Below are 119,379 nucleotides of genomic sequence, written 5' to 3' on the forward strand. Positions count from 1 at the left end.
CAGTGTTTTTTTGCAACCAGAATTTTGTCACAATTCAGTTGAACAATATAGCCGAATTTGGTTTTCGGAGCCCGAAGAGAGGCGGTAACTTCCTGTCGCAAGGCCTGGCACACTGTCGCAAACCGGACGTAACTTCTTTTCCTAGATCAAGGGCACCATTCAGTCATTCATTATAAAAGAACACTTTCACAAAACCATCGCAGAAATGTTTAGTGCAAGCTTAATGATTTAGCCAACAGCGTTTTCTCTGTGAACGCAAGTGCCGAAGGTGGAATGGTGCAAGTCAAAACCTGCATGTTTATTCTGTGCGGTGCTTAGCAGCAAAGTCGAACGTAGTTGCACGTCTTCTTCAACGCCCCTGCTTTTCACTCTGCAGTGTGATATATATCTGTGTTCTGTAACGGTTTGCATGCTGCCGCCGGTTGAAAAAAATATTGGGGTATCATGCTCGCCAGAACCACGATGTGATTTTGAGGCACGCCGTAGTGGAGAACGTTTATCATCTTGAACTCTTAAGTACATGAGCGTTTTGCAATTTGGCCCACACTGAAATGCAGCTGGGACCGAACTCACGGCATGGAGATCAGGAGCCCAACCCAATTTCCAATACGCCATCAAGGCAGGGGTGGCCACGTTCGTATAGTGAACCACTGACATCGTATGTAGTAATCCCACCCCAGTCAATTTTTTTCATTATGTGACTGACCCTGGCATTAATCGGATTAACGGAGCATGGCCAAGGCCACTAGCTTTAAAACACGTAAGCGTTTCTTTGTCTAACATACGAGAAAACCAGTCCGTCCATGCGTCTGCCACGTAAGGTAAATCGCTATATATAAAGAAATTAATGTATAAAACGAAATAAATTCGACAGGAAAACGTTGGCGGAAGTCTATGAGCAGCCAATAAGTTCATAAGGATGCTCACGAGTGATGAAGGATTAGATGGGTCTTGTCACGGTTGATAATTGTTGGACGCAGATGGATAAGGGGCTAAAGAGCTATAAGAGCTTATAATTGTCGGAACAATTGTGACAAGATTAATAAACACCGATAAGGGTGGATTAGCGCTGGATAAAATGTTATCAGGTTATGTTATAAGCGTTAATAAGCGGCGGATCATAGCAGATGGGGTTGATAAGGAAAGATAAGGGTTCATAACGATCGGATGAATTGCGATAATTTTGACAAACTGATAAATTTGATAAGCCTTGGATCGAGTCCGATAAGGTTGATAACAACCGGTAAGGGTGGACAAGTGTCACATTTTGTTCGATAAAGTTTATAACGACCGATAAGGGTTAACTAGGGACTATACTGGTCGGACCAAGTTTCATAACATTGATAATTACACCGGATTGCGCGGAGATGCGCAAGTGGCACAATGCTTACGCTTACTTAGACAACTATATTCGACCACGAGATTGCTCCGCCAAACTATACAGTCACCCGAAAAGGCCGACCTTCACGGGGTGGAGGAATGGCCTTACAGGTAAAAAGCTGTCTTCGCTTTGTCCTTATTTCCGAGGTGGACTACGCTGAAGCCGTTTTCTGCAAACTTTTGTGCGACTGGACGTCAATTGTAAATGGTTGCATTTATCGGAGCCCTTACTCTGACAGTGCATGCCTTTCAGCAATTCAACAATATATGCACCGTCATGTCCATCAACAATCCAGGATTATCTTTGCGGGATACTTTAACCTTGCTGACATAGACTGGCCTACAACGCATCACACCTCAGAAGCCTCAGAAGTGCGAATAGACTTAATGCTACATTTTAAGCTACATCAACTTGTCACTCGTCCTACTCGCGTTCAAGGCTCAACGAAAAATATTCTCGACCTCATATTTCTTAGCAACCATTTTTCTACAAGTACAAATGGACATTATTGAAGGGATATCTGATCGCAGTATACCTACGTGCACATTCCAGCTTGATCACTGTATTACTACCCTGTCTATAGTAAAAAGATATTTGACGTTCATAAAGCAGATGACGCCAGCATACTAATCTGTCGCATGAAGTTTATTCCTTTTCGGAAAAATCATCTCAGGCATCTACTGATGTAAGTGCATTGTGGCTACATTTAAGAGAATTGTCCTGCACTGTATCACTAATTATATTTCAATGCAAAAGAAAAAAACAGCGCCTTAAGAATCCATGTATCCCACGCGACGTCATCCATGTTAAACGGCGCGCAAATCGGCTTCGAAAGGCAAACAAGAATAACCCAAGACCATCTACAACCTTGAAGTTAAAATCTGCAGTTATGCATTTCAAACAGAAACTAAAAGATTCGAAACAATACTAGTACAGTGTCACGCTTGCTAGCTTCCTAAAAAATAACCCACAAAGATTCTGGAAACATCTGTGCAGTACCGAACAGACAACAATAAAACTAACTGAAGAAGAAAAAAGTGCAACGGCAAAGAAATATAACGATTTCTTCAAGTCAGCCTTTACGGAAGACAATGGTACACTTCCCCCTCTTCCACTATCCAGTACCTCAGTGCTTGCTCCCTTAATAATAACGGATGCCGGTATCCACAATCTTCTCCTCGACATTGACCCTAAGAAAGCAAACGGCCCTGACGAAATTCCAAACGAATTCCTAAAACAAATATGCTCAGTGGTGCAATAGATATCTGGGACAGATTTTCCGCAAGTCACTACCAACTACTAATCAACCTCACGACTGAAAGAAGGCTAATACCGACCCACAAAAAAGGAGACAAAAATGATGTTGCCAATTTCAGACCCATATATCTCTCACCAGCACTTCATGCAAACTAGAACTAGACCACATCATTCTAAAACACATGACAGTGTTTCTATAACGTGAAAACTTCCTATCGCCTCACCAGCACGGTTTTCGATCTGTCTTATCAACCATCACTCAACTAACACAGGTAGTTCATGACCTTGCTTTTAGTATTAATAATCATTCTCAAATAGAGATGATTTTACTTGACTTATCTAAAGCTTTTGATTGCGTGAGTGACACTAAGCTAATCGCAAAAGTTGAACAAGCCATCGGGAAGGGAGAAGTTTCTGCTTGGATAAGAGCTTTTCTAACACACCGCCAACAATTTCTTGTGTTTGACCATATGTCATTTGATGTCGTTCCTGTCACATCTGGAGTACCAGAAGGCTCGGTACTCGGGCCGCTGTTATTTCTGATCTTTATTAAAATTATAACCCATAATAAAGCGTGCAAAATCAAACTCTTCGCGGATGATTGCGTGATATGTCAAGAAATTAACAGCCATAACGACCATCTAGATATTTCTGATTCCCTTAACACGCTAGCCGAGTGGTGCTCCCAGTCGCAAATGTCTATTAACGTGAATAAATCACTGGCAATGACAGTAACAAGAAAAAAGCAACCCTCTCATTTCACCTATATCGTTGATGGCACGCCTCTTTTCTCATTTCACCTATATCGTTAATGGCACGCCCCTTTCAATCGTTGAGCAACAGAAATATTTAGGGATAACGCTGACATCAAACCTCAATTGCGAAACACACATAACTAATATTACAACTACTGCACTGCGAAAGCTATCTTCTCTAAAAAAAACGCCTAAAGAACCCTCCAACGAACATTAAGCTTCTGGCGTATAAAACATTTATGAGACCTATTTTAGAATACGCTAACGCAATTTGGTTTCATTTCACAGCAACTAACATAGCTAAAATTGAAGCCGTACAAAGAAAAGCCGCAAGGTTCATTCATAGCAAATATCGTTCTACTGACTTACCTTCACGTCTCTTAGCTTCCTCAGGGCTCAACTCATTATCGACGAGAGCAAAACAAGTTCGACTAAAATTCCTCTTTCAAATTCTGCACCGTCAGTATAAAATTGATATAACCCAGTACATTTGATATTCACAATCTAGAATAACACGGCATCGACACGAGCATACGCTAGCCGAGTATTCCTTTTCTAATGACGCATTCAGGTACTCGTTCTTTCCTCGGGTAATCAGAGAAGGGAATGAACTTAACTCGTCATTAACAGCGACAAACTCTTTATCCTTGTTCGTTTCACAGCTGGAGCTCACCACAAGAGATTATTACCGACTTATAATGATTCTTCCCTATTCTTTTTATGTTAAACTGACGGTACTTAGAAAAAAAAATTGTATATGTACACTTGTTCGTTCCCAAATATTTCACGTTTTTGATTTGTCTATGACGTGCCCCGGTTATTGTTCATTTTATTCTGCGTTGTTTAGTGTTCTGTTGTATACCTTATCTACCTTATCTTTTGTATTTTGTTAAATATCGCTGTTTTTTCATTCTTTGAGTAGCTCGCACGTGTATTCATGCGCGGAGAAGAAAGTGTTCATGACCGTCTGCTAGGCGCTCGGCTGAGAGCGGCAGTATTGTAAAATAAAATAAATAAACTCCCACCGAAGTTTACGCGTTAATATTAATCTTGCCTCACCTGCATAAAAATTGCCAGTTTGCCCTGAAGACCGAAGTTTTGTAAGATATAGCAAGGTTGAGCGCTGTGCTCGAGCTTCTTGCACCATGTTCTAACAAACCGCGAGGGTGACAAGTTGCTTGGACACAGCAAGCGATGTATCTGCTGCTGCTGAGAAGAAACTGGCGAGACGAGAACTGCTGTCACCGCCGTTACAGGCTTGCCACCTAGGTGGTGCACGACTTACGGAATTGGATTGACTTTTGTCAATGCCTCATTAAATAGTCAGATAGCTTGAGCTTGTCCTTTGCTGTGTTCCGCTCCGAACATCTCGTGCACTACAGTGTGGTGCGCGCACAAATGGTGCGCGAAAACGCTACTTCGAGTGCGCAGAGCGCTGATGCCAACAGCGAAAGCCAGCATACGTCATTTGTGTCATATGTCATTTGTGCAGCCAGACACAGCGCGTCGCCCGCGGCTTTAGAGATCATCCATAGCCCCATGTATATTTTGCGGATCATCTAACACACTCCGCGTGCGCCTCCCATCCGCGCATGCGCCGTCGAGAGCTTCAAAACACGACGGCAACGACGTCGATGACAAAAAATAAAAACGGGCCTCGTGTGTCCGGTTATTTCGACCACAATAAAAAGTTCCGTACTGGACGGATTCGAAACAAAAGAAAACCGGTTGAACGCATCTTACGATCAATGTTGACGCTATTGCAATTAGCATTGAAGCAATAGAGCTACACACAGTATCGACAAATTATTCGCTTGTGTAGGCGACTTCTTCCGTTTTCAACTACTGACATCAGCTTGACTTCTCAAACTTGACTTTTCTCTGAACGTGTGCACTGACCCCATTGTGTTCATTCACCTTCGTTCTCCACACTCGGATGCTTTTGACGCCGAGTGTTTTAACTTGTCTGTTAGTGATTCTTCAATTTTCTGTTGCCGACCTCTTCACTTCTTGCATCTTTTTCTGCTTGTCTGTCCAGGCACCTACCCAGTGGCACGTGGTCATTCTGTAGGATTCACCATGAGTGATCATACATTAGTGTCGCAGGCCCGGTGGCACGTAGCCAATGGCCAAGCTGTCTATTTCTAAGTTGTCTATTCCTCACATACACATACACTGTGAACCAAGTGGACCTGAAAGAGGCTGTATATCTGCGAACTTGTCAAAAAGTGCGGCTGGCTTTTAAAGAATGCTCGTCGCATTAAAAATCAGGGCTAACGTACGTTACCTTATAGTGTTCTAGCATTCCTAAAATACTTCGCGCACTTTCCGCTGGTTAGGTATCCGTATCTGCACGCATGTTTATACGTAACGGTTTTCCCACCTATCTGGGTCAATGGGCAATCCATGGTCGAATGAGCAGCGCACCAGGCTGCTGCTCATTATAGAGTGGCCCATTCCCAATGACACGTACCTAGTAACCCGAGTTAACGTCAAAGACCTTCATTAAAGAGTGGCATCAAGCAGTTTCATTGAAGACCAGCGTAAGCGAGTGGTACATACATATGCCTCCAATCCGGCGTCAAATAGTTTCTACAAACCCATTCGGTAGTGAAATAATTTCGCTGGAGAGAGGCACACATGTACACATGGGCACATGCTCAGGGACAAACAAACCCAACAAAACAGCCCCAGTGACCCAGGTAGGTGCGAAGACGGTTAGACACAAACAAACATACATACAATCTATATATGCGCCGCTTTTTAATTAATGCCTTTCGCAACAACGCTTTAGCGAGCAGCGCCGTAAGTACAAGGATATGTGCCACTGTTCAATGAACCTTTTTAGTCACTGAACATGTGCCACAGTGTCACAGTGTGAGCGTCAAGCAAGCGAACAATCGTCAATGTTGGTAGGCACCAGCGCGCCACGCTTCTAGTCTCAGGGGCCACACTCGGACTTCTCAGTAGCACCAATAGATGGCTCAGCGTATCCAGAAAGAAATGCGAGAGGCGAGCATGGTACGCACACAACGGCACGCCTTGCATTTGGAGGGCAAGCGCAGCCTTGGCGGCGGCGGCGGCGGCATTGCAGGACGCAGACAATGTGAAAGAGGAGTCCCGCGGCAGTACATGTCTCATACATAATTCGTTTCGACGGCGGCAATATGTTGTACCACTACAGTGATTACATTCCGCACGCATTATCATGGATAGTCATCGTGGGATGGGTTCTGCCGAATGCTTATTAGCCATGCATGCCTAACACCATAGGCATTATAAACGATAAACAGTGTAAACTAGCTGACAACATTATGTTAATAAATTTTCCTTGCCCGCAGGACATCCCCTAGACGGTAGTCTATTCGTGAGTTGCATGATGGTTTTCGTCACGCCATGAAAGTGGTATAAGTATACTTAACGTAATAACAGTGTAATAGTTTAAGGAGATTGAAATGGAAGTCATTTGTTCGTTGTATGTTCCTCTAACGTCCGGGCAGCGGCTTCACAATGCTTAACCCACATGTTACGGTGAGGAAGACATTTCCTAAGTTTCCCACCTACCTCTGATAGATTAGTATCATTTTCTTTCATATGTCGCCTGAAAGCCTCGTACGCGACCTCTATCGCCGGAACCTCGGGGAAGATGCTGACGTTCCCCGGCAGGCAGCCGAGTGTGCGCTCTTCGTAGGTGCTCTGGACGTTCTCGCTCAACCAAGTCGGCACGATCTCGCCTTGCGGATTGATCTGCATACAGCAATGGATTACTGCTGCATTCGGCCATGCCCGGACTTTGCACTTATGGCGGGAAAAGCACTCCATCCATTTAGTTGGCAGACAAAGCACGAAAGATGTAGTGCGTTCAGCGTAACAGAGAAGTGTAGTGTAAGCATATCACTGCCAGTAAGAGATAATATTTAATAACACTAAAGTAAACACGAAAATACGTGTTTATATGCATAAATGTGGGCACAAGATTCAGAATGCGCAATAACAATAAATACGCTCAATTTTGCCGAAGTTACTGCGTCCTACTGAGTCATCACAGACACAGAATCAGTGAATCTCAAAGCAGCGCCATCAGTGGTTATTGTGTCTGGTTGTCGATTGCGCATTACGGAAGAGATAAAAGTTTTAAGAAGAAGAGATAAAAGCCTAAATGGCCAGTCTGATGCAAAGGTTGAGGAGTCGGCCAGAGGATGACAACCACCACGTCAACGCTTTAATAGATCGAATGGGCAGAGCCACCGAAGTTTGTGGCTCTTCTCGCGCTCCACGTAGGATATCGCAAACATCGACCATAATTGTGAGTGGCCGACAATAGAAATTTAACTGTTCAGAAACCATCGACGGCGATTGTCATTGCAAGGGAGTAGCCTACAGCTTCTAGAAAGCTATTCCTTCTATAATAGAAATGATTAGATTGCAATCGTAGATTTCTTGCAATGAGACTATTAGGTTAGAAATAGTTGTCTCATTATGTAATCTTGTAAAAATCAGAGCCTTTAACCGATACATTTGTAGCGATAGTAAAATCGGCTACTCGTATGAGCCGACTGGTCTTGCGCGTTCTCTCCATCGGAGCAAACTATCAACGTGAGTGCCGTTCTTTCGAGCGGCAACCGCATGACCGAGACAGGACGGCTGTCCTTCCAGAACGGTCCACCACAGCGCCTAAACTTCAGATGGCCCCAAGCTATAGCCAGACAGCATGTGCGTCTCAGAGATTCGTATTACTTGGCCTTCGGCGACAAACAGGACCCGCAACATTGTTGAATCGCTCGCACACGCGCCATTTGCATTGACCAGTTTATTTTGGCAATTTCATCTGACAGCGAAGCATTGAAAGTAGGGGTGTTGGGATTACGAAATTATGTAGTCGAACGTGAATATCCGAGAAACCCGACCTTAGAATGTCGGAAATTAACGTCTTAGATTCATACCTGACTGGTCGTAAGCAGTATGTATAAATAAATGGATCATGCTCCCGGTTTTTGAGGATAACTTCAGGCGTACCTCAGGGATCGGTGCCGGGTCCAGTACTATTTAATATTTATAATAATGACCTAGTTAAAATTGTGGAATCACCTGTTGGTTTCAAATTGTTTGCAGATGACTGTATTATATTTAGCAACATCTGAACTGTCTCTTATCAGCCTTTTCTGGAAGAAACCTTCGATAGGTTGGCAGAATAGTGCAACAAATGGGATGTGGTTATTAATTATGACAAAACAGTGTATATGTGTATTACAAGTAAGTTACGAAAGCTAGAATACTTGTACAAAATGAAGGACTATAAGATTAGGAAAGTAGAAAGCTGCAAATATTTGGGAATAACTTTAACTTGGAAATCACACATAGACAGAATTTGTGGAGCTGCAGAAAAAAAGTTATGGTTCCGTCGCCGAAAATTAAAGCTAGCAACGACACCCGTCAAACTACTTGCATATTTAACTTACATTAGACCAACGTTAGAGTATGCCAGTGTCATTTGGAATCCGTTTCAATCCGGAATTATAAACCGCATTGAGAAGATACAGAGAAAATCTGCAACGTTCATTCTTTCCCGGTATTATCGTACTGACTCTGTTTCCGAAATGCTTCGGTTACTTGATTTGCCTCCACTGGCTCAACGGTGGAAGTTAGCTCGACTTAAATTTATTTTTTTGTTATCAAAAGGCCACTTCAATATTGAAACCACGCCCTATCTTGCTCCCAGGCAGGCTAGGAACGTCAGATCAAGCAATCATTGCATGTTCTCAATTCCAAAAGCATATCTGGACATGTACGCTTAATCATTTTTCCCACGAACGATTAAGGAATGGAACAGCTTGCCGGCGTCTGTGTTGCAGTCGAGTAGCATTAAAATCTTCGAGGAACACGTTAAAAACCTTTTATGAAATTTAATATTAGTGGTGCCATGCAAACATTGTCACACTATTCTAGAAATACATACAATAGTCTTTCTTTTATGCTGCTTCCAATATCACTGTCACAATGTTAGAAACATGTATTTCTTAGCCAAACTACTGTATTTGTATTTCATTATTTGTTTCGCATTGTATTTCCAACATTCATTGCTTCATGTCCTATTTTCGTTTGTAAAGTGTTTACATTTTTTACGCTATGTGCATACCCGCTGTACCCACCCTGTTATGGCCAAGACGGCCAACAGTATTTGAAAATAAATAAAACTTCACGTCTATCTTGGGTGCCTCACATAGACAATATAACCTGTGCTGCCCAAAAAAGATTAGGATCTCTAAAGTTTAAATTAGGTGACTCCGCATCCTCATTAAGATTAAAAGCTTATAAAACGTAAGTTACACCTCTCACACAATATTCGAGTATCGTTTGGGATCCTCACACAGCGGTAGGTATTGAAAAACTAGAAAGAATTGAAAGGTTAGCCGCGCGCTTCATTTATAAGTGCTTCCAACGACGTGATTCTCCAATGAGTATGCTGGAAACCGCAAACTTGGAACCACTAACTGATCTAAGAAAAACTGCCAGATTGAATTCCTTTCGCCAACTTTATTACGGGACACTAGGAATACAACCGCGCGATTATATTATTAAGGACACATCTCGAATTTCCCGCCACAGACAGAGCCAGTATTTGAAACCGATCTTTGCACGAACAAACCTATTTAAATACTCATTTTTTTCCCGAAAACAATCATTGATTGGAATGCCCTACCTGGAAATTCCCACTGGTTACAACCACCCACTTGATGTATCTTGTTGACTGTATCCCTTGTATATATTTGACGGTTCACTTTTTTTTTGTATTTGCTTACGTAGCCCCCTCCTGCTTGGACAAAAGTCCGCAATATTGTGAAAATAAATAAAATAAAATAATCTTTCGAATATCCAAATAAGCGAAGTAATAAGGTTCGTGGAGCCTATTTGTAAGCTAAAGGCTTCTTTTACATTATTTGGATATCGAGATTCTATGTATCCCTTGACGTGAACATGTAAATTAAGCTACATCTGTCACCACGTTAACAGCTCTACGCCAGGTCAACTGGAAACCTTAAAGACGAAAAACCAACGAGAGTGCGCTGAAATGTAGCGCACCTTGACAATGACAACCATGAAAAATGCATCAGAACGTGATCATATGCATACGTAGCAGCTAAAGGCAATAACACAGCACCGCACGTTTTGAAGAAATCTAGAAAGTGGTGAGACTCAAAAAAATTACTTTCTCTTAACAGAAACAGAGAGCCTTTCGGCTGCCTAAGCCGAGACACGCTTATACTCAACGGTTGGTGACTCTTGCGCGTAAGTGACGTCCTGCCTTTGCTTCTTCAGCAACTGCGTCGTGTGCGCCACAGCCGCGGTTCTGCTGCACCAGAATCATTCAAAGGGGTCTTCACTTTCGCCAGTATTGCTCGCTGTAGGCTGCACAGACTCTTGCTGCTCCCTCATCGTGTTCGAAGGAAAAGAATATTCCCGCCCTTCGAATAGTGAATTTTCGAAGAGATGAGAATCAAATGCCAATAACTATTCCATTCGAGCCATAATGCTCGAAATGTTCGCGCCACTTATTTATAGCGTTAGCCCGATTAGCGATGCAGCACGCCAGTTCTAACTGCTGCAGTGCAGTACGAACAGCGTCCTGCCAGATGCGAGGCACGTCGCCACGGTGGATGGAGCACCAGGTGGGAAAGCTGTTGGCGCGTCTCAGCGTCCGATATTACGATTTAGCGTTGCGTTTACTCCCGGTTCCGCTTAGACCTGTGTATGCATCAAGGTATGGCATGTATATATGCACAGCTGTTTAGTAAGAACGCTAACGTGTGTGCGCCCAACGCCTACATCCACAGTTGAAACCACACCCCGGGCTCTCTCTCTCTCCGGCACAGCCGGTTCAGTGGAACGGGACACTACTCGGCTTCGCCATTCTTGCAGCAAAACGTACTCCGCATTTCTGCAGACTTTCTAACCCTCTGTGCACCGGCCGTGAATCCCTGCCAACCCTTCGACAGAAGGAAGGCTTCGGAGCCGTTGACTGCGCGAACATGCCTTGAGTGCCCTCTTAATTGCCGCAGCAATAAATGTACAAAAGAAAGCCAGCATTAGCTGTCCCCCAAACTCGTTGGTTTATGAAAGCTTAGGGTTGATCAAGCTAATGACATAGTGAATTTCGGGCAGATACTTTAGCGACGTTCTGGACGCGAACCTATCATGCTAGGCACGCTACCTGCGGCTTGGAAGGACGCAGTCAGAGCAAGCGGAAATGCATATAATCGCTCAATAATGCGCTGTGTAGAACGACAGAAAGCTGAGCTAGTTGGTAAGGATTCATTATGCAAAATAGAAGTGAGGCGTGCAGACAGGACACAAGAGTAGAGAAGTGGACAACACGAATGCCGACTATCAACTGAAGGGAGCACTGAGGCGAAAAAAGAAAGAAGAACGCTCACGCTGTATTTCGGATTGCATTGCTAGCATTAAACAATCAAATTCTCATTCTAAGACGCCTGACCCTGTCCGACCGTTAGCTGATTACCTTGTGGAGCATAAACTTAGACCAGTAATAACTGACAAGGAAGGTTATTTCGTAATTATGCCAGATGACATGTTCTCAGAAAAAGCGATTTCAGCCATAGAAAAGAATTTGCAGCCAGTCAAACTCAAGCCTTCGGTAGTTAAGCAACGTGCGGTTGACCTCTTGTCAAGACATAATCTTGATAGGCTTGTCTGTAATGTAAAGAAAGCTAAATCCCTCACCTTAGAACTGTTTTTCTCGGCCAAGACCCATAAACAAGAAATTTCTTTTCGTGCTATAGTGTCAGAGAAAGGGACGTGGCAGGTCTGTGTCGCTAGTTACCTACAGAACTGCCTAGCTTCACTAGATTTTTCAGACCCCTTTCGCATACGTAATTCTCAGGCACTAGTTCAGTATTTGAGAGAGGAAAATTCTGGTGATTGTACAGCTTTTAGTATGGATATCGAAGACCTGTATTATTCCTTGCCGCATGACGGGTTGCTAAATTCCGCAAATGAATGCATTAAAGAACAAGTGCAAGGGTCGGCTTTTATTGACAGATGCGGTGTTTCTAGGGGAGCTTTTCTAGAAATTCTTTCAATGTACTTGAAGTCGACGCTGATTGGGTGGAGAGATGGCGTTTTTCTGCAGAAATCAGGCATTTGTATTGGCTCAAAGGTTGCACCTGTTCTTAGCAACATTTACCTGAGTAAGGTTGACAACTGCTTAGAGAAAGCCTTAGGTGATAGCGTTATCAAGATATTTCGTTACGTTGATGATTGCCTGATTTTCTGCAATAGGGAAGAATTAGATTGCGGTGCTACCTCAGTAAGTGAGCAATTTAAACTTTATGGGGGAGGATTAAAGTTTACCAAGGAATTTCCTCAGCGACGCGTAATTCAGTTTCTTGACATTTCCTTGATCTTCGAACAAAATCATGTTTGTTGGCAGTACTCCCCAAGATCTTCGAAGCCGTTGCTAAACTTTCAATCCAAGCATTCTAAATTAGTTAAAAACGGAATTGCCATGTCGTGCCTTAAGTTTTCCCTCACAAGATCCTGCATGCACAAAATGAGCGCCAGTTTTAATGCGCAGGTCCGGCGCCTATTAGGAATTTCCTCAGCGACGCGTAATTCAGTTTCTTGACATTTCCTTGATCTTCGAACAAAATCATGTTTGTTGGCAGTACTCCCCAAGATCTTCGAAGCCGTTGCTAAACTTTCAATCCAAGCATTCTAAATTAGTAAAAAACGGAATTGTCATGTCGTGCCTTAAGTTTTCCCTCACAAGATCCTGCATGCACAAAATGAGCGCCAGTTTTAATGCGCAGGTCCGGCGCCTATTAGAAGCAGGTTATCCTAGTGTAGCGGTGGCCACTGTGGCTGAGCGCCTAAAGAAGTCGGTTTCGAGAGGGACGGACGTGATTACAGAAAGCAGTAAGAGCAAAAAAAGAGTAGTGACTATTCCGTATATTCATTAAGTGTCGCACAGGCTTAAAAAAGTTGCTAGCAGATATGATGATAATGTTGCTTACTGCTCCCAATAAGCTAGGTAAGATATGCGCAGCCGTACAGAATAAAAAGGAGCGGGTAGAAGGCAAAAAAGGAACAGATATTTGTCCAGTGAAGCACAATAAGAACAACAGTTTTACTGACTGTCGTATGGGTGTGGTTTATAAAATTCCCCTTAGCTGTGGCCAGTTCTACGTAGGGCAAACGGGACGGTGTATCGATCAGAGGCTAATGGAACATAAAAGGTCGTTAATCGGTGCATCGCCTTCTAATCTTTCGCTACATTGCCGAGATTGTAACTGCACGCCAGAGTTAGATGAATGCGCGATATTGCACAGGCATAAGAATGAAGATACGCGTCTTATGGTAGAGGCATGGCATATCTGTAATGGTGGAAGTGCGAGCGTGAGTGAGCCTTCGATTACTTTACATAAGGAAGAGATTAAGTGCCTTAACAGTTATCTCTCACATAGACCGGCACGTGTACCCGATTGACACGTGGTGTTACCATTCCTGAGCATGCGCAGATGAGTTTTGAGTCTTGTTTCTTTTTTCGCCTCAGTGCTCCCTTCAGTTGATAGTCGGCGTTCGTGTTGTCCACTTCTCTACTCTTGTGTCCTATCTGCACGCCTCACTTCTATTTTGCATAATGAATGCGCTGTGGCAACATTGCGAGAGAGGGGACCGCATACGTGGCGCACTGTGACGAGTAAACTTTTCATGGCGTCAGTTTGCCACAATTGCGCAACGATTAGGAAGTTGCAGTGTTTCAGCTGCGACTGAAATGTCGCAAGCACCACACATATCTTTGGTTAATATTTATTCTTTTGTAAGCATACAATGATGCCGTAGTATGGTATGCCGTAAATATTTCTTTACTTAAGGAGTTGGTAAAGGTTTCGCTTCCAAGACATTTCAAGCCACAATAACACATGAAGCTCCTTCTTGTCTTTTTTACTGTCTGGCTTCAAGCTAAGATCATCAAGCAAAGAACTAAATTCATTCGTCAAGCACAAGGAAATATAGTGAACTTTCAGAAGCATTTCACATACAAAAGATGGGGGCTGACTGTGTACTATAGCCTTTTATGTCTTTGTTAGTTTCTGAGATGGAAATACTTGGTAATCTATTTCATATAACTTAACACGCGCACGCAGATTACCTTTCTGCGTTTTTTTTTAATAAACTGCAATAAGGGCAGTAAAGACAAGACACGTCTGTCTTGTCTTTACTGCCCTTATTGTGCTGTAGAACACCTTACGTAAATTTCAGCATCATCCCCATCACCATCATCAGCCTATTTTTTGTCCACTGCAGGACGAAGGCCTCTCCCTGCGATCTACAATTATCCCCTCTCTTGCGTCAACCGATTACAACTGCCGCCTGCGAATTTCCTAATTTCATCGCTCCACCTAGTCTTCTGCCGTCATCGAGTGCGCTTCCGTTCTCTTGCCACCAATTCTGTAACCCTAAGGGACCAACCGTTATCTAATTTCCGAATTACATTACCTGCTCAGCTCCATTCTTTGCTCTTAATGTCAATTAAAATATCGGCTATCCCCGTTTGCTCTCTGATCCGCACCTATCTCTTCCTGTCCCTTAAAGTTATGCCTAGCGTTCTTCGTTCCATTGCTCAGTGAACGGTCCTTAACTTGTACTCAAGCTTCTTTGTCAGTCCCCAAGTTTCTGCGCCATATGACAGTAAAATGCACTGATTGTATACTTTCCTTTTCAATGATAACGGTAAACTCTCAGTCAGCAGCTCACGATTTCTGCCGAATGCGAGCGAATCCATTTTTATTCTTCTGTGAATTTCATTCTCATGGTCAGGGTTCGCTACGAGTAATTGACCCAAGTAAACGTACTCCTCCATCGACTCTAGAGGCTGGCTGGTGATCCTGAACCATTGTTCCCTTGCAAGTCTATGGATCATTATCCTGTTTTCTGCGTACTAATATTCAACCCCACCCTTACACTTTCTCTGTTATGGTCCTCAATCATTTGTTGTAACTCCTCCCCAATGTTGCTGAACAGTACAATGTCATCTACAAACCGAAGGTTGCTGAGATATTCACCATTGATCTCACTACAAAGCCTTCCCAGTTTAATAGCCTGACTACTACTTCCAAGCACGCAGTGAGGTTGTGTCTCGTTGTCTGATCCATTTCTTATAGGCATCTTTCTACTTTTCCCGTGGAGAATTAGGGTAGCTATGCAATCTCTGTAGATATTTTCCAAGATATTTACGTAAGCCTCCATTACTCCTTGTTTACGTAATGCCTCTATAACTACTCGTAATTCTACTGAGTCAAATGCATTATGGTAATCTATGAAAGGCTTATAGAGAGGCTGATTGTACTCTGCGGATTTCTCAATTACCTGAGTGATGACATGTATGCGATCCATTGCAGAGTATTTCTTCCTGAAGCCTTTCCCTTCCTTCCTACAGCCTTCGCACAGCCTGTTCCCTTGGTCAAGTGAAGTCCAGTGTTGCCCTCATTCTACTGGAAATTGGTGAATATTTATATAAAACAGGAAGTAAGCTATTGCGCCTATAATTTTTGCATTTCTTTACCATCTCCCTTCTTGCGGATTAGTATAATGTTGGCATTCATCCAGATCTCTAGGACCCTTGAGGAGGCGAGACAGTTCGTATAGAGGTCCGCCAGTTTTTCAAGCATGTCACATCAATTTGAGACACTTGTTTTGGTCAGCGTTACCTGATGACGTATACACGTCGCCCCAAAGGGGTAACTTCGTGTGGTGGACGACACTGCTTTACGTGAGTTATGAATTGAGCTGCAATTGAGTGACCATGCTAAAGGTGTACATCAAGCGCGGCTAGTTTCTTATACGTGCGTCAGCATAAGGATTTTCATGGTAAGAAAGTGGTTGGCTAAATGCACTTCAGATTGCATTTTCCAAGCGATCTGAATAAATTCTCGAAAGAGCAGGCCATGGACTCCATTAATCATGTGGAAATGCTAATGGCACTAAACTGGTTCTTCAGGCTTGTAACATGCCAGGGAATGAAAATGCAATCTTGGGACACCAGCCGTCTACTTCTCGCATATATAAACAATTATTGCGACGCGATCGCATGCCCTGTCCAGCTTGCCATATGCACGGTCTTACCGCTGAGAATATTGTAGGCATCTTGTTTTCAAGAGGCGTTGCATTTCTAAGAAAGATCTTTCATTCAATTTTCGTCGTGTTGTTACTCTCGAGCGTCCGCTTGCTCTCACTTCTTCGCGTCTTCAAATGCTAATTGGTCTTGTGATGAAATTCGCCACTGCACGACGGAAGTCCATGTCATAACGTTTTATTTAGGACTACTTCCATCGTTGCTCTACTGATATGTCGGGCAGTCATTTCTTACAGCCTCGTGCCAATGTAGGCAAAAGCTCCATTACGTTAGCGATTCAATGCGTCACTTCCTTATTCATTTACCGTAAGAATTTCGACGTTACCGTTGCGCGCACATGCAGCACAGTGTGCTCGCTTCGTTTACGCTCTTACCTTAACTCCTTCATTGTCAATTGCACTGATGAGCGCTCGAGCGTACAGGTACAAGATGCCGCCGTGCAACATGGCTTTAGTGCCATCCGGATAGTATAGCGGTGGTGCCAGTGTTCCGAGGGAGAGGGACAGGTGGTTGCGCACCTGCACGTAGTCCGCGTACGGCAGCTGAGTGTTGTCGCCCAGGAGCAGCTCCTCTTCGGCCGCCTCGGAGCCGAACAGCTCGCGTTGGCTACGACGCGTCTCGACCCAAAACTCGGTAAACGATGGAGCGCTGTCGGTGAAGTTTCTGTACACTTTCTCCAGTGCCTCCGCATTGAGGAATTTGCTTGAGGGCCACAACACGGTGCGCACGTTCTCTAGCTTTTCTACGGCAACTTGTGTTGTCTTGCTTTCGAGCCAGGTAGAAGCCTTCGTTTTCTCAATGGCGACCTGCGAGGGTTTATCGCATGCAATAGCTGAACAACCTAAGATCCATCTTCAGTAGGTTTGTTCAATCTTCACATAATTGCTTGCTGCCTTCCTAGAAATTGTACACATGTCAGTAGAAGGAGCCGCGTATAGCTCTTACCAACCGATCGATGTTTAATCGTATTTATGTGAAGGAGAACGACGAACCACCAAACCGTTCTAAGAAGCAAGTCTTATGCTATCTTCGGCATCGCGTACGATTATGGTCTAGCTTTGCGAAAGCTCCCCAATGCCCATATATTGATGTTCGCAGTTACAAATGCCATCACACGGTCATGCAACTATTCTCAGATTATCATTGTGAATGGCAGTAGAAGACCCAATATCGTTATAAAAACAAGAAAAGCTGGGACCACAGTGCGCATTTCTACTAAAGCGCTTCTTTGAAATTGCTGAGCTCTCAGCCAGCTTCAGACGAGCGACCAGCATTTTGGCTTGGCGCTGTGTGACGTCTAGAAATCAGGAGCGACCACTGCGCCGTCTGCTTCGAAACTAGTTCAAGGCCAATTCGGACGTGTTGCTCCGCACGCTCTGGCACAAAGCGGCGCCGCAGGGGCGTCCTCGTTCAGTTGCGCCTGCATTTACTTCACTCGCGCCACAAAAAGTAGCAGCAAACTCCCCAACGTACATGCGAAAAGGAAACGACGCATGGTGACCATGGTGTGTTTCCAGCTACTGCAATGGCATTCGGTGTTTGCGGTACTCAAAAGCACGGCCTTCGATATATAAGCTCCCGTTATCTGAGGAAGCCGCCTCCGGTGGTGCCAATTCATTTCGTCTACACAGTGTTGCCACATTGTTTTACTGTTTATTTAGTGATTTTAAGTAATTCAAATACAAAGTTTCTACAGCATCGACAGCGCTCAAAATTTGTTGTTGTGCTGTGGTGCGCGTACGGCGCGTACGGTTTATTATGCAATGCATAATTGAGGCTTGAAAATTTCGTGTCCCGGCTTGTTTTAAAAAAGCAAATCCGAGGTTTCAATTAGACACGTCATATCCGGTACGGCGCATGAATTAATTGCTCAAGCGCGAACATCTGCCTCTCGTAATTTCCTTTCATCTGCTATACTATTCGTTCAAATAGTTAAGCGTTTCATCGATAATTCCATATCAGAGAACCATTTTCCATACAACCATATACAAATTCACAAATGCGAACATCATCCAATTTCAACGACAGCGTCATCGTATCACCTGCATCGTACTGAATTACAAAACAAGAGAACAAGACAGTTGTTCAGTGATTAAGGTGAACATAAACTTACTCACTCGAGGAACATTTAGTGGCTCACCATCTCGCTGAACTCCAGGAATGCAATCGTGTCTCAAACATACAATTTTTAGGGCAGTACAGTTATTAATTGTTGTAAGATATTACGCTCAAGGAACGTTTTGCAGCACCACTAACGATCAATTTTACATGAGGCATTGAGCCCATGCGCGTGAAAACGAGACATGGGCCACAGCGAAAGCTTATGCATGACTAAGCTAAAAACTTAATTTCCATCAGGCTTATGAGAACATATCGGATGGGGATCTTCACTTCTTGCGAAGCCCCTATACATGAAGCTTTCGCGTAACAGGACTAATGGTCATCACTAAGTAACAACATATAGCTCTTGCATCACACATGCAAAATCAAGGTGATTGGCCTATGAAAACCTAATTGCACAAGCATGACGGATAAAGTCGATTTTCCTTATGCTTCTCTTAATGAAAGCAGTGTGTCGACCACTTCATAACGCCTAAATACTTCATTGTGCCATATATAATACATTTTTCGCAGTGCTACAATACAGACGAATGTTAAGAGATTATTTTCCCGTTAACTCTCACCGCTTCCAGAAAAAAAAAAGCGATGACAAGCCATCGACAAATGGTATTCTGAGAAGTCAGAAAATCGTTTAATGGCAGAGAGGCGAAGAGTTCCCAAACATATGCATTAGGCTTCACTCTGCGGTTTGCAAGAATAATCTACGCATCAACATTCTATATTCTGCGCGTTAGCCCATCTCAGCCAAATAAGTCGTGATCTTTAAACATTCGTTTTTAGACGCTGACGGACGACACACGGCAGGCATAAAAGAAAAAAAAACGGAGTGATCTAAGTGTATACTGGCGTATCATGCGTTATTCAAGGCAAATATTCAAGGCCAATTCAAGGCCAATATTATATAGTGCAAATACAAGAAAATGGTGGAGGATATTGCGATATAGAAATTTCGCTAAAATTTTATACCTGCTTTTGTAGGAAACAAAGTGGCTCGCAGTGCAGTTCCTTGCTTTTTTGCCGCCAACCACACGATACACCAACAATTTTACGTTTTCTAAAAATTCTGACCACGTTTCATTCATTAACTCGCATCCGCGTGTTGGAAGGTAAAACGGGCTTGCTTGGGGCTGTATTCTGTTGCGGCCACTCTGATACCAAATGAAGTTAGCCATTAGAAAGACAAGTCATTTTCCACTGTTGGTATGTGCCGACCTCGCGAATGGCCAGTTTCTAGGGTTCTCATTTTTCGGTTTTGCAGTCTCTCTTGGTTGATGCCATAAAATGTCTACGGCAGCTACATGCGTATCATCACACTCACCTGTACGATGCCGGCTAGGTGTTCGTCGATGCGTTGCCGCTCGCCTTCCGAGAAATGCGCTACAGTGGCCATAGCGGCGACAAGGAGCTTGTAGCTTGGCTCGACCTGGCCAGCGCAGAAGCGAGGCTGTTCGTTTTTCGCTCGGTGATCACTGCCGTGGAACACAAGAAGAACGGCCCTGGGGTCGGCCACCGCCGCATACGCTTGCATAAACAACCACGACAGGTGGTTCAGTACAGCCTTATCGCCGACTTGGTTGATGATACGCATGATACTTGTGAACTCGGCAATGTCGCTCACAAGCAGCAAGTCATCCATTGTAACAGGCGGATCAATTTTCATCACTGCATTGAACATCTTCATTACGTGCTTTCCTACAGGAACCTGGGATCTCTGGTCAATGTCCCTGAGTGAGAACAACGCCGGAACGCGTGCGCTGCAAGGGCACGACGGTACCAAGGTGTTGAAAACGTCTTGAAGCATGTTGTATGTTTCCAGCATCTCTTGAACCTTGGGATGACTGCTTGTGTCGTTAGAAAAAAGATTAAAAAGATCGTCGTAGACACTCTGAAAGTACATCTTCGGTATACCATTAATGGTGGCCTTCCAAAGCAGCATACGCTCGTTAGGGGCAAAAAAGATTCGCCTTTGTTTTCCTTTAGGAAAAGCCGAGAGGACCTTCAGGGTGAACCAGAGGTGCACGTTCCAATTGAAAGAGAGGTCGAAGAGGACCTTCGCAGGAGGAACTGGTTGTTGCAGGTTGTTTGGCCAATCAATGCCGCGTGCGTGCATGAATTCTTTCATGGGCAGGAGGTCCGACCTCGTCTGCCCCATGCAGCTTTCCAACATGGCATCGACTTTCTTGCCTACGGGGAAGTGGACAGCACCCTTAGTAAGTACCACCGGAAGCTGCTGCGACCACGACAGGAGCATATCAGACATCTCAGAGCGTGATATGAAAAAATCGTTTCGGGGTTTCCAGCGCTTACACACATGACCACCAAAATCGTCACAAGGGTCCACGCTGTTGTCCAGCTGATTTTCTATTCGATACCTGGGAATGAACAAGAAAATAGGCGTCAAACTTTAGGCAGCACTCACAGCATGTCCATCTGCGTCAAGGCTAATTATTCGAAAAATCACTATTAGGCTTATGCACTAAATATATTTGTTCTCTTTCATCAGGTTTGTTTTGGAGCAGTGGTCATGTTCAAGAGAGCTAGCAGGTGTACGCGATGGTCTCTTCTTTGAGAAAGCGCGGATATTTTCTCCAGATGCTGAAATGCTGCGCTCTTTCACGCCGTACATGAACAGCCGACAAAAAAATAAGATGTTTTTAGCACCGAAACGTGAAAAAGTTAAACTTCCTCACGACTTCTGAATGCTGCGGTCGCGAGGAAGAAAGCATTCAGTTAACTGTATAGCCTAACAACATGACTTGAGCACAGACGGTATTTCGATAGCTGCGTAGCCCTAACAGAGGGTAACATGTCATGCGTCGACAGTAACATGCTCGAATAGTTTTTAATAATTAGGCGTGCAGAACTAGTATTGCTCACTCCTCAAAAGCTGTCAGAGGCACAGTCCAGTTTGTAAGAAACGTGACCAGTTCACGTTCAAACGTCACTCACGCCCTCTACCGTAGGCAGCTGGCTCGAGGGAAGTTGCTTCGAGCACGTGCCACCGGAATCGCTCGTTTCGTTGTTAGAATTTATAGAAGACTCCTCATAACGTTAGACGACCGCCGAGGCATGTCATTTGAAGCGCTCATAAATTTAGATGAAAGCACATCAAATGTTTCTCTGTGGCAGTTGTACACGTGTATCCATCTCACCGATGTTGGTGGCAGCCCTCTGTAATGCAGATAAGCATAAGTTGCTGCTTTCGTCTGGGTAGCAGCAAAAAGGCGGTCGACAGAACGATCATGATGAACAGTGTGGTCGTCACTGCCTTCATCTCGAATGACACTGCAGATTTCCTGATAGCCGCACTCTTGGGAGACTCAACCTGCAATAACAAGCGAAGAAGGGAGGCGCCTGTCGAAGGTCCATAGTTCAAGACGCAGCCTAAAACACACAGTAGCCTATGTAGTCTGTGTGCGGATCTCTTTCTTGCGTTCGTAGTCAAGAAAGAGTATCCGGGCAGAAGGTCCCAAATACATTCCGGAACACAAGGTGCTCGAGAAAAAAATGGGTGGCGCTTCTTCGCTTCTCAAATTTTAAGGCACGTTGTATAATTTAATGTCTTTATGAAGAAATTGTCGATTACCACACAGAAATATGCTTGCATTCCACAAATAATTATCCATAACCAAAAATGCTATGCATTCAGCACTAGATTGAAAACCCAAAATACGTTACATCTAGGGCGAAAAATCAAGACAGCCTTTTCTCTCTCCTCGCTAAACTCACGCATACCATGGCAAGCTAGAAATATGTGCTAGCGAAAAGAGTGTAATAATTTTTTCTTCCGCAAAAACAAAGTCAGGCGGGAAGAAACCCAGACAGCAGAAATTAAGACCGTGGAGCCAAAATGCACCATAATCTTTAGTTTCCATGTGTCGCCGCACCGCCAACTGGATGGTCGCAATCACGTGGTCTCTTGCTAATCTACCTGATGAATGCCGCCGCGTGGACGTGGAGGCTAGTAGGCTTGCCAGCAATGACATCTTGGCAACTGACCTCGTTACGCTTCGTTTCTGCTGACTTTTTTAGCGCATGTCAGAAATAGATAGTTTTCTAACAACAACATACGAATGTGGGGGCGATCCTTTTCCGGCTTAAACAACTGCCGGCAGACAGCTACGCGCTCTTCGTGATATGATCCAAACCATTAATTGTAGAACCCTCGCCGGTAGCAATTAATTAAAAGTCGTACTCAATCGAATATCACACATCCGGTGGCTTTAGAGAGAGACATTTCCGCGACATTAATTCATTTTCTTACTTCAGCGATATCCGTTATACATGTCGGCTCAGTTTCTACTCATTTTGAGATCCGCTGCGGTCTGTGTCTGTTGCGGGAACCTTGAAGTACTTTGCGGGTTTACAAGGACACGAAACTGCGATGGCTCGAGTAAATTCAAACCGTAGTACTACCCAGTGGCAGCAGGGTTTCTAGATCTCGGGTATTCTGCAAATGCTATACGAGAAAAGTGCAGCCGCAAGGTTACTGCGCTCAAGTCGGTACAGTTATCTGATCGAACGCACATCTTGAACTTCATCTGAAGTGAAGCTTTCAGTGAAGCGCGGAAAGGTATGCTACATATTTGGCGATTTAATTCCCGGTTTTTAAATTATGGGGTTTTACGTGCCAAAACCACTTTCTGATCATGAGGCAGGCCGTAGTGGAGGACTCCGGAAATTTCGACCACCTGGGGTTCTTTAACGTGCACCTAAATCTAAGTACACGGGTGTTTTCGCATTTCGCCCCCATCGAAATTCGGCCGCCATGGCCGGGATTCGATCCCGCGACCTCGCGCTCAGCAGCCTAACACCATAGCCACTGAGCAACCACGGCGGGTAATTGCTGGTTTTTGGGCGTACAGTAAATCGGCGCGCGCAAAAAGTACACTCGGAAATCAACGTGACACACGCTGTGATCATCTCAGTGAGCTATTCGGCGCCGGCACCGTGAAACCATAGGTAAGAATGTGACCCAACGGTTAGAGCAGAAGGGTGGCTGTGCTGTGGAAACGAGGTTCCCCCGGCAAAACAGCCCTTCTGCTCTGACACAGCTCTAACGCAGAAGGGCACAGCTTCCCGTGGTGCTAGGTGGGAACGAGGTGACCCCAGCACCAGTCCGCGCAATTAAGCTGTTTTTTTAAGCGTCAGCTATACGGCAAGAGAGCTGAAGCACCCAGCAGCCAGGGCCAGGAATGTACGGGAGGTTTCGCAAAGACAACCTCGCCCTGAGGAAGTACCTTCATGAAAAAATTGCGTTACATATGTTACGGGACATGCCTAATAATAAATGCGCTTGCGCAGTTGTATCGTTTACGTGAATCACAAAATAAAGGATTCTTTGGAATATATTTCGATATTTCAAATGAGAGCTAAGCATACACTCCGACGTTTCGAATAGCGAGATGTAGGCGCAAGACTGCTGTAGGTGCGCGCAACACATTAGGCATGCATTCCAAACGTTTAAAGCGCTGTTTACAAATGTCAGGAGATCAGACGGAATGACTGTAGGTGATACCTAAAGGAATCGCGTTTCCTGAGAAGACGAGAAAAAAACACCACATTTTGAGCACGCCGCGTGACAAGGATAAAGCTGTTAGGTGGTTCGAAGTTTATTCTACCTGCCTGCATATTAATGACCAGACAGTGTGATTTTGCTTAAAATGTGTATGTAATAATGAAAGTGAAATAACTCCTGGTTTAGAACCTGAAGGAACAAATGGATTACTCGATCGAAGAACACGTGTTGCATGTTCCTAACAGCTCATACTGTCGCAAGTCTGACTTGATGAAGCTTTGCGTCGATGTTCCCGCTTACATATAAATATTACGATCCCTGATGATCCAGTCCCTGATGTTCGATGTGGAACACAAAAGTAATGCTCAGCAGCCAAGCAAAAAAAAAAAAACAAGAACACTTGATTGCTAGATGGCCGTTGAATCTGTGCAAGTGTATATCTAAGTCAATTACGCACAGTGGACCGCTATCATGAGAAGAAAACGTACAAAAGCATAAAAATGGGTTGGAGCACATAGGGCCGACATTACCAAATCATGACCGGCACCTCACCGCAATCGTTGAAAAGCATATAGTAAAATCATTGCATTTTATAGGTTCTACCATGTTGGGTAGACAGTTAAAAATCAGAAAAAGAATCGTCAAACAGTTAAGGGACCGTGCAACGAGCACCGGAAAAAAATATATGTTAGGACTAACATTAAGAGACAGAAACATGGCAACATTGAATAGTCATCCTTGTCAGCGTAACGAAACTATCTAACGGACGGATAAAGCCAGCTCGGAGCTGACTGGTCTGTTATTTTAAGGACTCATCCACACTACTAATGCGCCAATTCACCACCTGCTATCACAGATGCAAGAATAATCTCTGAGGCTGCAGCAAATTAACATCTGATCACCTGTACATATTATATGGCATATGCACACGCCAGAGCTTTAAAATTTTGGAATATTTATGCAGCACAAAACCGAACACAAGCGCCAACTAAGCTGCAATGCCAAATGAGTGAATGTTTCTAGATGAAGTTGAAATACGAAGGTATTGCTTCAAGTTTGATTTGTAAAACTTTCTCCACATATGTAAAAACATTGAACTTACATATATCGACACATTAAACGCATGAACAAAGTGCAACAATAGGAAGTGCGTTAACATAGTGCTGGTAAACACATTCGTTCTACGTGTGTAGTAGACGACAACCATTGTGAGAGAGGAGCAAGCTACAATGTCTCAGTGAAAAACCGATCATTTCAAATAGAACGGATAATTGTAATTGGAAGGGAACTTGAAGTGTGCTCATATCACTAATCTTTACAAAAGTCAAGCCTCCGGTGCTGCCTCTGCTGCAAATTTCAACACATCTATTACCATTTTGCCTGTGCTATTGACTGCGCAATGTCTACGAGACTGAACGTACATTGCCTTCCTTAACATTGCACTGACGCGTTTGCCACGGAAGATCGGGGAGATATTGCCGATCAGTTTTGGCACGAGCAAGCAGCTGTCTAAGGTTTTGTGGATAGAAATGGTGCCGAGGACTTTTGCTAATACATTAACATTTGTGAACAGCGCTGCGTGCTAATGTGCCACACTAGAGCCCTTTAGAGCATTTCCATTCCTGTATGCCTCCTCAGCTTAAAACTAACACATAAATGCCTCAGAGCACCACTTAGTACTTGGGATTTATAAACTTAATGAATTTTAAAGCATACCTAAACATAACGAGCAAGCGTTGCTTACTTCTCTGAATCTCTAATCTGCAAGGTACATCCACAATAAATCGACAGCGCTGCTCACCGTTCGGAGCGCAAGCTCTAAATTACCACTTTATTAAATCAATCCCAACAGTACACATTTGTACTCGACTTGGTAAACTTCACACTATACACCTATATAACACCGTTTTCTCATGGGCGCCACCATATTCCGTACGCAGTGGCGCCATCTATGGGGAGTTGGCGTGCTGGCTTGGGCGAGCTGTCTAATATCTCAAATATACACTCGGCGCTGATTTTGAATGCTTGTTTCCGCGCTCGCGCGGTCTGTTCAGTGTGACGTGGCGCCTTCTATGTGGAAAATGGTTCTGTAAAACATACTGAAGTGGTTGAAGCCGGCATGGCTACACATTCTCCTGGCGTTGAGGCAGACGTAGCACACAGCGCGATGTGTGCGCACGTGTTTGAGTCTACAATCATCGTCGGAGATCTGTTGTGTATCTGTGAACGTTCCATTCACTAATGTGACCTGTATCTAACAAGTATTGTCATTTAGTTCTAAGCTGGGGGTTAGGAACTATGAAACATACCCGACGATCGTAACAGCGTGGGTACCGTTCTGTTACGGTAGAAGTTGTGCTGTTATACTTCCAGAAGCGTTCAATGTGTTAGCTGTAGATTACATTGCGTGACTACTAGGTTCAGTGGGCATGGTTTGCACCCATGAATAAAATAGTTTTGGTTAGTAATAATAACAGCACACCTTATGGGGGTGTGAGTTACACTTGTCCAGCAAAGCGACCGTTAACGAATTGCGCGAGCGTCCGAAGCTGCAGTAGATGCTGGATTACGGATACCTCTGCTCTACATAGCGCATGGACCAAGCATGCAACGTCAACGTTTATAGATATATAGACATCGTGTGGCATGACCATGCTAGGTGGTATAGCGGCGTTAGCCCGTTTTCTCTTTTATTTTTCTTGAAAGAGGACGATAACCGATTTTTTTTTTCGTTGAATTAAAACCGATACACCGAAACTAGTTCACAACACGTACGCACACCACGGCTGATGATGCGCGTCACACCTGTGCGCCCCAACGTGATATTTCCGCATATTGTAGTTACCGATGTAGCGAAAGGCTGCACACTGTATGGTTCCCAGACGACCTTGTATGAACGGACATTGCGTAAATTTCACAAAGCACGAGTTATATCATCTCCAAATCGTTCCGCTATGCGACAGCAATACTTTCAAGCAGCGGCGGATCGCACAAGCCAGAGAGGAGGAAATTCTGGCCGCGCGCCTTTTCCTCCTCACCCGATTAAAAGGTATATACAATGGAACCAATGAGGACTGCTTATTACTCGCACGCCGTAAATTGCGATGCACTTTCATTAGAGAAACAATGCAGATTAGCACATGTACTCCCTAAAAACCAAAATATATCCACAATAGAGCCGCAGAGATTCTCATTGCATCGACTCATTCAGCTCTTACGTATGTTGTGACGTTTTAGTGACGCTGAAGAACGTAGCGAAAATGAACTTTTAATTCGGCGAACCTGTGCCCCCAAAAGCAAGTGACACTCAAAGGACAACGATAGCTGCTAGCGGAGTCGGCGATCGTCGAAAGTATGAGGAGCGGGTCAAACACGTCGGTAGGGTGAGCTTTTATACATCACTGGTCGAAGGATCCATTGTAATCGCTGGTGCCTTCGTGCCTTCCAGAAAGTGCCACACAGCTCACGTCGCGCATACAATCAGAATAAACAAGGTTCGGTGACAACAAAGAACGGATAGAAGCATCGATAGCATTCGAGAAACTTTCGATACATGCAGGCGCGTCCTGTACCGAGTAGTTACGTTTAACATTTGTTAGGCAGTGAATAGCGCTCACCGGAGAAAGATAAGCAAGTACATGCGCCAATATTTACAATGAAGCCAAGGAGGACTACTTCGTACTCGTAGACCGTAGGCTCTAAATTCAAGCTACTATGAAGCTGGAGCGCGCTGGTTAGTAGTGGGAGTCCATAAGCTTCAACTATACCTACAATTACACTAAATACAGCTACGTAGTACTCGAACTCGACAAACTTCACGGGGTGTATACATCGGAGCCACAGAGTGCTGGGTAGTGCTCAGGCACCGCATGCCCGTAAGTATTTCTAAAAAAACACGAAGTGTTGATTAGTACCACAGGTTTATCATTCCTCGTGCTCCGTACCTTCTAAGTACACCTAGAACAATGAAGCCTCAGAACACTGCTTAGTACTCGGACTCTACATAAGCTGAAATATAGCCCTACAATAAAGCTGCAGGGGGTTGTTTAGTATTAGGATTCTGTAAGTTATAAAATATATCTACAGTGCGTTCACAGTGTACTACTTAGTGTACTGACTCCGTAACCTCGGCAGGCTCGTGATTTAGTGTTCAATAGAGCTACAGAGCGCTACTTTGTGCTCCTATTTCGAAAACATAAAAGTAGCAGTAATATATTAGGCTACCACTTGAACAATGCGTACTTTGCGGGAGGAGGTCTCAATTAGAATGCGGTTTGATGGAGCGACCGCAAACCCCATGCAAGTGACTCACATTGGAAGTGGGTGGCTCCTTGCGAGATTTCACGGGCGAGATGAAGGGCATCAACTCCTTCCCCTGAGCCTTCTTGTCCGGAGATGGTGACAACTTCGCGAGGGCCTCGTAGATATCGGAGACTCGCGAGGGTGCCAAACTTGAGCCTGGGCGTCTGGGAGAAGTCGATGGTGCAGCTGGTGACACAGTGTCCGAGCTCGTCGAGGGGACTGGCACCGCTTGATCCGGCTCACGTGTAAGGTGGGCAGCAGGCGCTCCATTGGATTCCGCAGCGCAAGATGGCACGTCCTGTTGGGCCAATGTCTTCGTTTCCTGCGTCTACACAGTGAAATTGTTCGAAAAACTTTAGTAATATGTAAATAACCAGGAACGCGCAAAACATGCAATGTAATGGGAAAGGAGAAAGAACCGAGTATAGAGGCGGGCACGGTGCAAAAATTATTCTTTGTTGCCTGTGCGTGGAACTCAACATACGTATATTAATGCTGCTATATTATTACGCAAAATCCGCGGCTTAGCTTCAACAATGTGCCGGCACATAGTATGCGAAAACAATTAAGTTCTCGCTATTTCTTTGGGGCAAAATTATTAATAATAGTAGTAATAATAACATCCTCTGTAAGATGACAATTATGTGCATCATGCGTGGAAGACAAGTTTTGTGACGCCCACGCTTAGTCGACGAAGCTACCGTGCGTTACTCATGCCGTCACTTGTGTAGCTACGCCTGAAAGCCCTGAGTTCGCGCGAGGATGGCTTACTGACCGAGACGCCAGGATTCGTCGCCAGGTGAGTCCCACTGCTCGACACGCCGCCGGCAGACCCCACGGAAGGCGACGACATCGAGGGATTCCCGCGCGGCGCTGGCTGGGATTTGCTGTGCAAAAGGTGGCGGTGTCTTATGTTGCGGCCGCTGACGGCGCCAGATTTCTCCGCAGTTAGAACCCTGGATGTTGCCGTGTGTCCCGCCGGGGCTGTGCTGGCGGCTGTAGTCAGCGCGTTCTCACCGTGCCGTGGCTTTGCCGCGGCAGCAGCGCCGTTCTGATGGCAAGCGTCGTTGTTCTTCTTTGCGGAAGACGACATATCGCAATCAGTTCCCAGAAAGATTCTAGAAAAAAGAAAAGCCAGGAGCTGACGAAGAACGCTGACGATCAGGCGCTCGGTCGATTTTCTTCTTCGGCGCGTGCCTTCAGCGCACGTTCCTTTCATGACGATGATGCAGGGGGTACCCTTCGAAGCGGGAGATCACGTGAGTGTCAACGGATGAGAAAGGAGCAAAAAGAGGGAAAGAATTGATCCTCTGGCCGAACCCATCGCACGATGGATGGATGGATGGATGGATGGATGGATGGATGCAAAACTTTAATGAAAGTCCTGAGGTATGCGACTCAGCGCGCTGCTGGTCACTCCCACGTAGGGACCGTCAGGCCATGCCCGACTGCCGCATCATGGGCCCTCAGGACAGCTCATAGTTGCGCCCCGCCATCGGGGCTCTTGATAGCGGAGATCCATTTGTCCTCATTGATTTGTTCCGAGCCTCGCAAGGAGGGGCAACGCCAGAGTATATGGTCTAGGCTAGCAAAGTCATGGCAGTGCCTGGAAGCACTACTGGCATAAGTGTTGGGATAAAGCTTGTGGAATAAAGCCTGGCTGGTATACGATCGCCTACGCTCACCCATACGTTCGGATACGATCGCCTATATGCCTGCGCTGTATTTAATTTCTTGTGAGGAAGAAGAAAGTCTTTCCTGCTGAGATAAAAGTGCTACGTAATTTCGTTTTATGTAGTCGGTTGATCTCTGTTCACCACTGCGGGCCGGCGGGGGAGTTCTTCATGGTCACGGAAAGCCAGACCTCGCGCCTTGGAGTGGGCCACCTCGTTGAGGTTTGTGGCGCCTCCCATGATTGATCTCATGTTAGCGGGTAACCACGTGAGACTGCGGTTGGCGATGCTTTTGCCGTCGAGGAGGCGACAGGCTTCTTTAAACACGGCGCCAACGCTTAAGACGCGGATGGCTGCCCTGGAGTCACTGAAGATATTGGCATGTTTGTCGTCCAGGAGGGCCAAGAGAATGGCCACTTGCTCGACCGCACGCAACGACGTGCTTCGTACCGAAGCGGCGTGTTTAACGGTCCGACCCGTGTGGTTGATCGACACTACTGTGAAATTGTCGCTGTTGCCATACTGGGCTGCTTCAAGGAAGCAGCTGCCGCCAAGGAGTTCTGTCGCGCGGCGTAGGAGTGCCACAGCCCTGGCCTTCCTCCTTTCTACGCTGCGCACGATGACTTTCAGAATTTCAAATTATTTAATTTCACCTGATTGTTCCCTAAAAGTAATCGCAAGATTCGGCAGAACCCATCTCACGTTGACTGTCTACGGCTATGCATTAGCGTTTAATCACAATAGGGTGTCTTATTATTGTACCAAATATTTCAAACTTGCCTGTGTCAGCACAATTCTAACCCTTTATCTAAATTACTCCATGAGGCGGCCATTTCCAACACCAGAAATCTAAATGCGCCATCGTATAATCATTATAATTTGGCAAATGAACGCTTCAATTATTCACTTTACGGCACATACTTCAATCTACGAATTATATGAGGGTGAGTTCGCAAGGCCTATCCACTTAGAACGAATTCTCAGGGCTGCCCGAGTTTCGCCGTATTAATTTGTACGGTGTCCGACAAAATTTATTCTCGCTCCGATTTCCTTAAAAGAAACGCTGTTTTAGAATTTAAATTGAAGCGCAAAAGTAACCCGAACACTAGTGCATCTTGTGGGACCCATTGAAAATAATGTCTCGGAATTGGTGCAGTCCAGAGAATTCGTTCCAAGTGGAACCCACCGTGGTTGCTTAGTGGCTATGGTGCTGGGCTGCTAAGCTCCAGGTCGCGAGATAAGATTACATTACGAGGTTTTGCGCGGCAAAACGACAATTTGATTATGACGCACACCGTAAACGGGGACTGCGGGATAATTTCAACCACCAGGGGTTCTTCAACGTGCGCACAAATCGAAGTACACGGGTTTTCTCGCATTTGGCCCCCGTCAAAAGGCGGCCGCCATGGCATGGATTAGATCCCCGCGACCTCGTGCTTAGCATCCCAACAGCATAGCCACAAAGAAACCACGATGGGTGAGTTTGCGGGATCGAATCCCGGCCACAACGGTCTCATTTGGTGGGCCCAAATGCGGAAACACCCGTGAAACTAGATTTATGTGCACGTTGAAGAACCCTTGGTGGTCCAAGTTATCCCGGAGTACCCCACTATGGCGTGCTCATAATTTACCCATAGTGCCCCATAATTTAATATTAATTTTATATTACAAGTCGATACGCCCTGCGAACTCACAAACTATTATTCGTTGATTAGGATATGTGCAGTAAATTAATAATTCATGAGTTGAGCAGCTTAGCCAGGCTAATTATTTCAATAGGCATTCTGAGTATAAGATCAAAAGTTCGAATTTTGCTATCTGCCATAGGCATCTTTAAAAACTTCATGCAGATAAAAAACATCCTGTATAGTGGCACAGCCTATTGCCACCCTCCAAACGAATTATGTCTGAGGCGTTTACTGCAGGTGGGCTCCTCTTTCGTGCTTCCCTAAGCAAACTTGGCGCCATGTAGCGCCGAGTGTTCTGGGGTGGCATCTGAAATCTGCATGAGGTGTTCTGAGGTGGCACCTGAAATGAAAGCCTAGGGTGGCGTCCGAAATTCATGGTGCGCTGCTGCAAATGAACGTTGAGAAACGCGTCATGTGGCAACCGGGCGCCTCTCTTCGCGTTTCTTTTAAAGCTAAAGCTTCACTGGCCATGCTCCGAGGAGGCGCATGACGTCACACCGCGTTCCTCGTCACACCGACTTCCTCGTCGTTGCGTTCGCCTCCGCTGGGTACGCCAGCTGCATCGCATGCCTGACAACTTGTCGGAGGATTAAGATGGAGAGCTCACGTGCGCCGCAACCACAGTTGAGGTGGCAGTATCGACGGCGACAATTCTGATAAGCAGGAGGATGCCTGCAGTCGACATCGGAATGAGATGAAAAGGAAACGTATCTCCCAGGAAACAGACGAATGGCGCTCCGAACGACTGGCTGAACGCCGCAACAGAGCTAGACAACCAGACTAACCTGGACTTGCAATCAACATTAACCGAGGCTAACCATGCTATGCCTTAGCCTTCGCTACGTATATCCTGGCATAACCGAGATAACCACTGCCAATTTTTTGCGCTCGCTGCGGCCATCTATTGCCACTACCGAGAAACCCGTGCCTGGCCTCCTAGACGCGAATCGTGGAGCGCCTGTGCCTGTGAACGCTGACAATTGTTCTCTCGCTTGCCGTACACTCTTTCGCACATGCTCAGTTACCCGCGTTGGCGAGAGGCTCGTCGAAAAGCGGGACATACCCAGCGTATTCACGGCGCAGCTCACTAAAGCGTTGGCATGAAAGGCGTTCAATGAAACGCTGCATATATAAACAGTGAATTTCTGGCGTACCCTGCTGAAGCATCTGGCTGCTGTCCTTAAGGAACTCTTGTGACGTGGCTTCGATTCCTCTCGGCATCGTAGAAATTTAAGGGATCTTTTTCGTCATTGTGGAACGGCACATTGCCAGTGGCATATGCCTGGTTTCGCGAGTTGGCATCAAAGGCGTTCATTGAAAAGCGGCGCACACGTTCATCCACACACCCAGTGAGCCAAGTTTGCATCAAAGAGGTTCATTGAGGTTCCAAGATGTACATAAATAAATGGGCATCATGGATCCAAGAAAGCAGAGAATGCGGCTTGCGACTAGTTGCTGTAAGATCTGCTGCTCCGCAAGGCGAAACTGAGAGTCCATGATTCCGGAATGTCAAACTTAAAATGGAGCGATGCGGACCCCAAGCGTAGGCGGAGAATTTAGGATTTAAAAATTAGCAGGAACAGTAATCAAAATCTGTCATTGCCCCTTACATACAACCCCAATTCCACTGCGAAGTTCTCAAAGGCCATGTCGTGATAAATGGGAAATAGCTGAGACAGGCCCAACAGATGCCTTATTTTAAGCAAGTAATTTCTTTAGAGAAAGTGGCAAATTGTCGCAAATTCGAAAAAAGACGGAAATTCTCCTTTCACTAAGGAATTACTCGTAAATTAGGACGCGCTACACAACTCTGTGTAGCCGAAGTAAAACTTCTTTTTTTTTTGCGATTTCAATTATCCGTTCATTGATTGGTCTGCCATGGTTAAGACCTGTCGCTCTTCTCCAGACTTTCTGGTAGTGACACTTAACTGCAACTTACCAAACGTTGTTGACCAATACATTTGTGGTACTGCCAATTTGTACTTAGTTTTAGCGACTGCAACGGACACAGCTGGACCGGTTTTTAACATCAATGGTTTTCGCCACTGTAACCTACTTTACTTCACAATTAAAACTACCTTAAACTTTTTTCAAGTGTAACGGCTAGAACTATACGGAATTATAACCGAGCTTATTATGTTGGAATTAACCCCGAATAAGAAGTTTTCTAATGAACTTATTGCCTTCGTTGGCTTCACGGTCCGTGAATGAAGATTGGACACACTCTAAACTTATATTTGAGTTAGTTGACAAGTATGTGCCACTCATCTCTATAGAAAACGATAAAACTATCCTTTGGTTTCCTAAACAACTTCGGTCACTACAAAATTAAAAGAAACGCTTGAACAATACCGCTAGGCGTAATAATAGTGCTTCTTATTTAGATAGATGCAAGGAATAGGTACGAGCTTATTGTAAAGTGTTAGGCGCTGCCAAAAAGAAATGTTTTCAGGACTAGCCCTCACTTATGCACGATTATCCTAAAAAATTTAGGAAATTTTCTTTAATAATTCAACTAAGCACGATCTAATACACGATGCAAAACAAGCTCCGCTTTCTGATATGATTGTTCAGTTGCTTTCAATGCGCACTTCTCATCTGTTTTTACAAAGGAACATTGTTCCAATATGCCATTTCTTCCAGAGCAAAATTTTGCCTTCATGACACCAATCATAATCACTGCCGAAAGTATATCTTAGTTACCAGTCTTAATGTGTCAACTTCATCTGGTATTGATTAAAACTTTAAAATGCTAAATAACTCCACAGATACCTTCAGTCGCATTCTGTCTCATATTTAAGCAATCATTATCATCCGGTCAACCACCTAAGGACTGAAAGATGGCTAAGGTCGTTCTTTTTTTCAAATCTGGTGACATGCACTCACCTGGTAACTATCGATTTATTTCATTAGCATGCATATATACTGGAAATTACATGAACACGTTATTGCTTCTCATATCCATGGTTACCTCGAAGCAAGTAACTTTTAGTTTTCTAATCAGCATGGTTTACTCATCAGCAGGCTATGCTCATATGACACGCAGATATTTGAATTTACGACTGACGTTCACTTTAACAATAACACAAACGTTCAAACTAACTGTCTCTTTCATAATTTTTCTAAATCTTTCTATACTGTAGCTCATCGTCATTTGATTTCGAAGTTGTCTGTCCTTTGCTTAGATTAGTTGAAACTATCTTATATTCCCAACTTCCCGTCTTTGCGTCAGCAATTTACAGTATTGAATAACTTCTAACCTTCGCGACGTCACATCCGGTGTCCCCCGAGGCAGCGCCGTCGGTCCATTACTCTCTTTACCATACATTATTGACTTACCCAGTCTCATATCATACACAGTTAGGTTGTTCGCTGACGGCTGCATTATCTGCCGCACTATTAACTGTTTCCATCACCATACTATTCTGCAAAATCACCTTGACCTAACCTATACTGGGTGCGAAGCATGGCAGATGTCCCTTAAATCCTCTAAATGCAAGTCAACTTATTTTACCCGTAAACGTACTAGCTCAGTATTTCACAACACGGTTACTGATAGCATTCTTTTTAATACTCCATCGTACGAGCGTCCTGGCGTCTTTTACACCTGATCTCTTCAGGGCTACACATGTAGCAGCAGTCTCTTCTAAACTTTCTAAGTATCTCGTTTATTTGCGTAGAAACATGCGTAACACCCTTTATAAGGTACGGAAATTAGCATATCTAACCTGTGTTCGTCATCAAGTACAATTTGATTCATCTACACGGGGACCAACCAGGAGTCCCAGAATAGAGCAGCCAGAGTCATCTCGCGTAAGCGCGACCATCGTTCTAGCAATATCGGAATAAAGACATGTAACTTCAGTCATTGGCAGCTGAACGCGTGATCGCTCTTCTATATCTGCTTCACAAGTACACTTATATCAATAAATCTCACTTTTCGGTAATTCATGCAGTTGTGCGCGCGTCACGCCGCCTTCACAACACGCTCAGTTTCATGTGCACATATGACCAAACGTTGGCATTTACTTCCTCATCACTGCCTTACGCTATTGCACATTCAAACAACCTTCCAGATCACATAACACCTCTGTCAAACCATAAAACGTTTCGTGATAGCTTATAGATACGCTCTTTTATAACCTTGTATGACGATGTTCCATTGCACTAATTGTATGCTTTGTTTTGTTACCTTTTTATATGATTCTAACTTTTCCGAGTTTATTAAAACTGTTAGCCCCCTACTCAATGCCCTTAGATGGGCATATAAGTTACTGTGAATAAAAAAAAAACTTCAAAAGACATTTTATGTTTAATTTTACATAGATACGCACAATATATTGACCCAATTCATGTCCACATCAGAGGCAGCTTGTAACTCGAAATCTACACGATACTCGCGCTTCTAAGCAGCAGCGGCATCAGCAGGTTCATTAGGATAAAGAAGATTAACGAAGGTGGATGTAGTCGTTCGCATAGCAGAAAGCTCATGGGCAAAACAACTGACAGAAAACACTTGTAAAAGGTGCGCCATCTTAGTGGACAACATTTGAACTATAGACTCTGAAATGACTGAAACTAGACTTTCCGCAACCATAGCCGTCTGAACCGATATCGTTACTGCCAGCGTTATAATGTCTCCACGCCAAAACTCTCACGGGATACCACACCAACAGTGAGCCCTTCCTTCAATTTCTACAAAGGATTCCATATGTGAACAGCGCCTTCCCTCGAAAATTTACAGTATTTGTGGTTCCTGACTTCTCGCTGTGCACGTCGAATAATCGGTACAGTGAGAACCAACGCAGAGATGGCACTTCCTGCGAATAAGAGCCGCAGCCACCATCAACATCAGAAGCACGGCCTCTAAGCACAGCCTACGGCCGCTCGACGAAAACGTACGTCGGTTTTAATCAACCGGCGACGGACACACCCGCAGCATTCTACGCTGTGTCCATAATGCCAACGCTTGAAGACCTTGAAACGCACAATGGGTGAAGGACTCAACTCTCAACGCAACCACGAATTTCTCAAAGCCGAGTTGTTCCAGAAAAAGTTGCGATCACTCATTCTGGGGAAATTTCTTATGGGTCATGATGCGACTTTACCTGACTACAAAAATCACCACGGCCTCTGAAAACGTGCCTAAAAAGTTTCTTGGACTAAAACGTGTGTCAGTCATTGCAGGCTATGGTTTCGAGTGAGCAAGTTGCGCAGGAAATAAACAACTCACGAGGCGGCAGGAAAATGCACCGGGCATTAGCACATCTTTAGCACAGGCCCGGTTTTCTAAAAACACAGGATGATAGCAGTTTCGCCGTAGTGCGGACAATAGTGATAAGTTGGAGACTTTGGGAATGGATCAGCGTGGGTTTTTGCATCATAACCCCTCTAGTGCTTGTCATCACATCCACGCTAATGCAGCCGATGCCACTCCTTAACCAAGTTGGGAGGAAGCGTTGAATTGGTAGCTGCGAAGCTGGAGTTGTTTCGTGCTTGATCGCTTCTTTGTTGGAATTACGCCGAATGACACTATAAGCTCTTCCTTTTTTCAAACAAGACTTCAGAGTTTTTTTTTTATTTCTCCTGCAGAAATTGCTGGAGATTTTTGGTTCGGTTGTCTTGAATTGTGCTAGCTAAATGCGTCTTCCCCTTAAAGTATCCGATGTCTGCTTCTCGCAACCCGTCTTTGATAAGCCTACGCCGCCTAAGATACTTCTTCGTTGTTCGGTTTATGTAGGACGGCTGCTGTGGATATCCATCAGTGATGTGTGTGATTAAGCCGTGTTTTATATTTCGCTTGCGTTCTTTCGCATCTCACAATCTTTTCGACAAATTTTCGTAATGCTAACTTCTATAGCCGTGTTACATAGTCAAGAAAGGAGACATGCCTAATCACGAAATATGTTTTCCATTGCCTTCGTAGTACGAGTTTACAATATCTTGAAATTTCCTTGAAGGTGTCGATAGTTTGCTCACCTGCTCTTTTTCTTTACTTTCTTTTCTGCATGTTGCCGTATACGCTACTTGTTGGCGCCACATGTTGAGTAGTGTCGGATAATGACAGGATTAAGAATATCCCCTCTTAGCGTAGTCAATGAGGACGCTATTTTTCATCAGTTATCTACATTTTAGACTCAACACATTTGTGAACCAAATCTCAAGTCATACCGTGTAGGGTGCACAGTAGAAACACTTCTCGGTGTTAAGACGTATTCAGGTTTTAAATAGGGCTGAATGATTTCAAACGTTAGGCAACAAATTTTAGAGACGCTAACATCAAATGATCCCGTACTTACATTTAGGTGTACTTAAAGAATGTCATCGCGTGAAAATCAATCTGGAACCATCTACCACGGCGTCTAGATGTTACCCGCAGTTGCTATGATATTTGAAACCAAATGAATAAGTCATGCAAGGGTGTTAACTACGTACAGCACAACATAAACACAAAATAGTGGCTCCAGTCCTTAAGCAATGTAAACACTTAGAATATGAAAGTAAAATCACTTTTTAAGCTGCAAAATCTCTTTGGGGACATTACCCCGCTTCATTCACACTATCTAAACCAGACATTCACTGCGTATCCGTTCTACTGTATTTGCAAAGCGTGTTTCCATCCATTACGCATATTCTGTCATGGCAGGGCATAGGTTTCTGGTTTTCGCGGCAACATTTCAGAAACAGGGATAAGCAATGAATTGAGAAAGAGTCCAATATTTTCGTTTTTCGTTACTGGCCAAATTAATACTCTTGCGGGTGTGAGCTGATTCGCGGGTCAGCCAGTTGAGGAGAGAGCAGACAAACAAATGCTGGTGCAGACTGTTTAGTGATATTTTCGAAATTTAGCTGGAACAAATGATTGGAGTGCTAATTTAATGGCGTGTACATTAACGTATCTTCACTTACAATGCCCGTGGCAATAAATTATGAGAGCCAGTAAAATTGCGTTAAATATTTTTCTGACCTTACGCCAGACACGATGGGCGAAGCACGTCCATCTTGTAGAAACTCAAACAACCCGGGCACCCCCTGCTGTAACACAGCAAAAGGCAATGAACGTGTTTAATTACACAAGTCAACTGCACGCTATAATGAGCAGCACCGTTTGACTCTCGAACGCTCCATCTCGTATATTTAGGTAGTAAGTAATCAAGTGGAAATATTCTTGTAATGTATTTTGTGAAGCTTCTTCGTATTTGCTCACGTGCACACTATGGCAAAGAAAGAACTGCTGAATCTCCTGTAATCCAGAGTGGATGTAAGTATAAGATGTCAACCGGCAAAGGAGATTGGTTGGAGAAGATAGTAGCCGCAATCTTAAAAAGGGTGTAGTGCATGTTCGCAACGGCACACCCCACCATACCACGCAGCACCACACCATACTGTGCACTGGTCCATATGGACGCTGCCCGGCTAGAAGAAGAAAGCCGGCTGAAGGCTGCACGAGAGGCAGCGAACTGCCCAGCTAGAAGAATGGTCTGAATTCTATGGTTTTACGTGCCGAAATCAGAATTTGATTTTGAGGCACGCCGTCGTGGGGGACTCAGAATCAATTTTGACCAACAGAGGATATTTTACGTCCCCCAATGCACGGTACACCGGCGTTTTTGCATTTCGCCTCCATCGAAATGCAGCCGGCGCGGCCGGGATTTGATCTCGCGACATCGTGCTTCGCAGTGCGAAACCATAACTGCTAAGCCACCGCGGCGGGCAGATGCGCCTGAAACAGGCGTCACGCAGCGTGGTGGCATCTCTAGAGATAACGGAAAACGCGCGCCGCGGAAGTCGTGGGCCGCTAGCGTTCCGCACTCAGCGCCAAAAGATGACAGCTAAGTGTATGGTGCCCTGTATCTGCCTTTAGAACGCCGCCAAATTGGAAATGGCAAATAAAACTTCAGCGCACAAGAAGTTATAGCTTGAATGATATTTTGAACAAACGCACAATGTGAAGGATTTGGAAGCAATACTTTTGCAGCTGGCTTGGACAGTAACTAGCTTATGTAAAGCGGTCCTGTGGAAAGGGTTTTGGCAAGCAACCACATTATTTGTCTTTTGACTGGTTGCCCGGATGATTTCGTCTTGTTCTCGAAAACTTACCCGGATGTTAACGTTTGAGTGCCTGGATAACGGATCCGGCTTTTGGCTCAAGGTCACTTGTAGGTAACCGACAACGGGAGCGAAAAGCATTTCATGATTTTAAAGAAAACGCGTCTGTTTGCCAATGAAGGCTAATCACCGTAATTTTTTTTACTACTGGTGAAAGAGCCTTGTAAAGGGAAAGTAGATTTAACTGATGACGAGGAATATGCAGTCAGAAATAGTAACTAATAATGAAGCACGAGAAAAAAATACGATAAAATTCGCCATACATTTTTGTTATCTTACTCAAAAATATATAATGGCGTCAGAACTTGACATGCTTAAAACCCAGAGCGATGGCTCAAAGTGCAATGACAATTGCAAGATTCAATTGTTCTGTCATGATTCCTGCAGTATCTTACATTAAACAGCAAACTAACTGTATGTTAGCAGAATATGTCCTTAAGTTTGCTTTCCATTACGAAAGACATAAATAATGGCGAAGACCATAATGGCGAAGATGACCTCGAGTACGTAAGCAATCGGCAAAGTTGTGTCAAGTGAGAGTTGAAGCGTTCCGGTGGCATGACCGTCTACTGTGTCAACAAAAATTACGATCGAGAAAGGCAGAAGAGGGCAGTGAACCTTTCGCAAAATTAGCGAGGTTTTAAGAACAAAACCGCGATGAATTACGCCGAAAACAGGGATGACATCATCATCATGGGGTGCCACTGCGAGTGAATTTAGGACACAGCATTTGCTTAATTCCTGTTATACTGAGCACAACAGGTGAGTTCGCGAATCAGCAATCTGTTTTAGTTCGGCGTTTCTACGCTCCGCTCAGCAGCGGAGCGGAGTGTAAGCGCGAATGCGCATGCGCCCTCCACTTAGCCGCAAAGGAGTTAGCGGGGCGACAAACACGGTACGCTTACGAGCTGCCTCAGCGGAGCGAAGAGATTGGCAGACTTCTTTCGCTACCGAAGGTGGTCGATACGCGCCCCTTCTTTCGCGCGCGCATTAAGACACCTCGCTTCCCTCGTGCTATCCAAGATGGCTGCCTCCAGCGACCTTGTCTCAACCATGCCGTGCACTTCAACCACGCCTTTATGTTCGTCTGCGTAGCCCAAACCACAAACGCAATTTCCCATAGACGAAGATTTTTTTGCTAAAAGAAATTCCAAGTGGTTATCCATTTCAATACCCCGCAGCGTGGGAGGATGTGGTGCGCGCTGTGCAGCGCGTAGGCGTCAGAAAGGATTGGATTGGATGCGGAACGCAAGCTGGCTGGCTATCACGTGGTGCTTCCCAAAAGACAGCACCTATTTTCCAATGGATAAAAGGGACCAGTAATCCAAATAGAACTTTGTAAATTAAGAATGATATATATTTGTGCATATCAATTTGAAGCCTATATTATTAAAAAAATTAGTTATTTCTGTTTGTTTTCATGGTGAGGAGAAATTGCTAAAGTTAACATACTAATGTCTTTGTTTCGCTTGCAAAATAAATATGGCATCACATACCTTGCTATGGCAGTATCCTAGCTTCAACACCCCGAGGGACAGAATGAAAGGAATCCTAATTTCCAATGCAAGTGTACAAATGCAACCTTCCGCAAGTCGTCTGCTTTGCATTTTCAACCTAGCACTTTCTATAAAGAAATGTTCCAGAGTTTGAGATTCATTACAAATCATTGACGGGAACGAGTCAAGAAATTACGCATTGATATTCGACAACCGGTTCTCGCAAATGAAATTTTCTTCTTAAACCACATTTGCTGCGCCAAGGGATTCTAGGTGCTAAAAATCCAGTGTTGAATAGGAAGTACTACTATTTGATCGTCTTCTTATTAAAACTCTTTGTTATGCTAACACAGAATACTTCACCACTAAGCCGCGACCAAAAGAAAGAACTCGAGCTTGTAGTGTCAAAATTTTTTTAGAAAAAACAGTGTGCTAACTCCATGTCATAATTTTTAATGCTCGTTGCAAATGTTGACCCTTTGACCATGAATTAAGCTTACTTCGACAAAAGACAAGTTGTTGCTGATGTTTCTTTTGCTGCGACAACTGCGAAGCAGCTGTCTGCACATGATCATTGGATAAATTGGGACAGCACAGTGCGCTACTAGATAGCTCTGTCTTTTCACCTTTGCTTTCCCGTAGAGTTTTTTCCCGCGAGGAATAAATCTGCACTTGACTGTAACGTTCGCTGATGAAAACGTAATTTAAAAGTCATCCTGGCGAAAGATTACTTTTTCCATAGATTCAAGTGCTTGCTACCAATTTAGGAAATTCGTAATGGCATCGAGTATTCAAGAAAAACGAAATTTATTTGAAATAAGCTTCTCATTTCTAGACATCCGCCTCAACGCGGCCGTTAGGTCCATTTCTTTTATTTTCCATATCCAAAACAAATAATCGCAGTCGACAGTACGGCATTGATCAAGGGCAACACTGCTTTCAAAATTCAACGGGAGCGTGGTTGCCCTCACGCTGCGATGTGTCCACTGCAGTAGTGGCACAGAAGCTTCAATGAGTTCTTGCTGAAAAGCGAATGCGCACGAAATGAGCCGGCCCGAATGATCCCATAACGTTAACCGTATCGCTCAAATAACGAAGCTACCATGAGGTTTAAGAAAAAATTCCGACGAGGTTGGATGTGGGCTTAGACCGCCGCCGACTATGGAAGATAACATGGCGAAAACGTACAACGTCAGAAAATCTGAAAGATAAGACGAGACTGCGGCACTTTCTGTAAAACGCAGATTGCTCTTGCTTTGCTCGGCAACAAATAAAAAACATATTTTGAAAGCTACAGCAACCATAGGATGCTCGCATACGAAAGCGCAATGCGGCACATTACTACGATTAGTGATCCCAAAGTGCAACGCAGTACGGAATAATTGGTGCATAAAATGTTCGGAATTGTGACGAAATGAAAACCACACAGCTCAAAAGAAAACAGTACAGCACTGCCGTGAATGCGGGAGCACAAGCCATAATTTGTGCATGAACCAGTCCACGATGAGTTCAACCCCACAATGTAAATCACGGCGAAATGAAATCCCGGCAACAGTTCATTGATAAAACAGCTTCGTATCACAGGCACACACATACACGCGCAAGCAGCAAAGAAAGACAGCATTACTTAAGAAGGAGTTGTGCAATCAAACAGGACCGACCACGTCAATTGTAGAAAGTGCACTTTGACGTAGGATTCATCTTGGAACCGGCGGGGCAATTGAAGGCTCTGGCGAATGGGGCGAAGTTCATCACAGCCTTATTGCAGTCACCACCATAGAGATTGTCGGCAGGTGTCGTAGCGCAAGTGGCGAGGCAGGCGGTTATGAAGAACACCTTCTCCTCGGTCATTTCCTGAAAAAAGAAAAAGAAATTATAGGTTTTGTTTAAACCGTTCGCACCAAAGGCTACATGTGATGACTACTTTTTATTCAATTGTTGCATTTACGCATAGACATGAATAAGATTGTCACCTTCTTGCGTATTATGTGATTGTGAAATGATTTAACGTCCGTTGTATGCGTTAGTTCCATGAATTGAAATGTTAGATGTCGTGTTAAGTTGCATTGTAACCGATTGCCCCCAACTGTGCAAAAGCTCGAATAGTGCATACTATATCGTGAATTCAATAAACATGTGAAATGCGGCAATGTTAGCAGGTGCACTCTTGCTTGGGACGTTAATCACCAGCCACACTCTTAAAAAAAGGTCGTAGTAGTTTCTACCCAGTGTCACACCATTCGCTACCTTGGTATTACTGCAGTTGGTAACGATAGCGTTAGTAAGACAACTGACTAAACAAGGTAGTGTTATGATTGGCTAGTGGGCACAGCGACCTTCGAGCCTCCCCTGCTTTCCTGCGACGAATCAGCCTTGTGAAGCTTACAGTACGTCCCACCAGCACCGCCCAGACGGCGATGAAGCCCGACATATACTGTGAAGGGTCAACGAAGAAGCTCCCACCATGAAAACCAGAGGTAGTATTCTGTGAGGGTCCACCTTGTGGACATGTGCATTTCGTCTGCTGTTGAAGTTATGATTAACTTGGCTGGGCTGCGTCTCCGCAGCATCAAGGTGCCACTGCCAATCAGCACTGCATCAGCAGACGAAATGGACATGTACACTAGCAGGAGTTTTGCAGAATACCTCCGCAGGCTTCGCAGGTCTTTGAAAGCTTGCCGTCACGCAGAGCACACACACACAAATTGATGCAAGGGGCCAACGTCTTCCGTGGGAGCGGCGTTGACATCAGGTTCCGAGATTGCCACGTGGTCGCGCCATATGCAGGGGCGGTCGCGAGGCACAGTCCGGCGGGACGGTGCAGCGTCATGGGAGCGATTTTGCGAAGGATTCGACGATTATGATTGGCCGACACACAGTCATCAGATTACATAGTCTAGTCTCCTAGAGAAGTGATTGCATTAAAACTGGACACGTTTGGTACCATACTAGCTTCTCCAGGTATGCCATCCGAAAGATGCAGTCGGCTTTCACATGGAGCTCATGCTACGAGAACAACGTTCTGCGTTCTGTGCTCCGCCCAGTACGAGTATCCCTTGTTGTGTAGATAAGTTTGCCTCACCTATAAGCACCTCTTCCACTTGCGCAGCCTGTCTATCGCGTACTCTTCGCTGAAGAAGCAACTCTCGTCATGAAGGCTCCGACGACGGCTTCGGCTCGCCTAGCCTCTGTGTGAGAGCGACTCTCAGCGGATGCCAGACTCCGAGGCAACGACCCCCGAAGCCTACATTAGTTGAAGAAAAGAGCGCTACGAAGACGGGGACTAAAAAAAGAACATGTACGGCGGACAAAGCGATTTGTACTTCGTACATGTCCTTCTTTTAGTCCGCGTCTTCGTAGCGCTCTTTTCTCCAAGTATGCAAAACCAACTCGCCCACATCAAGCTTCTGCTCCTACAGTAGTTTCTTATACTAAGGGTTCTCAGCTACCGATTCCGAATGCAGACAGCACCGAGGATTCAAAGTTTCTCTTGTAAAACGCATATATCGGACCCACTGTGGAATATCCCACATCTGGTCTGATATGAAGGGTGTTTAAGTGAACACTTCCAATTTTTTTTAATTGCGTGCGCTAGATAGCACAAGTCAAGTCCATGAGCCGGTCTACTGGAAGAGGAAGACTTGCAAAAAAAATTGAAATTAATAATCGAATTATTAAGAAAAATTCGTGAAGTTTTCAACTAATTACCATATGGCACATATTGCAATTTACAAGTTCTAGCGGACGAGGCTGCGAGGCATTTCCACATCAAAAGAATCTTGTGGATGGCACCATTTACGAGATATGCGTCGTCAAACTTGCGGTTAAAATGCACGTTCGTTCTCCATACTTTCTTAACAAAACGTCGTTTTATGCATTGACGAACAAAAATGCAACGCCAATGCATTTCTACGCAAATTTTGGGAATTAATATCTCGAAACTGGTGTCTATTTGAGAATTACTTCCAAGTGTATGCATAATGTTTTTGTGCAGGTAGTGTCCACCCCTTCTATTAGACCAGCTCATAGACTAGAATTATGCTAGCTGCCGCAGGCAATTGTTTTTTAATTGAAAGTGTTCACTGAAACTCCCGGTATACAGCTTCTAAAGCGGAGCTTGTGCGGGTGAATGTCTAACTGCGGTTGAATTCTGTTGTGTTGCATGTAGCTAGACCGGTTTAATGGCCCTGGCAGATTCCCAAGTAACACTGCTGTCAGGCAGACAAATTTAATGACACTCCGAGTAGGCGCATTTTCATAAAGCGGGTGTTGATCCGATGTTCTGTTAAACATTTGCAGCTGATGCCAGGTCAATCAGGAAATCAGCTCGCACAATATAACATTTGATAACTGATGTAATATTTAAAAATCATAATCAATCATCATGAACAATAACAAGATGGGACGATGTTCGAAATTCATCGGTGTGCGGCGCCTTTGGCGGTGCTCCGAGTGGCGAAACATAGGCGTCTAAAAACAAGGTGGCTTTTATTGACAGAGAGAGCATACCGGATTTCATAAGCGGTGAAGTAAAGAACATTAGAAAATTGTAAGCTTGTTCCATTAGTACTGCCGGCCTTGCACTGGTTATTATTTTATTTATTTGTGGAGCAATATTATCGAGGGTACAAGCTTACATATAAAAAAATACGCGCCTACAAAACGAGGTGGCTTTCATTGACAGAGGGAGAATACCGCATTTGAGAAATGGCGAAGTAAAGAACATAAGAAAATGGTAAAGGTTGTTCTATTACTCCTGCCGGCCCTGCACTGTAGTGATTATTATTTTATTTATTTGTAGAGCGCTTCTCTCGAGGGTACAGGCTTACAGGTCGAATTTCGGCGATCGAATTTGCAGGCGAATGCACTTTGCAAGCAGCGCCAGTAAACTTTTCTTTGTGACAGTAGGCGAAGGATACTCTCGATGAACTGCCGTCGTATGAAGAGACACTACATTTGTCCGCTTGACAGGCGTACAACGCAGTGATAGCAGAGTGCCCTCAGCTCATTCTTACGCCCCCTGAAAATCTAAACAAATATGATCTATTTCTTAAACTTACAGCATACGAGTCAACCTTGGAAATGATTGTCATCAGGTACCTTGTATTCAAAGTTAATAATTGAAAGTAATGCGTGAAGTAGAAAATGCTCATTTACGCCACAACGCTACTTCGGTCATCAACCTACATATATATGGTGGGTTTCTGGTACGACCGCCACGGCAATCGACCTCATGATAATAACCAGCCTCTTTATGACCACTGGCAGAACAAAAGCCTGCTCCGGAGACTTCAAAACAACCCTGCCTTGCGCAAGCTCACACCATCCTAATGCCTGCAAGTTTGCTAATTCGATCACAATGTTTAGTTCTCTGCGGACCTACACTTTGCGTGCCATCTCTTGGCGTCCATTCTGTAACTTCAATACAGCGCCGGTAACACGTCCTACGCTCTACATGGCCTGACCAACTCTATTTCTACCGTTGGTGTCGACTAGAATATCGAACACTCGTGTGCGGTCTCTTATGCAAGCCTCCGTGTTCATACATATCAAGTTATGCTTAATGTGTTTGCTTCGATAGTTCTTTGATGGATTGACTAGGCGAGGTACTATGGTCGACGATTATGCATACAATTATTGATGCGAATGCATGAAGTGGCCCATAGAACGATAAAAACGGCTTCTGTCGTGTCGACAAGCGTAAAACAGCACCTAAATTCTCATTGGATGCGACACCATGTCACGACCGCGCATCGACGGCGCAGAGCGGGCGAAAGGGAATCCACCTGCTGGGGCGATGATAGCGCACCAGGTGTTACGTGAGGGGAGAAAGCACCGCCGCGACGCCACGTCACCTTCGCCCTAAGAAGCCTGTGTTATGCACGCGTGTTCCTTGTCCGCGCAAGCTCTCGTTGCGTTCAAACTGCGCCTCGGTAAGCCCAAATAAAAAAAGTGCTAAGCCAACTCATCATGTCCTATCTAGACGTTAGCCAAGTGGGTCAACACGCTTGCTCACTTCGAATTTAATTCTCGGGTTTTTACGTGCCAAAATCCCGATTTGATTATGAGGCACGCCGTAGTGGGAGCTTCCGCATTAATTTTGACCCCCGGGGATACTTAACGTGCCCCAATGCACGGGGCACGGGCGCTTTTGCATTTCACCCCCATCCTAATGCGTCTGACGCTGCCGGTCGTATCTTGTCCCACAGCAATAAGCGCCATCTGCTGTGCCCGCATTTCCTTTCCTTAACTCTGCGAGCCCGGTGTTCCAAGTCGCTGCCGGCTTGTGCGTTATCACCGTGAGACAGCATTCTCGACAAGAAAATAGCAAGCGCAGCGTTTCCAAGAGCGGAAACGCAAGCAAGACAGATGACGATTATCACTGCGGGAAAAATATACACTCTAAACGGTGTAAACGCTCTAAGAGTATATATTACAATCGAACGGCATAACAGTCGCGCAACACTGGCACGCTCGCGAGCCGTGACGTCACAAGCTGCACGCTTTACAAGCGAGCGTGTGTATTACGGCGAAGAATCAGTGTTACAGCTGTGCGCGCTAGTGGGAAACTTCTGCTTTGTTCAGCTTGCCATATAATTGCACATCTTGCCGCGGCAGAAAAAATGCCACCACGGTGCCGATGTAGCGCTGTGAGGTGCCAGAGCGAACGGAACAATGAGTGTTCCGTATCGTTCTTCATGTTCCCTAAGGAGCCCGTCAAGCGCAAGGCTTGGGAGATGAATGTGCGCATAAAGAATTTGCGCTCGTCCGACGCTATTGTTTTGTTCTCGCAACACTTCACGCCAGGCAGCTGCAACTACGATATGTGCCTGCTTGCCGAGCTTGGGGTGCACTATGAAAAATGCTGAGGCTGCGGCAAGACGCGATGCCGACCGTCTTCGCGCACCGGCCCATCCTGCAGGCAGTGCCGCGGCCAACCGTCCGCCATGCCATTTCTTTCTTTTAACCCGATATCGGGCGCAATAAAGCACGTTCCAGTAAAGGTTTAGCTAAAGAGTACATCGCGCAAGATCCTTGCGCCACGGACATATCTGCGAGGGCATTTGTTTACAGAGGGCAAAATAATAATACAGCTGGTGGGAACGCGGGGCAGCTTAACAAAATGATAGTGTTGTTAAGTACGGACACGAGAGTACGGCTCTGAATATGCACGGAAGGCATGCAAGCAAAGAATTTACGGGCATAACAATCTGCATTGTGCGAAGTATACTGCCTGACTTCGTCTCTCGTGAACGGCTGGCTAAGTAGCGCTGCTCGCATAAAATATTTTGAAATAAAGCGGTAAAGCTATAGTACTCAACAGTGCGGAATGGCATCAGCAGCATCTCGCGCCACGCCCATGTAGCTATATATGTTCGTTTACTACGCTGCCTTCGTTCACGATATCCGAGATTCGCACGCGCAGGCCGGCAGGCGCAAATCTCGGAGACCACGTTTCGTCATGAAAACTTCTTTCTGGGCGAGTTGGTGCATACTTGACATAAAAATTGTAACAGCCCAAACACATGCGACCGCAAAGTACCAAAGACAAGACACAAGCGCTGTTTCTTTTTTTTTTTTTTTTTGCAGAAGGCGTAGCGTTTTGCACGGCATGTAGCGTTCACGATGTGGGTCAGTAAAAGGTCAGTGATACGAGAAGCGGGAACAACACAAAAGGAAGGGCCCACTGAACAAGAAAGGTACTTCATTAAAACTTCTTTCTTGGCGAGTTGGTGCATACTTGACATAAAAATTGTAACAGCGTAAACACATGCAACCACAAAGTACCTAGGACGAGATCACTTGTGTCTCGTCCTTGGTACTTCGTGGTTGCATGTGTTTGCGCTGTTACAATTTTTTATGTCACGTTTCGTCACTTGAGCTCGTGGATAGGGTCGAAGTCAAAATGGCGGAGCGTATACGACGCCATCGCTGCTCCTGCTTCTCAAAGATTCGTCGCTTCCATGGGAATTTGGCGGCTTCAAAGACATGGCAATCGATATCTGGAGCAATCGACGGCAAAAAAACGCAGCGGTGCTCCGACCTCACGTAATGCGGTGGCTGATTTTGTAGCAGACGAAGGCCGGGTTCCATGAAGCACATGAGGTCGCACATCGAGAGGGCAGACCGATGGCCTAGTTAGTACTGCGCAACTTGAGCCAAATCGCAAGAAAGCACGTAGGGCAAAAGTAGGCGGTGTCTTCGTTCCCTTCTGTTGTCCTACGTGCTTTTTTCGCGCTTTGCCTCAAGGTACGCCTCACATGGCATGGCAATGTGGCAGTCGGCGCCGGAGAGCGGCGCTTAGAGCCGACGAGTTCGAGCTCATATTTTGGACAGAAATGTGCTTTTATTGCAAATTTCTTTACACGCGTGTGGCCATAATAGACCCTCTCCTACTATTTCTCCCGTAAAACGAAGAATTGTTGGTTGACCATGTCATTCCCCCTCTACGAAAGTAAATGGAACGACCGTGGGGTTTAACCGAAACTTTGACGCCGCATATCTCGTAAATGGTGGCATCCACAAAATTCTTTTCAACTGGAGATGCCTTGCTGTCTCACCCGCTAGAATTTGTAAATTGCAATATGTGCCATAAGGTAATTACTTAAAAACATAATTAGTGAGCTTTTGTAAATAAATCGATTGTGCATTTCTTTTTTTTTTTTTGCAATAATGTCATTCTCTCTCAACGAACCAGATCGGGAACTAGAATCGTGCTATCTGCCACAGGCAATATTTAAAAAAAAATCTGATAGTGTTTGCTGAAACACTCTCTTTGCATACGAGCAAGAAAAGCGTTGGTTTTAAGGCGGTTTTAAACCGGCGACTGACCGCAATCTTGAAATCATCCACAACTCCAAGGAGCGACTCACAGCGTCTGCTCTCCGAGGCAAGCTCAACCAACCCGATCTGACACGGAAATGTCCCGCGATTGATGCCCTTTTCACCTGCTCGCACCGCCATTGCCACGTAAAACAAGCGTCAGCATGTACAGAGGCCCTGCTCTGGCGGTGCTGGTTGGTTCACTGAAAAATCGAGCAGTGAGTGACTGACCCAAAAGTACAGTACGCCACTCAAAAACGTCGCTCGTGGACTAGAGCGACCATTTGTGACCAATCGCTACCGGTCGCTTTGTGGCTAACTTGTACGGGGCTCCTTGGCGAGTCACCTGCGGTAATGGATCCTTCCTGCCTACGGTCTCGGAGGGCTCGGAAGTTCCACTTTTCTCAAGTACTGTAATTTTAAGCCAACTGTACGTATATGGAACTACTTCGACATGAACAGCCGTGGTTGCTTAGTGACTATGGTGTTGGGCTGCTAAGCACGAGGTCACGAGATCGAATCCCGGCCACGGCTGCCGCCTTTTGATATGGGCGAAATCCGAAAACAGCCATGTACTTAAATTTCGGCACACGTTAATGAAGTCCAGGTGGTCGAAATTTCCGGAGTCCCCCACTACGGCGCGTCTCATAATCAAATCGTGGTATTGGCAGGTGAAAATCCATAATTTAACTTTTGTTTTAAATCGACATGTCTATTAGTACTCCCGCGAAAGACACGGTTGTTGATCGATAAAATTTTGCATATATATGTAAGGCGTTATGGAATACCAACTGCTTCGTGATTCAATGGTTTTGGTGGTGTACATAATTTACACTGCTCACATATGCGCGTGCTTCTCTGGGTATCATATACTCTTCCTTCGTTTGAACACATTGTCAGTAATCGCTTGGAGCACATAGCACTATTCGGTATTTTCACGTGGACTATGCCTAAAAAGGCGAACATTAATTGCGTGATATACGCATATAATAATTTCGTTCTTAACTATCCAATTCTACACATAAGCTGAAATGACGAAGTCTAACTCGAGCAAGAGTCAAGTCATGTCTGCACAGCAAAGATTCTAACACTAGCACCGCTTTCGAGACATTCATCACTAATGTGAGCAACGAAATATTTTAATGTTAGAGAAGTTTCCCAATAGCATCGATTCCGCTGGAAGTTTTCGTCGATGGTAACTTCAACGCCGATGCAACTTCCAACAAACATTGGGAACAAATATCAAAGCTTGTGCTAGTTTAGTTTAGCACTTAGTTTAGTTTAGTCATTTAGTGCTAGTTTAGGTCGGCTTTAGTTTGCCACTTACAACATGTGCCAGTATCAGTAGAATCATGAATAGTGAATCCTTATAGTTAGCGTACGGACAATTGCAAATTGCGCTGCAGATAGTTTTCGCCCCTTTCAGGGACCTGTTTAAGACTGCGCTATCTGTGACAGGTGATACATCAAATATCTGCTCGAACAAAGAAAAAATCGAGGTGCGTGGTATATTTGCTGCAGTTCCGTGTTCTGTTCTCTACCTGAGGAGGTACAATATGGGAAGCAGCTTGTACTGAGTACGATGCATTGAACGCCCATTGTTAACCTGTACGAAAGAATAACCACAAATGGGAGCACACTTCCCTTGCATTGAAGCTGTTATTGTGGATAACGTGCAAACCACAACAGCGTCCATAAATACGACCGCAAAATAGATCGAGAGATGTACGAATTCTAGTACTCCAGTTTATTGAAATTTTGAGTCGCGTGGGGGCCAAAGTCGTGTCTTGGTTTAATAGAGGAATGATGGTTAATAACAAAAATTCTGGTAAATCCGCTATGCATTTTACGACGTGTTAAACTGTTCCCTATTGCAGAAGTACAGAGAGTATCATAAGGAAACATGGCTAGACTAAAATGTGTTTTGTACAAATTCAATGTAAATTTTTAACCCCTACATGCGTTCGGTTCACCGTACCGTACATACTTCAATTTTGCCTATTGCGACCCTTTTCTAAGTTTGCAGGCAAGCTAAAATGTAGGACGCCATTATATCACTCGAAAGAATATGATGAAATTATAGAAATAAACGCTACGTAATGGAAAAGATGCTTAAAATATGTCAATGTATGCAAGTTCAGGTTGTGCCCGCAAATTTTTGGGAAGCCGTCGAAGGCTGCAACGCGTTTTTCTAGCGGCGAGTAAAACTTTATAATCGTTGCGGCATTTATACAGCTATACATATTTCATTGAACAGTTTCACACGTACATCAGTCGCCATGCAGGCTGAGAATCCACCAATGATTTGCATTTTCGCGTGGGGTATGAGCTGATTTGAGAGCGTTCGTTTTACACAGGCTTAAAGTTGAGGCCGCCTGCGCAAAGCTGTAACTTAGCGCGCCTTGCGAAAATGGTGAAAAAGGAGTACAGGTGTTGCGAAAGTGTTTCTTGAAAATAAAACGTCTGCAGACCCCAACGCACGCATAGTAATATATACAAAGCGGGTAATTAAATGCTGCACGGCTCATCATTTCCTGCACAGCGTTTTCAAGAATAGCGATTGCTATCCTGCCTGGAGAGAAAGCAACATACGGATAGCGTCAACACGTGATGCGTGTGATTATCCGCGCACAGTGCATGGATTAACATGCCAACACACATTATCCACAACTGATCACGTGGGCCAATCTCCGGGATCATCCCATTGTGATACGACCCAGTATGTCAGTCTAAGAAAGCGTTAATCATTTATGCCTGTTTGGTGTACTGTCAGTGAGCGGGGTATACCTGACAGCAAACATTTAGCTGCTGTTTATTGAGACAACATAATCATGTGCTTGAAAAGCAAGATTTTAGGGCGCGAAAGAGGCACACGCAAGACAGAGACACACCGACGCACTGAGAGCCAACTACCAACGAATTTATTGTAATGAAGATGGGGATATGGTGCAATTCCTGCACACCAACACCAACAATCTAAGCAACTAATTCCAACAAACTAAAGAAATTGAATAGTGCGCATCTTAGCACGCATCTTAGCGCAATTTACGTGCGTTGCCATGCAGGGTAGCACGGGTAATAAAACTGCCCGTGAAATCTCGGGAGGCATGCTACATCGGAAAAAGGAAGGTACCGCGCGTGTGAGCGATATCTCAGTAACATTGTATCCTGCTGAGATACATGTATTTGAAGCATAGATAATAAAAACAGAGATAATACTTCAATGTCCCGTCGTATGTCTTGTGGCGCGTGTGCGCAGGAGTTACAGTGCGTCCCTTCTGCTATCTCTATAAATCAGTTGGTAGTTGGCGCTCAATGCCTGCGCGTTTCTCCCTTAATTGCATGTGTCTGTTGAGTACCCTAAAATCACGTTTTTCCAAATCGCACCAACTTGCCCAAGAGGAACATTTATTATTATAGTGTGCTTGAGTTGCAAAATGTGTTGGCTATTGAAAAGGCGATAAATTCCGCGAAGCTTTTCCAAGGCCTCATACTAATAGTGGTTTTGCCTCTTCAGTTGACGTTGAAGACTTTCTGCGCCATTGCCGGATAGTGTTCTACGGCTAGGTCGTGTATTGAACGATAAATTATATTCTCGCTTTTGCGACGGCTGCAGGCATTTAGGTCGATAACTTCATGACAGTGCCGGAGTTTATTATTTTATGCGTATACGTTTTTTTTACAACCATTACATTTATATCCAACGATGCGGCTTCTTCACTGGTCGGTTTGTTGCGCCACATGCGCCGCCACCTACTATTAACCGAGATACGACCAAGGCTTTAACGCTACTTTATGCAAGGTTTTATGCTGTATTGACGACTAATTAATGCTTTTAAAAGCTAATTCTTCTGCAATGTGCAAGTTACTGCGAAAGAGTTTCCTAGAGATGACAACTAAGTTTGTAAACCTGATCTTGACGTCTCCTGAGGGGAACTTCTGCCGAGTCAACTGTTGACGTACACGTAAGCAGCTTTTGCCATTTTACTCGGCCCATACTAAGCTTGTTAAGAAGGCCACAGCCTCCTTATGTGTTGAAGTGGCGTTGAAGTTTTGTCTGATGATGCGTGAAAGTTTGAATCGCGAAATTATTTGGGTTTTACGTGCCAAAACCACTTTGTGATTATGAGCCGTGCCGTAGTGGAGGACTCCGGAAATTTCGACCACCTGGGGTTCTTTAACGTGCACCTAAATCTAGGTACACGGGTGTTTTCCCATTTCGTCCCCATCGAAATGCGGCCGCCATGGCCGGGATTCGGTCCCGCGACCTCGTGCTCAGCAGCCCAACACCATAGCCATTGAGCGACCACGGCGGGTGTTTGAATCACGAGGACACACGGCTAGGCTAAGCCCGATTTCGGTGATATGTCATGGTTGCAGAAGCTAAAGCACTCTTTTAAAGAAATTAATTAAATTCCATGAAGCTTAGTGGAAAAGCCCAAGCGGCACGGGGTGCCTGTTGCTTTCTCAGCGCCACGGAAACTGGCTGGCTTGTGCCGGCTCATTTTATTGCCGTTGAAGCTGCCTCTGTTTCCATGGCAAGGAGCACGCTAGGGCACATGTTGCCTGCGCGGTCTTTAGATAAACGGCTTGTATTATTGGCCAAACAGGTAGCTAAATCATTGACAAAACTAGAGAGAATCAGCTTTTTTACCAAGAAAAAGTGTTCGGCACATATGCCTATCCACTGTGGTGACTCCAAGTGCAAGCCAAGTCTTTCGACCATCCGCACAGTCAGCAAAACAGCGGTCGCCTTAGCATATGAGATACTGGATACTATCAGAAGTAAGCGAGATTTCTGTATAAGCGACATACTGCTGCATCTGCGCATGAATTAACATCTATTTTAAGAGTGTACGTTAGAATCCTGACGCGTCTTAGCAATTTTGTTTCTTTTACTATCTGGTTGGATTTCGGTGCTCGAGTTTGTTCGGGCACGCTGGCAATTTCCTGGCAACGTTTATGCTTTTTTCCTCTACCGCCATTTCCCACATGTTTTCGCGTGCTTTCGACATGCGAACTATGACACAACACAGCAACACGTTGTGAACGAATCAACATTGTCGCATTTAGAGCTAAACGTGGTTAGAAAATATTGTATAAAAGCGATGAAGGTTTTCAAGGCAAATTGGCGTAAGAAACACCCACTACCAAATACCCGTGCGGGTGTCATCGTCTTCCGCACAAAATCAACTTCACTTTTCCTGTGTACCGTCCCAACATTCCTTGTCGTCTGTCCTGCGTCAACAATACAGTCTAAGCGGCGGAAAAAGTTCCAGAATATCTTTACAAGCTTCCGTATAAACGCAAGCGCGTACAGTGATAAAGGAACACGGCAGCAGTGCATGCACGCAATGAAGTACACTGCATATGGACCATTTGGATATGCACAAATCTTACAAGCAGTTTCCTACGGAAAAGCCGCACATGGTATTTCCACGACGGCTTTTCTGTGGCAGCAGCAGTAACATGTGATTGAGTCGTCCTTATCGAGTATGCAGACACGCCTTATACAAAGGGGAACCACCGTCGCAGAGCCGGCACAGCATAGAGGAACATGCATCCATCATACGGGACAGTGTAGCTCTGTAATATGTTTTGATGTAGAGACGCGTTGGAAAACACTTGGACACAAGAAGGAATTGCAATCGACATGATGAAGTGCGTTCGCAGTCTTGGGTATATTTTTGCCAGCGACAACCAAGAACTGTTAGACTTCCAAGAATCTGAAAAGTCACTTGTGCAGGTTCATTCTAATTAATGTATGCGTTGCTCAGATTTGCATACATGTGAAAAGGATCCTTCGATAATTTTGCCCATCATACTAAACGGCAACGTTTAGATCTCACTACAGTTTGGTCTCGCTCCTGTTAGCATTAAATATAGCATCCTTTCATAGCTTGCATGGGCTCCTGTGTTTTCCGTGCCTGCCAGATCATCGGGTAAAACAAGCAAAAGCGCCCGTCCTTGGAACTATGGCTGTGGCGCAACTTATCTGGGGTGAAAAAAAATTATGGGGTTTTACATGCCAAAACAACCATCTGATTATGAGGCGCGCCATAGTGCGAGACCCTGGAATAATTTGGACCAGCAGGGATTCTTTAACGTGGGCCTAAATTTAAGTACACGGGTGTTTTCCCACTTTGCTCCTATCGAAATGCAGCCGCCGTGGCCGAGAGTCGATCCGGCGATCTCGTGTTCAGCAGCCCAACACCATTTATCTCGGGTGTTTGAAGCACAGTTGCAACATTTTTTGCGCGTTGCGGCGAAAAAAAAAAAAACATGGGAATCAATAAGAGTGGTAGCGACGATTATAATGTACATGTTTTGCCCATAGTTGTTTTTCAAAACGAAGTCATGCCCTATCATCGAACATTAACGTTGTTGTTTCTCGCACACAAAGTTGTGCCCTCTGCCGCCATAGGTACATTATGGGGGGCTGACAAAGTTTGCCGCCTCGGCGCCGAATACAAATACTCTCACGCTACGTAAGTGGCACCTTCATCGATGACAGCAGCTTTATGGTAATACGGCTAGCACATGTTGCTTGTGAGGGAGGCTGCGCTGCTTCCCCAATGCTACCCACCTCAGATAGCTGGCTATTATTCTCGAGGTGGTGTCGCTTGAATGCTCCATAGGCCACCTCCATGGCCGGAACTTCCGGGAAGATGCTGGTGTTTCCGGGTAGGCAGCGCTGCGTTCGCTGGTCGAAAATGTCCCGAGTGCTGTTACTCAACCAAGACGACACGATATTGCCTTGCGGGTCGATCTGCAGAAAGCGATTACCTCATGCTTGATTCGATTGCATGTTTGCATCCAGAACCCGTAATTAATAATGCTTGGACAGTGTCCCACAATAAAAGCAGCGTAATGATGCCACTGAAGCGTATTACACTATGCATTTGAAATTAAGGTAAACGGGCAAATATATGCATTTAAGGTTATGCATGCTTACATGCGCCCTGGTATGAATTACCAAGCTTCGGTGTTCCGTCACCACATCTGCGACAATGCCACCTATAGTTGAAAGGTTTAGTGTCGTTGGGGTAGGGTTGGATAACACAACCGCGTGATTAAATACTACAGCGAAGCTGTATACCTTTACCGTCCAAGGAAACTTTCGCGTCGCTGTTGGCGTGGTGAGCAAAAAAATCCCCATACGTGTGCCGATGCCGAAAATAGTGCAATACCGCCCGACCCGCGGCAGCAGGCGGTGAAGCAGGCGTTTAGCACTCCCCATACGTGGACTGATCCCGAAGATAGTGCTATGCCAGGCCGACCCACAACGGAAGTGAAGCAGGCTTTACGCACTCCCCATACGTGTGCCGATCCCGAAAATAGTGCAATACCGCCCGACCCGCGGCAGCAGGCGGTGAAGCAGGCGTTAAGCACTCCCCATACGTGGACTGATCCCGAAGATAGTGCTATGCCAGGCCGACCCACAACGGAAGTGAAGCAGGCTTTACGCACTCCCCATACGTGTGCCGATCCCGAAAATAGTGCAATACCGCCCGACCCGCGGCAGCAGGCGGTGAAGCACGCGTTAAGTACTCCCCATACGTGGACTGATCCCGAAGATAGTGCTATGCCAGGCCGACCCACAACGGAAGTGAAGCAGGCTTTACGCACTCCCCATACGTGTGCCGATCCCGAAAATAGTGCAATACCGCCCGACCCGCGGCAGCAGGCGGTGAAGCAGGCGTTAAGCACTCCCCATACGTGGACTGATCCCGAAGATAGTGCTATGCCAGGCCGACCCACAACGGAAGCGAAGCAGGCTTTAAGCACTCCCCATACATGTGCCGATCCCGAAAATAGTGCAATACCGCCCGACCCGCGGCAGCAGGCGGTGAAGCAGGCGTTTAGCACACTCCATACGTGGACTGATCCCGAAGATAGTGCTATGCCAGGCCGACCCACAACGGAAGTGAAGCAGGCTTTACGCACTCCCCATACGTGTGCCGATCCCGAAAATAGTGCAATACCGCCCGACCCGCGGCAGCAGGCGGTGAAGCAGGCGTTTAGCACACTCCATACGTGGACTGATCCCGAAGATAGTGCTATGCCAGGCCGACCCACAACGGAAGTGAAGCAGGCTTTACGCACTCCCCATACGTGTGCCGATCCCGAAAATAGTGCAATACCGCCCGACCCGCGGCAGCAGGCGGTGAAGCACGCGTTAAGCACTCCCCATACGTGGACTGATCCCGAAGATAGTGCTATGCCAGGCCGACCCACAACGGAAGTGAAGCAGGCTTTACGCACTCCCCATACGTGTGCCGATCCCGAAAATAGTGCAATACCGCCCGACCCGCGGCAGCAGGCGGTGAAGCACGCGTTAAGCACTCCCCATACGTGGACTGATCCCGAAGATAGTGCTATGCCAGGCCGACCCACAACGGAAGTGAAGCAGGCTTTACGCACTCCCCATACGTGTGCCGATCCCGAAAATAGTGCAATACCGGCCCGACCTGCGGCGGAGCCGAAGCAGACGTTACGCACTCCCATAGGTGAGCCGATACTGAAGATAGAAACAGAACGGCGAGCATCTCCGGCAGGAAAACTTCCTTAGCACTACCTTCTTTAGCATCTAGCAGAAAATTTTCTCGTTTAACACTGTTTCGCAAGTTGTACCACCATTGTTTCCTACATGACCAACTACTCCTTCGCCACAGTACATATCCCGCCGCATCGATCATCATCACAAAGTAGGTATTCCATTATGCCACACAAAGCCACTATGCCACACGAATCCATTTTTGCTTCGTACGTCAGAGGAGTGGAACGAACTTCCCGTTGACGTTATTACTAATTATGATAATCACATGATTCATGAAGCATTAGCTAATATTGCATAATTGCGAGCTTTGATCAACATTCATGTACGATGTTCCACTACCTGCCAAGGTATTTAACACTTTGTATGTTGTTTTTGTATTTCTTCCACTCCTGTAATGACCCATTGTGAGTTGACAGGAATAATAAAATAAATAAATAAATTATTTGTACGAACTGTACCGACTTTTTTCATTCAATAAATTTCGTTCAATTATTTCTGTGCACATTGTATAATTATGCGCTTCATTTGTATGAATTAAGCGTATTGATTTTTGGTTAACATTTTTTGCATAACAACCAACTCCTCTCTCAATGCCAATAGGATGTGATGGTAAAATAAATAAATAAAAAGAAATCAATAGTGCAATCTCGGGCCGACCCGCGGCGGAGCAGCAGTTCGCCTTTAGGGGGCCCACCTACACAGCTTCGCTGGTCATCCTTCTTCGCAGAGCGGAAGGGCTCTGAGTTTTTTTTCAGTAAACATTGCCTTTTTATTGGCCTTTGTGTTGCCTACCTCCAGTTGTGAGACCACACTGCCTTACCAAGACTCTATGTTCTTTCCATACGTGTGCATCCCTTGTCCAATATCAATGCGCCGTTTGCTCAATGTTAGTGCTTGTTCGCGCGTACGCGTGCTGCACCTGCCCAGAGACAGGCATAGCCTGTTCTTTGTTTCATGGCAGCTACTGCTGATCACCTCCAGAAGCAACGCGCGAATGCAGCCCGGGATATCGTGAAAATATCCTTGCAACTTGCAAATGCGACATGCAATTTGGGTGGGTGAAAGCACGCGCAAGGCGTTTTGGATCCGACTTCATAAAGTGATAGCGCATGTCCTCGCACGCTCACGCCACGGAAATTCTATAGTTCTAAAGAGCGAGCTGGCCACTGAACAACCAAGCGACTGAAGCAGCGGAAGGGCGCGGCATTTGTTGCTCGGTGTCTCCGCATGTTCAACGTCCTTTTTGTTACATCTGTTTGACTTCTTCAAAATATCTGGCAACGGAGACCTCACAAAGTCTGTGTTCCTTCCGAGTGCACACTGAACATTTGGCATTTTACACGCTTTTTTGTGCCCTAAAAGAGACATACGAAGGGAGGACGTACACAAAAAGTGCTAACAATCAACTCTCTACGTGTTCTTACTTCATACAGACGCGCGTACTTATTTATCCTTTTCTCGGGGACTTCATTCCACCCACTAACAACTTGAACTTATCGCTCAGTGCAAGACGCGCCTGCATGATTGGAACTTACTGGAATGTTATCGATCCTTGTATGCGTTGTCTCTTGTCACCGAAGCATGTATAATCTGATTGCATGTATGACGCGAATCTTGTACTGCTTTCTGGAAGACACGCAGGAACCAGCGATTACTCTGGAAAATTTGATGAGTCATGTACAAAAGCCGACGGCTTGACCGGCAGATCCAATTTCCACACTCGCCGACTGCATCCGTCTCTATCATTGTGCTTCGAGCGTACCTTGTTTTTCTGGGCACAGGTTGGCCTAATAAAAAGTCATTCGCAGTTTAGCTGCTTTGTTCTTCACCATGACTACTACGTGACAACATGTCTATGCCACCGAAAACGATTTCTAGCAGAACTGAATGAATGAATATGTGTTCGTTAGCGGCGCAAGGACCAGGTATGGCCAAATATATTTTTTAGCAGAACACAACTTGCCCAAGAAGTACTGTTGAGCTATATTGACATTGGGCACATTCTGAGTCCCCCGAATGTTCAAGTGCACCGCAGTGCTCTCTGCTTTCCTGTACCTACACTCTCTGGATGGTTCCAAAGAGTTTGGGGATATGTAAATTTTGAAAGCAGTGCCACTCTGTGAGCACTTATATTTAAATTTGTGTAATAAGTAGCAGTGCAGACAATTCATTTTCCCCAACAAGGCCGGTAATTGTATTACAAGTAAATCCGTTTGCTGTGAGGAGCTTTGTGCACTAAAAGAAAGTTTCTTTTTCAAAGCTGAGGCGCAGTGGCATACGACGTGCTCCAAAGGTCTTGAGTGGTTCTTTATTGGCAGCTCCGCTCATTTTTGGGCACGTTTCCTGTCAATGACAGTAATCTTATTGAATAGAGCGTAGAGGTAACTTGAACTGTTTAATATTACAGCGCTATAGATGCGTTAGTGTACTCACTCCCGAGTACTGTAACTCGTACTTGCTCCCCACTCATTTCAAAGGAATGAGTGCTGGTGAGCTTTATCTACACTAAATAGCATGAATAGCAATGTGTGCAAGCTTATGAGAGTACGAACGTAATTCAGTGACGCTGATTTTGAGTGAACGGTAGTATTAACGGGCGTGATTGTTGGCGAGTCTGAGTGTAGGCACGTATGAGAGTGAGTGCGAGCGGACGCAAGTGTAAGAGTGAATGAGTGCTAGTAAATGTGAATTGACTATAAGCGCGAGTCAGTGTTGGTGGGCATGACTCAACGTGAGTGTCGACGAGTGCGGGTGAATATACGCAGCCTGAAAAATGTGCTGTTTGTATATGCATTAGAGCATATAAAATAGCAGTTTAATTGCAAATCTACAAAAATTTCCAGGGACTCCAGCTGCATGCTTGGCCTCGCCAAGCATGCAGTTTTGCTTGGCCACTCACACAGCAAAGCGAGCAAGCTGCCTCAGAGTTAGGAACTCAGCGACAAAGCCAGCGCAAACTATATTAAATAATATAAGGCGAGAATATGGTAACACATGCACTTTCGTAACTTAGAATTCAATTAGACATCTAAATAGACTAACTGCTTTCACATCATTAGACACAACATATTCAAAGGAGAACCAATAAAAACAGATACTACAGCACATTTAGTTCGATGAGACATTTACCTTCACTATCCGGAAGAGTGAACCACATCTCCCTGAAGTTGTAGGTACTATATTATATATTCTTGGACAAATGTATTAGAGGGTACGAATTAGAGTGAATATGAAAGCAAGAATCTTAAGGTGTATTAAATTTTGAAAGAAAATATCGTAAACGAAATTAAATATGCCATAGAACGCTCACGTATGTGTAAGCATTACATAGCATATTTGTAGGATGTGAAGAGCAGAAATTATTTTCTCAAACGATGTCCCAGTCAGGATTCTATATGGGTGGGATACATCAGTATTTTAAGCGGCAGAAAAAATGAAAAACTTTTCTGGAACGAAAAAAAAAACGGTCATTCACCTCAGTGTAGCACGAAGCAGCACTCAGTGGGTGAGAAGTGTTTCGCTTTGTGAAATTCTCTCCACCGCGTGGGCTTCCTCGTAACTGATTTGCCAGACTGTACTTTGCATTGAAAAAATTTCGTTTGTTTTCATATGTAAGGGCTAGAAGCAGTAGTTGCCATAACTGAAGAGAACTCTTTCTTCCAACGTGTATCATGCTGCATGTAACATGTCAGAACCCAGCTGGTTGGTCTGCTGGTTTTCAAGTGCATATGCTGCTGATCTAAGAACTAGTTTGCAGAGGTCCAAATTGAGTTTACATGTATGCGTCATTGTCTTTTCCTGTCATACGCAGGTGCCAAAAGTTAACGAGGCCCCTAATGATGCTGAAGTGGTTGCCTCATGGAATCCTACATGCGAAGTCGGCCTGGCAGAATCATTCACCACAGAACGCACGGAAGACAGCCCTGCACCCACAAATGAGAACTGCAAAGCAGTACAGAATGCTGCAAGTTCTGCTGCCCACCAAGTAGCAGAAAGCGAAAGCGGCCATCATCGGTAATTGAAGACGTGATGACGCTGCACAACCGCGCAGAAAAGCCAGCCACAGTAAATGCGAGAGAGTCCATTCAGCTGCAGAAGGAGCTTGTGCAGCTCCAAAAGTAGGCTAATGAGACAAACAAAAACATGCTTGTGCTCATGAAAGACTATTTTGCTTCTGGGCAAAATAAAGCTTGAATGGGAGGGACCCCACATCATCTTTGTTTTGCTTTCCTCAAAGTCGCTCATAAATGTAGTCATATTTTATGCGCCATACATCCGTCTGTACTTGTCGGCACTAAATTTCTAAACCAGACCTATCACTATTTTCTTCTAAATAGGCGAGGCAATGTTCCCCTGCTTAATGGGTTTGTTTCAGTGAGAAAGCCACAAGACAATTTCACTTTCAATATATAAAGCGCCCTTAAGCTTTCACTATTTCCTGTCACTATTATCTATTATCTATTATATCTATTATCACTATTTTCCGATGAATATGCAAGGCAATGTTTCTCTGTTAAATGCATTTCTTTCAGTGAAAAATCTACACCACAATTTTATTTTCAATATAAAAAGCACATTGCGTGCAAATGAAGCTTCGAAAAAGCCTGCTTTTATGAGGCACATTACCCCTGTCTATAAAACTTCTATCCATGCAATGTGCTTCCATCTGTCGGTGCCCTTCTTGAATATAAATATAAAAAGCAGTCATTCATTCCAAGCTTCTGCTGTTGCATCAGTCACACACAATACAAAACGATACCAAGAGTGAAGTTAGAAGTGTACGTGCAACTGACACGAAACTCCCTGCACTGCTTGTTGCCACTTTTGTCACTGCAGTACTAAAACTGACACACAAGCGAGTATAAGAAAACATGAGTAGACAGCACATTTATATTGCCCGCTAAATAATACTCATAATGCATTGGAAAGTAAGGAGTACTCTCCATGGCTGATATAAGAAAAACTATCCTCATCAAGCCCTAAACTTAAAGCAAGACTTTCGTTGCAGTAAACATGCAACCTCTTGTACAATTCTCACAAACTGTCAAAATGGAATTTGTGCGCCACATAAAGATGTAGACAGACTGCATGTCGCTACCTCATGGTGCCACGATCTGCTAAAAGTGTGGAGAGTCAAAATACTCAGGTGGCCGTGCTTGCTGCAATATTCTTCACAAGTGCATGTCTCACTGCCATTCTTATTGGCTCATTACGACTCCTTGTACATATTGGCTGAGCCCGCCTTGCATCTTCACTGCCCACAACTTCAAATCAGCTTGCTTCACAGCATCCTGTTAGCTGCTCACAGATGTTCAGAAGACAGAAAGCGCGGATGATGCAGTTTACGAAATCGATAGTACATTCCAGGCCCTTATGCATGATTCGAAACCGCGCTTTCAGCCGCCCGAAACCGTTTCCCACAAAGCGTCTAGCGCGTAACAGATTTTAAGTTGGAAATATGCGATATTGAATAAGAAGGACCCGGCCTTGGAAAAGGTTTCATCAAATGAGGCTGCATCAAATGAGAGTGAATGCCGGGTCAGCCCAACCGATATGCCTTCAAATAATTTGGCGTATAATCTGAACAAATTGCTGCTCAGTGCATTTGGCAGACGTGACCGTTCGAATACGGCCGCATCATGCATTCGACCCGGGGACACAACGTTCGTGTACTTTAATCTGTGGTGGCGATCGACAACAGCGCTAAGAATGGTTGCTGCACCACCCCTTATAGTTGAAGTACTCAGCGACATGCTCTACTTATATGACAGCCATCCAGGGCGCCAATTGCTTGAGGAAATCCTGTAACAGCGGTGAATTGACGCAGATGCACTGCCAGCCCTAGTGCCGAAGGGAACCGCAAGTACCGCGGTTCGTGGCGCCGCACAAGAACACCGACGCATTGCTGACGGCATATTATACTAACCGACTGCTGACGGAAAAGAAGTTGACCATGGTTCTATCTTCAGCGGATGTAGCCAGTGTATTCAACGTAATCACCAAGCGCTTCTCCAGAGGGATGGTTCAGCGCATGTTCGTGTCTTGCCGTGCCATGGATTTTGCACACGCTCACAATACATTGGAACGTATACGGCGACTGAGTCGCCGTATACGGCGACTGAGAAGTATACGGCGACTGAGAAGCCAAACAGCTGTGGCCACGAGTCGACGACATTGCCTTTCAGCGTTCTCTCTTTCCTGTTCGAGTACCTCAATGCCTTTGCAGTGAACGGAGTACTTTGATCTGCCTATCGTGCGGCGCTGTTCGTTGAGCGGACAACACAATTAAGAAGTCTTCGTGGTCTTCGTCCCCATTGCAAGATACAGCCTTGGTCAACGCCATCGAACAGTTCGCGTCACCAGATCAAAGCTGGCAGAAACGACCACAAAAAAAAACAAGCAATAACGTACACAGTCTAACAAAAACGTGCCGGAAATGCAGGGATCACAACTAGCCACAGGGCACGCACTCAGGTAAAAATACCAATCCAGCAATGAATTGTCTTGGCTTTCGGACCGCCGTGAACTAGACTTTGGCCTGGAGTTGGGTTACTGGCTCTAACTACTGCCAAACAGCGCGAAAACAATTGAATCAATACGATTAGAGAGTGCAGATGCTAACACAACGGACATTTTAAAGAAACTACAGTTCTTATGTCAATATATTTGGAAAGAAAAGCCAAATAAATATATTTTATTAGCTGTACTGAATATCCCGTCACTTGCTTTAGAGCGCTACAGCGGCACTGACTGAGGACAGGTTTTCCGTGTAACATATGCCTCTCTGTATTTACCGGTAACCATAGTTCAGTCCGGTAACTCAGGTGCGTCTTAACAACTGTCAGCACGGCCGTGTATCTATGGTATTACAGAGGCAAGTATTTAGACTCTGGAATGAATAGTATGAGTGGCTGGTGCCTATATAAGCAATGACTCTGTAATAAACACCGATGAACGAGGAACTTTGACACCATACATAATGAAGAGTTCGCGACCCAGTGTCACGGTATTTAGACATGCCGACTGTTAAGCCGCGGTTCCTCACGTTTACAAAGAAATGGAAAATTTTCCGGCCGAATAACCAAACAAATCGTTTACCCTGAGACAATTCACCCACACTACGACAGCATTGGAGCCAAACCAGCACAACTCATAAAAACAGCCTTCTGTTTTTATGAGTTTCTGTTTTAGGGGGGGGGGGGGGGGGCTGTATAACAGATTATCCGTAGTAATGACAATTTTAATGACACTGAAAATTTGGCTTAGTTTCTAACGTTTTTCATAGAAAGCGCTCCATTCGTATTTGCAGACCAATCCATAGCACCTGGGGTACCTGCGTAGTCGCCATAACATGTCACAATGTAGGGGATAAAACGCTCCAGTACAAGAACACTGTGAGCATACGCCCTCTGATCCCAATTTGTTTGCATAGAGTCACGTGTTCCCTACATATGTTGTAAAATGAAATTCACTTCAACACTGCTGGACTGAAAACTGCCTCTGTATTGCCCAGAAGTCTCCTACAAAAGAAGTGTAGAGAAAGAGTTTTATTCTTCGTCTATATTTTAGCACCATCGTCTGCTTGTGCTATCGGTGCAAGTACATGACTATCATCGATACATGCAAGCAAATCTTTTGTCCAGTTCACAGCCCCGTTACCTTAACGCCCTCGTTGTCGATGGCAGGGATCAGCGCCCGAGCGTAAAAGTACAGCAGGCCGCCATGCAACATGGCGTTGGTGCCATCCTTGTAGTAGAGCGGAGGTGCCAGCGCTCCGAATGAGAGAGAGAGGCGGTTCAGCACCTGTTCGTAATCCGCGTATGGCAGCTGAGTGCTGTCGCCTAGGAGCAGCTCCTCTTCGGCCGCCTCGGAGCCGAACATCAAGCGCTGGCTGCGACGCGTCTCGATCCAGTACTCGGCGAAGGACGAAGCGTTGTAGGTGAAGTTCGCGTAAACCTTGCGGAGTGCCTCCGCCGCGAGGAACTGCTTGGAAGGCCACAACACAGTGCGCACGTTCGCCAACTTTTCCACGGCAACTTGTTTGGTTTCGTTGTCGAGCCAAGAGACGGCCCACGTTTTGTACGTGGCCTCCTGCGCAAGATTGTCGAATAAAACTTGTCAACAAGACGCAAATCATGGGCATTTATTACTCCAACTCACAGTCAATTTAGCATACGCTAGAAACGATGAGGGCGGAAGCCTGCGCTCTCACGACATATTCAATATAATGACCTAAAATTAAATTATGGGGTTTTACGTGCCAAAACCCCTTTCTGATTATGAGGCACGCCGTAGTGGAGGACTCTGGAAATATTGGCCACCTGGGGTTCTTTAACGTGCTCCCAAATCTAAGTACACGGGTGTTTTCGCAGTTCGCCCCCATCTAAATGCGGCCGCCGTGACGGGGATTCGATCCCGCGACCTCCTGCTCAGCAACCTAACACCATAGCCACTGAGCAACCACGGCGGGTAATATAATGACTTGACAATGTAAGCTATTGCCTTACATTGACAGTTATTATGGATGCTGCAATTTTTTTGTTCAGGAATGCATGCTTGTTACTTTCTTAGTCATTGTTCTTAGGAATAAGCCGTATGAAAAACATGATACATGTTGTAAGCAACTCCTTAAGATCGTTTCATTCACGCGAGACATAAGGCTATTTTGGTATAAAGGCTAAGTAAATGTGTGTATATGGGCTTTTATTCTCTCTTTGGCCTCCTATGATGTCATTAAACTTGTAGTGAACTTGCGGATCTGCTACCCGTATTATGCAAAGTTATACTGTTGCCAAAGTTTCCAGTACGAATACAGGTATGCGGCTTTTTTTTTTTTTTTCAAGTCAACCTCCCTATCTTCTTTTCGATCGCGCTCTTTTCAGTGTAGACGGCCATATATATGAATCGGATAATTAACACAAAAAAGCACTTTAGGCGGAGCTAGGTCTCTCTAAGGTGACATGAAAGCCAGATGTAATAAGCGCAATCTTAACATTTCATGCAGATTTTGCATTTTGAATTTGAACGCGCACTCTCCAGTCACTGCACTGTCTGCACAAAACTACGTACGAGGCTCTTTAGAGATGCCTTGCCTGACGGCAGTTTTCGAGCATGCAAATTATTTATGTAGCAGGGTGTACGCTGTTTTCTAGATAGCGTGAGACATAGCGAGCAGCGCGAAACTGAGCAGATAGTTTATCGGTCACACACAAGAATTTAACTGATGTGACAACAAACTTAATAAACAGCGCGTAATTACTGAACAAACAATTGTGTAAAAATCATCGATGATAATCTTAATGCAAGCCAATAGTCCCAAATGAACGAGCGACCGGACGAACGAACGAACGAACGAAACAGCGTGCGAACGACAGTCCCCTCCCCCGGTCCCTTCTCGCAACTCGGTTGCGCAAGAGCATGCGGCGTTTCCCTCGGCGCCATCGTATTGCAAGGCCTACCCGCTACAAGCAAACACTGCCGACCACCAACCGCAGGAAAACCACGAAAACGGCCGCCCCGCCGAACGTCGCGTCTGATCGCACTTCCTGCATGGAAAGCAATAAATATGTTTCTAGGCTCCGTTCAGTTGCTATACCTGAAAGCGCAGCAACCAAGTATGATGCTGAGGTAATTTCTGGCGCTTGTGCCTGCATACAATGAATAAAGCGACAAAGTGGCCCTCAAAGTCTGTACACGCTGCGTGTTCAACGTGCGTACACCGAACCAGCTTGGAAGGGGTATGGCGGTGAGAGGTCACATGACACAAGCAACCCAATCAGCGCACCGGTGGCGCGCGCAACACAAATGCAATACTCTCAGTTTTAAAGCGAAGTTTTGTTTGCCTCTTCATTCGACTTTTGCGCTGCTACTGCTGCTGCTCTCGTCTTGTGAGCCGCGTCAGGGGGTGGTTCAGAGCGTTTAGGCACATGGCAGGAGCGTGGCAGAGAGGAAAGTGAAAGCGAGAAACTCGTTTCGACCTTTCCATCGCGTCGTAGCTGCTCAACGCCCTCTGGAGCTCCCTGGGTGTCGCCGTATTATTCTCTTGGCAGCTGTAAATATCCGTTAGCCCCTTAAACGCACTGTAGAGATTGCGGCGCTTACTTTTCAACTAACGTGCAAGCCCAGATGGGACATAGAACTTTCGAGCTGACAGGGAGAGAAGGGAGAGAGTAGGCAGAGAATGAAAAAATCAACGCTATCGCGAAAAGAGCGAAGAGCATGGCCCTTCTCTCAGTTCACATACAGGAAGACAGAGCGGAAGAGAGAAAAGATGTGACAAGGCAGGGAAACCGTGGCTGTGGGCAAGCTGGAGGTACGTTACGGTATGTTTCTGCTTTTTCTGAAAATTAAATACCATGAAAATTTGTCAAGCGGACAACTGACGCAGGGTGTCCAGACGCAAAGCCGGATTAAAACACCGTAGGGTCGATACGATATTACGGACGCGGTCGCAAGTCAAATCACCACATCTGTGCCCGCCATGGCAGCTTGACGGCTATGGTATTGCTCGAGTTCGGGGGTTCGAATCCCAATGGTGACAGCCTCATTTTTACGGGATGAGATGCGAAAACGCTAGTGCACTTAAATTTAGGTGAAGTTAAAGAACACCAGGGAGTGGAAATTATTCCGGAGTCCGCCACTTTAGCGTGGCTCATAAGCCGATCGTGGTATCGAAGCCCAAAGCCCCATAATTCAATTTAAAGGGACGCTAAAGGCAAAGAATAACTCAAGCTGAAGTTATGTATTAGTGCCCGAGAATCTCTAAGGCGTCAATATTATCGCAAACAGAGCCTTGATAATCGTGAAATTGAGGTAAATGCAGGACATGATTAGAGACTCCCCCGGAACATTTAAGCACTTGCGCCATGGGAAAAGCACTCCTCAGTTAAATTCTGTGACTGCTACCCAACTACTCTTTAAAAAAAAAACATCCTTGTATTGAATATAAGATAAAATAAACTGCTGCTCGTCCAGTTCTATTGCATTTTTAGGAAAAAAGAACTCATCGAAATTACCCTTGACAACGACGCGGGCGGTCGAAAGATTTCGTTTCCGCTCGACTCTGCGCCGCCCACGCTTTTTCATTTCAGTAGTTTATGTATAGTGCAGTGCTGCGCTGGTTTTGCTGGCTCGCGAAACTCGCAAAAACTGCAAGTAGCCGAGAATTCAACTTCCATGCGATGTGGCGTGATGCCTGAGCAGTCTGCCCCACTTGACCAAAAAATAGCTGCAGTGGCACCATCGCTCTGTCATGGCTCGGTACCGCCGTCTGTCAGGCGCTGGACGAGCACATCATAATTGGATTTCTCGGCTCTTTCTGCGCATGCGCGAGGAGCAGTGGTCGCGAGAGAGAAATGTGGCGACTTTCGGTCCTTGAGATTTCTTTTCGCGTAGGTACTACGGAGAAGAAAGTTGTTACCTCCGTTCGTTGCCAGCCGAGCTGGCAACGCAATCGACAGAATGTGTGGCCGGCACGGCGAAGAAGCTGTGTCCAAGGTGAGTTTGTTGCTATTTTGTTACGACGGTAGTATATTAATTTTTTATAGTCGCAGGGGGATAAGTTTGGAAGTGAGGTGTCTTCTCGGATGACTTTAGTGGCAAAGCATTACATTGTGCCGATGCATTGTTCATTAGTGTCGTTGAGCAAGGTCAGCATACCGCACACTTAGGAGATTCGCGGGAACGGAAACAGTTTATGAATTCGACTGCCGTGCCGATGCGAGTTTGCTTTTTTTTTCCGGCGGTTTCATATTAAATTCTGATAGCCGGAGGGGGATGCGTTTGGACGTGAGCCGCTTTCTCGGATGACTTTAATGGCAAAGCATTACGTCGTGCCGATGCATTGTTCATTAGTGTCGTTGAGCATACCACACACTTCAGGGGAATCGCGGGTACGGAAATAGTATGTGAATTCAACTCCCGTGCCGATAACTTAGTTCTTAACGTAACTGAGCATACAACACACTTGGAGATTCGTGGGAATGGAATATTGTGTACTCTGTATGCGAAAGTACCAAAACTTGCGTCGCCATGCAATCCGAGCCGTAAATCGCTGTGAAAGCTGTACAGCCACACTGGCAAAACACTACGCCCTCGGATGAATACGGTACAAATGTATGCCACAGAATTGGGTCGCCTTGCAATTTCATAGCAGTAGACCCTTGGAAAGCTGTACAGTAACACTAATATTGGCTACGTGGTGCAGATTCGTAGCGATTCTGAGGTGCTTGCGCGCAAGGGTAATTAATGAAGGAGCGCGTATTACTAGTCCCGGCTGTTACGATGTCAATTCGTATACTGGGAGCTCTATGTGGGCGAAACAAGGGTTCAGATCACTACAACCTCGTGCGAAATAGCTCTGAAGGCCTGCCAGCACACTTGTTCGGCATCTCTGTGCCTGTACTGCGACACTATATCCTCTGACAGTGGCCGCATTCCACTGTTGGTGTACTTCTCCGCAGTACACTGCACATGCTTGATTGCGCGACATTGGTGCCACACGGCAAAGCTGACTTTAGGCAAACGGCAATGTGCAACGTTCTAGCCATCTTGTCCGTCACTGTGGATAGAACACACATACATGTTCAAGCTATTTGACATGCATCATTTTGTCAATGTTTACCCCTCTTTACTAAATGAAGAGGATAACGTACATCTGTGTGGGTGATTTAAAAGATTGATAAAAAGCCTGGTAACCTGTGTGCAGTCACTCAAAAAACACTATTTATGCACCTGTCCACGCTCCTGTAAAAAAATTGCAATTCAGTGATGACCCTCTGGAAGTGGGTCCGCACCTATGTAAGCACAGCCGGCTCATCAGTCGCAAAGTAGGAGCTGAAAAGAACTTTTTAATGCTCATTATACGACATTGATAGCGATTCATTTGTGGTCAACCAGTGACAAACGCATTGCACTAAACAGCGAGACTTCGCCTTAATCCGCAATGCTTATGTGGCGAACAGGAGAGCAAAAGGTGAAAACAATGTTTTCATACAAGGCAAATCATCCATGTAGTGGAATTGCGTTTATCCTTGGTGTAATGTTGACGCATTTACTTCCTGAAGTCCAACTTTTACTGCAATTTAGTTTACATTGGTGCAGGTGCTTCTATTGGAAGCATCCAAACTATGAGTTATCAAATCAGGTTGCCGTCTTGTAGTTTTAGAAGTTTTCCTCTGTCCTTAGATCTTTTCTGAATGTGGAAGAGCTGGCTGATTGCACTGACCACGTAGCCAATGTCAGTGTTACTGTACAGCTTTCACGACGGCCTACTGCTATGAAATTGCATGACGATCATTTTTCTTTAGGATACATTTGTTCCGTATTCATCCGCAGGGCATAGTGTTTCGCAGTGTGGCTGTACAGCTCTAACAACGATCTACGTCTCAGATTGTATGGCGACGCAAGTTTTAGTGCTTTCACATACAGAGTACTAAATGTTCCATTCCCACGAATCTCCAAGTGTATGCTCAGTTACATTAAGAACTAATGCATCGGCACGGCAGTTGAATTAATAAACTGTTTCCGTTACCGCGATTCCCCTCAAATGCATAGTATGCTCAACGACAATGCGACGTAATGCTTTGCCATTAAAGTCATCCGAGGAAACGCCTCACGTCCAACCGTATCCCCCTGCGCCTATCAGAATTTAATATGAAACCGCTGCAAAAAAAAAACAAAGAAGCAACAAACTCGGATCGACACGGCAGTCGATTTCACAAACTGTTTCCATTCCCGTGAATCTCCTGAAGTGTGCGGTATGCTGACCTTGCTCAACGACACTAATGTACAATGCATCGCCACGATCTAATGCTTTGCCACTAAAGTCATCCGAGAAGACACCTCACTTCCAAACGTATCCCCCTGCGACTACAGAAATTTATATGCTACTGCCGAAACAAAATAGCAACAAACTCACTTTGGACACGGCTTCTTCGCCTTGCCGGCCACCCATTCTGTCGATTGTGTTGCCAGCTCGGCTAGGGACGAACGGAGCTAACAACATTCTTGTCCGTAGTACCTAGGCGAAGTGAACTCTCAAGGATCGAAAGTCCCCACATTTAACGCTCGCGACCACTGCTTCTCACCACTCCTCCGGTTGGGTGGCGGGAGATTTGAATCTCGAATAAAGTATTCGGACCCATCAAATGCAATTTTCTCGTAAACTAAGTGTTTTTTAGGCACGAAACAAGCATTGCGAGGTTTCTGGAATGGTATTTAAACACTACACGTCGACTTACTATTTGCCTTTAGTGTCTCTTTAACTAGTTTAACAAGTTTAATCAAGTTTACCGCTTCTGTCACGCTACGACATGTCATGTGAGGCAATGATAATGCTCACTTTCTAAGAGTAACGTTATCAACAATGGCGTACAACAACGCCTCAAGCAAACGCGTCTCGCTGTGTGCTGTGTACTACACAGATAAATAGCAGGGGTGCATGCAGAGTAACGTTTAACATCAACTAACCACTCTCGTAATCCCTTAAACGCTGAAGAAATTAAACATTCGCCGTCGACATCATCGCTAATTATCGTCAGTCAAAGCAAACAGCACAGAAAGCTCGGCTTTTATCGATCGTGTGATCCCCATGATCTGTCGTGAGATTCGTTTTCTTGCAGACGTAACGAATCTGAGGATTGTAATGCAATGCACGGTTGTTTTACAGGCGTCACTCAAAAATTTGACAACATATGACGAATTATTTAGAGTTTACCTCCGAAAGCAGTCATTGCGAAAAGAGGCTCGGTGAAGGTTCCGGTTTTAAAGTACCAGTACTCCTCTTGAAAATGCCATTCCGCGGAGTGTGCAATGATGCAAAAACCACTGGGTCTGGCTTCATTGATAGGTGGGGGCACAGTGAACGTTTAGAGGGGGGGGGGGGGTGTAATCAATTTAGGGGGGGGACTACACGGCGAAGGTCACCGATCCACACAACACACAGGCGCATCACAACTACGCTCCTAGGGAAGGTGACGGACGTGGCCGGTCTTGCCAGCTCATCTGCTTTTACCTTGATTGCATGTAGGTTGGCCAGTTTGCTCTCGACTAATTTTGCTCTTTCTCTGTTCAAACAGCGAGCAATCTTAGACCTAACTAACGTGTGATCACTGCCCTATACCACACCTAACGTTTCTACATATTGCACTCTGAAGTCCGCACAGAATAAGAAATATATTTCATTTCTTATTTCTCCATTAGAGATTTTCCAGATCCATTTCCTGTTACTGCACTTTCTGCAGAAGGTATTCATCGTTCGGAGTCTATTGCTTTCCGAGAGCTCTACCAAAATGTCTCCTCTATTATTCCTAGAATCTATGCCGTGGTTGCCAGTTGCTTGACACCCTGCATGCCATTTCTACACTGCAGCATACTGAGTGCACGCTTCTCTCATAGCTAATTTAACATCGTCAGAGAACTTTTTGTATTACTTCATCTGCATGCCTGGCGGTTAGAGCGTAGCCTTCTACTATCTTTATTTTATATCCCTTATTCACATTTCTTATGACGACTGCTACCTTCAACGTAATACTGTAGATTTTGTCAGTGCTGCCCGCTCTTCATGATTGATGGTTAGAGCGTAGCCTTGTACTATCTTTATTTTATATCTCTTATTTACGTTTGTTATGACGACTGCTAGCCTCAAATTAATACCGTAGAATTTGTCAATGCTGCCCGCTCTTCATGATTGATGGTTAGAGCGTAGCCTTGTACTATCTTTATTTTATATCTCTTATTCACGTTTGTTAGGACGACTGCTACACTCAAATTAATACTGTAAAATTTTTCAGTGCTGCCCGCTATGTTCATACGAATTAGAAAATCTACCCCGCATTCTCTCTTATATGGAAGACCTCCGGCGAAGAGGACGTCATCAATAATCAGCACCACATAAGCCCCACCTGTTCTCCTAGCCTCACTAAGGCTACTAATATCCTAGGCAATGCCTGATAATTCCTCAAAGAGCCCTGCTAAGTTAGCTTCAATCGAGAGGGTTCCCGTGTTAAATGTCGGCACGTTCAATTTCCAGTGGTAGCCTGTCGGGATGTAAATATTATTAGCACCCTCCCCTACGTCACAGGTCTAACCACTCACATGTAGCTTTAGAAAAATAACGTGCGCCTTAGAACGCGATTTCTTCAGAACATTTTCTAGCCGAAACGCAGCCAATTTTTTGTGTAATCTCGTTAGAAATGTCCCCAGTGGTTAAATAGAAAAATTTGTTGCTAACCAGAGAAGAAAGCTGCTAAATCTAGAAACAAAATAGCTAAAATTCAACACTTAATCCTTTGTCGCGAGTTCACATGCATTGTGTGCTTCCTTTCGAGCTAGTCTTCATTCCACTTGAGGTCTCTAGTTCATGATCATGTTAGTTTGCCTTATAACGTATTTACAGAGAACAAGGTAACGACTGGGGTTAGAAAGTTTGTGACGCTAAACGTTTAAAATATATTGAAAGCATCACTACCGACACCTAAATAATTATTTTTGTTATTTATTGGACCAATAAAGAAGTGCCGAGTTACTTGAAGCATTTTTTCCATCCGCAATACTACGAAAACGAGCCTCACAGCCATTCGTGAAGTAAGGCTCATCACAGTCATGCATTCTTTGCGACAGAACGTAGCCTCAAAGAAGCAGTAGGCTTGTACGAACGTCTGAATTATCTACCAACACATTGACGCTCCCTGATCTTTCGTTCTTGACGTACACATGTGCGCACGACGATTTTCACCTAGTAACTTCAGTATAAGAATACATTAGTGTCATGCGAAACCAGCGCTAGATAGAGGCGCTTAAATGAAAATTGCGCACTTTTCTAAGCGCGAAATGGTACGACGCAATTGCGCACGTGTAAGGAAATGTGGCACCGCGCACGAATCAGACTTTCGTGCGATGTATTGTTCTATGCAATTGGACCAAGGGATTATATGGCACCAAGTGGAGAAACATTGGTGCCATCTCTATGATTCACTTCGAAAGGGTTACATCTGCAGCACAGGTCAGGCCATGAAAGATACAGAAGCTTCTTTTCTTTTTCACAAAGTGGTGCATCCCATTAGTATTTCTCGCATTGCTTGTCTCCTAAAAAATTGAACCCAGTTTCCTACTTTCATTCCTGCGTGCATGTTCACATAGTAGAGAAAGGCGTGTTGCTTTGGCACGCATCGATTCACTCGCCTTCACAATGCTGGCCAGTTGATCGCTGATGCGGTGGCGCTCTTCCTCGGAGAAGAGGCCTGCGGAGGCCATGGCAGCCACAAGGAGCTTGTAGCTCGACTCTGCTTGAGTAGCGCAGAAGCGCGGGCGCTCTTGGTTGGCCCGGTTCTCACTGCCGTGAATGACGAGCAGAACGGCCGACGGAAATGCCACTGACCCGTACTCCTGCACGAACAACCACGACAGGTGGCTCCGCAGGGACACGTCGTCGAAATGGTTGAGGATTCTCAACATATTCACAAATTGAGACTTGTCGCTCACAAGCACCAAGTCATCCATTGTGACAGGCGGATCTATTCCCGCCGCGTCATTTAACGCGTCCATCACGTGCTGGCCAATGGGAATGCGAGAGTTCGAGTCTATGGCACGCAAGGGGAACAATCCTGGAACAGGTGCTTCGCAAGGACATAGCGGAACGGAGGTGTTGAATATTAACTTAAGCACCTTGTATGTCGTTGATATGCCTTCCTGGTTGGGTTGTCTGCTCGTGTCGTTAGAAAAGATCTTGTAGAGTGTAGAGTAGACACTCCCAAAGTTTTCCTTCGATAGCTGACTGAATGTGTCCTTCCACAGCAGCATAAGCTTGTTCGGTGCAAGGAAGATATGCCTTGGTTTTTCTTTCGAGACAGATGGAAGTATCTTCAAGCTGAACCAGAGATTCACGTTCCAGTTCAACGCGAGGTCGGAGAGTATCCTCACTAGAGGAACTGGTTTGGGTGGTTTTTCCGGCCAGAAAATACCTCGGGCGCGCATGAATTCTCTGAAGATGTCGATCTGCGACCCCTTCTGCATCAAGCAGCGGTTATACATGACGGCCACTTTTTTTCCTACGGGAAATCGCCGAAAACCTTTGTTCAACCTTTCCGGAAGACTGCGCAACCAGGACAGATACATATCTGACATTTCTGAACGTGATAAGGTGTGCGCATTGAGCGGCCTCCAGCGTCCACAGACATGGGCGCCAAAGTCATCACAAGGGTCGATGCCTTTGTCCAGCTGATTTGCAATGCGATACCTGCAGTAGAACAGAACGTGTTGAATCCTTGATCAGTACTTCCCTAAATCACAGCTTTATTAGTTCTAGATATTAACAATTGATTACTCAGTGTACGCGCATGAGTAACATGTTAACGTGAGCACTGACACAGCCGAAGAACTTCTGCAAAAAGCAGGAAATAGACGAGCACTCGAAAACCAAAGAAACTTTATTTGCAGGGAAAACGAGAAAAAATTAAGACCCCTGCCTGCATACACTGTAACAATATGTTCCATGTGGTCGTGGGCGATACAGACATCTGATTTTGACGAAGCAGCTTCTTGAGTCGTACGCCGTTTTATCTTGGGCCCATAGTTATTTTTTATATTCTTAAATGATATTTTGGAAAATCGTGTCAACCACGATTACGTTCTTTGCTGAGACTGCACAGTGTGCATGACAATATGTTGTAGTGATTACAGAAAAGCCGGATGACACGAACCGCGTTACAGTGTATATCAGGTGACGGAAATTACATTAAGTGCTACCAAATGTTATATTACTTTTTCAAAAAGCAGGCACAAGAATATGAAATATTACGCCCTTAGCAATGCCATTGGCAGAGAAGTGTACGAAATCAAGAACTCAGGGTTCGTGCTTTGTTAACCTCATTTTTCCCACTCCCATATGTAGTCATTAAAAAAGCTTGTTGCCTTCGCAACCTTGTCAAGCCTACAGCCCGTAAAACCCTATCAAATATAAGGCTAGATGTGCATGAGTCGCTAGGGCGGCTTTATTTCGCGCATAATGTTCTGAGGAACTCCCACCAAGAAGATATTATAGATTGACTATAAGAAAGTAACAACAAGATTTCCAAGCAAACAATATTCACTTTGAGCTTGATATCGCAGAAGCGAAGGATGTTTCTCGATTGAAAGCACGATAGAGAAGCCAGCAAAGAAGTCAGTTAAGCTCTCCTACTCTGTTTCATACGTCTTGAATAAATGTAAGAATAGCATGTACCTTGGACAGCAATGTTGTCTCAGGCCAGCGAAAAAAACGCATGCGCCCAAAATGTGAGAGATATCATGCTGGACTAAACATGCCACGATGTCTTTTTCCTCGCACAATATCCAAATATAATTTACTTCAAACTAATGCAGTAGTAGCCAGCATTGACTGCATTGTTGACACGATAACTGAGCTTTGACCAGACATATTTAGTTGTCTTGAGATTGGAACTGTCTAAAATTATGCTAGTAATTCACGCTTGAAATTTCACTTTCAATCTAATCCTTTCTTCACCAACATGTACTCTTATGTTGTCTAATCTACAGTTTTCTTTTGAGCTCGCGCTTGCACATTCAAGTAAGATTCTGCAGTGTGTCTACACCTCTGCTAGTCGACTAGAGATGTACCTCGGTACATTGCCTTGTTACTTGGCGCATCACTGTAACTGTAAGAAAATATGTAACAAAATTCCTTTGGAGAGGAGCTTCGGCGTTTTGGTCTTTGGCGAATTAGTTCACTTGGTAATCGTTGCGTTGCTTGTCGTGTTATATTCGAGAACTTTTTACCTGTTTTCAGGCGTAAAATGTGAGGTGCAAGGAGATGTTCTCTGTCTACAATGCGCATTAAGTGCACTTGCGACCACGTTCAAAGCAACGTCTAGGAGTCATATTCGAGGAGAGCCAAATTCGCAGTGGGAACGATTCCGGAATCAATTCACATTTTCAAACATCCAGAATAGAATGGGAGCCTGAGATTCCGGAATGGGGTTAGAATGGAATAGGCACATTGTATGCGGAGCGGATTTAAATCCGAAAAAATGCGCTTTCACTGTATACGCTCAGCTGTCTGCGACTACATTCACCGCACAAATACAAGAGGCAATATTTGGGAAGATACTTCCTATAAGCTAGCACGCAGCCCTGCTACAATCCTAAACGTCCCTGCCCAACTTTGGCTACATAATATGATCACCCAGGAAAAGGCCAATCACTTCGAACGCAATCTTCATAGCATAAACACCATTGAAGTATATTTTGCTGCTTCCACAAATTTCATATATTCCTCGCACCTAGATTACACAGAATCTGTGATCAATACGACTAAACGGCACGTCATGGCTCGATTGCTTCTGCATTTCCTGTTCATTTGCTTTAAGAGAAAACAAAAAGCAGTTTTCTCATTGTTTAAATTTGAAAGCCCTACACTGAAAATACGCTGTTGATCATTTCTCGTTCCCCAAGGTCAACTCCGCAATCATCACACACAGGCAAGTCCTTGGAGCCAGCTCCAAATTACTTCTGAGGTGAACGATTCCCCGCAAGGTTTCCTCAACCCGCAGAGGTTGAGGAACTAAATTATACATGTGAATTCCACATCGTTGCAGGTCGTCTAAGGGTTGACTCTGGTGTGCACATCATTGCCGCTCACAACGTGAAAAAAATTGCTAATATTTAACAATGCGCCTAGTATTTGTCGGCGCTGCTGAAGATGGTTAACTCTTGCTCAAGCATTTCATTTGGCATCTCGAGAATCATTTACAGGCGCTGGCAAAACTTTGCAAATAAACAAAGATGTCTATACGAAGTATAGGTTCACTGTGGCACTTTCGCTTGGTGCTGCGTTCGAGTTCATCTTTTGAGGCGTAGAATCAAGGTGCTTCATCGAAGCTGAAAGGGTCGCTGCTGCCGATTACCTTATCTCGATCGGTCTCAAGGGTATCGGTGACTAAATCGCTGAAATCGTTGCGCTGTGCGTGTAAAACTTCCAGTCTGCATAGCGAGCCACATCAGTCTTTCTTCAATACAAAAAGCCTTTCACCCGAGCCGGAGGTAGAAAAAATGCATGTTTTTGTGCTTAGCGGGCCTCCGAAAGGTACCCGCGCTTGTTGGTGGCGTTGCTCCACCACTACAAAGCAACTCGGAACTGCGACTCATGTTGTAATATATATTGCATGGCATCCCACAATTTATAGGCAGAAGATGTATAAGTGCTGTTAAGCTACCTGGTCAATGTGTCCTCGGAAAAAAAATAGTGAGTTCCGTTTGTGAGTCACGATGTATCCTTGTCTTTAAGGTTAGCTGATCCGTGTGATAAGGTCGGCTGTGTCTGATAACTGGCGCTTCTTCATGCTCGTAGTACGCAGTGTTCAAGGTAGAGTCGTGGCTTTGAAACACAGCGGACACCCGCCGACCGTAGAAGTTCTCAAACTCCGGGGAGACATGACAAGTAAACAGCCACCAATCGGACCAAGTTGTGTTTCTTCCAATAGGTTTCTGAAATTTAGGGAGGGTTTTTCGCAATGTCACTTGTATTAGTAAAATACATCACTTTTAAATAAATCGGACCATTTCTAATAAAATTTAGCTGTATGCACAGTGTTGGACAGCAAACTAGCGGTGCTGTGGCCAAGCCAAATGCTCCAAATCTGGAAAGAGCGCGGTTGGCGCAAGTTTCTTATCCATGTCGCTCTGCTTTGCGCGTCGTCTGCTACTTTCGTGAAACAATGAAATGATTAATTGCTGGTCTTTCGATCGCGATGACACGCATAATGGTACACAGCAAAATTCTTTAGAGACGAGGTTTCTTTTTTGGGGTTTTTTCCTTTCGGGCTTGTGCGCGGCGGCATCACGATGATTTAGGAGCTATGAGGTAGCGTTGCAGCGTACGCTGTGATGTTATAAAAATTTAGAATTTGCGCCTGAACCTAGGTCGACTGGTCCTGGGCGCATTTAGGTGGAGTCGAGAATACTGCAAAAGCAGTTCCTGAGTTGGAAGAAACATGATAGTCGATATAGGGGGGGGGGGGGCAGAGAGAGATAGGAAAGAGAAGAAAGGCAGGGAGGTCAACCAGGCAAGCGTCCGGTTTGCTACCCTGCACCGGGGGAAGGGAAAGGGGGAACAGAAAGAGGAAAGGTATACAGGACTCCGCTCTCTTGCAATGGAATTTATGTAGCAAGAACAGGTCACTGCGTTTATCAGAGAGCAAAGCAGCAAAAGCTATTAACAAAAATATTACTGGACATTTGCCTATAGAAGGTAGTTCCTGCATGTGTGAGCGAAGTTTTTTATGATATTCGCATCATCGGCAAAAGCAACAATGAATTGTCATATTTGTTGAGGCATACTACCGCAAAATCAAAACTTTCTGTCGGAAATGCGACTGTGGCCTCATGCAGCAGCAAACGTCACTTATTCGATTTTAGGTTAGAATAACAACGCATTTTATACATATGATTACTTTGTTGTCTTGTGTGCTCTCGGCGTGCAAACATTTTCGGCCCTTCGGCCCCTCTATTATAAAAGGTAAACTGCCCGCGCTCAACAAAATTAGTTGTCAGTGATGTTTTTTCCTATTCCACCATTTCATTTTTCACATTGGTTCACGACGTTTACGTCAGAACTAACTTGCGTTACGCAGGCAGATGCCAAAGGCCAACGAGCGCAGCGTGGAAACTGCTGAAGTCCTTTGCTAACTAAGCTTGACAACCGCGTGAATTGATCTAAAAGCCACTTTCAAATGCAAGATTTTGTCACTGCGGATACTGCTTATTGTTTCAACGGCACGGGGACATACTTCAGACATATTCTAGACATATTGTACATCACAAAATGAAACGCCAGCACTACGCCGAACGACAGTTTTGTCACACTTTGAACAAGTAGCACTGCTTCGGCTTTCATGATTGAAAATCTTACAGAAACGTTTTTTCAACACAAATGCACTGCAATGTGCATGCCCAGTGTTCTTCATTGCCATTCCGCAGTACAGCCAGAGCTAGTAGCATTGAACCTTACATTTCCACCATTTCATGTCCTTTTAGAATATATTAAAAGTATATTCAATCAGAATATCAAACCTAATTCTGCATGGGGAGGGTAAATACACGTAATCTACGGTACACCTCATTGAAGATGACTGTGCGATGAATTGAAGAAAAAATTATTGATGTAAAGTATTCATTATTCCACAATAATTCTTATAATAATAATAATATTTGGGGTTTTACGTGCCAAAACCACTTTCTGATTATGAGGCACGCCGTAGTGGAGGACTCCGGAAATTTTGACCACCTGGGGTTCTTTAACGTGCACCTAAATCTAAGCACAAGGGTGTTTTCGCATTTCGCCCCCATCGAAATGCGGCCGCCGTGGCCGGGATTCGATCCCGCGACCTCGTGCTCCCACAATAATTGTTGTCCAACGCTTTCTCGAGCCCTCTCGGTATTCTACCTCTAGCTAGGTGTCCATAATTGACAACGTTGATACGCTTCCTTGCTGTATGCACTCAAAAAGGTAGCTGCTTGGGTGGGATGGTGAAACATTCTTAAGGGAAAAAATTGTTTTTAATTTCCATATCTTATAGGAAGGAAGCAAGAAGGCGACAAGACAGAGTGCGCACTCAGCTAACGGGAAATATTCATATAGGAGGTCCCCAAGTTTCCCTTGAATGCCTCGTCAATACTGCACCGACTCGAGCAATGTAGAACACTCCTCTAAACACATCTCTATTTGAAGATTTCAACGAGATATAACCAACCTTGGAATAATAACATGTACACGGGATATTAACAGGGATACAACAGGGGAATTAACATATGCACGAAGTCTCTTTACGCCAATAAAGCATGATTCAAGAATTGTATATCGTTAATTTTGCAGTATTACTTTGAATGCGAGAACATATAATAAAGGTGAGAGTTCGTTTTCTTCTTTTTTTTCGCGCAGTAACCACAGCGCTTGCATGTCAGCGTGTCGCCGGGGATTTTAAAATACGTTGTTTTTTCGTATTTAGGCTGTTGCATCATTGTAAATATTTTTGGAACATGCGGAGTTCAGGTTCTGGCTATTTCGAAGTATACGATATTCTATCTGGCTATAAAAGACTACGGGGGCCCGAGAAGACGCTTTCAAAATTTATGACGTCACGGCTTGCTCGTGCGCAAACTTGCAAGAGAGCGCCGTCCTCCGCATTTCGTTTCGGAGTCTGTTCGTGCTGAGCAAGCCTCCTCTTACGGTAAGAGTATTTTTTTTTCCTGTAGGAGGGTAACGTACAAATAGTGGCAAACCTATTGTTTTGTTTATTGCCTCAATAGAAATCTAACATTTACATTTATTCAGAATCAGTCACCAGGCAGATCAGCCAGCAGTAACAGATGTCTAAGACGAGCTTTGATTATCAATTTTCAAGTCAAAGCAAATTGCCGACCGGAAGGCGACTTATAGCACAGATAGGACGAATGCCTACATTTGCCAACCTTTCGCATAAGACGGCTTGAATAAACATGACCGGGGTTGTTGGAGAAGTATGGGAGAGGCCTTTGCCCTGCAGTGGGCGTAACCAGGTTGATGATGATGATGGCTTGAATAAAAGACAATGCTGCGCAGAACTCGTTACAGAAAGGGGAATGAGAAATCGATGGAGACGCAACTTCGATCTCGCACCGGACATGCCACTGCATGTTTTTGGCCCCAGGTGGCTCGACACACTCCCAAGTTGGGGTTGCGGTGGTATTAGGGGGCCGAACGAATCGTTGTGTAACACGACGGCTCTTCGCTTCTTCAAAGCTTCGGCACTCTAAAATAATGTCGTGCATGGTCGAGCAGCCCTTGTATACGTAACTTAAATGAGCCATTGGCAACGCCTTTAGGAATAAGGCTGAGTTTGTCAGCTTCGGCCATGCCATCGACCCGCCGACAGAGTGCTAATTTGAAGTTTGAGAGGTTCGTTACTAGTTTGTTTCGGGACGAGAAAAGATGCGAAAGAAACACTAGGAGAGAAAATAAAAAAATATTGTAATTTTTCTTTCTCACAAATGATGGGCAAAGGAGACAAAAAGAAAAGGAGAATCAAGTTTCACACGCCAGGGGGACGCGACTCACACACCAGAAAAGAAGAGGGAGATAAGTGACAGTAGAATACCAGAGTTCGGCGCACCGAGAGTTCAAAAAACGTCCCACCGTTTGAGTCTTGAGAATAAATTTTCACTGAAAACGGCTCTGAATAAGAACGAGTTTAAATTTGAGTTGGATTTCTAAGTTACAGTTTTGAAACGCCAGAAACCTCAGTGAGATCGTCTTGGTAAGAGAGTAAACATGCTAAATTGTAAAATGGAGGTGAAGCCCTAGTTTCTCAATATTTAATAACCGTTACCATGCCACTTCGGAGCTAGTTGATCCGTACATCTTAACGGAAGAATTGCACGGCGTAGCAAAAGAATCGCCCATCGCGCAAGCCCATCGGCCAGCGCTGCTCTGATGAGTTCGAAGTGACTGCTTCGATAGCGGCCGCTTCAGCCGAACTTCGTGACTGCGAAACGCAAAAAGCAAGAGAAAATTACCACCACCGTATAGAAGACGTTGAAGTAACGAGGGTTAGTTGTTCGGCGAAAGGAGCGCATCTGAGCGGAGCTCCCGAGGCAGACGGCACTTTACATACGCGTGCACCCACGCCACCTATCGGAACGATCTACGCCTAGCGCCTACTAAAGCAGAAGCTACGCTCACGTAATTAGTTGAATATACCCATATTTTCCGATAGACCTCGTCAAGACAAATTGTTTGGTACTGGTTCCATTTGTATACGTCTATTCCTTGTCCAGTTACGAACCCCTCAAGATACGTACGAAATCAGAATTTGCTTCGTTTGTGGGTCAAGGTGGGCCATTAATTTGGCTTTCGGTGCCATCTGTGTACGTTTCAATTAGTAATTCCATGTATACAGCGTTTATGTATTATTCAATCGTAACTTTATTTATATACTACCCCCCAGGGTTTTACTTAGATACCTAATTCGGTACACAATTGTCCCCGTATCGGTATTCCTTGTTGTCGGAGTAATATATATACCGGAACGAATGTATGTATCATCAGCAGCAGCAGTACCAGCCTATTTTATGTTCACTGCAGGACGAAGACCTCTCCCTGCAATCTCCAATTACCCGTGTCCTGCACCAACCGATTCAAACTAGCACCCACAAATTTCCTAATTTGGTCGCACCACCTAGTTTTTTGCCGTCCTCTACTGCGCTTCCGTTCTCTTGGTATCCATTCTGTCACTCCAATGCTCCAAAGGTTAGCTAATCTGCGCATTACATGGCATGCCCAGCGCCATTTTTTTCACTTGACGTCGATCAGAAAATCGTCTATGCCCACTTGCTCTCTGATCCACATTGCTCTCAATGTCTCTTAAAGTTACACCTAGCATTCTTCGTTCCATCGCTCTATGCGCGGTCCTTAACTTGTTCTCAAGTTTCATTGATTGTCAGTCTCCAAGTCTCTGCCCCATACGTCAGCACCGGCGAAATGCACTGATTCTATATTCACGGTTATATTGCGCTTAGTTTTGCAGTGACGATATTAAGTGAAGAACAGGACGTAGACGTACGTAGCGCACCGTACGTCCACGCAAACTAAGCGCAATATAACTATGAACGTTCACGAACAAGCCCCCTTCATTGCTTTACTAACTGATTGTATACCTTTATTTTCAATGATTACGGCAAGCTTCCAATCAGGAGCTCACGATGTCTGCCGTACGCGATCCAACCCATTTTTATTCTTCTGTTAATTTCAGTCTCATGATGAGGGATCCGTGTGATTATTTGACCTAGGTAAACGTACTCCTTCACAGACTTTAGAGGCCGACTGGCGGTCCTGAACTCTTGTTCCCTTGCCCGGTTATTCATCATTATCTTCCACATATTAATATTCAACCTCACTCTTACACTCTCCCTGTAAAGGTTCTCAATCATTTGTTGTAACTCGTCTGCATTGTTGCCGAATAGAAGAATGTCATCGGCAAACGGAAGGTTCCTGAGGTATTCGCCGTCGATTCTCAGTCCTAAGCCTTTCTAGTTTAACAGCTTGAATACTTCTTCCAAGCACGCGGTGAATAGCATTGGAGAGATTGTGCCTCCTTGTCTGACCCCTTCCTTTAGAGGTGTCTTCGTACTTTTCTGCTTTACTGCTTCGTTATAGGACCTATGTTTGGGGGTAAGGGGGGGTAAGGGCTCAACTAATTTTAGTGGCAGCCATCTCGGCTCTGACATCACGCAGAGAGCCGCCATCTTAGATTTGGGAAATCGAAATTTGGGAAATGAATTCATTTCGTTCGATATCGCCATAATCTCCTGGTTCCACCTTTCTCCGCCATATTGGACCATTACGTCATCACTGGCATCCGGATTTGGCCGCCATCTTCGATATAAGATTCCAAAACTAGCGTTAATTATGTGGTCATAATCGCACGGTTTTACTTCTAGCCGCCATATTGGATTATGACGTCATCATTGGCATCCTAATTTGGCCACCATCTTAGATTACGACGTCACAGTCACGTGACGTCACCAATTGGGTTGCTATTGATTTACTATGGGGGCGACATCTTGTATTTATCGGTGACGCCATCAATTGGCGACCATCATGGATATATCAGTGACGTCACCAATCAATCAACAATTTTACATACTAATGACGTCACCAATCAATCACCAATTGGGTTGCTATATCGATTTACTATGGGGGGCCGCCATACTGAATTCCTCGGACTTTGAAAATTTCATCCCGAAGGGAAGTGGTAGGAGACCCCAAGAAACCGAGCAACGTGATGAGTAGGAGCTAACGCTCTTAAAACACTCGTCCACTTGGATTTCATCATGAGCAGCAGCAGCAGCCTGGCTACGCCGACTGCAGAGCAAAGGCCCCTCCCACACTTCTCCAACCGTACTGGTCATGTGCTAATTGCGGCCATGTTGTCCGTGCAAACTTCTTTATCTCATCCGCCCACAGAACTTTCTGGCGCCCCCTGCTACGCTTCCCTACTCTTGGAATCCATTCCGTAACTCCTAATGAGCATATTCCCTCCTCATTACATCACCTGCCCATGCCCCATTTGTTTTTCTTGATTTCAACTGAGATGTCATTAGCTCGCGTTTGTTTCCTCACCGAATCTGCTCTCTTCTTATCCCCTAAAAGTTACACCCATCATTCTTCTTTCCACTGCTCGTTGCGTCGTCCTCAATTTAAGCAGAGCCCTTTTCGTAAGCCTCCAGGTTACGATAGGTAGTGAGGCACTGGAAGTGGTAGGGGAATACATCTACTTAGGGCAGGTAATGAGCGCGTATCCGGATCACGAGACTGAAATTATCAGAAGAATAAAAATGGGTTGGGGTGCATTTGGCAGGCATTCTCTGATCATGAACAGCAGGTTTTCATTATCCCTCAAGAGAAAAGTGTATAACAGCTGCGTCTTACCAGTACTCACCTACGGGACAGACACCTGGAGGCTTGCGAAAAGGGTTCTACTTAAATTGAGGACGACGCAACGAGCTATGGAAAGAAGAGTGATGAGTGTAACGTTAAGGGATAAGAAGAGAGCAGATTGGGTGAGGGAACAAGAGCAAGTTAAGGACATCTCAGGTGAAATCAAGAAAAAGAAATGGGCATGGGCAGGGCATCTAATGAGGAATGAAGATAACGGGTACGGACTGCATTCCACATAAGATAACGGATAAGAACTGGATTCCAAGAGAGCGGAAGCGTAGCAGGGGGCGGCAGAAAGTTAGGTGCACGGATGAGATCAAGAAGTTTGCAGAGACAACATGGCCACAATTAGCACATGACTGGGGTAGTTGGAGAAGTATGGGAGAGGCCATTGCCCTGCAGTGGACGTAGCCAGGCTGATGATGAGGATATTACGGAGTATAGATATGTGTTTGCAAGTAATGGCATGTCTGCAGCTATTAACCTTGATATGCAATCAAACGTGTTTACGCAACCTGTTAGATTGCGACAGGGTCCACTTTGTACTTTCCACCCAATAGCAGCATCATACGAAACCCAATATAAAGTAATGAGCCCTTTCGAAAACGAAACACTAACTTATACGCTCTTTCTTTAAATACGAAGCTTCTAGCAAATTACAAGCACAGCCACACCCAGCCTTAGAGGGTCTTCATCGTGCTCCCCCACATCTGCCATGTTACTTAGCATATTATAGGATTCATTCTCGAAGCGCGAGCGGTGTGTTAAGTTACTGGAGTCCATTCTTGCTTGATTACTTATATAATTAAGGCGAAATGTAAAAGAAAACAAGTTTCGCAATTTACTTGAACACTGCTTTGCGCAGACCACTTCGACGTCACGTGTGGGAATATTTCATATTGCGTCAATGTCATCGAATGCAAACGACATTCGTATATTACGGAATTAACGAACTGCGTTAGATGCGCCGTGTCTGACTACGCAGAAATTTTAAGAAATGGGTGGACCTCATGCATTTGTGGCATTCGGCTGTACGGGAAGCTTAGCCTGACGTTTAATGAAGTGTATCTACTTCAATTCTCTTTCCTTGAGTGCTACGTAACTTGACGCTTCTTGTTCCACGTACGCACAGCGTCCCATTTCATTCACTAAACATTTTTATCCCCTCTCGGATGTTTCTGCTGCCAGTACCACATGCCCCGTTGGAAATATCCAATGGACCAAGTTGTGTCTACCCAGACACGCACCCAACCGCGCATTCCCCGTCACGCATATGCAGTGGCCGAAGTTGAACATTCGAGCACATCACCAGCGTTCCAAGTTGTTCCTTGACAGGCAAGGAAGAAGTGGCCAGCACCTTCAAAGCCAGCGAAAGAGGGGAAAAAATCAGTTTAGCACTTTTCCGTACTACGGCAGAGTCTATCGCTCGCTCACATGTGTTCCTTGCAGTCCTTCGTCGTACAGTACTTCACGGACTCCTGCTTTGGCTTGGGGTACAGAAGGAACACAAAGGCCAGGATGGTCATGGCCATTATCGCGGTCAACACTACCTTGGCCTCAAGGGAGACCTTCAAATGCGCCTGGACAGAAGTTCCGGAAGTGCGATCCTGGGGTAAAAAAAGAAGATTCGCAACGTGCGAACGAGAGGGTTTGAGTGCTTTAAGGCGTGAAATTAGCAAACGTGGCCGTATATAGGATAGAGTAGATTATAAAATGTTGCGCCCATTTCAAGCAAACACGCGACACATTATGCACCAATTTGAACAGAGTATAAACTGCATGAAAATCTCGTGATACCAATGTCTTCGAGAAAGAAACTCACGTGACGGCACGAGTTGGAAGCATTGAGGGCTATTTTCGCTCTCAATATCTAGCCCGCTGAATCACTTGGGGGTCAGGAGGTCCTGCTTACTCCTTGATATTTCAGTGTAGGTAATGTCTTATAGCGTTCTCGCTTAAGGTAAAGTGCCTAGATTGCCTGTTCTTCTTTAAGTAGCGACATCTGCCTCCGTCGGCCGCCATATTCTTCCTAACGTCCTGAAGCGGCGTAACCGCGTAGATAGCATCCGACCGTGACTCTTGTGACTCTTGCACCGCATCGGTCAAATGTAAATTTCATGCAGGATGCGAGACACTCCAACACGAACCTAAAAAGCGGCTTAGCGGCACTGTTCAGGCCGAACGCTAAATTTGTCGCCGTAATTTTGAACCGTATTTACCTATCGTGATCCATCCTCAACTCATCTTTGCGGTGATGCTTGCCGCGCTAAGCTGCGGTCGCGCAATACGACGCCTGCCGCGTCTCTGCGGTCGCGCCGACCGCGGAAAATCCTTCGCACAACGAAAATACAGAAAAGATAAACGCGCACTGAAACACTGCATGCCCACTATAGTGCGTCTTCAGCCTGCCCTGAAGTTTGCTCGTAGCAGCATGCAAGTGAATGCGAGGGGAACAGCGTTAGGAAGAACATGGCTGCCGGATTGAGCGCTGCCACATGAGATTCGTCAGTGGTGCTTAAAAGCTTGTCGCTACTTTAAGAAAACAAGGAAAAATGTCTCGCGGCTTTAAGCTACTACGGTCCTGCGATACTGGAGTGCTAACTTGCTTTTTTACACTTGCGTCGGGCGCGCATTAGGGCGCCGAGTAAGGAACGGCCGCCGGCGCTCCCGACGCCGTAATGTTAAACACCAGACAGTTTTAGTTGGGCATCCGCAACAGCTCTGCGTACGCAGCAAACCAGCGGAGTCGACTGTGCGCATGCGAACGCAGGAGCACGCACGGTCTCTTGCGTGCGCCCGCAGCTTTTCGAAAGCTACGTAGCATCCGCTGCGGGCTCTGCGGGACGTTGTCATGCGTTCTCGCTTGTCTACGAGAGCGCGGTTTTCTATATCTCGCGTGTCCATGAGAACGCAGTCATAGAGAAAGGGATTGAACAAGAGCGGACACTCGGCGAAAATTCGAAACAGGAAACATGTCACGCTATAGTATTAACATCGACGAATTGGGGCCGCGAGCATCGAAAAAAAGAAGAATGTGAAATGAGATTAACAGAAATTGTTTTATTTATTTTATTCTTTCCCGGAAAAATTAAAAATATCTGGGTATAAATTAAATTAAACTTTGCGGCTTACTTCCGTTGCCTAGCGACAGGCAAACCGGCGAATGACGAGCCAGATATTTGCGTCGTTCGTCGGACACACCGCCGAAGCGAGAGAGACTGGCCGCGCATCTGAGCGTTGGACTGTTCGGGCACCCGTCTGCCTGTTTTTCTATTTTGGGATTTAGCCTGGTTTGGTGGCCTTCCGGCGAATTATTGCGTTCATTCGGTACTTCGACATGGCAGCACTGCACTATTGGACTACGGCAAGGTGAGAAACTTTGTTCGACAGTCTGCGACGCACTTCAAGCAATTAGGCTTACTGCCCGGCACCTAGGCTAGACTTGTGACGCAGTTAACGAAAAACAGCGTGGCCGTCATGGGGCAGTTAATTTGAATTAAAGAATCGTACTGGGAGATGCTTGCGACGCTTCCTATAAGCCCCAATATTATATTAACCAATTTCAGTAGTTTTTGGGCACGCTAGTCGCACAGGGTGCTGTGACGCAGTTTCGCGTGTACTGAATTTTCCTGCGACAAGTTTTGGCGCTTTCTCTGACTGCCAACTTTATTGAAACTAATTTCATTACTTCCTGGGCTACCTTTCGAGCGCTGTGGGCGCGCCTGGCGCTGTGACTCGGTTAGCGAAAATCAGCTCGGCCGTGGTGCGCAGTTTCGCGCTTTAATTCACTGACAAGTTCATGGCGCTTTTCTTTCTCTGACGCCCAACATTGTTGAAAATAATTTTCGATACTTTTATGTTATGAGGCCCGCTCACCGCGCCTGTTGTGATGCAGCGAAAAGCAGCTCGGCCGTGGTGACAGTTTGGGCGCGTACTGAATCTTACTGCGACAAGTTTGCGACAAGCAATCGTCGAGTGATAACACGGGAGTGCGTTGCTCGCGCTTGCAGAACGCACAAGAGATAAGCCAAGGAGCTCAAACGCCAGGAACTAGTAACTCGAAAATTCTGTCTTCTGAACGGCACCCACGCATTTTGTCTTGAGTGCGAGTAGAAGGAATTCTGCGAGCGTCCAGCATGCTCTGGTTGAGAGCCTGTGTTGTGGCCACCTCTGTGTACTCGTAGCGTACTATCGCGTCGGTTGTAGCCAAGTTCGCGAAACGCGCCGTTGCCCGCGCATTCGTGCTATTAAAGTGCAGGAAATTAGTATTGGGAAGAGGGGAATGCTTGGAATTAGAATGTGTTTGTGGTATGTACGGTATTGCTTGGGATAAGTCGAGTATTTTCTACGCCGTGTGTGTAAATACGAACTGCTTTTGTTCGTAATGCCGCCCACTGACCACTTTCGCACGCTTCGCCTCTGCAGGCATTATTCTTACATGTTAATACCAAAATAACGCTTGTAATTTTTTCAGCTCACGTCGTCTGGTGGAGCTTCCTGCGGAAACTAGTGCTGCTTACCTGGTGCCACAACGCTGGATGAATGCACAAAAAGCCCGCGGCGAGCATTTACAAAGAATAAAATAAACGTTAATTTTGCCTCATTTCACAAGGTGTCTTGCTTCTTTATGAAATTGCACGTGGCACATAGTAAATGGGGCCTTGTGAAGATCGTTCGCAATCAATTTAATATGATTTGCAAATAAATATTTAATAAATAAAGAATATATATATAAATAAATATTTGCTGCAAAAGCAAAAAAGAAAAGTACGGAGCCGGTGTGACGCGCACTAGCTAGTATTCAAAACGCGCGGGCACAAAACCGAAAGTGTGCTTCAGGTTTTAACATCCACGGCTTGCTGCAGTCAAATCGGCCGCTGGGCTCTATGGGAGTGTCCGCTCTTCCTTTCTCTATGGCGCAGTTTTCGATATGGCTCCGGCCGAAGTATGTCGCGCGAGTTCTTGCGGCGGCACTACTAACCGGGTTAAATTTGGTCCTGCAGTTGACTTGGAGATGTTGTCGTATGTGCGAAACGCCAACCCTTTGCGCGACCAGAGGGAGTGGACACATATAACAGAGTAAACGCAGGAGTTAACAAACCAGTCATTCACCATTGTTACAATGCGCGAGCACACCTACCTGCTGCTCGGACGGTTCGTCGCAAAATACCGTGTAGCCCTCCGCAGGCGAGTGTCGGCTAACTGCGCGAAATATGTTCTCTAATATAGTTAATGCGCATTCTTTGGTGTCTGTTTTTAGGTCGGGGACGGAGGAGGACTACGGTCAGCGCCAGGGCCTCTTGCGACATATACTCGACCTAGCTCGGGAAAGAGGAGCGAAGATTCAGGCTCCACGAAGGACCAGCGCGTCGAGCGCCCGTCAAGCAGCAAGAGCCCACCTTCGTAACGGCGCAACTACTGCGGCAGCACGGAATTCGGCGGCGCTTGCTGGGGATGCCGCGGCCGAGATGCATGTTGCGAGGAACACTGCTGCCGGCGGCTGCGAGTGCATTCGGCAATGTGCCTGTCGACAACTTGCCCAGCTGTTGCGCTGCACCATAGTAAATTTTCCTCGCGACTTTTCATTACGCTGCTGTGCTCGGCGTGCTACGCAAATCCCACGGTATCAATTCCTTTGGCACAGTTTTCTTTCTCGTGTCACTGTATGTGCAGATGCCGATGCGGAAGACGCCGCCACGAAGCTTTTTCAAGAAATTCTGAATAACAAAGACGCCAGAAGCGACGATACCGAGGACATCACCGCAACCCAGGGTATGGACGAACAGTCTCCCGTAATCGGTGAGCAGACTTCGACACCCTTCGCTGGCCCCGGCAGAACTGCTTCGTCCAACCACACAGGAGACACAGGAACTGAGACTCGCCAGCTTCAGGCGACCCCTTCCACGTCCCACCCTGCTGCACGAAATGCGCCACGTGGTATGTGCGTTTCAATAACTGCATGTGCCCCATGATGTAATGAAGTACTGTCTCTTTAATTTGCATCGAAAATGAAAATGAAGTTTACGCTTCTTTTCTCAAGTTCAAGGTACTTAACACTCCTTTGTGTGCCTCCCAGCGGTGGTACTGCATTTCAGTTTTCTGTGAAAGTTTCTTTTTCCTTCTTTTTTTACGCCATAGCCAATAAAGCGCAGTGAGAAGGATGCATATTATAAATTCCTTGAAAAAATAATGCGGCACGACTTGCTCATTAAAGGAAAGGACTCTGCCCTCGAGTCGAGGCGTCTAGCACTCGAAGAGGAGAGGCTGGCCTGGGAAAAGGATCGGACCTTTAATCAAGGTCGCCGAGTCGACTTCCTTGAAGACGCAAGGCGCCAGCTTGCCGAACAGTGTGCTGAGGAGCTGAGGTTGCGAGCCAAGGAAGGAAAGCAGGAGGAAAGAGCTGAAGATCGTGCACTTGCCGCAGCACAGCAACAGCCACTCACCAACATCATCGAAAAGGTGGTGTCCATAACAAAGTAGAAGAAATGCATTTATTTCCTCGTCGTTGGAGAATTATTTCACAATTGACACAAACCTAGTGACATCCGAGAAAGAGAGACTCAAGCGTTTCCTTACATGAATGGCCATTCAGCACTTTGTAACGGTACATTGTGAAGCACATGGAAGCAGCATAGCAGTTTTGGCCAGCTGCTGCTCACACAAGGTATACTTAGAACTCAGGCAGTGGCCCACAGGTGGATACACACTGTTATGGCCTTAGCGTTATTTTGCTAGCAAGCACTCAAGGTGGTATTGTGGTCGTGTAGTTACAACCTGCATGCATAAATGTGCCCATTTGTGCAATTAATAAACGAAGCAAAGTATACAAAGCGTCGTTTTTTTAGCCAATGATAACTTCAGGGCTGACGCAAGTCTACAAGAGCACATTAAAAGTAAACTTTGATCACCTACTTACATTAGGAAAAATCCCAAAATATGCTACATCCTGGGTTAAGACAGCTGTGCGCACGATACCAATTGGCGTCTAAATAAATAATGTGCATGTACCATAAATTATGTGCAGCGTGGTTTCAAGTAGTGTTGCAGAGAAGGCGGCTGCGACGCAAAATATTCCGACACCTGGTTGCCATACAAACATGTGTGGCAGTTAACGAGAATTCTGGCAGCGTTGTACATTTCTGCTAATTGCTGCCTTAAAAGCTTCTGATTTTTCTTAAAGTCCAGAAATACAAATTCTGCGACTATTTAGCCGAAGCCCCACTCAACGGCTTGGCGAACGGAGCTCATCCCATGGTTGAATGCTTGCTGCGCTGGTGTGAGTACGATTTCACCGAATGGTTTTATTGCGAGTGGCAGCTGCGTATACACTGGCTCACCGTGCATGACGAAATCCTCGTCTTTAAGCAGCCGCTCCAGCTTCGAGTATATGGCACTGCTTTCAAGAATTCCTGCACCAAAACGAAAAAGAAAGGAAAGGCTCAAAAATTTAGGCAAAACCCAAAGTATGTCGAACGGCTTTATGGGTGAACGATTGCCTGAAAAGCAGATTAATTTAAAGATTTTCACCTCGTGTAATGCTCATGCAAGAAGTGAGAATGTGACAGAAAACCATGAGGTACCGCTAATGATTAGGGAGATAAAAAGTAAAGCGTGTGATTTGTTGGACGAAAAGAAGAGGCACAATCCACTGCCATGAGTCCAGTAGTAATGTTGTAGGGGTGACGTTGCTCTTGCAATGCAGATGTAAACACCACATTACCTTTTTTTTCGTGCTAAGAGCATAAAGCTTACTCGCCTGCATCGTGTCGCCTTCCGGGGTAAGGCCCGTCTAGTTGGCAATTCATGCCATTCGAGCCCATAAGAGACTGGTATTTCACACAGTGGAATCTCTTGTGACCCGATTAGTAGGTTTCCTGGTTTTGTTGCGGTCGGCAAATCGGTCGAGCCGTTCCGTCGACGAACCCCCAACTTTTGTGAATAGGTGCTCCTTTTCTTTTCACAGCCTGCACCGGAAAACAATGAAAAGGGATTGTCACTTCAAGTTATCTTATCTGCTTACGCAAACAAGCTATAGTGTTCCAACAAGTGCCCTGACAAAACGTGTGTCAATGTGGTGCAAAACTTTCTTTCAAGGATATTCAAGGGCATGATACTAGCAGCATTTTCAATAACCAACAACAAACGACCTGGTGCTTTCGGTATAGTGATTGTTTTTCTTTAATCATAAAAGAAGACGCCTTTTCTTAGAATAGTAAATTGGACAAGCTAATATTAGTTCAGGTTTAATAGGTAGCGCTAAACTGACGAGGGTCGAAAGAGAAACACAACACGACGAACCAAGCGCTGAGAGTCTACCACAGTGTTTTTTAAGGATCAGTTTTTTAGGTGAACATTACAATCAACTTGCTTACATGAAATGCGAGTGAAACTGGGCCTTATGACTCGACGTCAAATTAGCAGCGTGCTAAGCTGGGGAGCAATAGTGCGCGAATAGAAAACGAAAAAGCGGACTTACATCTGCAAGTGCTCCGAGGCCGCGGCGAGATAACAAACTGTGGTTGTTGCAGTCATCGAGAAGATGGCCAAAATTGGAGGTAATGTGCCGAAACATTTTTGTCGCCACAGAAGAAATCCCGGAGGGGTGCAGGCGAAAAAAGCTTCCTCTATATCACACCATCTGTTCGCGTCCGCGAGCCGCCGAAGAGCAAGACACAATGCGGTGCGCCCCGGAACAGTGACGTTCTGCACGCTGACCACTGCTTCCGGCGCAAAAAGAGAACTTGCCAGTTCCCCGAAATCTTCTTTCTCTAAACGAAACTGCACCTTTAAAAGCGTAGCATCAATCCGCTCAACGTCGAAGAGTCGGTATCGTGAACGGTACCGCAACCGTTCTGGCTCCCTTCTGCGCCTCAGTTCGTACTCGATGTCGTCCAAGTAATCGTCGCCTTTGAAAAGCTGTCGTTCCTCGCTGCTTAAAATAAGGTCGTCTATTTCTCCCCACGACAAAACCGACAGCAGGTGACGGTCCCAGAGAACGCTTGACAGCACTGGCTGTATTGTAGGGCTGAAAAACGTGACCATATTGGCGTGAATTGGGTGACTTTGCGAGGTTTTCGCGGCAGATAAGCAATTGTGGCTTGACTTGCTTTTGGTTTGACTTCGTGGCGGCTCATACTGGCTATACAGTCGCAGAATCTGGCGTATGGCGACGCTGAGTAGCACACTACCGGGGCCTGCGCGCGCAAGTCAGCAATCCACTTCTCAACTTTTGCGTCTGGCCAGCTATTGCCCATAGAGAAAGAAATTCAACAAGAGGGGACACTCTTCAAAAACTGGCAACAGGAAACACGTCACGCCTAGTTTCAACAACAACCGTTAGTTGACGCGAGCATCAGAAAAAAAAGAATGTGAAATAAACTTCCAGACAACGTTTCATTTTTTTTTATTCCTTCCCACTAAAAGTGAAAAAGTTTTGCGTGTAAATTAACTTATACTTTGCAACTTTTTGTTTCGTTGCCTAGCAACAAGCTAGCCGCACGCCAGACGCGCGTGCATACGCAGACAAGCCGCAGGAGTGAGCGAGGCCGGTCGTACGTACGAAGCTCGCGTGCTCGCCGACCCGTCTGTTTTGGATATAGCCCATTTTTTTGGGCTCCCGGCCTTCTCTATGCTTTTCTTGCGTATCGTCTGCATTTCGACACGGCACCACTTCACTACTGGACTACGGCAAGGTGAGAAATTGTGTTTGACAGCGTGCGGCGCATTTTAAGCACATTTAGGCTTAGTTCGAGTGGCGCAGTTAGCGAAAAACAGCTCCGCCGTCCTGGCGCAGTTAATTTGAGTTAATGCCTCGTCCTGGGAGATGTTTGCGGCGCTTTCTATGAGCGCCAACATTACTGTAACTTATTTCGGTAGTTTTGGAGCACGCTTGCCGCACCCGGCTTATTGACGCAGTAAGCGAAAACCGGCTCGGCCGTGTGACGCATTTGCGCGTGTACTGTACATGCGTGTACTACGTCGTAGCGCCTAAGACAGACAAGTTTTCGCGCATTCTGTGGCCCCCAACATTATTGTAACTGACGTCGTTATATTTGGGGTAATTTAGAAGCCCGGTTGCCGCGCCCGGCTTATTGACGCAGTTAGCGAAAAGCAGCTTGGCTGTGTGCCGCAGTTTCACGTGTACTGAATCTTACTGGTAGAAGTTCGTTACGCATTCTCTGACCCGAAAAAGTATTGTAATTTATTTGGTAACTCTTTAGGATATCTTGAGGCTTGCTCGCCGCGCCTGGGGTTGTGAAGGTGTTAGCAAAAAAGCAAGCCGGCCATAGTGAGTTGGTTTTGCGTGTACTGAATTTTAGTGGGACAAGTTTGTGACGCATTTTATAGCCCTGCAACAACATATACTTTATTTCGGTACTCGCGCTTCTCGAAAACGCGACTAGCGGTTGCCGAGAGTGATAACACGGGAGTGTTGCATGCGCCGGCAGGACGCGTAAAAGATAACACGGAGGAGCTCAAGAACAAGACATTTACGTATTCTGAGCGACTGAAAACAGGCTTTGCACCCACGAGTCTGACTTGAGTGCGATTAGAAGGCATTCTGCGAGCGTGTAACATGGTCTGGCTGAGCCTGTGTTGTAGCACTGTGTACTTGGCGTACCATCGTGTCGACTGAGGCCAAGTTGTTTTGGAAACGCGCAGTCACCCGTGTACTTGTGCACTTAAAGTGCAGGAAATAATGCCCGGGAAAGGAGGGCTGCTTGAAAATCGGATTTTCAGATTTTGTAGCAATGTTTGGGAGGAGTCTTTGCTGCGAAATATACGTAAAAGTGAATTTATCTGTAATGCCGCTCATTCATCACTTACGCACGTTTCGCCTCTACACGAAATACTCCTGTTAGGTCAATATACCAAAATGATACATGCTTGTAATTTATTCTTTCAGCTGATGGCATCCGGTGGAGCATCGTACGGCAACGACTGCTGCTTACCTGGTGCCATAACTTTGGATGAATGCAGAAGAAGCCCGGAACGAGCATTTATATAGAGCAAAATAAACAGTTCATCATTTCAGAAGGCGTCTTTCGTTTTCTTTATGAAATTGCACCTGACAGATTCGGTGCAGTCTTGTAAAGGTCAATCGCAATAATTTCTACTTAATAATGAAACGATACCACGCCAAGGCCACGCGAGGCTCAGCAGAAGCGAAACGAAAAAAAAAAATATGAATGCCGCGCCGAGCAGCGGAGCCGGCGCGGCGTGTACCAACTGGTGTTCAAAACGCGCGGGCCCAAAACCGAAACCGGAAGGAGTCAACAACATCCGCTAGGTGTGCTACAGTCAATTCGGCCGCTGGGCTCTATGGGGAACCAGCGCTGGATAGGCGGCGCGTCGAAAAGAGTGCGTTGCACGCCGCCCTGGCGACGCAACGCGGCATATTCCAGCCACACAACCAGACGACACACGCATACGCAGCCGTATTATAGTTCGTATGTTTCCGTTTTCGCGCCGCTTCAAGTGGAGTTTTTGTAAAGAAGCTAGCGCCATCACGTGAAGAAATGACGAAAGAAGCTTTTTAAGCTTTATACATTTTTCACAGTGCGTCGCGGCGAGCACGTGTGTTTCTTTAACGGTTGCGTCGTGTATCGATGCCATGCTTGCGTGGCTGCCTGCCTCGCAAATCTAGCAGTTATGGCTCCGGTCGTGCTGCGCTATGGTTTCGGAAGTATTAGTTGGCCTGAAGATATTCCATATTTCTCTGGCTAGACATAAAAAATTCTGATGTTACTTCGCCACAGCAGTCAATGGAGAAGAAAGCTTTATCGCATCAGCTGACTCGCGCAAGCAAAGGTTTGAGTACTCGGCTGCTTGATCCGTAACAATTCTGGCTACATTTAGCACTAATTACATTAATTTGCCGGATGCATCTCAGCGCCGAGTCCTCATCCGCATGCGCATATTTATAAACACATAGGTGGCTTAGTCGCGCGTGCGCCGGCACTATGCGCATACTCGCATAACTCGTATTACAAGGCAGCTTCCCTCCTACATAATTCTTGGCAATGAATGAATAATTTTTACCTTTCGTATCGTTCACTTGGTGCGGTGGCGTTGAAAGGGGCTTGGCGGTGGCATTGCGAAGGAAAAATGGTACATATGCCGGATGGTGCATGCTATTGCTCATTTTGTTTCCGACGAAATACCGACAGCAGATTCTGCTGTTTGGTACTGTCTGCCATGGCTGACCGTCTTCACTATCGAATAAACCAAGGATACACGCAAAATTTGATTTAGAAACCAGCCCGACACCGCTTGACAGGGCGACAAGACGGGAGCTTACTCCGCTCGCCTCACTGCTTGGATCCAACGCCGCCTCCGTTCTTGTTCGTAGGGTTTAGATGGAAAGACGCAGAAGGATACATCCTCCCTCATCCCGACTTAGTTGTGGCACTTGTATACGCAACAGTATCGTCGGCGCCCTTTTGTTTTCCTTCGACTTTAAGGGCACGCAACGCAATTTTCGTCCGCGGGGGAGGCTGCATTGTGCACGTTCTGACCGCCAGGGCGGCGCTGCAGGCGCCGTGAAAACTCCAGCGCTGGTTCCCCATGGGAGTGTCCGCTCTTGTTGAAATTTCTTTCTCTATGTATTGCCGTTTGGTGAGCGCGCGCTTCTCTGCGTACACGCAACCTCGCGAGCTGCGTACGTGGATGGTTGCGGACGCCCAACTGTCTAGCATCTGGCTCAGGCGACGCGACGGCAAGCGCTCGTGCCACTAGCGACTAGCGAAAAAAAAACGTGAGGTATGACTGCGACGACGGCAGAATTTTCACGGTACAGTGGAGCCATCAAACGGTTTTGCCGCCCGCAGTCTGCGTCACCTAACCGAGCACTCCCACCGCATTTGGTGGAAGCACGTTCTTGCGCCTCTCTCCCCTCTATCGCTCGCACCTCTGGCTGCGCACGGGGCAGTGGCGTGAAACTGAGCCAGGTGCTCACCAACATTACCAGTAAAGAGTAATCGACTCACCGATGAGGAGGGTGGCTCCGCGCGAACGTCCAGCAACGCTTTCATGCCCTTGACAGAGTCCTTCCTGGCGGCATCCTCCTCCGGAGTGGGTTTCAACGACGCAAAGGCTTTGAGCATGTCAGCTCCTTTTGAGGTTGAACGTTCCTTGAGCTTTCGCTTTCCGGGAACACGTGAGGATGTCGCGGCCTTCAGACCCTTGGGGCTCGCCGAGGACACAGGTCCCGCGTCAGCTGGCACACATGAAGGTTCGGCGGCGGCTGCTTCTTTCAACTGCACAGTGGATGGGGGCGCATCCTGTTTGAAGTCTTCTTTTTCCCATTTCTTCTTCTGGGCCTGAAAGGTTAGTTTGTTCAGATATCATTAGTAAGGAACAAGTAGCAAGAAAAGTGATTAAATAAGTCTCACGACTGAGGAATCCGGAAAGAATACCATTCAACGTCCTACCCGTACGTGTACGCAACACGAGTTGGGCATGAATAGCCTACGTTTGCGGATCGATAATTCTAGAATTTTCTATGTGAAAATTCTCAAAGTTCAGTTGCGAGTTGCTTGACTCTTTCGTTGATCACACGAAAAGAAGTATGTGCAATTTCTAATACAGACCGAAAAATTCGTAAGTGGGTACGAAGCAACCCTTATAGAAGAGCCGGCGAATATAGCGTGCTTTGCATACCTTCATTATCCTGACCGCGGGTGAACCAGCGTCGGTCTGCGCTGACGAAGGAGTTGCTGACGTGCTGGTCAACAGGTTTGGTGTCGTTGCCTGCTGTGTGCCAATGCCAAGCACGTAGGCTGGTGTTACGGCTTGGGAAAATGACGGCACAGATGAGATCCCACGCTGTGCCGGCGACTGGGCTTTGCTCTGCTTCTGGTGCCGTTCCTTGTGCCCTCTTCGCGTGGCCGTTTTTTGCGGTGGTGTGGGTTTGGAGCAGGGCGGCGGCCTTTCTGCGACAGTAGCTGCTGAAGCACTTGCTGCAACTGCCGTGGTTAGGGCGTTTTCTTCGTGTGAATCTGCCGCGACGGTAGCAGGAGGAATGGCAGGAGGAGGAGACTGGCTGCCATCGGAACCCTGCAGCACCGATGACGACATGGCGGGGTTCAGTTACTCGGGTTTGTGGGGAAACCAGATGAAGAACGCTGGCGACCTGCGATCTGACGTTTTCTTCTTCTGCGTGTTCCTTGTGCGCGCGCTTGCCTCGCTCAAGCGCGAGAAAGGGAATGGTTGTTCCTCGAGATAGCGGCGGTGATGTCTGGACCGTGGGCGATGAATAATAAGAATAAATATTTTAAATAAATTTTAAATGCAATACGAAAATTTCCGACTTGAAGCTGATTCAGACATGTATGTTGTGAACAATGATAATTATGGGCACTGAACGATGTATAGTGACCGAGGGACAGCAGCTGTGGTGCAGACACCGATTATTCCGTTCTTCTTCGATAACCGGATCCCCACTGTGGTGGTTCCATGGTCTGCACCTACGCTGGAAGGAACGAAAGGGCACGAGCTTTTATTGGCGCTATCGTCACCGGCTTGCTGCTCGTCTACCTGCCGTGGTTGCTCAGTGGCTATGGTGCTGGGCTGCTGAGCACGAGGTCGCGGGATCGAATCCCGGCCACGGCGGCCGCATGTCGATGGGGGCGAAACGCGAAAACACCCGTGTACTTAGATTTAGAACCCCAGGTGGTCAAAATTTTCGGAGTCCTCCACTACGGCGTGCCTCATAATCAGAAAGTGGTTTCGGCACGTAAAACCCCATAATTTTTACTACTCTTCTGCGGCGAGTCGTTGACGGCCTCTTAGCGCATTGTTTGCCTACGTCAGATTTGAAGTTTGAAAGAAGTTTTTCAAGGCGACAGCCTAAACGCATGCATCACCGACCGCTCAAGCACATTCGTCATTGAATGTGGTGGCTCTAAATAGCATGCCAACGCAGTTGCTTGCCAGTGAGCACGCGACCACAGCCATGCTGCAGACGCCGATTAACACTGCACTTCATAATCCATTTCAGTCGATCGTGCTGACATTATAGTAAGCGAACAAGAGATCACTGCTCTTATGTGTCCATGCCTTTGTTTCATGAATAACTTTGTTTCGTGCAGCCACTTCTGATGTCAGGGATGTGGGGTTTCAAGTTTAAGTTCGAAGTTAAAAACTTCGACTCTAGTTCCCTTAAAGTTTACTCTAATGGTAGCGGCAACACATAACCTCCGTAAAAAACCTTGCGATCGTCGTGTGTCAACTCTGGTTATGCAGTTACCGTCACCTAATGAAAGGAAGACCTACCAGAAATTACTTCGGACCAGCATGACTGTCGTTTTGACTGTCGTGACAAGCGCCAAACAAAAAGGAGACGGGTGCAAAAGCGCCGAAGATGCCTCCACCGTGCAAGGCTTTGTTGCCAAGGCTGTTAAGAGCCCCCAAACTGCAGTTATTAATTTCCGTCTCCGTGAGAGTTTCTTATAGCTCCCGAAGTGACAATGTGTTCTTTCTCTTTCTATTTTATTTATTTCTGTTTTTGATAAGGAACCATCGAAGGTGATTTATCAAGCGCACGAATAGTTTTATGAAATTCGGAGCCTACATAATTATCCGTGAAACTTTGTAGCCGTGAAACGCGACGGCCGAACCAACGAAACCATAAAATTCGCGTGTTCGTTGAGACTTTAATGGTCTTTTGATTAGTGAAGCACAATGTCGTGTATATTGCTTCAAGAAAACAAAACAAGAATATTTCCAGCCACTCAATCAAATAGTTCATGCGAAATCTAGAAGCTTTTGTTTTACTCGTGCTTTGACATGCCGTAACAAAATCTTGCTGTTTCGCCCAAGAGGCGTAGCATTGATAGAGATAACAGTTTACTTGAAAGCTGCATGAAAATAAGGTTTGTAGTTTTATTATCCGGGTAAACAGCAATAAACATTTACTCAGCAATTAATTAACTTAACAAAGACGGTGTCAGGCGCCCACGGGCAAATATGAACAGATCCCACTCGATGACCGCGAACATTCGCTGTCATAACGCTACCGCGGTGCGTGTTAGCAACGGGGAGCGAACGCTTGGTTTTGACTCTCGTTTCACCGCGTCTCGGAAATTTAGATTTTACGGGCTCTTGAGCACTAGGCTCTTGGGAATACAGCGCGCCTTAAGCAGCCATCTCGATTCGCTCTTAGTGCCCACATAGCCTTTGCAGCCATAGAGTTTTATACCTTCATTATTGGAAGAAACTCCCGCTCTAGTGTCTAAGCGTTGCGTTCAGCTACCATGTGAATAATAGGTAGTACTAGGATTTGCCTAAACTTTGTCCTTGTGGCTTCAAACGGCTTCGTGACATTGGAAATTTGTCCTCTTTAACAAGGTAATGTGCAATAAATATTAAAAATAAGCATTAATATTATTTTCCAACGGCAGGATTCGAACACAAGTCGTCTAGCACAGATGCCCGATATTGAAGCCATGGCGTCTCAGGGGCTTGCATCGACAAGCGGGCAAGCCAGCGCATTGAGGCGCTTTACGCTTTTACATTTGACCACCTCGACAGGCTCAAGTGCAATTAGTAGCGATTGTACGTATTCGCAGAGGCTCCTGCATTTAGAAAAGTATTGATTGCTGTGAACTTTAGGGCAATGCAGGCAGATAATGTGCTTTAAACAAATCCACAAGAACGTCTGAATCCACGAGCATGGAGATCAGAAAATTCCTACCCATCATTCCCACGATGGCTGAACAATTGCAGCGGCAGAGTTATCTCTAATAAATATTGTAGGAAACTCTCATGTTTTAACACGCCGGATTACTTCCAGAACACGATGTGTGGGCCGCGTATCAACTCAGCCACGAGGACAGCCATGTGGAGTAAGGGCCGGGCAAGGGGAGAAGACGCGCGCTCACCGATACCCCACTTTAACCCGCTCTTGATCCCACTTGCGCGTGCTCACCTTCCTCCTCACCCAGCGCTGACTTGATCACGTGAACTCCGACTTAAGGTGCCCGGCCTGACGGCGCGCATCAAGCAGCGATTCTCCTCAGCTCACCACTGCATGCTTTCTCACGCAATCACAGCATACGCCACGTTGGGAGGAATGGGATCTTATCGCATTGGGCTTTACGGAACATCAAAGCGACGGCGGCAAATGAAACCTTTCCTGAAGTGTCCCTATATTTGCTATCGTAGTAAAACGTACAAACTTCCTTCTCACGTCTTTTATTCTTCTTCTGCGATAGCCTTTAAAAAAGGCACAAACTCGGCTCGGTGGCGCTACCGGGCGGGACAAACGGGCACTATTTTCAGCCGGGTGAATCCAGTTGAGTTTCTTGAACGGGCACGCGCTCGGCTACGCGGTGTCATGCGCATCTCGCCCAGCAAGCCGGGCGTGATATCTTGCACGAACGGTGGTTGGAACGCATCGCGCGCCGTTGTACAGTGCGAGTTAAAAACAACTTTCACGCACTGAATGGCCTTTCCGCTGTGCAAGCTTGTTGAATGAAGAGCGGTTGCTCTTCGCCATGTCGCCGAGCAGGTCGTGGATAACGGTGCTCTATACGTGAAAGCGCTGCGTTTTACATAAGGAAGTCATCTCATTTTCGGTTACGTGAAGTTCGATGCACCTGCGTCATTCTTTACTGCATTTCAGCGAGGAAACAAACTTCTGCTTGCTCGGAGTTGTCGCTCGAAAAAGCACGAAAAGCACGCATTTTCTTCTTCGTGCTTGGCGCAATAACCGTCTTTCACGTCACGTAAGCTGTCTGTAACGAGATCTATAATCCATTACGTGCTCTACATTCAAGGCGTATCTGCTGCTATGCTGTTTATTGACTTGTGGGCTGCATTCGGGCGCTGTACCGTGCAGCATTCTGCTGCAAGTTCATTGGCGCATAATTATGTCACGCACCATATTGAATGAAAACAACTACCCAACTACTCCGTAACTGCGCCGTAACGACTTTTTAGTTTGTTTTTCAACGCAGGCTTGCAGGGGGCGGATTTAGGGGTCGACCTAAATGAAAGTGACAAAAAGTTAACAGTCGCTTTAGCATGCGCTAAAGAGGATGAAGGCGAGTGCCTGCGCGCTCACGAGGCGTTCATTACATTACTTGACATTTTCATTCGAATGCGTTTTACTTTCATTTGCTTGTTTTCTTCCACCAAAGTTCGTGGGTTCAAATGCCTCATTCAACTAGAATTTCTTTACCTGCCCCTTAATTAACTTCGACTTAATTAACACTAAATGTCCTGGGTTTGAGTGCCTAAATAACTATATCCTAATTAACTATGCCTTCATTAATTTTGCCTTAACACCACGGGTACTGGGTATGACTCGCCCTTCTCGATGTCAATTGAAATCAAACTTGGAGCTAGGGCCGCTTTGCCCTTGTCTCTTGTTGGTTTAAGTGAATTTTGATTTCATAACGCCCAACATCGGACTTTTCGACCCATGAGCCATTTAAGTCTTTGGCCGTAAACACATCGTTTGTAGTTATTTGCCATCGCTGCAAATAAATTGCGTTACTACCGAGTTAGGTTGTCTCTTCCGCCTTTTTTTTTATGTGACTAAGATTTATACATCCTGCCTGGCATTGAAAGTGTTCTTGACGTGCATCGGGGGCGTATTTTTCGATTGAGACAAATGCAGTTAGAATATAAGTATAATATAAATGCAAACATTTGATCAAGAAAAAAAAAATGCTCGATGGTGAAGGAGCTCCCTGAATCGCTCTGAAAAAAAAAACTAGGTTTACTGCTCGCACATTACAGGATGGCGTTTTTTTCCCTCGTGTCAGAGAAAGTGTCGTGGAGGCAGTATTCCCCCACCCCCACACCTCGTGTTTAAACGCTAGACGTTCACCTAACATGCATGCAGTGGCGAGAAAATAGCGAATTTATCAGCATGGTGCCGAGGACATTTACTCTGCTAATGTGTTTTAGGAATAACAAATGGTTACAGCAAAAATACGTCGTTTACATTCCAGATTTTAGATTCTAGATCCAGCCTGTTCAAACGAACGCGGGTGACCTGATTTTTGTTGCTTACAGCCGCACTTGGTGTAGGTTATGCTTGCAAACTTTCTAATGTCCGACATTTTTGAAAGGCCAAATAAATTCTTCGGCACAATCGTTGTCATGTTGCTAAAATTATTATTACGTGACTTCTAAAAGGGAGAAAACGTAAAATGCTACATTTCCATGCCTAGGTAAAACGGAGAGCTTCATGCAGTGCTGAGTTTTCCGAAAGCAATGGGAAATGCAGGCAGTGCGTTCAGATTCACGTCAGCAGGCGCAAGCACTCCGATATGTACGTCTTACTACCGTTGATCGGTCTGATTATTCACCTGCTCCGTTTCAAACATCATGAGATTTACATTAGGAGGCGATTGTAATATAATTTACGGACACGCTTGCGAAACATCCACAAATTGAACGTACTCACACACATTCGAGCGCCCACTGCGTCAGCACCCATCCTGGTGGGTTAGAGAAACAATAAAACACATTGCATTTTCTCAGCACGATAAAAACGTCGTCTGTCGCGGCGCAATTAACCACAGCGTTTGGTTTCCACGAGTGCAGGCAAGAGTTGCTTCAACATGGTCAAAGAGCGCTCGCTTCGTACAGCAACACTCGGTCGTCATTGCAAGTGCGAAGCATTTGCTTGCCTAGTCGGAGCCAAGGTCAGACAAAGGTCACGCGCCAATTTTGTCTCCGGAAAATTTGGGCCGATCCCGGAGACAGCCCAACTCAAGAAGTCGTCAGAGGTTGTGCAAACGAACACCAGATATAGTGCGAATTAAGGCGGCTCCCGGCAGCCGATGATGCATATGAGCGCAGACTTGATCTCCCAGGCTAGCATGCTGTCATTGTCACGCTGTCGTAGTCATTCCGCCGTCGCCAATTCATTGTGCAAGTGAAAATGGTGATCATCCTTTTGTTGTCATACCATTATCTTTCGGGCGTTTTTACTCTGCTCCTGTCACTGCGTTGTCATATTGCCGTTATCACGCACGCTTCGACCCAACGCCGTCATACCGTCATCATTCCATCGTTATCATGCCAGTGTCTACATCATGACACCATGCCTTCATAGTCCTTGCATCACCGACATTTTGTCCTAGGGATTGCACTGTCATCAACCTATTTTCGCCTTACCTTTCCCGCCACGCTATCGTCGTGACTCTACTTTCGTCACCTGTCTTCATGCCATCATCGACAGGCCGTTGTCGTCATACCACTGCAATCATCTTATCATCGCCGTCTTATCCGCGTCACGTTGTCGTCACGCCATCGTCGCAACCCCACGAAGTTTACCATTGTCGTCATCCCATGGTTGCCACGCAGCTGTCACAACATCGTCGTCATACCATGGCCGTCCCACCACGGCTATCATACCACCTTCATCATCCCGTGGACGTCTTGTAGTCGTCGTAACACTACCATCGCCGCACCATCGTCGCTAATATCTGGACACATTTGCGTCGTCTACACATTTCAGAAATGCTTCGCAACACATAGATACGGTTCAAGGATGGTTTCTGCCTTAGCTATTCCGTTGAAGGGTGAAGCAACCTGCCTCTTGCTTAAAGAGCTGCATAGTCAGCCGGTACTTCTAAGGTGTTATTTTCACATTGATATAGGTATTACCTCTATGCTGCGTTACACGGCCGCATGTAGCATCGTCGCTGTTTTTCTTGACCTTCGTGATGGAACTGCTTTGGTTTACGTTAAGCGATGACAAGTACGCCGATATTGCTTCCGAGGTAGCTTTTCGCCAAATATGGTTTATTGTCCTTCGCAATAACGCCGAAGGAAACAAACCTTACGTTTAGAAGGAAAGGGGCTTAATCTTGAGTAGAGCGTCCATGTTTGATTCCAGCATCGCTTGGTTCTTCGGTGTTCCTTGATTTTGAGTATGTCTTAACTAGTATAACGCCTAGTAGGAATCAATCTCTAACTTTCTACTACCGCTTGTCTGTGGCACTTTCTGGATGCGGGAAATAAAAAAAAATGTGTTTGTCTTGTTTGTGCTGTGAGTGTCCAGAAATACTAAACAGTCTTGCCCATTTCAGATTACATAATTATGTATCGTTAGTTTGAGTACGTATTGACGTACATTATCATTCTTTTTAATTTACGGTGCTTTCAGAAAGTAATATTATCAATAAAACCTTGCCATTAAGTTGAAGCTGCCGAGCAGCCTAACTATTCAGATAATTTTTTACGACTCAGAAAACAAAGCAGCATTTGCTGACACAGGCGTCAGCAGTACTGCTTCTGATTTTTCCGGTGTCATTTATATTCACTGAGCAACGCACACGTGTCATGTGATGTTTTAAGTGGTGTAAATGCAACTGTTGCCATAGAAAGAAACCTATCGTTAGAAGTTGGCACTTTTTGCTGTCTAATGCGCCTTTCTGCGTGTCTGGTCGTTCTGCCTGCGCGACAACAAAATCGATTATGTGGTGCGTAACAGTGACCAATGAAAGCCGACCAAATCCATTGGGCTGATTCGCAAATACGCATTGCAAATATCTCTGAGGAGAATGAAATAATTTCAGTAATTCTAGAACAAACATCATAAGGAAACTATATGTCACATACGTATATACACATTATAATATAGCATACTATTCGCCCCAAATTTAAAAACAGAAAGGCAAATGCACATAACTGACATTTATATAACAATGATGCGACTGTTAATACTGTTCGCATTTCTGGCCTACTTTTTTATATTCTGAACTACGAGGACAGAGGGCACGACTAATTTTAATATGAGCCGAACATACATGGCATAGGTGGCCCTGGGTTACGTAAAGGATAACGTAGGTTGCTCGGCTGTATCACAAAGCGTAGCTACAGAACGCGTTGCTTCGAAATTTGGCGACCCGCCGTTGTGGCTCAGCAACTTTGGTGTCATGCTGCCAAGCACGAGGTCTCGGGATCGAATCCCCGCCGCGGCGGCCGCATTTAATGGGGGTGAAAGAGCGAAATACAAAAACGCCTATGTGCCGTGCATAGGGGCACGTTAAAAATCTCGAGGTAGTCAAAATTAACCCTGAGTCTCACACTTGGTTTTGGCACGTGAAACCCCAGAATTCAATCAGATTTTGCAATTTCGCATTTGAATAATAAGTCTCCGGAGCGATTTCCTGACGATACAATGCTCTATATACGAGATGCAGAGACTGCAGCCAGAAAAAGAGCTACACTCCATGAATCCTCACCGGCCTTTCTTCCTCACAAAATCGCTGGTCTCATGGCCATCGAAAATAGCACAGCGAAAAGCATTGAACTCACTTAAACATTTTTATGAAAAAACAGGCATCCTTAACAAGTACTAGGTATTGCACAGAATAATCACACGATGTTACTATAACGTTCTTTTATTTGTAATTATTAGTGCTTGTATATTACGTATTATACATTTTTTTCTGTTCGTAAATTATTTTAACACTGTGTAATTCCTAATCTCTTTATATGCCCATCGATGTATACATCACGGCCGTTTGTGTGTGCTTGTGACTTTGTTTACGAACTCATTGTGGCGCAACTTGCATTTGACTTCTATACTGTTATATTCATTGGCGCGTAGGACTGTGCTGTGGATTTCTGACCGTATGAAGTGATTTCTTTTGATTTTCCTGCATATTTCTTCCGTTGTTGTTTCCGCTATGAGAAAAGGAGTAGCAGTCACCATTATAAGGTGACTACGTCTCTTTCATTTTCATTTCAATAAGAAAAAACAGGGATGATGATAATTACTTCAACAATGGCACAAGCCCACCGCGGGAGATACACCGTGAACTTGGTAGTATTACGTTTTGAGATTTCAGCTTTATTTCCCCCACGTTGGCACATTAGTACATAGCAATGTACCCAAATGATGAGGATGGCGGGAAAAAAGCTCTATTTTAGCACCATGACTAGACCGGCCACCCTCTGCTTACAAAGGCAGCAGCGGAAACAGGCTCACACTGAACAATTCAAAGAAATGGTATCATCTAGATGTATAATTCGCAGTTTTCACCTTTCACTGTACAAAGATATTCATGATATTACAGTTAAAATAGCATTTGTCGATAACACGCTTAAACTTTAATCGCTCTGTTCAAACTTATTCAACGTGTTTGTTATGCAATACTGCAATGGTTGCAATCCATAATAGGTTCACGGCCGGCAGATATACCAATGGTTTGTATGTCTTGTTACGCGTGAGGAAAGAGTAAGATATAATTTGCGAATGTGGCGGCTTTTTAAAGAGAATTCCAAACTTTAATGCGATTAACAATCTATATTGTGATGAGTGTGGAATTGCTGATGGACATGTTTTATATTTCCACATATAGCTAGTGGGTCGAAGGCAAGAGCGGATCTAGCCGAAAAGGCCAATGAAGACCACCCCTTTCCCTGCTTAGCGAGCCAGGCCCCAACTGATCCGCGTTTCAGGAACCAGCTGCTCCTGAAACCCTTAAGAGTACTTCTGAAGGCTCATGACAATATTGTCACGTGGTGGTGACGTTGAAGAACACAGTAGCAATACTCTGAAAGACAAAACTATATTTTATTGGGCGAACCTGTGGCCACAAAACAGGCTACAATTATAGCACAACGATGGCGGCGAACATGGTCGGCGATCTTCGAAAATCTGATCAGCGGGTCAAGCGCGTCGGCTTTTATACAACAGTCGTCGAATGTTCCAGAGTAATCACTGGGACCCGCGTGCCTTCCACAAGTTCTACATTATTCGCGTCCCGCACACACGCGATCAGATTACACAAGGTTCGGTCACAGACAGCGGATGGAAGCATCGATAACATTGCAGAAACTTCCGATACATGCAGGCGCGCCCTGCGCTGTGTGATAACATTTGTTAGGCAGTGAAACGTGTCGCTCGATCAAGACAAACAAGTGCACGCGTCAATACCCCCTCTTAAAAATCATCGACCCGATGCTGCAAAAAAAAAAAAACGCTCGACCACTTGCTACTTCGCTGCCCTGCCTTCGATGTGGAGCGCACGGACTTGTGTACAGTCTATCGGCGACTGGGACTGACTTGCGATACGGCGACCGCGCTGCTATTCCCTGCAGCCCACTCGTCCATCGTGAAGCACGCTTTTTCGGCACTGCTAGATCACGTAACGGGCGACATCGGCGGTTAGGTGCGGCCAGTAATACCTTTCTTGTATCCTCGATAGCGTCCGGGAGAAACCGAGGTGCCCAGCGGTCGGATCGTCATGTAGGGCGTGCAGTACTTCTGTACGCAGCGCCGACGGAACAACAAGTAGGTAGCTGGTGCGGACTGGTGAGAAGTTCTTCTTCACGAGTAGGTTGTTTTGAAGCGTGAACGAAAAGCACTCGTAGCAAAGAAAACAAGAAAATAAGGAAGTTCGTCACCGTCCTTAAAAGGGTGTAAGGCGCACCACGTGGAACACTTCAGATCGTGCGCGGTGCCGCTGTGAATTCGAAATTCTGTCTGGCACGACCTCATAGTCCAGCGCGCGCCAATACGTCGGATGACCTTGTAGGGTCCGAAATAGCGTCGCAATAGTTTCTCACTCAGTTCTCGTCGGCGTATCGGGGTCCATACCCAAACACGGTCGCCGGGCTGGTACTCGACGAAGCGTCGTCTGAGGTTGTAGTGTCGGCTGTCGGTCCTCTGTTGGTTCTTGATCCGCAGGCGGGCGAGCTGTCGGGTTTCTTTGGTGCGCTGGAGATAGGTAGCGATGTCAAGATTTTTCTCGTCAGTGACGTGCGGCAGCATGGCGTCGAGCGTCGTCGTCGGGTTCCTGCCGTAAACCAGCTTAAACGGCGTGATCTCTGTTGTTTCTTGCACCGCGGTGTTGTAAGCGAATGTTACGTACAGCAGGACCGCATCCCACATCTTGTGCTCGACGTCGACGTACATTGCTAGCATGTCGGCGAGGGTCTTGTTCAGGCGCTCCGTGAGACCATTCGTCTGCAGACGGTAGGCAGTTGTCCTCCTGTGGCTTGTCTGGCTGTATTTCAGAATGTCGTGGGTGAGCTCTGCTCCCCAAGGAATCCCCAACCCCTTGAGCGATTGGAGACCTTGTTATCCAGCCCCCCCCCCCTACCGATTCAGCTTGCACTGAGGGACAGGGGCCAGGAGCTGCTGGGAACATATGGGTCCCGTAACTAGGGAACCACCCCGTCTGGTGCCTGCATGCACCACCGATTCACTTCGGGCCCAGTAAATATTGCTTCATCATCATCATCTGCTGTAAAAGCCGTTCCTCTGTCGGTGATGAGGACTTCTGGAGCACCATGTCGCAGCAGGATGTTCTCGACGAAAAGTTTCGCCCCTTCAGGTGCGCTGCCTTTCGGTAGAGCTTTAGTTTCAGCGAATCGGGTGAGATAGTCCGTCGCCACGACGATCCACTTATTTCCGGAAGTTGATGTCGGAAACGTTCCCAACAAGTCCATCCCGATCTGCTGAAAAGGTCGGTAAGGAAGCTTGATCGGCTGTAGTAATCCCGCTGGCCTTGACGGTGGTGTCTTGCGTCGCTGACAGTCTCGGCATGTCTTCACGTAACGGGCGACATCGGCGGTTAGGTGCGGCCAGTAATACCTTTCTTCTATCCTCGATAGCGTCCGGGAGAAACCGAGGTGCCCAGCGGTCGGATCGTCATGTAGGGCGTGCAGTACTTCTGGACGCAGCGCCGACGGAACAACAAGTAGGTAGCTGGTGCGGACTGGTGAGAAGTTCTTCTTCACGAGTAGGTTGTTTTGAAGCGTGAACGAAAACAATCCACGCTTAAATGCCCTAGGGGCAACGTCGGTGTGCGCTTCCAAATACTCGACTAGGGCTTTTAGCTCCGGGTCTCCTCGTTGCTGTTCGGCGAAGTCTTCCGCGCTTATTATGCCAAGGAAGGCGTCGTCATCCTCGTCATCTTGCGGCGGCGGGTCAATGGGGGCGCGTGATATGCAATCGGCATCTGAGTATTTTCGTCCGGACTTGTATGTTACAGTGATGTCATATTCTTGTGGTCTGAGGCTCCACCGTGCGAGCCGTCCTGAAGGGTCCTTCAAGTTAGCTAGCCAACACAACGCGTGATGGTCGCTGACCACTTTGAATGGCCTGCCATATAGGTAAGGGCGAAATTTCGCTGTTGCCCAAACGATGGCGAGGCATTCCTTTTCGGTTGTAGAATAATTGCCTTCCGCTTTTGACAACGACCGGCTAGCGTAAGCTATCATGTGTTCATGTCCATCTCTTCTCTGGACTAGAACGGCACCGTGGCCTAGGCTACTGGCGTCAGTGTATATTTCGGTATCGGCGTGCTCGTCGAAGTGCGCAAGTACGGGCGGCGACTGCATGCGTCGTTTGAGTTCTTGAAATGCGTCGGCCTGCGGCGTTTCCCACTTGAACTCGACGTCACATTTAGTTGGCTGTGTAAGCGGCTCAGCGATGCGGGAAAAGTCCTTGACAAATCGCCTGTAGTAGGCACACATGCCAAGAAATCTACGCACTGCGTTCTTGTCGATGGGCTGCGGGAACTTTGCAATGGCAGCTGTCTTCTGCGGGTCGGGGCAGACTGCAGACTTGCTGATGACGTAGCCTAGGAACAGAAGCTCATCGTAAGCGAAGCGGCACTTTTCTGGCTTCAGAGCGAGCCCTGATGACTTGATGGCCTCTAGTACTGTTGCAAGCCGCCTAAAGTGATCGTCGAAATTTCCGGCAAAGACAACGATGTCATCCAAGTAAACGAGACAGGTCTGCCACTTCAATCCTGCTAAAACCAGTCTTCGTCATACGTCGTCGTCACGCCATTGTCGTCATTCCACTGTCCTCATGCCGTTTTCATGTCGTCATCGTTATACAGTCTTCGTGCGTTCGCTGTTACACTTCATGTTCATTCCATCGTCATTCTCACCTTGTAATGCTTTTGCCGTAGGACAGTCATCGTCACGCTGTTATTTTACCATCGTCATCACCCAGAAACGCCACACCATTATCGTCATGCCATCGTCATCATAACACCTTCGTCGTTATACTGACGTCATTTCTACCGTCATTATATCGTAACCATGCTGCGTTCATTCAATCGTGGTTATGCCGCCGCTGTCAATCCATCATCGTCACTGAGTTGTCGTCAGGCAGCCGCTATTATGTATCCGTTGTCATGACGAACTCGAGATACCATCATCCTCTGATTGCTTCGTCAGCTTCGTTATTTAGTTGTCGACATACCGGCGTAGTCATGCCATGGTGATCATCCCATTATTGACAATGGGATGATGTACCTACACTCAAGCTATTGTCGTCACGCTGCCGCCGTTCTACGTGATCTAATTCTTATCATGCCGCCGTCGTCATGCCGCCTTTGTGGTTCCACCTACGACATGTCATCGTCGTAACTGCTTCGTCGCCATACAGATGTCATGCTGCCGTGCGCATGCGCCTCCTTGCCAAGCGACTGCCATAGTAAAAGGGACCGATAGCGTAGACAGTATAGGTCTCATAGTGAATGTTTCACGTTCTTGAGCCAAACGTTAATAATATGCAAATGCCAAGTAGCTGGATTGACCCAAGGTAATGTTGTTTGTTGTGTAAGCTGTGTGGCGGAGACCACCTCATTGCCGACAAGGCATGTAAAGAATGCCTTCACATTCCCTACGTAGTGCGACGACGACTATGAGAGCGAGCACATTCGACGCGAAGCGACGATGATCGTGCTACAATGTAAAAGTCCGACGACGATGAATTCACGCAACTACCGCGAGATGGTCGATCTGTTGACAGAGGATCGCGGTCCCGCTCCAGGTGCATTTCCGGGAGCCGCTCTAAGCGCGCATCGAGATCCTTGAGCGGTCCTCGGCCCCGTTCCCGCAGTACGCCATGCGGGGCCTCCACCGGATCTCCATCGCGGGCCCGTCCGAGGTCCCGTTCAGGTTCTCGCCTCGCGTCCCGCTCCGTCTGCCAACGATCGCTGAGCCCACTGGCTCTACACCAGCAGGGAACTCCAATAAGAATAAGTGAGGCGCCCTTATTCTCACTTGGGTGAACACTGTCCGGGGAAGAGGAAACGCAACATCCCAAGTAGGGTTGGGTTCAATCTCAAAGCACGACACACACGCCACATCGGAGATAGCATTCCTAAAATGCGAAAATGCGATAATGAAGGAAATGATGCACAAACTCACGGCCGCCATCGCTGAGCTGAAAAATGACAGGAGTGCGCGAGCCACTACACCCGCCGCCGCCAATGCTGCCAATACAGTCGCCCTATCGTTGCCGCAACCCGTAGGCGCCTGTAACGACGATGCTGATAGCGCACCTAAAAACTCGCGGTCGCCCGCGACCAGCCTGATCTGAAGTGCGAATCAGATGACATTAAGAGCACGTTCTGGGCGATTTAGGGCGACCATCCGCTCCTCCTCCGGAGCATGGCCCTCGTGCAGTCCACCCTCATCTCGAACACGTCGTCGCTCCCACTATCGACAAAGCTAAGTTAGCTTCGCAAAGCACAACCATGCCCAGTCCACCCCCTCACGCGGCACTCTTTCACCCGCCGGGTGCCCGGGCCCATCCCCACATAGTTTAACATGACCAGGCCAAACAATGCGTTTCGCATCTAGCAGTAGAACTGCAGGAGTTTCGCCTTGAAGAAAACCTTCCTGCAGCAATACCTCCGCAGCCACGAAGCCAGATCCCACGTCAGCCTGTTACAAGAAAGCGTAGTACCCACTGCCACGTTCTCCAGATACCAGTGGTTACCCGGACCTTCAGGAGGGCGCGGTACCACCACACTTGTCTCTAACAAGATGTCCTGCTTACTGCAAGACCTCAACAGGCCCGAAATCGAATACGTCGTGGTAGCGATTGTCCCCTGGCAACGTGTCTCGAACAAGTACGCACATCCTGAACGCGTACAAAAACCCCTGCAACCACAGACAACGATTCAAACGCCTGTTCCAGAAAGCCATCCGCCTCGCTGGCTCCAACCCACTAGTGATCGCAGGCGACTTTAATGCCGCGCATCGCACCTGAGGCAACGCGTACGACACCCCCAAGGGTAGCTAGCTCTGGCAGAACGTGAACTAGGTAGACCTTACTCTCATTAGGGACAACCCTTTTTCCACCCGCACCGGCACCTATACGCAGAGACACCACCCCGGGTCTCTGTTTCGTCAAGAACATCGCTGACGCCCGCTGGGCCAAACTTTCGGTAGATCCCGGCAGCGACCGCTTACTACTGGCCGTATACTTCCCTGACGTCAGCAGGAGGACCATGGGTTGATTCTGACCTATTCCGTAACTATGCGGCAGGAAACGGCCGCACTGCTACACGAGCGCCTAGGGGGCCGGCTGCTCGTTTACACCGACGGCTCCGTGGCGAGTGATGGTTCCAATGCGGCAGCGTGCACGGCGCCGGATATTTGCGCTGCACGGCAGTGCCACCTTCGTGTTGTGTGGTCGTCGACGGTGGCCGAGCTTGCTGCGATCGACCTAGCAGCTGATCTCCTGCTACAACAGCGCAGTGTTATTTCTGCCGCGATCCTTTCGGACTCGCGCGCGGCACTGTGTATGCTGGCGAAGGATTACCTTGGACCTCCGTTGGTGCAGCGCGTCGGCTCAAAGCTCCGCCATCTCGTCAGCCAGGGCTGCGATTTGGCGTTGCAATGGGTTCCAGCGCACATCGGCCTGCAAGGGAACGAAGCCGCCGACGCTCTCGCAAAGCAGGCTCACTCCCTGCGCTTCCCCCTCGCCACCTCGGTCACCGGCTTCGACGTGGCCAAAACAACCATTCTGCGAACGCTCCGTGCGCAGCACCCGGACCAGCGCGTCGCCGCAGGTACGTCACTTCGACTCCTCCCCCGCGTGTGCTTCTCCCGGGCGGACCGCTCTTTCCTGCTTCGCCTGCGCGTCGGCTGCTACAAGACGGCTGCTAGAACACACAGGCTGCAGGGAATTGGCGACCCCGCGTACAGCAACTGCGCCGATTTGGAGACGCTCGACCACTTGCTACTTCGCTGCCCTGCCTTCGATGTGGAGCGCACGGACTTGTGTACAGTCTATCGGCGACTGGGACTGACTTGCGATACGGCGACCGCGCTGCTATTCCCTGCAGCCCACTCGTCCATCGTGAAGCACGCTTTTTCGGCACTGCTAGACTACTGCAATGCAACGCATTTGAGAGCGCGGCTCTGAGCCCCGCACTCACTTTTTTTCCCCTTGCCACGTTCGTCCCGTCTTTCTCTCCTTCATCTTTTTCTTCCAATTCCCCCCTTCCCCGTGCAGTGCTGTTGAGGTGTCCTCCTGTTAGAGACAGTTACGGCGCTGCACTTATCTCTTCCGTTTCCTTTTCTACAATCACTTCACACACCTATTCCGTAAGACTCTCGAAGAATGACTCCCTCCCGACGACGCCCTGAACCACGAGACGTGGACGGCTTAGCTCAAATCCGATGTCGCCAAGGCCTCCAAAACCGTCAGTACGGACCTTCCCAGCGAGAAAATGAAGACTCGCCTCGCCCACCTACTCGAAGGCAGTCTCCTGGCCCGCTGGAAAGGCCTGCCTCACAATCGCAGGCTCCGAAGACGCATATCCGAGTTAAATAAGAGCACAGTGGATCACTGCAACAGCCTATCCAAACAGCAGTGGGACGAGATCTGTAACTCGATCGACGGGCAGCTCCGTAACAATAAGACATAGAACCTCCTTAATCACCTGCTTGATGATACCAACACCCGCACTCACCAGCGCCATTCGCGCGCGAAGATTCTGCATCAAGCCAAACGCACCGCACCGCCGGAAGACGTCACCAAGACCCTCCTACAGAAATATCTCCCACTTCCCACAGGTCCGTAGACACCTCATCCCCAATACACCGGTCACAACAAACACCCTCCTCAAAGCCGACTTTTCCGCCGAAGAGGTACGCCGGGCTCTCCACGAACTCAACAGCCGCCCCACCCCCGGTCCCGATGGTATCAGCAAATAGCTCCTGCGCAACTTGGGTGACGCCCCCGTCATTTACCTAGCCGACCCATTAAAGAAGTGTGGAAGCAAGCCGAGCTACCCGAAGCATAGAAACTCGCCCACTCGGTCTTCATTCCCAAACCGGGCGAGGCCTAGCTTAGCCCGGTAACCTAGCGTAGATCATCTCCGCCCCATCTTGCCCACGTCGTGCGTCGGTAAGGTGGCTCAACACGTCGTCCTCAACAAGATCGGTCGATGCCTCAATCACGAATCCCTCCCGCACCACATGATCGGCTTCCTACCCGGGTTACCTGCACAAGACGCGATGCTACTCCTAAAGCATCAGATTCTTGACGGAGGATATACTCGGCACACCCGTGCCATACTCGGCCTCGATTTGGAAAAGTCATTTGATTACATCGCGCACTCGTCCATCCTGAAGGTAATCACAGACCTTGGGCTCGGGCTTCGGTTCTTTGATTTTGTCCGCGCCTTTCTTACCCGGCGCAAAGCCGTCCTACGCGCAGGACACCTTGTGTCGGAAGCAGTCGAGCTCGGACAGCGGCGCACCCCCAGGGATCAGTCCTTTCGCCGACGCTTTTCAATCTTGTGATGATCGGGCTCTCCGAACGACTCGAAGATCGGCGGGCAACATTATTTCGCTCAAACACCGGGGCGCCAATCCCTCTGAACCAGGAACGGTTGTACCGTCCCCAAGGTATACTCCATCAGGGCACTGGGCATGATGATCTAGTCCCGCGGAAACAACACCTAAACAGGGCAGAAGCTCATGACCAAGACGGAGAACACCATACGACTCGTACGCAAAGTGGCTAACTGTCACCACGGCCTAAAAGAAAACAACCTGCCATCGACACCATTTACGCGGACTACATAACCATCTGGTGCTGCGAAGGGTCCGATGGCTTCATCGAATCCGCCATGCAGGAGGCCATCGAAACCACCGAGCCTACCTCGAGCACACTGGTCTCAAGTGCTCCCCCACCAAGTCGGAACAGCTGCTGCACTCGCCCAAATGCTGGGGCGCCAATTCTATAGGATGGAAGCCCCGGCCGAACGCAACACTACCCTCCGCACCAGGAACTGCCGTGCCATCCCCAAGGTATACTCGATCAGGAAACTGGG

At 46.1% G+C, this 119,379-nt stretch overlaps 3 protein-coding genes and 1 long non-coding RNA gene across 4 annotated transcripts; 1 reads left to right on the forward strand and 3 right to left on the reverse strand.

Annotated features, from left to right (window-relative positions):
• Positions 1-5,785: 5,785 nt before the first annotated feature.
• LOC142588708 (endothelin-converting enzyme 2-like) lies at positions 5,786-29,640 on the reverse strand. Its single transcript, XM_075700524.1, has 7 exons — positions 29,263-29,640; positions 28,498-28,815; positions 21,820-21,992; positions 19,986-21,039; positions 16,921-17,352; positions 6,958-7,140; positions 5,786-5,866 (listed from the first exon to the last, which is right to left on the reverse strand). Exons 1-7 carry the CDS (start codon positions 29,578-29,580, stop codon positions 5,786-5,788), a joined length of 2,559 nt encoding a protein of 852 aa, XP_075556639.1. The 5' UTR covers positions 29,581-29,640.
• Positions 29,641-43,118: 13,478 nt separating this feature from the next.
• LOC142588709 (endothelin-converting enzyme 1-like) lies at positions 43,119-88,836 on the reverse strand. The gene is made up of 5 exons (XM_075700525.1): positions 88,739-88,836; positions 76,018-77,071; positions 66,496-66,927; positions 56,863-57,045; positions 43,119-43,307 (listed from the first exon to the last, which is right to left on the reverse strand). Exons 1-5 carry the CDS (start codon positions 88,834-88,836, stop codon positions 43,119-43,121), a joined length of 1,956 nt encoding a protein of 651 aa, XP_075556640.1.
• Positions 88,837-96,836: 8,000 nt separating this feature from the next.
• On the forward strand, positions 96,837-98,335 carry LOC142586858 (uncharacterized). Its single transcript, XR_012829260.1, has 2 exons — positions 96,837-96,996; positions 98,211-98,335. It is a non-coding gene; the product is annotated as an uncharacterized LOC142586858 (long non-coding RNA).
• Positions 98,336-100,111: 1,776 nt separating this feature from the next.
• LOC142588710 (uncharacterized) lies at positions 100,112-101,427 on the reverse strand. Its single transcript, XM_075700526.1, has 3 exons — positions 100,967-101,427; positions 100,294-100,626; positions 100,112-100,135 (listed from the first exon to the last, which is right to left on the reverse strand). The coding sequence occupies exons 1-3, from the start codon at positions 101,381-101,383 to the stop codon at positions 100,112-100,114; spliced, it is 774 nt and encodes a 257-aa protein (XP_075556641.1). The 5' UTR covers positions 101,384-101,427.
• Positions 101,428-119,379: the final 17,952 nt, after the last annotated feature.

This window comes from Dermacentor variabilis, chromosome 7 (genome assembly GCF_050947875.1).
Source record: "Dermacentor variabilis isolate Ectoservices chromosome 7, ASM5094787v1, whole genome shotgun sequence".
NCBI classification, from domain to species: Eukaryota; Metazoa; Arthropoda; class Arachnida; order Ixodida; family Ixodidae; genus Dermacentor; species Dermacentor variabilis.

What these genes read in the sequence shown, in the direction of transcription:
- LOC142588708 (XM_075700524.1), bottom strand. Translation starts at nt 29,580, where the DNA reads ATGTCGTCTTCCGCAAAGAAGAACAACGACGCTTGCCATCAGAACGGC. An exon ending in AGGAGCCACCCACTTCCAAT is followed by an intron (nt 21,993 to 28,497) that starts GTGAGTCACTTG and finishes TTGTTATTGCAG; the next exon opens with GTTGAGTCTCCCAAGAGTGC. An exon ending in ACCTAGCCGGCATCGTACAG is followed by an intron (nt 17,353 to 19,985) that starts GTGAGTGTGATG and finishes AAACCCTCGCAG; the next exon opens with GTCGCCATTGAGAAAACGAA.
- LOC142588709 (XM_075700525.1), bottom strand. Translation starts at nt 88,836, where the DNA reads ATGGCCATGACCATCCTGGCCTTTGTGTTCCTTCTGTACCCCAAGCCA. An exon ending in AAGGACTGCAAGGAACACAT is followed by an intron (nt 77,072 to 88,738) that starts GTGAGCGAGCGA and finishes GTTCTACTGCAG; the next exon opens with GTATCGCATTGCAAATCAGC. An exon ending in TCGACAACGAGGGCGTTAAG is followed by an intron (nt 57,046 to 66,495) that starts GTAACGGGGCTG and finishes CGCTTTCTGCAG; the next exon opens with ATCGACCCGCAAGGCAATAT.
- LOC142588710 (XM_075700526.1), bottom strand. Translation starts at nt 101,383, where the DNA reads ATGTCGTCATCGGTGCTGCAGGGTTCCGATGGCAGCCAGTCTCCTCCT. An exon ending in CCGCGGTCAGGATAATGAAG is followed by an intron (nt 100,627 to 100,966) that starts GTATGCAAAGCA and finishes CTAACCTTTCAG; the next exon opens with GCCCAGAAGAAGAAATGGGA. An exon ending in CGGAGCCACCCTCCTCATCG is followed by an intron (nt 100,136 to 100,293) that starts GTGAGTCGATTA and finishes TAGGTGACGCAG; the next exon opens with ACTGCGGGCGGCAAAACCGT.